This window comes from Amblyomma mixtum, chromosome 6 (genome assembly GCF_055824585.1).
Source record: "Amblyomma mixtum isolate Tamu chromosome 6, ASM5582458v1, whole genome shotgun sequence".
NCBI lineage: Eukaryota > Metazoa > Arthropoda > Arachnida > Ixodida > Ixodidae > Amblyomma > Amblyomma mixtum.
This window is the reverse complement of record NC_143017.1, coordinates 99,937,133-100,062,774: the sequence shown is the minus strand read 5'-3', so window position 1 is coordinate 100,062,774 and position 125,642 is coordinate 99,937,133. Positions and strand designations below refer to the sequence as shown.

The following is a 125,642-nucleotide window of genomic DNA, read 5'->3' as shown; positions in this document are numbered from 1 at the left end:
CGCTGCTCTTCAACACGGCCCTCCTGGCTGCGCCCGATGCACCTCGGGGCAGGGCGCTCGTGCTATTCCCCTCAGACCTGGTGACAATCTGGCTCAAGATCGTCACCGAGCAGCGGACCCACGGCACTTACGACTCCTTGTGGAAGTACCTCTCCCGGGCCACCAGCGGCCGCGGCACCCACTTCGACCTGGACGCGGGAGCAGACATAGCCGAGGATGTGCTCTCCACCTTGGACAACGTCGAACTCGAAGCCCAAGTTTCAGTGGTCGTCACCATCGGCAAATTGGGCGCAGCTCTGGGCCTTCCACCTGGTGAGGATCTAGTGAAAGGATTCCGCCGAGCCTTCCCAGTGAGCCCTGCGATTGACGTGGACGACGTAGTGTTCGTGTCCCACCGAAAGATTCTGGGCGCCCTGGCGAGCCTCATTACGGTGCATGGCGCGCGGCCATTGACTGAATTTGTGCGCTGGTGGGTGCTGCTCATCGTGGGGTTTCTGTCTGGCTCCACTTTCATCAGAGAACACGCGAGCGTCAGAGAAGTAAGCGAGATGATGACCCTAGTGTGCACCACCGAGACAGAAGCTACGCACGGGCTGGCGCTAAACACCGCCCATAAAGAAAGCTTGAACGAAGACCAGCTCGGCAGTTTGCGCAAGGCGCTGGACAACGTGAAAAGCACTCTTGTATTGAGCATTGACCACCTATCCTACATGAACGACAGAGCCAAGGCAACTATGACAGACCAGCTCAAGGGTGTGCACGCAGAACTCTTGGGTGACGTGAACGCTTTGAAAGAAGGTAACAAGTCAGTGAGTCTCATCGCCGACTTACCAGACGTTGAGGGGCCATTCTTGAGGTACTGGGTGTCTGTACGAAAGCGTATACGTTCCCTGAACAGCATTGTGAGGTACCGGCTCCCGTACCTACAGCGGAGAACAGTGCCGGCCACTTTGATCTACTACGAACCTTTTTCGAGGAGAGTGGTCGTAAGCGCTGCTGTGCTAGCCGCCCCCTTTTACTACGCCCACGGAACAAAAGCTATGCTCTACGGAGGCATCGGCTTCCTATACGCGAAAGCCCTCTTGCAAGCAGTCAACTATCCTGGCGGTATTCCGAAGCAGTGCGGCCCTTCGGGCACAGTGCTCCGTGACGAGTTTCCCGACATGGCCGCCATGGAGACTGCCCACGCAGCTCTGCAGCGAGACAGTGACCACTACCGGCTGCCTAAAATGGAGACGCTAGACACCGACCATGTATTCTTCATGACCCTGTGTTTCGGCTCTTGCAGGGCGAGAGGGAAGAGACGCTTTTCGCCCAGCTGCAACAGGGCAGTAATGCGGTCACGCTTGTTCGCTCATGTGCTACGCTGCCAGTCGCAAACACACCTGTGCAACTATTTCTAGGGTGCGGTATCTTTCGTGTGCGCTAAAGAGTATCGTCCCTCAACTGATGTACAATTGATTTACATGCGATTGTAAGTGCATTTGGCTTTATATAACTGATTTGTATGCAGGAGCAGATTAGGTTAGGTTTGCCTGCAGCTGAAATGAATAGTAGGACAGCCGCAGAGTTGAAACTGATTCACTTTTAAGTTGTAAGCAAACGTATAGTTTTACAAATTTCTGAAGCGATTACAGAACACGATTTGTCAGGACTGCAGAAATACAATTATTCCCCTGTCCGAGTTGATACCGTTCACTGGCCGTTAATAAAATCCTGCAGTCATGCTGCGATAGGGCTAAAACATCCTTTCCGCAATGCCCTTCAGCATGCTATGTTTTGCCACAGGCTTCTGAACCAGTCATGTTCCCAAAAGGCGCGAGTTAGGCGCTTTAAATAAAGTTTATATTTAATTTCTGCTGCAAAGAAAGATAAAGATTTCAAGCAGAAAGACGGCTAGTCAACATAAATTGGCTGCGGTGTGCTAGCCGCCACGAGATCGTGTTTACGCTTCGCCAATACTGCTAACGAAGTGAAAATTGGAAATCGGTTTTTTTTTTTTAGGAAAGGAAATGGCGCAGTAATAGTCAGATATGTCGGTGAACACTGGACCAGCGCCGTAATACAAGAGGAAGGCGGGAGTGAAGACAGAGGTGCCGTAGTGGAGGGCTCCGCAATTAGACCACCTGGAAAACTTTCGCTGGCATCGCACAGCACTCGGGCGCCTTTTGAATAAGGGAGTAATTGCCCGTTGATATCCAATGATTTACTTGGTCACTCTGTAGCTTGTGAGAAGGCTCCAACAGTACCTCGTAGCGAGAAATTATAGAACAAAAATGGCGCGACATATTGTCCTGGACTGCTTTCAGCTTTGTGATGTACCGTGGGGAATTAGCCGTTAAAATCACCTGTGGCTGGCTAACTGGAAAAAACACTTAAAACAACAGCTGGAAGCTTAACCCACTTCATAAAGCCGCTAGCTTAGCCTGAGGGCACATGCAAGCTTCATTCAAACATTCCGGAGGCAAAATACGCGAAGACTGGTAGCCGCCCTTGTCTCCAGTCGGGTAGGAATATTGTGTTGCCACATATCCATTCATAACAACTTTTATTTGCATACAGTAGAAATTGGGCTACACACGCACTCTTAATAAATTATCTATTACGAGGTTATGTTGCGCTTCAATAAAGAAAACGGAAGCCCCTCCTACAGCTCCGTTTTCACACCTGCAGCACCTGAAAAGAAGCAGACATAAAAAGGCTTAGGAAGGAGACCTCGGAAAACCGAGTGCAATATGCCTGTTCAAACCGCCCATACATAACACTTACTGGACACGCTTGCCCAGCAAGTGCCAATACTAGGAATGCCAGTCGTTTCAAAGTCATCTGAGCATTCGCACTTCTACGTACTAGCTATCCCGAGTTGCTTGGAAACTGGGACAACCTTTTCTTGGGCCGTGAGTGCACGTGGAGGAACGTAGACAAACAACTGAGCGCAGGCATTCCGCCTCGTGCTTGTATCTGCAGCAAAACCCTGGCCAATCCTCCGACGCGGGTGTGGGCAGGTGCACCGGACGCTCTGTTGAAAGGCCCGCGGCAGAGGATTTGCCAGGGTTTTGCTGCAGATACAAGCACAAGGCGGAATACCTGCGCTCACCGGACGCGTAATACGGAGGTCGTGGGTTCAGTTGCCACCGGCGTCATGTGGTTGTTTTTATTGCGAAAGCAATACTAGTTGCACTTTCAGCCCGTCGCGTAGCGAGGCCGGTAGCTACCATATTAGCATATTGGATTGGATTGGATTGTACAACCGATGCATCACCACAAGTCTAACCACAAGCACCACCACCAGCTACACTACCAGCTGAACCACGGCGTAGGTACGGATATTGCTTTCGCAATTACCGGGCTTAACCAAGCTAATCCACAGCCATTTTTTTCGTCTGCTTTTCTAATAAACAATCTTGAAGCGATAAAACACTCAGTAATATTCTCCATTGATCAACACCACAAAGCAAATAAATAAATACCCTGTGTTCCTTGGTTTTTGTGGCTGTTAGCTTCTCTCTCTCACACACACACGCACACACATTTATCACGTGACAGGTTGCTCAAAACCCGGTGGGGAGCCTGCCACAAAGCAGGCCTCAGACCAACAAACGAACATAGCGACACAAAACAGCTAAATGCGGGGAATTCCCACTATAAGTGCTATCGCACTAAAAGGAACTGCTTGCTCCTCTGTAATTTATCGAATCGTGCTCTCCGCGGAAACACTAACGAGATCGACCCCACAAACCACTTTCCCAAAGAAATGCACTTAGGCAGCCAGGCCACGGGAGTTAGCGTGTGCCCTTTGTCTTTCTCGACATTTCGTAGGTGCGTCTGGTAGCGCTACTTTATCCAAAAAAATTTGCGAGGGCACTTTGGCAACGACGACTTACGGTGGATGTGACGTCACACCGTTCCCGTAGCTATATCGATACCCAAATTATACATCTTTCGGGGATCTTAGGTGTTAATTACGCTTAATTACACATTTTTCCGTCTAATTTGACCTAAATCCGACGCTGTTCCGACCATTATGTAACAATTTTCACTATGCCGTGACGACTTCCGGTGGATGCGACGTCACAGCGTTCCCGTGGCTATATCGACGTCCGCGCTATTTCGACACTTTTGCCTATAATTAACTAATTAATCGACAGTCATAAAACTTTGCTTCTAGGCTCATTTTTTCCTCCTCTATCTGAAGCAACCATTGCTTTTCTTTATGTTCCCGAGTAAACCCGTGTGACGCGCTTTGTTAACGGACGACAGTATGAGCCATTGAAGGCTTTCGCCTTAAAAGGTTCTGTACCATCTCTCCCAGCTACAGGTTTCGCTAAACTTGGTATCATGAGCTGGCACCTTCAAGGCGAGATGAATGGCGTTTACCCCACCGATGGTGACCGAGAACTCGCACCATTATTTACGTTCTACACCCTGGCCACTGCAAAATGATGAAAATCTGCCCCTATTCCTGCGATCACCGGAAGTATAGAATTACAGACAAGCGTGCAGAGACTGCATCGCGGGTGTCGGGCCACTGCCTATACCGAGGGCTTGAGAACCGCGATTATGTAGACGGAATAGTATATAGTCTCTGAAAGTACTGCGTTTCGGTAGCGGAGATGTTACACCACCTGGCCGCGGCTCACCGGATGAGATGACGATCACGGCCGGCGCTGAGGTCAGGGTCGAGTGGAGGGCGTCTCCGGTGACCTGGCACACCCAGGAGCCGTCGTCCCGGCCCCGGGTCAGGCCGCGCACCACGAGGCTGCAGTCTCCGTTGCGGCCGGAGCCTGCCCACGACAGGTGCGGCAGCCGGGACAGGCTGGCGCCGATGTTGCGCCCTTCGCGCAGCCACAGGCAGTCGCCGGCAGCCGCGTCCAGCACGGTGCAACGCAGCTCCACGCTGCCGCCCTCGACGCCGATCTGAGACGTTGGAACCTCGCTGAAGCGCCACGTGCCTGCGTGGACGCGATTCGCGACTAAGCCAGAGCTCTTCGCTCCTATCACTTAGCCACGGTGCGTGACCGGCGACGGAAGGTGTCGCGCCAACAGTCCTCGCAGTAATGCGCCGACCCCGCTGCGGACCAGCAAAAGGGGTGAGGCATGTGGCCAATCCGTAGGTGCTCGCGCCTGACCTGGTGCACTCACCCGTTGCATCTGTGCCAGGAGCCGGTGCCAGGGCCACTAACCAGGCGAGAATCTTGCGCGCGTTCTCTTCGTCTGATCCCCGGCCACCACTCGTGTTCAGCGTCGACATGTCGAACCACTGGCCCTGGCCCTGGGGCAAAAAGAATGGACGGTGCCTCAACACAGACACTATGCTCAAAGAAACAGATGCTATGCGTGTACAGCGGCTCCAGCAGTTCAGCACAAAAGTCCACGATTTGAGGGAGAAGAATACAGGGGGACAGGCTAAAATGCAGGGACTGAGGAAAGGTGCTGGACTTTGAGACAGCGGGTAGCAAGTACTTGAATGAAGCGTCACTCTTGCCTGTAGCGCATAAACGGCAGCGCTGTCTCCGTTTACCAGCTGCATTCACGTAGCAATCAGTGTCTCGACGCCGTCGTACGACACGTCGTATTGCTGTTGACGTCGAGTCCCACAAATTGCAAGCGTGCGATTTTCGTGTCCCAGCACTACCGGCCGAACGACCGCCAAGCGAATTAGGAGCTCAGCTCGCAACTGGGTAACTAACGTCACCTAGTGGAACGAGCCCTCAGCACTGTGCTCCACCCGCCTTCGGCAACTTTTATCTGTTTCAATAAATGTTCACCACCTGCAACAGAGGCGCGCTTGTACGATTCCTGCTTGGGCCAAGCAATGGCCGGCAGTATTATGAAATAAATAAAATAAATAAATATAAACCGCAACAATGCCATTACCGTGAGCGTATCATGGGTTCCGAGATGCGGTGGAGGACCGGCCTGGCCGAGTCGCTTGAGCATCTGCATGAGGCATCAGCATTGTGCAGGGGTTAACATACAGATAGAACAAATTCTATGGAGACAAAAAAGCAGGACCCCAGCACAACAAAAATACATCAGCGGTATTGTGAACGAAGCAAATTTTGTTGTAACGGGGTCTTGCCAAGCGCAAAGCAAGAAAGGTTAAAAAAAACCATCCGCTGCCACATTGGTAGGCGGCAAAACTTGTAAAGCAAAGCGGGTTTCGGCAGTGCTATAAGACGCTAGAATTGCAAGTGAAAATGCACCGACAGTAACTCTGCAAGACCGCTGTAGTTACGGGTCAAGTGAACTTTTGCTAAAGAACGACAGACCATAAATACGTGACAAGATGGCATTGCGCTGAATGCACAATAAACATTCCTGGCGATTTCGTCATGAAATAAAATCTACCGACCTCAAGCTGTCCTGTCGGGCTGCGCTAAAGGGCGATAATGTAGTGAGGCCACCAGTATTGCGGCGTTTTCTATAACAACTGCAGCTCCTTTACGAACAGTTAAAAAATTACAAACGAACGATGAGGCAGGAAAAGTAGGCCTTTGTTTCGCCTTTGAGAAAAACATCCAAATTCTTGTTGAAATCACATCGGCTCGCGTATTGAAGTTTAATTCACTGAAAGCGAAGAAATAAAAGACCATCTGCTTTCGCTCAAGCACGCGTGTCTTCATCACTGTACGTGCATTCGATGGCAAAAGCATTTATAGACGGTCAGCCTCCATATCCTCAGTGTGAACGTCATGCACATCTGGACAATAAGACACGAGCAACTGCAATGAAATACGGGCCCTGATCCTTTCACGAATACATTGCTGACTGTTTCGGGTGGCTGATACGAGACGCGCAGTCGGTTTGCGCAGTAATAAAGTCTCCCTTTATATTTGTAGCAACGCTACAGCTGGTCTGTAGTGCTTGGGTTTTTGACGGCAAAAAAGGGCCCGAAGGGAAGGCTTAGTTCACTAGCCAACAGGACGACTCATCTCCATCCGGACTTCTTGTCTGAACCATCGGTGTGAAGCTTCTCTCCCACCCTTTGGCTATACTTTGCCTTCAACAATCCAAACTTCCATCCTTCCTCCACCGCGGTTCCTGGATTCTTACTATACTACAACTTCCTGGCTATTACTACCTGGACAAAATAATGGCCATCAGCATTGCCGTGCACATCTACTGGCCCGAGTTTCCGCCTAGGTTCCGAAACCATTTCTTCAAGGCAGCTGTGTGATTTAACGTCCCGCAGCGACCAATTGCTATGAGGGACGTGAAGGTGTCCGGGTCAGTTTCTCCCACCTGGTTTATGGTTTATAGGGGTTTAAAGTCCCAAAGCGACTCAGGGCATTACTGAAGGACTCCGGAAATTTTGACCTCTTAGGGTTCTTTAACGTGCACTGACATCACACAATACATGGGCCTCTAGAATTTCGCCTCCATCGAAACTGAACCTCCGCGGCCGGGGTCGAACCCGCGTCTTTCGGGTCAGCAGCCATGACCACTGAGGATCAACGTGCGATGTCAGCGCACGTTGGAGATGCTGACATCGCACAGAAGACGAGCCATTTAACATTTGACCTACATAGAAATGTGCCCGCGATTTGATCCCGCGACCTTGGAATCAGCTGCGAAACGTCAAAGCCACTGCACCGCCACTGCGGGTAATGCGTAAGAAACGCTAAATGCGTACACTAACGGCGGCCAGCGCATGGCCTTCGCACGCACCGCATAAGCCGTGGGCAGAACTGTGGGGTCCACCCAGAGTAGGTTGAAGTGCGGAACAGAGCCTGACGCGGTGGCGTTGGTGATGTTCCGGAGTGTGCGCTGCAGTAGGCGCAAGAAGTAGGCTCCCAGCGGCGATCTCTGGTCAGCCACGGCCAGCACAGTCACGCGGCTCGGGTCCAAAAGCTGCGGGCAATGTACCACGTCCCTTGTACGTTGACGACAAGAACATGCCACTAGCAAAACAAGGAAAGTGTATTAGGTCTTAGCTAGCACCGGGTCAGGACGTGCAGCTTCGTTGGTTTGAACTCCGCTGCCGCAAAGGTAACTGCAGAAACTAATTGGCAGCTGCGTTTTCTACCCCAGATAAGTGGATGCTAGATGGACTCCGTAAGTACAAAAAAGTAAAGTTCTGCTCTCAACAAAGGCGCGCTATTTCTGGGATTTTAAAGGAAGCCGCTTCACGAATAACCTCCGGCAGTAAATTTTTTAATGCGTTTTGTGGGAGCTGAGTGAACTGTAGTAAAAGCTTCTTGGCGATTTTTCCTCTCGTCAATTTCTGCGCGCTCAAAGGTCGGCACTCCTCCGTCGGCCCCACTCTGATGCGCGCGAGAATTCCGCGGGGAGCGACGCTGCTGACTGGCCGCGGCCATGGTAGCTGCGTGACGTCCGAAAATATTTAACTAATAGCCGTCTCTGTAACAATTACTTAGGAGCGTGCGACGGAGGAGGGCGCGAGCGTAAGAAAGTCGCCAAAAAAGTCTCGCCAACTTTGGCGCGAGATTGTGGTCTCTGCTGCGAGAAGCGTATATTTGGCTGAAGTGTTGATGAGTCTATGTACTCTCCTCGGAAGGCGTTTCAGAGGTCAATATCGCGTGCTTCGTCGTTTACTGAAATGCACCGCACTGTAAAACGGCGATAACAGCTCGTTTTGACTTTACCAGAGCACGCAAGTTAAACTGAATTGCAAAGGTAAAATGCGGCCTACTAAAGGCTTTGGCGAACCAGCGCAAAAAGACGACGGACAAGTAGAAAAACGACGACGTGAACGGAAGACCTATCCGTCCGTTGTCGTTCTGCGCTGGTTCTTCAAAGATCACGGAATAGGCCAACAGCGAGTGTTACTTGAATACAGGCGCGGTACGCTGCAGAAGCTCGGAACTAGCCCGAAAAGTTACTTGAATGCAGGCGCGGTAAGCTGCAGAAGCTCGGAACTAGCCCGAAAGGTTATGGTTGCATCGTAGACACCAAGAAAGTAGCTTGAAAGTACTTACCTCGGGATCGTGGACATTGTGCTCGTCAACTTTGGTCAAACCAGCGTGCTTGTGCTGAGCGATGAAGGCCCGGATGTCTTGCAAGCTTGCTGGCTAGCGGGGCGAAAGCATTGAGCAAAGCTGTTAGCTACCGTTGGCAAAATGTGACAACTTGAACGCGGCACTGCGAAGTGAATAAAAATATCTTAACGAAGAAAACATGTGGCGGTCGCCAAATATGGAACTTCCTAACACTAAGCCTAGATGCCGAATTTTGATTAAATTTGATATGTGGCAGCTTGGTCTTCGTCGTCATATGAGAGGACGCCATGCAGCAGCAGGGAAGACGTAGTACACAAGAGAAATGTAGCCAACTTTGTCAGTGCGCCGATGGATTCAGTATAGCTCAGGGCTGCAATTTTAATGCGTTGTCCTGCACAGACATCGCTGCAACCCACCCTGCCTGTCAAAAGATAAAGACAGGCTCACAGCTTTGACCAATCAGCAACGGTCAAGTGCACCAATGATAGTGAACGGTAGCTACACAGAATAGAGGTCCTTTCGTACCACTTAATTTCTGCGTGTATCAGTGCATCCCAGTGTTCCACATCCCATGAGGCTATCAAAACATATTTGCCACAGCGGAAGACTAAACATGAATACATCCCTGAGCTGAATGAAAACCTTTTCCTGCCTATTTTACTGCCAACTCTGCCGAGCACCGCGGTAGCAAATAGCGTGAATGGCGGGCTCACGTTCTGCGGACAGATGACCGGCTGCTTGAAGGGGCTGTACAGGGCGATCTGGCCGACCGTGTCCAACTTCAAGTGCTTAGCCACCTGGAAAAAGTATCAACACCTGACGGCCTCAGTAAATAAAACTGTGCGCCGAGGGCTGGAAGCGCGGCAAAACCGGTTATCGGCATAGGCGTCAGCGTTTTATGGAAATTGGCGCTTACAGCCAAAGTAAGCTTTACTCGAATGGCTCGTGACGGCCGTGTTGAATGTCTGGAACAAAGGAGGCTCGATTCTCGACCACATGCCTTGCGTGCGAGAACGTGTCCAGGGCTCAGCGTCCGCTCTCAGTGTTGAGCTGCCCTTCAATGCCTCTAGCATGTCACTCAATGCCCATAGACAGCCATTCCAAGCACGCAAGTTACGAGGGGAAATCCGCGCTTCCTGACAGCAACGTGGGCTCTATAGAGGGATACAACTTATACAGCAGTTGTTAACACGGTCCGCGGCGTCCTGTATTACTCCGCCAGCCAATTAAAACAGTGAGCGAAATCGCCATTCTAATGTTTGGCTTTATTAAACAAGCCAGCCCAGGCAGCACACCATGCTTAGGTAGCCCAGGTAGCACTTGGTAAAGTATGGCTGAGGCAACCTCTCTAATACTTGCGCCGGCCCCTGATGGGGCGTAAGTTTATCCTGTTGATCCTGCATAGCTCGCATATCGGTGTTGCTACGGCAAACTCAGACCACTTTCTTGCATCCAGCCCACACCAGTCCCTTGTAGAGAAGTTGAGGGAAGATGTGGCATAAATGTAGGCTCTATGTGACAAAAACCTCCTTAAGCCGAAAATGGGGTGCCCACACTAAAGTGATGTGGGTCCCGCATCGGCCGTGGCCGCCTGCTGCCGCTCCCTTATCGGCTACTTGAAGACAGGTGCCAAATAAATAGACATCTCTCTCCAGGCAGAGCGAGATCAAGCCCAAGAGGGACTGGCACTAAAAACTGCCGTAGTTCCCACATGAGCCAGGCCAGGACTACAGAAGGCAAGTATCCGCACGCTGCCTACAGAAGTTAGGTGAGCGAATGAGATAAAGTTTGCTGGCGTATAAGGTGGCCGCAGTTGGCACAGGACAGGGTTAATTAGAGAGACCTTTGTCCTGCAGTGGCGACTATGATGGCGACTAGGAGCAGTTTCAGGAAGCTACAAAGGACACAGAGTCCACACTATGTAAACTGTTGTCTTAAGAAACACTGTTGCATGAATTGGTGCTTTATTTAAAGAAAAACCAAGCTCCGAAATGGTATGGTTACAAATGACAGCTGTAACTTTTCTTGATTTCGTTCTACAGCGTTGATATTAACTTTTAGTGGACGCAGTTGTAGTCCATATGAGTGTCTCCCGTTTTGCTGTTGGACCGCTGTAACCTATTGCCGCTTCGAGCTCACAGAAAGTGAACGGGGCACAATCCCTAGGTCGCTCCGACAGGGACCAGAATTCAGCATTTACCACTTTTCCCACATCGCTCGCGCCTCTATGCGCCATACGCAATCACACAATTGCAAGGCATCAAGTACCAATAAAAGACAGGCACCTTGGCACAATTGTGCCAAGGTGTCGGTTCTTTGTGGTACTTGAGAAACCAAGATTGCTAACTGGCAAAACTGGAAGCAAAAGGAACGTGTCACCACAGATCCGGTATCCGGAAGGAAACGCTGTTTGATAGTGCAAGAGACAGTGCCGTCTTTTCCGAGGCTTGCCTTGAACGATAGAATGAAGCATGAGCAGGGAGACGATACCTGCTTAGCTTGCGGCAGCAGTGCATAAAACGTTCTGATAGACAAACTTACACAACGAAAAAGAGAAGGACACTGAAAGCCTTTGAGAAGCGCTGGGATTGTGAAAGCAAAATTACTTCAGCTGTCTAGCAAGACAAGACTACTGCTGGAAGAAAAGAAGAATGAAAAAAAAATAGCTGTAGTTCAACTACTGCTGAACTTAGAAAGCGAAAGCTATGGCGTATCGGGCAACTATACGCGGCTCGGCGTCTGTAAGGTTGAGTGCGTTCCGGACACTGGATAGGAAGCGCGCCCACCCTGCCACCCTGAAAGGTGGCAGTTAATGGATGATCTCGAGAGTTTGCCCACCCAATGAATGGTGCTGCCTATTGCTGCAGTTCCGCGTGTCTGCCACAATTGTCAATGCCATCGCATGCAGCGCACATCTGTCACCACCGCCACGTAGCTTAAAGCACGACTGAGGTGTCCACTGCCCCAGGGGGCCAATTATGAACCCATCCTTTCCTATGCTTGATCTGTTGGCAACGTGGCATGGGCTTTGGTTATGAAGGTAATCTGTAGGTCATTTGAAGGTCAATCTTGCGGCCACAACAAAACTGGCTTTACCTATCGTAGTGAAGCTGTCGCTTCAAAATTGCATGAAACATTTCAGAAATGACTCACAATGGTAAAGAATCAATAGGATGGGCATGGTGGCGATGCAAAGAGATGATGCATCTCAATGCCTGCAAGTCCCAAAGCCTTTTTTTTTTTCGATACAAACAGACTGGCTGGGCCTGGGCCAATTTACCAGCGTGTTATAAGGGCGAAGCCTGAACCAAGAAAATTTCTAGCAGCTTTGGAACCGTTTGTCGCGGTTGTCTGCGGTTCATGGGAATGTCGGTTCATACGTTTTGGAACAACGCTTTATTAACGCCCCTTATTTACATAATTACTTGGGTCGGTTAACTGATGCATGGTAATCGCTTACACGATATTCATAAAGACCGTCGTTTAAAACTGCCCCGAAGTATTGTGGTCATGTACTGGAACGTGCCTCAAGTACGGACGACCTGCGATGTGCTCCCACCCTACTCACTTTCAGACTGGCCGGCAGCCTAGATGAAAACAGAACTCACATTCCTGTCGAAGACTGCGTAAAATCGAGCATGGTGGCCTTCGGTAACCGAGGCTTCCTCGAACAGCCTGTAGTCTGCAGCAAGTTGAAAAACAATGCAGTAATCAGTGCACATCCTGGACACACATGCCTGCTATCCCAGAAAGGGACACTCCACTCGGTCTTGATTGTTAGCAAAGATAGACTCCACGGCTAAGTTCCGGCAGCAAAAGACTCATTCATTAGAGAAAAATAGCAGCGAAAAAGTTCATTCTACTCCAATAACTCCGTGACTGAAGTGAACGGCGACGTCTGGGATCCGCACCCGAAAAGAAAAACTGCTGACGCACGCAGTTTACTTGCAAAATCTACCGGCGACAGCTGCATTTCATTTTGGGGGCCTCCTCATAAAAGCTTCATGTCAGAGAATTAAAAAAGAAACATGCAGCGCCTCTGTCATCAGGACGCAGGCCAACTTCAGTTTGTCCCTAGTGTCCCTTGAACGAGATTCAAACTTAGGTTGGGTCATGCAGACGTCATCGCCGAGAGAGAACTAATCACATTTCGGTAATACCAGTGCCAGCCGCGCACAATAAATGGCAGTAAATGCTTAAGGCCTTAAGTTTGTTAATGCCATTATTTTCGGAGTTCGTGCTACACTTCCACATTTAATGCCATTATTGAAAGTGAGGGTGACGATAACGCTTACAAGGCAGTCAAAAGTTCCATCTGAATGTAAACAGTGCTAATGAGCACAATATATCGGGAATGTTGTTCAAATGTAATGTAAAAATAATTTTCCAGAAAATACGGCTGTTCTTGCTTTACAAGTCGAAAAAGTAGCCATAAACTCGAATGTCGGCACACAAGTCGTGAGTACCTGTCAAAAAGGCTGGTTAAAATGGCGCTCTTCGCATCGAAAACGCGGCATATATAGATGTTTCATCTGACAAAGTTACGAATTAACCATTTGCTACAGGTTAGGAAGTTGTTACTCATGCTTTTCTGTGTGTGGAATGGGAACGAGAGTACGCATTGCACGGGCGAATGAGTTGTGAACTCAGTAGGTCGCGAATGGCTGTAAGTCTAATGCCATTAAATTTATGCATGTGGCACCGCACGAATGCCATTAAAACTCAAGGCAGTAAGCACTTAATGGCGTTAAATCTGGCCGTGTGGCACGGGTATAAGGCGGCGCATACCGGTGAGGTTATTTATAAATTGAATACCGATCCACATAATAGCTTCGATCGATATAGGATTATAAGTACAACAGCAGGTTTGGGTCTCGGCTGCTAGAGAAGGTTCGAAACCCAACCTGTAAAATTGGGTACAAGTGTCTTTAGGGGATGTGCGCTTGGGACAAGCTCAGTAAACCCCCCTGCGCCCCTCGCCAGCCAAGCCTAAATTCGAACGGCCTCGCAGCCCGCTGAAGGTGATGGTACCCTGCGGCCAATGCAGTTCGATCGCGAGCAATGACTCGATGCGTTAATGAAGACAGGTTCTTTCCACTTGTCTTCCCCACAGCACATAAGTAGACTCCCCCTGACATCAGTTCCAATTCGTCAAAGCTGATGTCGGGGTTTCTCACTCCTTCGTACAGTTACCCGCGGATTGCGCAACATCGCGTATGACACACGCAACCGTCCACAAAGACCGACGGGTTGAACTTTCGGGATTCCAAAAAGACCGGATGCAAGCGCTTTGTATCTTTTGAAATCTGTCGTATTCTGCACAGCCCGCTCCATCACGGCTTGTTTGCTAATGCGCTGATAACATGAACCACAAGCATTTCATACTAGTTTGTTGTGCTTTAACTTTATTGTGTATCTGTTTTTCTTACTTCCTTGTAGTTAGGTTTATAACTTTTTTTTTCATGTGTTAATGTAATTTTGCTATGCACGACATTTTTCTTTTCACACCGTTCGGCCTATTCTGTTAGCAAGTGTTCAAAATGGGACGCCCCCCTACGGGCCTGTAAGGCATCTGACACCTCTGCCGCTCTCAACGCCCATGCGGTCGTACAGTTCCTATGATGCTCGCGCCGCTCACAGTAAACGTACTAGAAGAAACGCTGTACAACGCCGCGGAACCAAAAATAATTGCCGAGTTTTCTGTCCAACTCGGACAATCCCACAACAAACGTCACTGGGCGCGCGCACACCTCCGTAAGAAGAAAACAGCCCTGCAGAGAAGGTGGCGACCGCGACGACCTCTCGCGCACACCGTCGCCTGCTGTCCTTTCGACGTAACCTTGATCCGCTGGCAGCAGTCATAAAAAAGGGCTACAACTCCTCGAGACGGATTTAAGTTCTTTGACGGCGGAAGGAATCACCGACCCGTCAAATGCAACCTGCAGAGCATTTGTCATTCAACGTTTACCATTTCCAGTTTTACTCGACGCCTTGCAAAGCTCAGCAAGCGAGAGTTCTCTGTTCCCAGCGCGAAGTTGCGACGTCCTTTGGGGAGTCTTACCTGCGGCGCCATTGACGAAGAAGCCAACCAGCTTGAGTCCGTGCACCTGGTCAAAAGCCGTCTTATCTAGTTTGCCAGTGATCACCGATACGCTGGGTTGCGAGGCCTGCGGTTTAAAGGAAATATTGTGGTGTACTTCGACGCATAATAAGAAGCATCCGGATAACACTCGGCTTGAAAAGTACTCATGCGGTAGCTGCAAAGCTACCAAAAAAATCCAGGGGGCACTTTGGCTCTCTGAAGTGTTGCAAGGCGAAAAGCCTTTCCTGGCGCACTGTTTTGAATTGACTGCGAGACTGTTTGTGCTGTACTAGGGCTGTATTTGACTACACACTTTGACTACACATTACAACTACACACTGACTGCCGACTTTGACTGCTTCTTTAGCACGACTCTCTCTCTCTCTCTCTCTCTCTCTCTCTCTCTCTCTGCTTCGATGAGTTCGATTGTATCGTTGGCTCTGTTCGCAGTAATGAGGTATGTAATGTGGTCACCAACGGACGCCTTACGCCCCCTGTCGGAGCGGACAACTATTTTATTAGTTGTGTGCTCCAAAAGGGGGCGTCAGGCATCCGTGGGTGACCTCATTACTGCGAATCCGCGCACTCTGACGTCATAACCATTTCGACCAATCGAAAAGCGTGGCACCTCTGCTGACAACTTTCTGTGCACAACGATGAGGCATTAAAGGCTTTCGACTTAAAAACTTCGGCGCCTTTTTAACGCTACAGCATTAGAGGGCTCTTGTCGCAAAAATCCGCCGTCGGCGGCGCCGGACACCTTGAGCGAAACATCTCAGAAAAATCCCCAGACAAGCAACCTAGGAAGTAGGTGGGCCAGTTAGGTCACGTGACCTTTAGGCGTCGTTACAGGATCGTGAGCAAACTGCCCATCGTGCCAAAAGGTGGCAGATAAATTAATGGTTGGTAGCGAGAGGCTGCTGGAAAGAGCAACCTGGATCGCACAAGGGCCGCCAGTGGCAGCGCCTGCCATCGCAGAGCAGTGGCAACCGCTGCCCCACTGCGCCAGGAGTGGTACGAGGACTCCCAGGGATCTATGAACGTTATGCAGAGAATGCCCAATTCTGCATATATGGACATTAACTCATTGGCTATCGCGTCATACCTTTTAAGGCGGAGCTTGAATGCCCCTCTGATTTTTTAACCACATTGTTTAAAGGAAACGGGATAGCACTTAGGTTGTCTGCTGCGTCCGGAATGAGCGTCTAAGGTTCTAGCGATTTGCCCGCCAAACCTCCGGATGGAACCGGCTTCACTGCCCTTTTATGGTATGCGTGAGTAGGTAACCTTACATTAGATTATAATATGGGCTTGTACTAATCCGCTAACTAAACCCTACGACTGGTCCAGTGGTGGTCACGTGGTGTTGACGTCATGGCCCTCTCAATTGCATTCACCGAACGCGAGGAGTCCTCATACCCATACTGGCGCTTTGGTGTAGCGGTTAAGCGATGTGTTACTGTCTCCCAAGTGGCCGTTTCACACACTGCCACCGGTGTGACTGGCGAGACACGAACTACGGCTAGGCTCACGCGCAACGGCACCGCGGGCAGTTCGCTCACAATCCGTGGGCAGGTTGTAATGACGTCGCAAGGTCACGCGACCTCAGTCGACTAATCACGAAATTTAAAATCTGGCAGTGCTCCAACAGGTCAAAGGGTCACTGGATCATGATGACGTCATCGCGGAATTTAGTGATCAGGGGATTTCGTTACGGAGGCGCCGGAAGTTTGCGAGATGATAGCTTGAATATCATGGCATTAGTAAGCAGCTCCGATGTTTACGAGATGCTATCATTAACACGTCAGGCAACTATGGAACCGCGCGACCACATTTGGGGAGAGATAGGGTGAGGTGCAAAATCTGGTGAGGACCACGACTTTCCTGCCACGGAACGAAGCATATCGTATCCGTTGCCTGAGGCTTGCCGGGTGCTACGGCATGAGGAGACGAACGAGAAGCGTCCGATGCAATCGCGCGTGGTGACGGTGGCAAACGTTGAGCGTTGGTGTCCCCGTCTCACGCGGCCCTCTGAGCACATCGGTCTTTCAATCTGCTTGGTTTGGTTTGGTTTTGTGGGGTTTAACGTCCCAAAGCGACTAAGGCTATGAGAGACGCCGTAGTGGAGGGCTCCGGAAATTTCGACCACCTGGGGTTCTTTAACGTGCACTGACATCGCACAGTACACGGGCCTCTAGAATTTCTCCTCCAAAGAAATTCTAGCCGCCGCGGCCGGGATCTGTCTTTCAATCTGCGTGAAAAGCCTGCGCTTTCCATGACAACGCCGCACTATGGTAGCCGCTCCAATAAACAGCGGACATGCGTGAAGCCATGAACACCCATATGCTGCAAGGGAGCCCTATAGATTACAGACTGTATTTGCTCCAGGTTTGGGCAGTCTTACAGCGACGCTAATTTATTCCATCCGGGTGACAATAACTTTATTAGCAAGCTTAGGTAACTACGCCTTCTTTCCATACAAATACGTACATTCGCTATCTGAAGCATGCGGCCAACGCGCCTGCAATTAGCGAACCAAATATGTTTGGTCCCATATAAGTTTTCGTAGCAAAACTAAAAGTGTGTTGCTCTCTTGCATTAGTCTCCGAAGACCGTTTATATTATCAGCGAACTTATTTAAAACAGCGAGCAAAGGAAAGGCTGAAAACTGACGTGAAAAGCACAACATCCGCCCATCTTGCGGCAAAAGGACGACGGGCTCATAGGAAACGATGTTTGCATAGAGAGCCCTAACTACGTGTGTGCTCTGCGCAAAAGGGAAAGGACGGATGGACCGCTTGTCCACAAGTGCTCACCTGCTGCATCCAAGAGAGAAGGGCAGCGGTCGTCCGCCTTCCATAGTAGGGAAGCGCCCTGCCCTGCCGGAACAGGAACCAGCTGCCAGCTGGGAGAAGAAGAGAGCATCTCACGACAATGCCCAAGTGCTGTTCGGGCAGCAACAAATCAACGAAGCACACTGCACGCCGCTAAGAAAGGTGGTCCGCACAGTAACGAGGCTTCAACAAGGTTGACGGTTCGACACCACGCTGAGATTACAGGCTCTAATGGCACTTGAGTTGTCTTACCCACATACCATGTCATTGTCAAAGTCACTTTGAGGGGACTTACTAAGCAAAGCCGAAATTTGGGCAAGTTGGATAACGTTCATGGACCTACTAAGGTCTGATGACCAATTAGTAGAACTCCATGCGACCAGGCAAGGTCGAAAGAGCTATGTAAAATGATTACCCGCCGCGGTGGATTAGTGGTTAAGGCGCTCGTCTATCGAGCCGGAGTACCCGGGTTCGAATCCGACCGCGGCGTCCGCGTTTCGTGGAGGCGGAATGCAAAAGGCGCCCGTGTGCTGTGCGATGTCAGTGCAGGTTAAAGTTTGGTTTGGTTTACTGGAGTGTAACGTCCCAAAGCAACTCAGGCTACGAGGGACGCCGAAGTGAAGGGCTCCGGAAATTTCGACTACCTAGGGTTCTTTAACGGGCTCTGACATCGCACAGAACACGGGCCTCTAGAATTTCGCCTCCATCGAAATTTGACCGCCTGCGGCAGGGATCAAACCCTCGTATTTCGGGTCAGCAACCGAGCGCCATAACCACTGAGCCACCGCGGCGACAGTGCACGTTGAAGATCCCCAGGGGGTCGAAATTATTCCGCAGACATCCACTACGGCAACTCTTCTTTCACTCCCTCCTTCCTCCCTCCCCTTACGGCGTGGTTCAGGTGTCCACCGAGATGTGCGAGACAAATAGTCTTTAATTTCTTAAATTTCTTTAAATTTCTTTTCCTCAAAAACCAATTTACCAATGATGACACACACACACAGAAAGCATGCCGAAACCTGTTTCACTGACACTACCTGCCCATCCACGGTGTTTTTATTATTTATTTATTGATACTGTGATCTTTCCACAAGACCCCAGTAGGGACGAGAAGTACCTGCGCTGTAGTTCTTCCGAGCACTCCAAATGGCACGAGGCTATGCTGCGAAGATGTCCGGCAGCTCTAGCGAGTGAAGCACTGCACATGTGCCGACTCGTCACCGATCAATTAGGCCGCCACTTACTGAATCCTTGAAAAATAAGTCTACCTGCTGGCCATATGTACGACAGCTTAGGCGAAAGAGAAATGCCGCGCTTGGAACCAAAACACTGAGCACCGCAAGGTGTCGCCGGGACATGTACGAGCACCGAGGTTGAATGGAAAGACGTCTTCGTGGAGACGTCTCTTCCCAGGGAGCCGATTTACAAACAGAAGTGTTTTGCTTCTCTAGTTACAGGAAAGAATCGAAGCAGAATGGATAATTACCACGTTGCTCGGGTGGGCACCTTAACCATAACTATGAGGTTGTATGCCGCAGATGCATGCGGCGTAGTAGGTATAGGCCCCGCTTTGGGACTAAGCGGTCAATATAGCGAACTGTGCTTACCGGTGGCTGTAGGCACGGTCTCCTTGACAACAGACTCCGGCACCTCGCAAAACTTCACGTTCTCTCCTTCCAACAGCTGTGCTGCAGTCTGCAAAGAAATGTCCGTGTCGCTGTCATTCGTCAACGCCTCCCCACTAAAGCGCGATGGAGATACGAACTAAAAAGTGATCAAGAAATACGGTAGTAAGGAGTTTTCTTGGCTATTCTTGACGCAGAGATGTAAACTCTCTTGAACAAATTGGCATAACATGTTTTCTCCACGCACCTTACTGAAACCGCATGGTACCCATGCGTTTTACTGAAATTTTCACGCTATGTCCCCCGGAGTCTTCCTATCTTTTGTGCCAAACTTAGCAGCCAGGAAAATTTTTTTCCGGGAGAAATTTTAAATGTTTCCCTTTGATGGCCTCAACAGGGCTATTTCAATGGGAAGCCATGAGTGTCACGTCGACAGCTGCACTGTCATAGATAATCGCTCCCAGTCACCGAAAAAAAAATCCAACTTGTTTTTCAGCACTGACGAAAAAAAAAAAGATCTTAACTGCCTTTTACAGTCGCCATTTCAGCCAAGCAACGCACACGCGAGCGGTTCCTTGACAGTAACCGCGATATACTTTGGTCGAAAGCCCAATGGCGGTGTCCCGATTTTTCGCACTTCTATAATTGCTTGCCGCGTTTCCAAGACGGAAATCTTCCGGAGATTCAACGTTAAGAGAAGCAGTAGTGGAGAGCTCTAGAATAAATCAGACCATTTGAGATTCTTTAACGTGCGCTGACATCGCGCAGCAGACGGTCGTTTTGAATTTGGCGTCCATAGAAACGCGGTCGCAGTTGCCGGGATTCGATCCCGCGTCCATGGGTAGCAAACGAACGCCATATTCCCTAAGCCACTGGGCGGGCTCAGCAAATCGAGGCGACCGCTTGCGTCCGGCATTTGACAATGAACATGGAAACTGCATTGGCCGTTCTGTTCCGGGAAAGTCTAGTTTTGCTGAAGCAACATAGGAGCAATTTGAGCATTTAGTGGCTCATGACGACCGACAGTAATGCAATCTTCAAGCCGGTATTTAAATACCGATTCCCAATACCAGAAAGCCCCCTCGAAGAAGCAACATCCCAGTCAGAAAACGCCGACTGAGACCGTATAAAAAAAATTGTAACCAATCATTCAGTTTTTGGCTTCACACTTATTTTAGACAGCGCCATTTTTTTTTAGCGATATAATGATTTAGCACCGCGGGTACGAATCCTGCATTGCTTAGCTATAAGACGTAAAGAAACGTTAAGAGATCGAAAGCGGGCGGAGTGGGTGAGAGCACAAACGCGAGTCAATGACATCCTGGTCGAAATGAAGAGGAAGAAATGGGCATGGGCAGGGCATGTAATGCGAAGGCAAGATAACCACTGGTACTTAAGGGTAACGGAGTGGATTTCAAGAGAAGGCAAGCGTAGCAGGGGGCGGCAGAAAGTTAGATGGGCGGATGGTATTAAGAAGTTTGCGGGGATATGGTGGCTGCAACTGGCGAAGGACAGAGACAAGGGAGAGGCCTTTGCCCTGCAGTGGGCGTAGTAAGGCTGGTGATGATGATGAGGAGACTTGGTGATATTGATAGTTTACGGTTCGTGTGGTTCATGTGGTTTAACCTCCCAAAATTACTCTGGCTATGAGGAACGGCGTAGTGGAGAATGATCATGGAAGACAGTTGGGCTAGTTGGTGTGAATTCGTTAGTGACTGCGACATTGCAACTAGCGTGGAAAGCACAAGGACAGCGACAAAATGAACCGACGGGACAGCACGCTAGACCAAAAACTGACCTAGGCATAAGAACAAAACCGCCCTCTTTATCAGAAACAAGCAAAGTCAGCGAATTACTCTTTAAGAACTCTACCGTATTTTTGGTGTGTGTCAGATGCCGTCGACTGTCTTCCTTCAGGTCCCTTAAAATCTGCAAAAAAATTAGCGGTCAAAAATACGGTAGAGTTCTTAAAGAGTAATTCGCTGACTTTGCTTGTTTCTGATAAAGAGGGCGGTTTTGTTGTTATGCCTAGGTCAGTTTTTGGTCTAGCGTGCTGTCCCGTCGGTTCCTTTTGTCGCTGTCCTTGTGCTTTCCACGCTAGTTGCAATGTCGCAGTCACTGGCGTAGTGGAGGGCTCCGTATAATTTCGACCACCTGGGGTTCTTTAACGTGCACTGACAGCGCACAGGACAGGGACCTCCTGCGTTTCGCCTCCATCTAAATGCGCCTCCGCGGCCGGGATCGAATCCCCATCTTTAGAGTGAGCATAGCGAGCACCATAACCACTGAGCCACCACGGTGGCTCCGTGGTCGCATTGAAGGCTCGAAACTTATTGTCTGTGGACCTGAACCCCACCATGGGCGATGCACAGCCAGCGGCTGCGCATGTAACAGGCGCACATTGTTTGTCGAAGTGGGCGTCGACAGCTGTAAGGTACTCGCGCCCTCGTGGTTTTAAGACACTGTGCTATAATGTGTCACTAGCAGGCGTGACATGCGTGTCGCCTTAAGGATATGAAGCGATAGCCAATTGGTAGAGTTGGCCATCTTGACATTCGTAGATCCCTGGAAACCCTCATACCAATCCTGGAGTGGTGGCGCAGCGTTTAAGCGATGCGGCACCGGTGTGGTTTATGCGACCAAGGAGCAGCCTTTAGCAACCAATCATTGAATGTTGAAATACTCATTGCCGACGGTTTTAAATTATCTTTTTACTGAAACAAATAATGACATTTCCGCGATTTCCTCACAGAAATTGCGTACCTTGTTTGTATAACCTGTTTATTCTTTTTTTTTCTTTCCTCGCTTTGATGTTTGACGTGTACGCCTTCGCCGCACGCTGCTGCGCTACTGTGTATGCTGGGAGGTCAGGACTCCTCAAGCTGTTTTTTCAGCTTTTTACCAGCCCTCCTCGCAACATTCCATTTCTGTTGCGGAATAAATTTCAATTTCAATTAGTTTAGCTTTCATGGTGCGCAGTTTGCTCACAGTGCGGTGTACAGGTTGTGATGACGCCGCAAGCTTACGTGACCTATCACGAAAAAAATTTGCATCTTTAAGGGTGCATTTCCGTGTCTATAAATCGCACCCTTGCATCCTCCCAAGAGGGTGCAAAGTATGCTTGTCAGAACCACGCAGTAAGGGTGGTTACAGTAGCACCCTTCTCGATATTTCAGTAGTTGGGGTCGAATTTAGACCTTGAAACTTTTCGGCAGAAACTTTAGAGTGCACTGTTCCCGAGCCATTTTTGCAAAACCGAAATTTTCACATTTCTGACCATTTCGAAGCTGTACAGCAATGTAGTCCAAAATTCGAAGAGCACCTGTACATCCTTACGCACCCTTGCACCCGTGCACCTTTGGAGGGTTCATGGGTGGATTAACGGCGCTAACGGACTCACCGCACCCTTTTTCAAAAAGAGAGAAGTGTGTGGAAAGGGTGCTGTCAGTGTCACACCTTTAGGGTGCAATTTTTTTTTTACTGTGCATGCACGCGGCCCACCTTGCTCCCAGGTTGCTTCTCAGAATTTTCACGATCAACGACGCCGAATTTTCTTTGACACGAGCTCCTTTCGCTATTTCGTTAAAATTTCAGCATTACGCAAAGGGTGCGACCTGTGTTAAAACGACACAAAGAACTTGGTCATGTAACAACCCAATCTCATGGTGAAGATTCGCTTCAAGTCAGCACAGTGAACCATGGTCAGCTGTAAGCTCGCCAAGCTGTCAATGTTCGAGTAACGGGATTCCCAGCTCGAAAGCTCTTATTTGCGTAACGCGTAGTAAAGAGCTTCTGTCACTCAACGGCTGCTTCGGCTAAAGCGCATTTGGTGCTGTTCATGTAATACAGCCGCGGAAGCGGCCTACTTGGGTGCGTACGCCGGCCACACTATGCACCGCACAGCTCGCGTCCAGCAAGCGGTGTTCCCTCAGGCAGAAAAACCCCGTACTGGCTGGAACTCACCTCGAAGGCATCCTCGGCTCCGCAGGGTTGCTTCCGCGCTCCAGCGTCGCTTGACACTCGCACCACCAGGGTGGCTCCGCTCGTCTCGGCGGCAGCCTGCACCAGCGCCTGGCTGCTCTCCAGGCGGCACACCCGTATGATGCCGTCGTGCACCGGCACGTCGAGCAGGCCCAGCAGGTCGGCGGCGCGCACCGACGAGCAGCACAGCACGGCCGCCAACAAAGCCACCGCACTACGCATCGTTGATCCCGTCGCTGGTCAAACTCCGACGAACGGTTAGTCGTAGCGGCTCCGAAGGTACTGTCGTCGCCTTTACCTAGTGACGCAATGCCGAGTCCCGGTGCTGTAGCCTAAGCGGCGGAAGGGGCCGCCGGCAACGCCTCCTGTGCGGCGCGAAACTCGGCCTGAACGCACTTGTCTGCGCAGCGCAGATAACGGCTGCGACCGACAACGGGAAAGCAGAAATGTCAAACAAGTGCGGCTCTTGACGTGCGCGCTCGTCACGCTGTTTCTCTTTTGGTATTCGTTTCGAGTGAACAGCACGAGGCGCAGTTGTCGCGCATCGCCACACGACCGACGCCCCTTCATAGGCCGCGAACGTTTTGTTCTTTGCGCGCGTCAAGAGAGGGTTTTCACAAAGGCTCAATAAAATTCAGCGCCATTGAGAACGCGATCTAGCTGGTTTCCAAACGGGTTAAAAGCAACACCGAAGCACATTGGCATTCATGCTTCCAAATCGCCAATGCCGCGCTAGATGCTGCCAAGTGCTACAACTCACCATTTTGTCCTGCCAGATGTCTTTAAATCCGTCTAAATAGCCAGTGCTTAAGGTGCTGGTAGCAGGCATTTCATACGTCAGAAAACGTTCCGAGAATTGCACTGACTCCAAAGGCGACACTGTTTCATGGGTATACGCAAAAGCACGACTGTCAGCGCATCGGTTCATGGTAGTTGAATGCGCTAATTATAGTTCGCATGCTGAACATGAACATTCGTTGTTTTTAGGATTGCAGCTTATGGTAGTAGCATAAACTTATGTCTTTGTCAAATATTTAGCTCTCCTTGCAGGTTTACTCCAACATTGCGATCTCTCTCGCCAACTGAATACGCACTAACGTGCCGATACTAGACGCTGTCACGTACAGCGCCCGTCAAAATGAAACAGCCCAAGGGGTTTGCTTGCGAGGCCTGTAGCGTGCCTCATTATGCACCCTCAGCGACCGTGATCTCTCGAAAGAGGAATGGCTTCGCGTCATCGATCCTTCCTAACTTTTGACTGTTTAAGACACGTCAAGCACTTTCTCGGTGCTGCTGCTCGCTTCCTCCTGACAGGTGTTGACTATGAGGCCTTATGACGCTGTATCAATGTAGGTTTAATCTAGCTTATGGTTAGTGTTTATTCGATCAATTGGTTGTGCCTGACAATATGCGTAACATCTGATAACAGATCCACATTTTACGGTGGCTATGGCCACGGAGTGAAGACGGCTCAGTACATGCATGATCTGCAATACAAGGCGGCCGGAGCCCGATCGTCGGGGTAAGGTCTGCGGTTAAGCAATTACTCTATTCGAAATGACCAGCGCGAGAACAGACGGAAACAAGAGAAGAAACACTGATGACAGGACGGACGCTAACTTCAAGATTTTTCTCACACGACGGGCGTGGCCCCAGGACGGCTCCAGAGTGCCGAAGAGGGCCTGAACCTCGAGCAGAACTATCCTCTGCTTGAAACAGAAGGAAACCACCCTCGAATGGCAGGTGGTCGCAGCCACAAGGTTGACCAGCGTGATGGCAGAATTGTGCTTAGGTGGACGACATAGAAAAGAACCCAATGTAGAAGAAATACGTTCAATTGAAGTCAGCGGCCCTCCTGTCGTCAGTGTTTCTTCTCTTGTCTACGTCTGTTTTCGCGCTGGTCATTTCGAATCATGTTCCACCAACTCGCCCAATCAGCAATTTTGATTGAACAAATTTAAATTACTCGATTGATCGTAACTCAGCAGCCCTAGGCCTAATTCTTCCATGCCGCCCAATATTCCCAAGGTATTTACTATTTAGTGTCGCTGCCTCAAGAGCCCGACCCAAGGCACCTCCGTAGGACTACAGAAATCAACTCCCATGCCGTCTCCTTGAGGACGAAACGCAGCAGCAGCAGCATGCGCGGGGTGTCGGTGAACTATTCCAGGCGAAAACAATGGGCTCCTTCCTGCCCACTGACGCACTCGATAAGTTATGAGAGCTGCTAGGTTATCGCAGACGCGCGCTCAGAGCAGCATTCGTAGCAGATCTTAAACCGTCCCGATAACGGGCATCGATGAGCAAACGGGACAGCGCCATGTCTATACACGTACGTTTCTTTTTCTTTCAGTCCTTTGTTTTTGCTGCTGACGATAAGGTTAGTGGAAGCCTTTGTGTTCAGCCGCATATGCTACGCACTCCCAATCTCAGACTCACGCAAAAGGAAAGAAATAGGATAGATGCTCTAATACGCAGGACATACAAAATGGCTTTGAGACTACCACCCAACACCCCAACAGTTGGGCGCATGTGTCTATGCGTAATAAATACGGCGGAAGAACTCATTGAGGTGCAGTTGACAGGGCAGATAACACGACTCTCCAAAACTGCAGCCGGCAGAACAATTCTAGAAAGTGTCAACGTAAAATGCAAGCAGAACTCACCTCAAATCATGGATCTCGATGGGGAAATAAGGGAACGTATCATAATACCACCCCTTCCAAAAAGCATGCACCCCTCTCACAACATCAGCATAAGGAAAGCCCGCACGGCAAATATGCACAATAAACTTAAAGACGACAAGTCAGCGCTGTATGTGGACGCTGCCGAGTACAGGCGCAAAGAGGCATATGTTGTGGCCGTATCTGACCACAAAGGAGAATGCATAGCAGCTGCGACCATACCAGAGAAAAGACCGGAAGAAGCAGAAGCAGCAGCAATAGCATGCGCCATGTGCATAAAAGTTTCACAGGAATAGACCATAATAAGCGACTCAAAATCTGGAAGAAATAACTGCATAAAAGGCAGAGTACATCCCCTGGTCGCAAAACTAATTCGCAAATACCGCCCAGAAACTCAAAATAATAATGACCCCAGCACACTCAGGCCTCCCAGGAAACGAAAAGGTCAACAACACATCCCGAGAACTAACTATCTGGGCAGGACCAGGCGCGTTCCCAAACCACGGGGCCAGCTCAGCGAGGGACCATCTACTCACTTTTAGTGAAATCACGACTTTCTATCAAAGGATCAGATTGGAATATCCCCCTCCCAACCCAACCCTCGCGCAAGAGCAAGCAACGACTCTCAGGCAGCTCCAAACGCACACATTCCCATTCCCCGCATTACTAGCCAAAATTCATCCAGATATATACTCTGCAGAATGCAAAAGCTGCGGAGAGTATGCTAACTTCAACCACATCATGTGGGCCTGCAGTAAGAACTCTTTCTGTGGAATAACCACAGAGGAGCAGTGTGAGACTGCGCTGCGCTGTTCCGACCTGTGGCAACAAAAGTTGCTCACAGAGAGAGCTGACCAAGTCGCCGAGATCCAGGAGATCAAGGCCACCTAGCGACATAAGCCCACCTGCGCCAGAAGGGAGCTTTCCTCTTCAAAGACTCTATAAATAAAGTTTATTCTCTCTCTCTCTCTATATATATATATATATATATATATATATATATATATAGGTACAGTATTACGACAAACGCGACTGTTCTTTTAACGTTTATTTTGCCAACAGTTTCGGGAATGGTATTCCCTTCGTCAGGGCAGGCCCATTGGAACCCCTACTGAATACAATATATATATATATATGAGAGAAGCCAACAGCCACAGAAACCAAGGAGCGCAGGGGATTTTTTTTAATTAATTCATTTTTTTTTTGGTGTTGATCAAGTAAGAATATTACTGAATATGTTGTCGCTTAACGCTAATTGATTAGAAAAGCAGAAGAAAAAACAACCATATGCCGCCGGTGGGATCCGAACCCACGACCTCCGAATTACGCGGCCGGTGCTCTACCTCTGAGCTACGGCGACTGTTGTCAAACCTTCTGCTTTCGGGGGTATTTATGTTTACAAATAACCTAACCTTGAGAGTGATCATCAGCGCCACCCACGTTCGTAAGCGGCGGACGTGGAACGTCCTGAGTTACCGCTGGTGTGACGTAGAACGCCATCGAACGGAGAGGGTGGAAGCTGTGTGAGAACCCTCTTATGCTTCCTATGGCGTCAAGGCTGCCAGAACCGAGACCCTCGCTAAGCAATTAAGCAAACAAGGGAAGGGGAATGAGGGGCTCGTTATAAATATGAGAGAAGCCAACAGCCACAGAAACCAAGGAGCGCAGGGGATTTTTTTTTAATTCATTCATTTTTTTTTTTTTGTGGTGTTGATCAAGTAAGAATATTACTGAATATGTTGTCGCTTAAAGCTAATTGATTACAAAAGCAGAAGAAAACCGGACGCGTAATTCGGAGGTCGTGGGTTCGGATCCCACCGGCGGCATATTGTTGTTTTTTCTTCTCGGTTCTGGCAGCCTTGACGCCATAGGAAGCATAAGAGGGTTCTCACACAGCTTCCACCCTCTCCGTTCGATGGCGTTCTACGTCACACCAGCGGTAACTCAGGACGTTCCACGTCCGCCGCTTACAAACGTGGGTGGCGCTGATGATCACTCTCAAGGTTAGGTTATTTGTAAACATAAATACCCCCGAAAGCAGAAGGTTTGACAGCCGTCGCCGTAGCTCAGAGGTAGAGCACCGGACGCGTAATTCGGAGGTCGTGGGTTCGGATCCCACTGGCGGCATATGGTTGTTTTTTCTTCTGCTTTTCTAATCAATTAGCTTTAAGCGACAACATATTCAGTAATATTCTTACTTGATCAACACCACAAAAAAATGAATTAATTAAAGAAAATCCCCTGCGCTCCTTGGTTTCTGTGGCTGTTGGCTTCTCTCATATTTATATATATATATATACGTATGCCTATACTTTGTGTACCGCTGCAGCAGGTGGCTCATGAACAATGACACGCCCGGCGACGTCAGGTGCCACCGCTTAATTTGGAACTTGAAACAGCGCCCCGCAAGAAGGTTCAAAGAATTACATCCTAGAGATGCGAGGCCTCGAGCACCGGCCTTCGTCCCGTAGCGCGCTTTGACAGCGCTCATTTTTCGGGGAGGGGTCAGCTGCATCGTATATAAATGGCTTGAAAATTCTTTTTATTTTACGGCAGGAGCCGTTTTTCACCTATAGTCACATACAACTTAAGTCTGTAGTGAAGCTCCGCCCACATTCAGCCTCCGCGCACAAAATTCCTCCACGACAAAAAAGTAGTCTGTTGCTTAAACGTTTCTTGTTACCTAAACAAGAAGCTTATCGTAAGAAAAAAAATTATGAGCTCTATAATTTTGATACATGGATTGTTTTATATAGTCAAACATTAAAAAGCTGAGTTCGTTTACTGTTGCGATTGGCCAGCGGAGTAATACAAGACGCCGCGGACCGCGGCCCAGTGTTAGCAACTGCTGTTTTTTTTTAAGTTGTATCCTACTATAGCTATGAGTGACAGTGTAACGGCGACAGTGTGACTCGAATCCACAAGCCGAGGCAAGCCAAGAGAGAGAATACTTGGGTTGGATTGGCTTACCTTAGCCCTCATATTTAGGGCCCTTCGCTTTCGGGTAAAACCCGATTTTACCCCATTTTTGCACCCGAGAAAATTTATTTAACAATAGGTTAAACCCCATTTCTTTCGGAAATGAGCCTTCTAGAAAACTTTGTTTTCTTTTATATTGAATTAGAAATATTATAGCGCAAACAAAGACACGGACAAAAAAGAGAGGAAACACACACACAAGCGCTATGTGTGTGTGTTTCCTCTCTTTTTTGTCGGTGTCTTTGTTTGCGCTATAATATTTCTAATTCAATATGAACTACCAACTCGCCCAACAGGAAGTTTTAATGATGTTTTCTTCTGAACCAAGCTCAAGACACTACAAGAAAAGTAGCGTCCATCTTGAGCGACCATCTAAAGGAGCGCTGACACAGCAGATCTCTCTGTTGGGTTTCTGCTAAGTACCAGGTGGTGCTTCGTTACCTCTTAAATTTCTGCTTGGTTTCCTGCGTTCTTTTCTTGTTTTCCAGGGTGTCTGAACGCGGGAACGCGGGCTGGTGTCCGCAAGCTCTCCATGACAGGAGAATTCCCCCTTGTCGGCCTGTCTCTCCCCTGATGAGTTGCCACTTGATTGCTTTTTCCGTGGCGGAGTAAGCAGCATTCCAGTTGCTTTCGTGCCCGCGGATGGGGGCTCCATCAAGCTTAATAACCCCGAGGCTGCACAGGCAGCTCTGAGATCGACCCCTCACTACATGAGGATCACTGATGTCCGGCAGTTCGGCCATGGTGGGATCGCTTGCAGATCGTCAGACCAGGCATGCGGGGCAGACCTACTCAAGGGCTCTTCCTTCGCCAATCACCCGGTGGGCGCGTTCATGCCTTCTCATCTGGCGTATTCCAAAGGGTTAGTCCGTGGTGTAGACCCACGGCTGAGCGCGTCTGAGGCGCTAGAGAAACTAACTTCGACTGGCGTGATCGCCATTCACCGATGCAGACGAATAGTGGACGGGACGACGATACCGACCAAGACAGTTACAGCTACATTTGCTGGGCTGGCTAGTCCATCTGAAGTCAAGGTATGGCCATTGATTTTCCAAGTGATCAGCTCAAATCTAGGCCCCAACAGTGCCGCAATTGCTGGTGGTTTGGTCATAGTGCCAAGGTCTGTAAATCGAGTTTTCGTTGCTGTGCGTGCGGAGAGAGCCACGACACCACTGGGTGTTCTTCTGAATGCGACAAGTGCTCTTTGTGTGGTGGTGGCCACCGAGCAAGTCATTCCGACTGCTCAGCGCGGGCCGAAGAAGTTCAAGTGCTGGAGTTAATTGACAAGCACAGGTGCACAAGATGAGAGGCATTTGCAGCTATAAAAGATAGCGCATCTGGCTATGAAAGTGCGGTATGCAATTGTTGTGGATTCCACCTTGTCACAAGCGACAGCTGCGGCGGTGGAGAAAGTAATGGCGAGTGCCATGGTTTGTATAGTATATAATCTATCTGCATACATTGCGCAGGTCATGGCATCTCAGATGTCCGCTTTGTTGCAAGCCTCCACTGCTCCTCTTTGTGGCACAATCTCTTCAGCTTCGGTTGCACTTCCCCAACCTTCTGCGCCCGTGGCTACCAATCCACTATATATGTCAGACTCAATCAGATCCTTTGTCTATTCCTCCAATCGGATATCCAAACCACAGTGTGGCAGAAGTACCGCCTGTAGAGTGCGTTGACATATATAGAGGCTGAGATGTGAGCTCAAAAGAGCAGCGTGTCTCCGTCAGGTGTTGCTGGTCCGTCTTGCCCTCTGACGAAGACGAAAAAGAATCACTCTAAATCTTCACTCAAAGGCAGTATTTTAGAGGAGACGGTCGCCGCTGCGGCACTTTCGGCAAAATATGGTCGCTGAAGGAGTTACAGTGGAACTGCCGGTCAATAGACGATAAGCGAAATTGCTTGGCGGTCTGGCAACACCGCGCCCACAACTTCCGGTTTCCATCTTGGTTCGGTCGAGCTCGTCGAGCTGATGCATCGTTTGCTATGCGTACTTTCTTCTTGCGGGTGGAATTTCAACAGGCAAGCTTCAGCTGCTGCGTTGTTTTCACAGCTGATCTTTGAACAAATGTAGGTGCTTTTAATAAGCGCCAGCTTACTCCTACCGCGTCCTCAGCTTCGCTTGAAGTCTGGCGCTGATGACCGCAACAATCGGCACTCGAAAGTGGGTTGGAAAGTCGAACCGTGACCGTGTGCTGTTGTCGCTTTAATGCTCGCATTAAAGCACCAGTTCAAGCATCACGCATTATCATGGCTATTTTATTCCCAGGTGGACGCGAATTCATCTGGTAGGGTAGCGAGCGGTTATTTTGCGCTGAGTGCGCACGTGTGTTGACAAACTTCTGTGACAGTGCGAACTTTCGTTCGCGCCGACGCCAGGAGCTTCGTGCATTGCAGTATAATCACACAAGACCCTCGACCAGCTGCGTAATTCGATTCCTTTACTGTAATGTGCAATGCGCATCCGCGGTTTTCAACGTCACCGTTTCAGAGCCCGGCGTCGGTTGATTTTCGCCACGATTCGTTGAAACCGCGTCCTGTTTAAGACGCAGTCAGTCAGTCGACGTTAACACGAGGAAAGTAGGCATGCACATATAATTCAAAATATTGTCAGCAAAGACGCAGCTTTTTTTTTTTTTCAGATAAGCACTGAGCCACCGCGACGGCTTGATTAGAGAAAGATGCTACAGCTGTAGGTGCATGCACGGACTCGATACGCTGGTCAAGCTGTGTGTGCAGGGGCGAAATTAGCATGTTCGGTTGCTTCCAAAACTTAATTAGCATACTCCCAAGCTTGGACAAATGGCTTTGTTGCGAAGTATGCTGTTGGAGTTTGCCGCAACTATAATAAAATCTGACGGCCTGAAGCGTTTTCAGAACACTGTTGCACGTACTTTCTACCTTAGAAATGCGTCCCTCCTTCATAATAAAGTAGCTATATTATTCGCTTCTTTTTTTTTTTAGATTTTCGTCGCCGCAGATATCGAAGGTGTAGGAATCCTCAAGAAATAAAGCATTCGCACCTCAGTTTTTATAAGTAGGGTGTATTGCTTCACAAAGACTCCTTAACGCGCATAACATATGCGTATGGTCCAGAGAGTTCGCTCGCCCTTCTAAAACTAATTGAACACGGGAAAAATTTAACTGAACACGTAGCAAACTAAGCAGTAATCGGCATATGGTTCTTCAAGTGAACTTATTTCGCCACGGCACGAGCGATTGGCCCGCTCAAAAAAATTACCTTCTCTATTACGTTGTTCAAGTATGCGTCTATATATATCCACGCCCGACCGGAGAGTTGATAAATGCACGAAATCGGCTTCTAATTTTGATCAGAGACAACAAAGGCTGTGGTCCTTATCTTAATTTAAACGCAAATCACCTCGAAAGCTTTGCCAAAATCAGCGCAGAAAGCGAAAGCTGCGCACTGATCCGCGCGCTGACACATGATACCTCGCATGGCGTTTTGTCTTACTAAAACGTTGGGACGGAGTAAAAAAATAGAAAAGCGAAAAGCTGGAACGCACCTAGTTCTGGCACGCATCGTAGTGTCTTTTCACACTGGAGAGGGTAGCGCAACACTGCATCAGCATTTTACTTTTCAAACGAAGCGCAGCCGTTTTAACCCAACGCTGGGCAGCGGTTTCGTTTTCTGTACCGAACCAACATGGAGGGCTTAGTTCTCGGAGCGCCGAGAGATGGCGCTGCGCATTTCGCATATCGTCTATTCCACTTCAACAGATTTAACTTGGTTATCCAATAAATTAACTCAAGACATAATTGCTCTTCAGGAAACGTGGCTCACTAAAGATTCAAGGTACGATCTAAAAACTTATCACTCTTTCAGGCTAGTTTGTCGTTCAAGCGGTGGTGGCCTGCTATTGCTCGTATCCTTAAAATTATGCCACAGGGCAAATGTATAATGTAACTATATTTACAGTCAGTACGAAATTCAGGCTGTTGATCTCAATCTTCCTGGATATCAACCACTCCCTCTAGATAATGTATATTTTCCTACAGGTGAGCATCGCATTCGGCCTCCAGACTTATTTTTATCTACTTGCAGGACACAAGTTTTAATTGTTGGGGACTCCAACTCGCATCAAGTTTCGTGGGGGTTTAGAACAGATCGCTGCGGTACACGCTTGTGGGACTGGCCTTGTGAAAATAACCTCACCTCTCTAATTTCGGGTCTCCCCACATTTGCCCGAGGCCAGCCTCGCTCAGCGTTAGACCCGGCATGTTCCTCCCCTGGAATTACTGTTTCCTCTTGGGCGCCAGTTGACTGTGCCTCGAGTAGCGATCACCTTCCGATGAGTTTCCAGGTTGCGAGCCAGTTGACCACTCCTACCAGCCACCGACACACCTTCATAAATTACGACAGCTTTAAAAATATCCTCAAATCAGACCTTTGGGCATTACCTAATTCAAACAAGGGGGACAATGCCATCCGCATTTATTCAATTTTGCACGTAGCTCATAAAAAATCGGAGTTCTTGGTCCAGGAAAATAAGAGAACATCGCCATGCCTTTGGTGGAACGCAGAGTGCACTCGAGATTATAGGCGCCGAAAGGCTGCATGGAAGAAACTTCTACAAAATCAGTGCCCCAGAAACTGGATCGAATATAAGTTCACTGTGGCTACGTTTAAGCGCACTGCATCTCTTGCAAAAGAGTTTTACGATACTCACCAGTACGAATTTCTTTCTAAATTTTGTAATAGGCGTGCTTTTTTTAATTACCTAACGTCCAGGAAACTAAACCCGACCGCCATGAACGCAGACTACACCTGGTTCAGACACCGGCTGAACTTGCTTAGTCTTTAGAAGAGATAGGCAGAGACGTTGAGCGTCGGTTTACAGCTCTTCTTCCTTCTCCTTCGAGATTTCTTACCACATTGGACGATTTCGAGGAGGTCACCCTTACTGAGCTCTCGCAAACGGCGTCTTGCCTTCCACACGCGGCCCTTGGCCCTGATGGTGCCACTTCTTATATGATTAAAATTTTGTTAGAGGAATCTCCCAACGACTTACTGGCGCTTATAAATTACTCTCTTAACGGGCCATGGATTCAAAATGAGTGGTGTCTAGCGAAGGTTATTCATTTGCCTTAAAATCATGGAGACGGTTACGTGTTAGACAGCATAAGGGCAATTTCTTTAACTTCGAATCTCGTAAAGTTAACTGAAGGGTTTGGTTTAGTTTATGGGGTTTAACGTCCCAAAGCGACTAAGGCTATGAGAGACGCCGTAGTGGAGGGCTCCGGAAATTTCGACCACTTGGGGTTCTTTAACGTGCACTGACATCGCACAGTACACGAGCCTCTGGAATTTCGCCTCCAAAGAAATTCAACCGCCGCGGCCGGGATCGAACCCGCGTATTTCGGGTCAGCAGCCGAGCACCGTAACCACTGAGCCACCGCGGCGGCCTTAACTGAAAGGGTGTTGCATGCACGAATAATGTCAGTCATTTCAGAGAATGCGTTGTTGAACCCTTTCCAAATAGGTTTCAGGCCAGGATGCTCTATATGGTGTGCCCATACCGATCTGGAGAGCCGCATACTATTAGCTCGGCGCCGAAAGCAATACGCCACGCTTGTTACTCTAGATGTGTCTATATGATAGCGTTGAGCACTGGACGTTCTTGCAAAGATTACAGGCTGTAGGACTTCCGAGCTACTTTGTGGCATGGGGTTCTGAATTTTTGTCTGGCAGAGAATTTTGCTGCTTCCAGAACGGCGTTTCCTCGGGAGGTGCGGTCCTCTCTCCTGTTCTTTTCAACATCTTACTTAGCAGTACTCCCTGCAGTCAAAAGGTGGCAACCTATGTGTATGCAGATGACATCGCCTTTCTAACGATAATGACATACACTCTCTGTACCAGTCCTTAAAGTTGTACCTCAGCGTCCTGGACCAATGGTTAGGGGACATTAATCTGTGCCTTAAAAGTCAATAAATGTGTTTTATTGGTTTTCCCGCTCTCTTATCCAGTTGATATCTCTGTTGTTTACTGGCACCGTGTAATAGACGATATGCGAAATGCGCAGCGCCATCTCTCGACGCTCCGAGAACTAAGTCCTCCATGTTGGCACGGTACAGAAAACGAAACCGCTGCCCAGCGTTGGGTTAAAACGGCTGCGCTTCGTTTGAAAAGTAAAATGCCGATGCAGTGTTGCGCTACCCTCTCCACTGTGAAAAGACACTACGATGCGTGCCAGAACTAGGTGCGTTCCAGCTTTTCGCTTTTCTATTTTTTTACTCCGTCCCAACGTTTCAGTAACACAAAACGCCATGCGAGGTATCATGTGTCAGCACGCGGATCAGTGCGCAGCTTTCGCTTTCTGCGCTGATTTTTGACAAATCTCTCGAGGTGATTTGCGTTTAAATTAAGATAAGTACCACAGCCTTTGTTGTCTCTGATCAAAATTAGAAGCCGATTTCTTGCATTTATCAACTCCCGGTCGGGCGTGAATAAATATAGGCGCATACTTGAACAACGTAATAGAGAAGGCAATTTTTTTGAGCGGGCCAATCGCTCGTGCCGTGGCGAAATAGGTTCACTCGAAGAACCATATATGCCGATTACTGCTTAGTTTGCTACGTGTTCAGTTAAGTTTTTGCCGCGTTCAATTAGTTTTAGAAGGGCGAGAAAACTCTCTGGACCATACGCATATGTTATACGCGTTAAGGAGTCTTTTTGAAGCAATACACCCTACGTATAAAAACTGAGGTGCGAATGCTTTATTTCTTGAGGATTCCTATACCTTCGATATCTGCGGCGACGAAAATCTAAAAAAAAAGAAGCGAATAATATAGCTACTTTATTATGAAGGAGGGACGCATTTCTAAGCTAGAAAGTACGTGCAACAGTGTTCTGAAAACGCTTCAGGCCATCAGATTTTATTATCGTTGTGGCAAGCTCCAACAGCTTTTGCTTCGCAACAAAGCCATTTGTCCAAGTTTGGGAGTAAGCTAATTAAGTTTCGGAAGCAACCGAACATGCTAATTTCGCCCCTGCACACGCAGATTGACCAGCGTATCGAGTCCGTGCATGCACCTACAGCTGTAGCATCTTTCTCTCAAGCCGCCGCGGTGGCTCAGTGCTTATCTGAAAAAAAAAAAAAAAAAAAACTGCGTCTTTGCTTACATTTTGAATTATATGTGCCCACTTTCCTCTTGGTAATATTGATTGACAACATCGCAATACTCGCTTCAACTGCGTCTTAAGCAAGACGCGGTTTCAACGAATTGCGGCGAAAATCAACCGACGCCGGGCTCTGAAACGGTGACGTTGAACACCGCAGATGCGCATTGCACATTACAGTAAAGGAATCGAATTACGCAGCTGGTCGAGGGTCTTGTGTGATTATACTGCAATGCACGAAGCTCCTGGCGTAGGCGCGAACGAAAGTTCGCACCATCACAGAAGTTTGTCAACACACGTGCGCACTCACCGCAAAATAACCGCTCGCTACCCTACCAGATGAATTCACGTCCACCTGGGAATAAAATAGCCATGATAATGCGTGATGCTTGAACTGGTGCTTTAATGCGAGCATTAAAACGACAACAGCACACGGTCACGGTTCGACTTTCCAACCCACTTTCGAGTGCCGATTATTGCGATCATCAGCGCCAGACTTCAAGCGAAGCTGAGGACGCGGTAGGAGTAAGCTGGCGCTTATTGAAAGCACCTACATTTAGTCAAAGATCAGCTGTGAAAACAACGCAGCAGCTGAAGCTTGCCTGTTGAAATTCCACTCGCAAGAAGTACGCATAGCAAACGATGCACCAGCTCGACGAGCTCGACCGCGCCAAGATGGAAACCGGAAGTTGTGGGCGCGGTGTTGCCAGACCGCCAAGCAATTTCGCATATTGTCTATTCCTCAGGTGCAAACTATATACCTCGGAGTAATTTACAATCCTTCACTTTCCTGGCGGGCCCATGTAGAGCAGACGGCTGTAAAAGGAGTCCGAGCGGCCGGCATGCGGCGCAGGCTGAGCGACATTCGTTCCGGCACTCGCTTCTCATGATTTATAGAATGTACGTCCGTCCAGTATTGGAGTTCGGCTCTGTCTTGTTCTCTGTAACCCCCGCGTATAAACCTCGCACTCTTCTTTTGGAGCGAGCGGGAGGCGTTGCGCCTCTGTCTGGGCCTTCAAAAATTTGTGGCTAATTCCGTTTAGTTCCTGGAAGCGCGGATTTCATCATTGCCTTCAAGATTTCGGCTTTTGACAGTCCAAACGTTTGTAAAAATGTGCGATTCGTCGCTTCATGCCTCAAATTTGATCTTCCTTCGTCAGCCTAGCACATTTTTCAACGAAAGATGGTCTCGTTTCCATACTCCACAGATTTGCTTTGTGCAATCTTTCCTTGACCCCTTAGACGTCCGCATTTCGGAAATCCTTTCGGTGTGCGCCAATTCTACATTTTGTCTTTGATGACGCCATTCCAAACCTTGCAAAATTTATACCTTTCCATTTGCTGTGAAGCAAGGGCGTCCGCAGAACTTTTTCCAGGGGGGGGGGGCGACCGCCTTCCTCCCTTGCGCCCCCGTCCGGACGCCCATGCTGCGGAGTTTACTACAGAATAACTTGATGCGTTTCAACTCTCATGTGCTCATTGCAACAGACGCCTCTCAGTGTGAAGAAAAGGCCGGTGTTGGTATTTTCTCTCTCTCCCTTGACCTGGCATTCGCACTCCGCCTTCCCGACTTCATCCCCATTTATTTGGCTGAATTTTTAGCAGCAGACCTGGCCTCGCGCAAGTTAAAACAGCTTTTTGTGTTCTGTCATAATTCATTATCCTCCTGTTCCTCTCTCACCGCATCTGCGGCATCACAGGCACGCTTGGTGCCACTCCACGTGTGTTCGTTGTATACGATTGGTTTGTGTTCGTGGGCACAGAGGAGTTCATTCACATGAGGTTGGTGATACTCCGGCGAAGGCATCTCTTCAATGCCCAGTCTTATCTCCCCTTCCGCCCTGCGCATATATTACAGCGGCCAGGTTTCGCAGGTAGAAATTTACAGCATCAGCACTTACCTCCTCTCCCGACTTCCAGCATCTATCTACCCGTGGTGCAGTGAGGAATGGCGATCGCGCAAGCTTGAGGTTTCTTTCACGCGTCTGAGTTGTCGTGTGCCTCAGTTGGCGGTCTCCCCATCGTGCCCGATCAGCGCTGAACCCGAAACGATAGATCACTTCTTTTTGACCTGCCACCGCTTCTCCTCTTTACGGAGGCGCCTGCTAGAGCACCCGATACGACAGCTCGGTCTGTCTGCTGGGGTTGTTGTGTCTCTTGGTGCTTCCTCCCTTGGGCACAGCAACAGGAACGTGCTCTCCGCCATTCAAACTTTCCTTTTAGACAGGAAATGGCTGCCATCCTAAAATCTTTCTCATGTTCAAAATTCATCTGTAACCAAAGCTTCCTAAACACGGCATGCTTAGCCCCGTTCCCACTCTCAGTCACCAATCTCACAGTGTTTGATTTGCTTATTTAAATCAACAAATCTACATTCCTTTTTATTTATTACTATTTTATTTTTAACGTTTTGAGCACCGGTAAGTCCCCGCCTGTGTCTTGGTCAATCCCCCGCAGTGGGTACGCGCCATTATCGTCTTGAGTACACCAACCTACCAGATGGAGCTGCAAAGCCAAGAGAATAGCGGAGGAAGAGAAAGAACACGAGAAGAAGGAAGTAGCAAAGAAGAGGATCACTGAATCTACGTTTATCCCTTTTTTTAAATTTCTGCTGCATCCAATCCAGAAACCTGGTAGTCACAGCCTGGTCATGGCCCCACGCCGAATGTTGCAACCTGGAGAGGGCAACCTGGAAATGCTAGCCTGGGTAGAGAGAACAACTTATTGCGAGGCTACATCAAATGTACAGCCTGTATTAAAGGCTTAGAGCCCAGAGGGTTTTCTTCTAAGCTGTGTAGTGGGTCTCCTGCAGCATTCGTATTAGAGGGGGAACGACAAGAGATGTTCTTACCTTCAGGAGATTTGGGAAACTGGGGGTGCATTAAGAGGCCGAGGATGTGGCTCAGAAGCAAACATCCTGGGCTCTTGACTAAGACTGTGCCTCAAGTTCCGCATAACGAAAAACCGCCGTTCGATCGATGCCTTTTCGTACTCACCCTTGCTGCAGCGGAAAAGAGAAAAAAGTCGTCGGCGCGCATGACTGCAAGTTGTGTCTTGGAAATATTGAGGGGACGCAATGGCTGTTTCCTCACGTCGCTGGCTTCGGAGTGTACCCGCACTAGCTGCCCGTGTTGTTAAAATTAGACGGCCAGCTCATAGCTTGTGCCGCACGAGCAAAACTGTCCGGCTGCTTTGCACGCAACGCCACTCGCATGAGCTAATAGCTGTGTGCTACACATCGTGGAGTAACAGCGCAAGATATTTTGCCCCAATTGCACAACTGGTGTCGCAGATATTTCCAGCAGCTGTAGTCAGCGAAAGCTGTCCCAGCAGAAAAGTGAAGCCACAGACTCGAAGCTTTGCTTTCTTTCACGCAGTCACACGTTTTCACAAGTCCAAACAGAAATTCGCGAACGACATTTGCGGTTCAAAGGACAAAAGGGGTCAAACGCTGCTGCAGCGTTCACGCGCGCAAACACTGCGAAAGCCAGCGTCCTTCGCAGATGACGTCAAGTGAATGCCTTCTGCGACACGTAACCCGCTGATCGTTCCAACAGACATCGTACACCTTGACTTCTGGCGCCAGCCCACGTGAGATTACTTTAGCCTTCGTCTGTCGCCTTCAGTTCGTGAGAAAAACCAGGAGGTAGCCGCCAAACAGTGCTTATTTGATACCTGGCTGGTTGTGTAACAAGCATAGCGCTGCGAAGAGGATGACGTATGTCCCATACCACTGCCACAGCTCGTTATATTTTAGCGCAGCGATACTTCGTGATATGTTACAAGCAACCGCAATGACCAACGTCACTTGGTTTTTTTTTCTAAGGAGGACAAGTTATACAAACACAGACGGGACGTTTATTAATCGAACAGTTACTGGACGACCACCGGCGGCTCTACCCGCCAGATGCGCACCCGGCCTTCGTCACCCGCTGAGGCGAGCAGGCCCGGCGAGGCTGGGTTCCAGGCAACGCAGTTGACGTCCTGCTCGTGCGATTCATGGCACGCTAGCCGCCACGAGGGCTCTCCCGAGCCAGGCTGTTCCTCGACGAACACGCGGACGCCGTTGTCGCCGCATCCCGTGGCCAGGAGACCTGTGAGCGGACACCTGCGAGCGACAGCAGAGGTTCCATCTACAGCAGGTACCTCGGCGGAGAAAAAAAACACTATGCTGACGGGCATGCACGCCTGCCTGGTCGCTGGATGCGCGCAGGAAAAAAATGTCCGACACTGACGTAAAAAAAAAAAAATTCAGGGGGCACATTGGCTCCCTAAAGTGCTGCAAGGCAAAAGCCTGTCCTGGCACACTGTTTGGTATTGAATGCGTGACTGTATGAGGTATGTAATGTGGTCACCCACGGACGCCTTACGCCCCCTGTCAGAGCAGACAACTATTTTTTATTAGTTGTCGTCTGCTCCAAAAGGGGGCGTCAGACATCCGTGAGTGACCTCATTACTTCGAATCCACGCGCTATGACGTCATAACCATTTCGACCAACCGAAAAGCCTGACACCTCTGCTGACAACCTTCTATCGACAACGATGAGGCACTAGAGGCTTTCGCAACCGGAACCGGCCTGTGTGCTCGGTGTCAGCTTTCGTTTTCGAGGAGTGCGCGCGGCGATGTGAACGCCATTTTCTCCGGCTGATGCTGCTGCAGCCGTTCCATGGGCCGTTCAAAGTTTTATTTTTCACGGCGCCCCCTCATGTCGAAACACCAAAACAAAAACTAAAATCAGAAAATCAGTTGTTGAGGGCAAAAACTAGATGGCGCAGCACGTCCACACCTCTCCGAAATTAATTTTTTCCGCGGGTGATTTGAATTGTTCATATGTGGATGATCGCCTACGGCACGGTAGCGAAATAGTTAATATTCACTTTCTTGGAATGATGCTACTGCATCTCGAGCAACGTGCTCAGCATGCAGAGAAAGAAGGTGAACGGCCCTTTGGCGAAGCCGCGTCCTCACCAGGAGACACTGTACACCGGCCGCGGGTGCAGAGCGGCCACCGTGCCCTCGCACTTCCAACGGGCCTCGGCCGCCTCCTGGCTCCAGATGCGCACGCTCCCGTCGGCGCTGGCCGAGGCAAGGCGGCGGCCGCGGCCGTCGAAGCACACCGACCACACGGTGCTCTGGTGCCCGGAGAGCGTGCACACGCACTCCCAGTCGTCCAGCTGCTCGGCGTACACGCGCACGCTGTTGTCGTAGCTAGCGGACACCAGCACCTGCGGCATGAGACCACAATGTCCTTCCAGCACAAGAAATGGCAATGGCCACAGAGAAGGCGACTTTCTTTTGCTGGAGCTACTGCGTAATGAAGCTTCGTGCGTCGTGAAAAGCAACGTCGTCGATGCCTTCGGTCGTCTGCAAAAGAAACTAAAAAATGAAGAACTCCTATTCTGTACTAACTGCTCCCACATCGAGCGGCGGCGTACACTGAACAACAAATGCTCGGTAAGTAATCCGGAAGTACCGGGCCCCACGAAGCCAGTAGCAAACGTGTCACCGTAAGGCGCTCAGAAGACTCGAAAAGCTTATTGGTTCAGTTGGTTTATTGGGGTTTAACGTCCCAAAGCGACTCAGGCTATGAGGGGCGCCGTAGCGAAGGGCTCCGAAAATTTCGACCGTCTGGGGTTATTTAACGTGCACTGACATCGCACAGTACACGGACCTCTAGAATTTCGCCTCCATCGAAATTCAGCCGCCGCTGCCAGGATCGAACCCGCGTCTTTCGGGTCAGCAGCCGAGCGCCGTAACCACTGAGCCACCGCGGCGGGGCACTCAAAAAACGCCCAAATGCTTTTCGCATATACCTCTTCCGTGGCACAATGCATGTTCTCCGCTTTGCCTTCTGGGGAAGATGCACAGCAGGCAAGAACAATGTCAGCTTTTTCGGCTGTAAGAATCACTAGACTCGCTTCTGCAGAGCGATATCCGCTCTGAACTTCTGGAGACACAAAGCGATAGCGTTCTTTCACCTCTTCCGTAGGATGCCAGAGCACAGCTTTGACGTCTTGGCTATGGCATGTCAGGACGGATGCGCACTCGAAGTCGTCACAATCGTCCACTGCAGAAAAGCAAAACGTTTCAGCAATATAAAAGATACAGCCTTCTGTAAAATGAACAACTCGCACTCTTGTCTCCTTGCGCACTAGCTCCTGGTTTGGTCAGCGTGTTGCCTTTTAAAGGAAACGTTCACCCCGAGCTTTGCCTCCAAGTTCGGCTGTGTCGGTAAAACCGGAGGCCACACAAAGTTTGCCGGACAAATACACGGTGAAAAGTACCAGGATGGCTTCAGGAGGAGGCAGGAGGCTCCTCCTCCAAGAGAGAAATTTTACTTAGGAGAAATACGCTGGGCCCAATTTTTTTTTTTTTTTGCGGCGAAAAGGCCCAGAAAAAACTTGAGGGGCACTTAACCAACACGTTGAGAACGCAGTAGTATTAAACTCTGAAGTCCATTCGGCCTGCTTCTCCGTTACTGTTGCCGCTGATACTCCTGCTTCAGCGACATACTTCCGAAATCGCCCTATCCGCTTGCGGGGATTTTGCACTTTGGGCTTTGATTCTGGCTCCCTTAAAACCTGGTACGTGGAGCTGTCTAGACGTGTCTGCACACAACCAAGCGCAGCTACTAACTGCCGCCGAGGCCACCACCACGCTCGGCCACGCCAGGTCACGCTGTGACGTCATCACTATATCGACCAGTCAGCGAATTTTATGACTAACCACGCAGTTTTTCCTAGCGCACCCGCCAACTCAGCCATGCCACGTGGTGTCACGACGTCACGCACCCCGTAGACCAATCAGCACTCTACAATGTCAAGTGACCTTGTGGCGTCATCACACTGTCTCGACAAATCAGCGAATTTTATGACCAACCGCGCCGTGTTTTAACCCGCTAGTGTTAAAGGCCCCATTAGCCAGAAAATCCGGTGTCGGCGTTGTCAGCGAAAAATCTCGAGCACGACTCTGGCAGGTGGTGCTCAGAGAGCAACCTAGGAGGAAGGTGAGCCACCTAGGTCACGTGACCTAGCTGTATGATCACAACCTGCCCGCCGAATAGAGAGCAAACGGCAAGGTCACGTGGTCTATGAATGCAGAGAATGACCTGCATATATGGAAATAACGCATGATGCTACCACGTCATACTCTAAGGCGGAGCTTAAGTGTCCCTCAAATTTTTTCCAGCATACCAACCAACTAGGCAATGTCACATGGTCTCATAACGTTACACAGTCCGTCGTTCATTCAGAGCTCGGTCATGCCACGTGGCCCTGTGACGTCATAGTTGCCGCGACCAATCGGGGAATACTGTGGCTAACCACGCCGAGCTTCTTTCCTTTATGAGGCATTAACACGTGCTTCAAATGAGATCGCCCCCTCCCTATAAATCCACCCCTGCTGAAGAGGCGGAACGACGAACAGTAGTGAGTTCTGCCAGTCGGCTCACCTTCCCAGACCCAGACGGTCTTGTCCCGTCCGCAGGTGGCCAGGCGGCGGCCCGAGGGAGACCAGGCCACGGCCTTTACCTCGCTCTCGTGTCCCTCCAGGGTGGCCACGCTCTCCCAGGTGCGGGACTCCTCGCCCAGGCGCCAGATGCACACGGTGGCGTCGAAGCTGGAAGAGGCGAGGCGCTCGCCGCTCGGGGACCAGGCCACGCAGCGCACCGTGCGCCGGTGGCCGTCCAACAGCACGGCCTTGCATGACCACGCGTCGCCTGCGCATGCGTGCGCCATATGCCTTTAAAAATACGCCGCATTTCCTGCACGTGGGCTGTCTGCTAGCGAAAGCACATCGACGAGATTTTAATGCGGTTTAGGAGGGCGAAAATTGTCTCTGCGAAGCCTACAACTGTCAACAATGGCGGGCGGCAGCCCGTGACCTCCGCGGTTGGCAGATACGATAGAGGAAGGAAAGAACTCTGAAGAGAGCGAAGACTTTATTCACATCGACATGGACCTCGCGGCAGGGGCTCAGCCAGGGGGAGGGTCTCCCCCCTGCGCCGTGAACACCGCAGAGAAAGTCTTGGAGTAAGCCTCCTCCGCCAGGCGTAGGGCCATCTTTTGTACATCTGCATTTGGGCTGCGTATGTAGGACTCCCAGGCAACATGATCAAGTGGATCAGTGTTTAGCTCTCAGAGATTCGGGGCATTGCCAGATTAGATGATTTTAACCCAGAGGTACCGTCAGAGGGCATAGTGGAGCCGTTGTGGCTTTTCTAGAGATCAAAAGGTGTTGCAAGGTAAGCAGACCACCAGTCCTTACCTTTAACGACCATTTCAGCTTCAGGGAAGCTGTAAGGGCTCTACTGTACGAGCTAGAAGCAAACCATGCAGCCTGGTTACTTTTGACAAAGAGTGTACGTTGCAGGGATTGCAAGCCTCTGCATCGCCTGTAAGCTTATTATGCAGTGTAACATAAGGGAAGAAGCAATTGGCTTGAATTTTTCGCCAGGCCCTACATTCTGAGGGTGTTAGGAACCTATCAGGAGATGGATAGATCCTTCTGCCTGGTCTGGGAGTCTCAGAGAGCTCCTTGTAGGTGATGAGGGGGTCTTTGTCTCCTGGTAGCGGGGCCTCTACGGCCGCTCGGGCGTATACATCTCGAGCGAGGTGAGAGGCGGTTACGTCACATTTTTTGGCCAGCGCTCCCTGCTCCGCCTATTTGGCCGCCGTCTCGGCGCGCTTGGGCATGCGCAGCTGACAATGTAGCAGATGACGCCGCTGCGCCCAGCGTAACCTGCGCCGTCGGCCAAAGACTCCCAGTAGCCCTTGCGAAAGCGCGCGACTTCCGGCACACTTTTTGGCGTGCAGCTCGGATAGCGAGAGCCCCTCCTGAGCTTTCCTTCCTCCACGGCAGGTGCAAAGCGCAATCTCCCTCTCCGCTTGTACGAGGAGAGGAGGAAGATGCAAGGCTAATATTAATCAGCAAAAACTAATTAAAACAGAAATTGAATAACAACAGAATCAGAACTGCAACAGAAGAGAACTGTAACAGAACCAGAATTGGAATGCACTGGTGAGTGAAACACAATGGAATCGGAATTCAATCACAAACGGGGTAGAATTAGAACTAGAATATATTGCTGAGTGAAAGAAAAATGCCATCGCACTTCCTCGCATTCGCATCAATCCAATTGATGACCTATATTTTTTTTTTTTTCAAGTGGTATGTTTGCAGCCCTCAGGTCAAGGATTTGCAAACCCAACGAGATGTATCCGATATGCAAGGACCAGAGAAATATTGATTCTGTTGCCTTTTGGAAACTGCAAACAGAAATGCTATCTGATAAGGCATCTTTCTTGGACTCTTACTTTCCATCACTTTATCTCTTTGCGACGCTGCGCCATGTTGAAGACTGGAACTGCATGTACAGTCGGGGACAAAAGTCTCCGGACCACGTGTTCCTCTAACGAAGCCGATAGCTCTGCTATTAGTGGGCGGCAGGAGACCACACTTGTGGAGGTAAAAGTTAAATTTTTGTTCTTTCATCTCAACAAGTGCGGTCTCCAGCCGCTGTCTGATAGTAGAGCTATAAGCTTCGTTAGAGGAACACGTGGTCCGGAGACTTTTGTCCCTGACTGTACAGCCTTTGTCAGTAATTCAGAACACAGGGGGTTTTCTTCTAAACTGTGTAGTGGGGCTTCTGCAGCATTCGTGGGATTGCTACGGGTCTCAGGGGGCAGGACCAGAAATCTTACCTTTGGGCGATTTGGAACGCTGAGGATGCGCTGCGAACCAGATGGTGGGGATCAGAAGCAAACTCCCTGGGCTCTTAAACTCTTGACAAAGGCTGTACACACAATGCTGCGCCAATCCCAAATAACCACTCTAGTTTGAACTGTGATGCCAGCACCACTCAGCCAGTTAATTCTGTAATCAGCTTCTGTGCCATGACTGGCCAATGAGTGATTACTCTCTTATTACTTGCAGTAAAGTACCCATTATATCCTAATGGCTGAAGTGCCCTTCACAGAGACAATGCTGTAACTTTTCCGTGTAGATAACAGAAAAACTTCATAAAAACTTTCGAACGCAAACAAACATTTGTTTCATGGGTATAAGTAGATGCTTTCTATAACAAGTTTCAGTCACAGGCGTTGATGGAAAATAATTTAATATTTTGAGTGTTGTGTGGCTTGGCGTTTTCACCGAAATCGAGTGACATCAAGGTGCCATTGCACCACTTGTTTTCCCATCACCGAAACCAGTGGATGTTCACAAGAACCAGTGTTTGCTGGTGACGCCCATGTCCCCAGAATGTGGTAGCCCAGGCTGGCAGGTCGACCACGACGTCAAGGTGCACTGCAGAGCTTGTGCCAACCAAGACCGAAACTGCCGGTAGAAAACTGTTTGTAATTAAATACTCACACTTCAAACTAGTGTTTCAAGCTCATTCTCACAATTATTAGGCCCGTAGGCCTCTTTCAAGGAAAATAAAAACAAAAACCCCAAAACTCTGCGTACGTACCCATTAAATGGCTAATTAAAGCCTATGATGTGTTTCGTATCGAACCACAACTCAAGAACACTGTACAGGAAAGCACAGCACTGGATATCCAGTTACGACGACTAATAGCACCATAACCTCTGTAGAAATACCACACAGAAAGCGAAAAGCAGTGACGGGCCCAGTACTTTATTCTAAGCACAAAATCTTGTTTCACAGCTCCCAGACTAACTCATTTATCTTAAAAATAGAATAATCTCTTCAAGGTTGTTGTCACAAATTCGTGACATACCGACTATTGCAGGCTTAAAAAAATTAAGGTCGATTACCGTAATTAGGCCAAATGCGAATTAGGTGCGCTAGCAGTTCGGTTTTCACTTCGGTTCCGGTGCTCAGGTCCAGTGTGAACGCATGGCAGTTGTTTGGATAGCGATAACGTTTTTAGAACTAAACTTCCACCTATGTTTTTGTGTCATGCCCCATCATTTAACTTCGACATTTTTACTTCTTGCAAATACAGCTCTTACGAACGCCATTTATATGGTACAAACTGCTACATGAGCAGCTGGTTTATTAAAATAAAAGGTTAGGTTGGTTTATGGGGTTTAACGTCCCAAAGCGACTAAGGCTACGAGAGACGCCGTAGTGGAGGGCTCCGGAAATTTCGACCACCTGGGGTTCTTTAACGTGCACTGACATCGCACAGTACACGGGCCTCGAATTTCTCCTCCAAAGAAATTCAACCGCCGCGGCCGGGATCGAACCCGTGTCTTTTGGGCCAGCAGCCGAGCACCATAAGCCACTGAGCCACCGCGGCGGCAAAATAAAAGGTTATGTAAACTGTACATCACTTTTGACCTCACAGAGACATCATATATTTCACTGATAAAAAGCAATAATTAGAATGTAGGAAATAATTGCCGAAAAAAAAAAACGAAAGTGGTATTTTAAAATAAACACCAAAAAAAAGTCCGCCGAATCTTCTACAAAGAAAAACCGAAAAGTCCCACCCCTATTATATGTCATGCATGCGTGTCTGTGGCCCATTTGGAACTGCCACTTCAGTTGGGAGCCAACAGGTAATCTTGTTATAGGCTCCAACTGGTTCCAAATAGACAACTGGAACCGACCGGACATTCCAATTGATTTCAGTCATACACATTTGGAACCAACTGGAACGAAAACATAACTGAATTTTCCGGTAGGAAAGCCCAACTGGAACCAAATTTTTTTATTTTTTTTTCTTGGAACAGTTGCGGGCCTCAGCTTCCCCTCCACATTAGCGTCCTTTCTTTCATGGCGCCCACCATGGTGCCTAAGTTCGTCAACTTCCCCAATGGAGCGAGAGGCATGGTGGCTTGACCGCAATGGTATGGTTCCCAGCTGGCAAGCTGGTTTTCAACGAGGCCTAACGGAACTAAGACTTTGTGAAGCTATATAGGAGATGACTTCATCGTTTTTGCTCACTAGTGAAAATATCAATAAAAGCAAGTATTTAAACTTTTCTCCACAAAGTAACGTCTCATACCACTAAGAATGTATGACGAGGCTACACCGATGATCAGCATTCAGTCATCTCCACCATTTTCACTCAGATCAGGCTGACCTGAAGTATCATGTGACCCCATACAATGGTTGCACAAGTTTAAAACATACCTGACGTTGCAAGGGGGCTCGCATCTGTCACCAGAACAAAAAAGTTTACTCCTTAATATCAATTGGGGAAGAAGGCAGTCGCATTTATTATGCCAGAAAGGCTGCTCAGCCGGTTTCAACAACAACAATGAATGTCGTAGTGAAATGACACAGATTCCATCGCAGACGGCAAGAACCTGGAGAGAGAGTCCCCAAATTTGTGATGAGCAAACTCATGTCATTTTTCGTCATTTGCAGAGATGCTGAGGTACCATTTCGAAACTAGTGTAATATCCCAGCAAGTTTGAGAGAGGCTATTACAGGAGGAATCAACATCGTCCTTCACTACAGCTGTTCGCACCGCAACGCAGAATGAGCAAACAGCAACAAACGCTCAAGAATTCAATGCAGCATGGCCAAACCCATCCAGAGAGCTACAACTCATCCACAACAATCTGTCCGTTCATCTCCAAGGGCCTCATCTTCTTCAGGTCAACATAGCAACTGATAATATTGTCAACAGCCATCTTGGAGACCATACCATCCTCCTTCAAGAATGACGCCCATTCCCCAAGTTCATGAACACAACGAGCCACGCTTCCATCAACAATGGCAAGCAGCAGCATGACAGCAGCATGCTACCTGGAAATGTTTCTGGTGTGGTTCCAGTCGGCAAAACACCTTCCTCCCCAGCCAAAGGGAAAGGTTTTTTCTACTGTTCACGTATAGGTCACTACCGCAGAGCTAATTCAATGAAGACACAACATCGGTTTGAGGACTTCAATAACAAGAATCTGACAATGAGATGTCTATGAATCAAGACTACATCAAACCAGACCTCAAGTCCGGCTCTCACATTCAGCTCCAAGTGCTACAGTCTACAATGTTTGACTGGGACCCATCGTTTCCATAACTGGACAAAATTTATTCGCAAGATATTCCCCGGTACCATACTGTCGCAAGTAGCTCTGGTCACTTTGCTGGATTGTTGCCAGGGACCCATCAAGGTGTTAAGCTTGTTTGCTGCATCCACAATGTTTCAAGTAAGAACTGCAATAGTTCAAGAAGGCTCCACACTAATCGGCTGAGACACTAATCCGAGCACTTATCTAATTCATCTCAACTACCTTCAGTTTTGCAACAGAATTTTGCATCCCTATTTTTAACGGGAATGGTTCTCACAAGAGGGTACTGATATCGAGTCAAACATTGAAAAAAGTCAACTAGTTTCCTCAAAATTGCGCCACCTTCCATTGGCTATTCAACCAAAAATGTCTGAAGAGCTTCAATGTCAACAGTAAAGAACGAAGTGCATATGTACAGAATATGGTACAACTGTAAGGTGCGGTTTATCTGGAGAAGCTTCGTAACGGGAGCAGGGCCAACAGCAGTCTGAGGTCAACCAGTCCAGCAGGAGCGTGCGCCAGGCGATGGCTATGCGGCTCGCGCATATGCCCATCATCTTCCTGACACAACAAATAGTACATGGACGAAAGCTGTGCAACCACAGAGCCCAATTTCCAAGTAGCAGACTTGGTTAGAACCAACGTTGGTTACAGCTCAAAAGCCCGTTCATTCTTTCAAAGGCGACAGAGTCTTCTCTTAACCCATGAAAGTTATCAGTCGTCAAGGCCATGCGTCGAATCGCATGGATGATGGGAAAATAGCGTGTTCAAGTTGTCCAAGGTGCCTTCACCTCCTTTCATGAAAGAGTCACATGGAAGCCAGCACTCCTTTTACTATGTCAACACTTTAGCGGTCTAGTCAATGGTCTCAACTGCCTCCACGATGAGAGTCAGCAATATTGGTGCCTCCTGTGCTATCGCCCTTCAGAGTTGTGAGCGACACACAACCGAAGGAGCCTCCCCATTCAGCGATGTGCAATGCTCTGCTCGGTGTAGTGAAGAGTCAGTGCAAATTTTTTCATGCATCCAGGAGCTCTGTGTAGACTCTCAATTCCACACCCCGAAAAGCCCAGCCTGCACCTGGAGAGGCATCGCAATGTCTCAGAGACGTCTAGCTAGACGTCTCTGAGAGGTTTTTGGTTTGCTGGGATGTGATTTTTTTTTGTGCATGTACAAGTGAATTTTTAAGACCCAGTTCTTTTTATATAATGCTAGGTTATTATTTAGGGATCTCCACGGTGTACAGGTGGAAGTAAATGAAGCTCATAGTAGCTCTTCCTCTGGTAGCATACTCATTGAATAAATTCCCCCACTCTTTCAAAGTTAATTTACTGATTTACTTAAAGAATAACCACCAAGCCTGGACACTATTCATAGCCGAGGTGATATTTGCCAATTTCTTTGAAAAATATCTGTGTTTGAAAAAGGTGCTGAAAAATGTCTGAAATATGGGTTTGAAATGGGTGTCTGAAATATGCCTGAAATGTGTCACCATAAAATGTTTTTGAAACAAGCCTTACATAAAATACATGTTATTGTCATACTGTATTGCAGTATTTCAGAAGTGAAATGTTTTCACACATGTAACAAAGGTGTAAGAGAACTGCCCACTTTGAGGTTTTCAGACTGACTGCAAGCATTTGAGGAGAACCTTGTCGAGCTGAGAACAGGTGATCATATATGCTAGCAGTACAGACTGTGGTTGGTTAAGACAGTAATGAGACCCAGGAGCTGATGATTCCTTAATACTACCTTCAGCAGAGTCCTTGTGGGATACTAGAATTTATTTATTTATTTATTTATTGAACCTCACAGGCCCGAACGGGCATTGTGTGAGGGGGGTTACAGTATCAAAAAGGATTTCAGCAACAAGAGGCAAACACTGGGTATATAAGTATCAAAACAGAACATAATTCACAAGAACTAACATAAAACTAAATCGTACCTACACAGCGCAATACTTGCAGGTGCATACATACATATACACAGAAAAATAATTTTCTTTCAATAGCTTTGATTGATCACTTTTCCTGACTTCAAGGTTGATATCAAGGAGGCAGCAGACTGTCTCAAAGTAAGTAGCTTGCATAGAAAACAGGTCTCTATCTCCACACAACACCCTGATGAATTTAATATGCATCTTGAACATGCCACTGCCACAGTAAGAATCGAGAACAGTCATTCTATGTTCTTTTTTCCCTTCACAGTACAGGGTCCCATAGTACCCCTGGTGGCCATTCACAGGTTCAACCCCGTTCTGGAGATGCCCAGTGTGCGTGTTTGTGTGCACCTTATCCTGCTGTGCACTTGGAACTCTTGCCACAGGTGTGAGCGCATGTAACCAGTTATGAATGTCGTGTCTGTATCTCCATGTTACTTGTCATGTGTTGATCTTTCAGTTACATGTATGGCTTCGTATTGCCCCAAGGAAGGAAGTATATAGGAAGATTTTGTTTACATATATAGATTTTTATTTTAAAAGCTGTGAGAGATAGTTCAGTGTGGTTTTGTAGGTGGGTTGTATAGAAAGGCAGATGTTAACTAGACGATCAAGGAATTAAAATAACTAATCATTTCTTTTATTTTTGATTTTAGGGGGCAAGCTTATAGTATTAAATTGAAGGTTATCGACATCGAAAGTAAGTGCAGTTTTTAAGTTTTCTTAATTAGCAATGCGGTTTGCATAAACGAACGTCAAAAATATGCATTTGAAATCTTGTTGAGTTGGCTTTTTCACATTGCATATCTATGAAATAGCGTCGCTGAACATCACATCACTGCTGAAATCAAATTAACTTCTTCTACATCGTTAAACACACAAGCAGCGTCTGTATCTGATGCATAAGAAATGCAAGCGACACCATTTTAGAAATATACACTATGGAAAAGATAACTCAACAAGCATTCAAATCCGTATTTTTGATGTTCAATATTTAGAACCACATTGCCGATTAAAAGAAACTTTAAAACTCAGTTCATTTGCGATGTTGACGGCCTTCAATGCTGCAATATAATCTTGACCCTCTTTCTTCTCCCCTTCCCTCTCTCTCTCTTGCCCCCCTAAAATCAAAAAGTTGATCACTTATTTTTAATTCCTCGATCGTCTAGTTATTGATCCCTATCAGGTACATAATATCTGCCTTGCTGTACAATCCACCTTCACAGACTACACCAAAATATCTTTCACAGTTTTCAAAATAGAAATTAAACGTTTAAAAAAAATTGCGCCTCTCCCGTAACCGAGAGTAGAGTAAGCATGAAATGTTTACGGACCTAACACAGGCTCCATTGCTCGGCTTAAGCAGCTGTGACGGTGGCGGCATTGAAATCCAGGACGATGCAGAAGCGTGTGCGGACACGACGAGACGCAGGCCTGACAAGAATGTATATGCAGCGCGTTCGAATACTCCGCGAGCGTGTATACATCTGCCTGCCAGAGGGGGAAAGGGCTTGAAGGCCAAGCGGCCGGTCTTTTACATGCGTGAGTGTGGGACCGCAGCGCCATCCTTGGGGAGGGAGTGAAAGTTTTCCGCCGAAAGCCCTTCTCGCCCTCTTTCTCTAAGCGGCCTTCTCTCAAAGCCCCTAACAGATCACGTATGACAACGAAGTGTATTGTGGCATGTATGTGCTTTTTGCACGCGTTATTAGAAATCGGAAATTATAATTCCGTGCATTATCAAATGCACAGCTCGACTGATATCTTGATAAACATTGAGAAGACACTGGCAGCAGTTATTTTTTGTGACTCGTTTGGAGAGCAATCGGCGCTTGTATGCCGGTCCCGTAGGAGGGCTTAGAGAGTCTCGTTGAATCTCGCTAAGTCTCGTACGGTGCCCGGATGTTCTCGTTTCAGTGCCCGGATGAGTGGACTTCAGTGCCCGGATGATGGCTCTCAGTCTCGGCGTGACGTCACCACAATGCCGACAACGGGAGCTAAAAGCATTTCATGCTTAAAAATGACCCTGTATGTTGCACAGCAGGTTTTGGCTTTGGTTTCTTGGATTCTTGGATTCTTCTCTAGTGGATACGTACATCTTACTGGCTACTGAGTGCCATGTAACTCAAAGATAAAATACCCTAGTCCATGCCCAATAAACGGTGGTTCTTGAACATCACTCAGTGCTCCTGAATATATTGTGAGAAAATTGGAACTGCAAAAGGAAAGTAGTCTAAACAAAATGTGGGAAATATCTGCGATGTCGGTAAAACTGTCATTTCGGCGGATGTGCTCTCAGCAAAATCAAGATAGTGAAAGCTATGATCTTCAACAAGGTGTGGTCAGTCTTTGTGCTTGGCTCCACAGCATCAGTGTGGTATAGTGACTAGAATATCTACGGAATGAAAATATATACTGCCGTATGTCATCTAACAGCTTGCATTTGATTTCCGTGCCCCTCGATGAGATGTACTGGTTTCGGACCTCACAAAGCAGGAACCTTGACGACAAGCTGACCTAACCACGGTGAATGAGTGCTTTTTAACTAGCCACACACAAATGCCAAATCTGAGCAAACTGTCATGTTAAAGAAGAAAAACTGAACATGCAAGGATGTCATTATTGCGGTAGCTGTTCTACGTATGTTATTCATGAACTGTGGGCTCGTGCAGAGAGCTACTGTGCCAACTTAATAGTAACAAGAAAGCAAATGCATTTTGCCATAAATGATACAAAACTAGTTCAAAAAAGACTTTATCTGCATAATGTGCATCAAAATAAAAGGAGTGTGCAAAATTGTTTCTTTTCTACTTCAAAAACAGAGGTACGAATCACAGAAAATCACCAAAAAGCACTGCCCTCATGATAATTTTTGTTCATTATTGTAGTATCAACAGTCACAATAGAAACAAAGTCTCCACTAACACTTTGTATGGGTCACCTTGAATGAAGAGCAAGTGAACACCTGATGTGTGACATGGCACGCAGTTGTCTTGCGCGTCTTTTTCATTTCATTAGTGTCATTTTATTTGTGGAGCGTGGTTGTCTTCCTTCAGTGCATGCTTTTCCTCATCTATTAGTTGTGTGATTGCATTTCTGTTATCATGTGTACTTTCGGCTAAATGAGCAGAAGTTATTGTGTTTCCCCCCTTGCAATAATGCCCTCGGGTGCTGCAGGTATCTGTAATAAATAAATAAATAAATAAATAAATAAATAAATAAATAAATAAAATAAACACCTGTAAGAGGAAGTTTTGGCTTCAAATGATGATGGCGCTTCAACTTTAGAGTTGGGTATGTGGGCACCATAGAGGCATCTAATTGTTTATGGGCTCAGCATTTTTTATTTTTAATGTATTCTTTTCCACTATTCACTCAAATTATTATTTGTTCTCAAAATATTTTGTGAGATAAAGATGAAAATTTTTGCGTCAAGAAGGGGAAAAATAAAAGTTGGCAATACGGCAACATCGCCACCACTCTACCGGTGAGCCTTGTGTTCATTCTCTGCAGACTGTCCCAGGCTCTATCAAAACATTTTCCACGATTGGTGCCCTAGCCTTGGGCTAGCCTGGCACAGTATTTCCCACACTTTGCTTAGTTTTCAGCAAGCATTCAGAGGCAAGTGAAAGCACCTGTAAAAACTTTTATCTTTCTGTACACTTAAACTCCACGCAGACTGGCACAGCAGAAAGTATTGCGCCATCTTAATCATCTTCGTCCACTCTCACCAGGTAGCAACCGCATGCATAGTATGTGCAAGTCGATTAATAACCCTAGACCACATTACCCAAGCTGAACCTTTCCAGCTGAGATGTGCAGGTGCCTGGTGATCTCTGAGCAAATAAGAATTCATGTTAGAGGTCAACGTAGATGAGTAAAAGATAAGATGGAGACTAGAAGACAATATATGCATCACTGCCACGTGACCACCTTCATCGCTCTCCTCTTCTCTTGGCGTTTGCATGTGCGCTGCTCAGGGACCCAACCTTGCACTCATACACCCTTCTTTAATAATGATCTGTCCCCAGATCACAAAGTTCTTGAGGTGAGCGAGATGCGGCTCATCGCATTTCTTTGGCAGCTTCTTCCCAGGTAGCACCGAAACATTGCGATAATGTTACATTTTGTTATGCTCAAATGTTATTTCAATGTACTTAATGTCCTTTTTTTCTAATGTTTTTGTAATTTTACATATAAATGTTCGAATAACCTTCCTCAAACATTCATGAAACATGTAAACAACATAAATGGAACTTTCTCGAAAATGGTGAAGCAGCCCCGTACAAGCACGCACGTACACAGGCCTGCCAGTGGTGACGGCACACATCTTACAACACTTTGCAAGAACCAACAAGAGCGACACCCTCTCCACTACACTACAGCACCACACGCAACTTGTATTCACTCACCTCCAAACAGATATCATGCCGTCGAGCTTATATACTCGCTACTGCGGGATGTCCCATGAGTGACAGTGGGGAATGGGTAATAACTAAAGTTTTGTGACAAAATAATAGGGCTGTTCAGGTAATCTATGGCGGGTACTATCTAAGAGATGTGGTTACAAGGTACTGTTAGTTGAAAAACATCTTTACTCAAAGAGCAGTGAGAAAATGTCTGGAAATCCGTGCTGAAAATATATTTGCAATGTTGTTTTATAGTTGCAACTCTAACGCTATAATAAAATTTAGAAGATTATATGTATTAAAACAATGTTTGTTTAGAACATGAAAGTAACGTTTCCTATATAACTTATAATGTTATATGTTAATTTTCAATGTTAATGTAAAGTTACAATGCAACATGTAACATTACTCCAACTTATATAACATTTTTATAACACTATTCTAATGTTCGGTGCTACCTGAGTTGTTCAGATATGGCTTTAGGGTCACGTGCTGTCCCATCACTGTCGAAAGGCTCATGGTTCATGCTAGGATGGAGATGGTCAGACGGCTCAGAACTTTCACTGTCGTTGTCAGCATTACGGTGTACAAGCTGTCGTTCAATAAACACTCATCCCAGTTAGGGAAGCTGGCTTTTCTGGAGGTGCGTCTCCTCAGCTGCTCTATGTTGACGACTCATACTCTGTGCGATGTCCGATGTGTGCATTTGATCTCCACTGTGTTCTTGCCTAAAACTGAAGATATTTCATAAGGGCCATTGAATATGGAGTTGAGGGTTGATGATTGGGAGCCAAATGCACAGTAAACAATAGCTCTGATCTGGAAGTCAGCAATCTTGTTTTTTTATCATAATGTTCCTAAGCAGCTTTCTGGTTCTCCCCCAGGTTCTTCCTCGCTCGGTTTCTATTCTTAGCTAATTAGTGGAATCGCACAAAGCATTCTTTAATATCTGACAGACGAAGTTGTCCAGGAAGCCAAGGAGTGTAGCCATACATGAGGTTTAACGGTGTGTATTGTTGTAACTTGTGCTTTGAGACGTTTATAGCAAGCACAGCTTCTGGAAGCTTCTTGTACCAGTTGAAGCTTATTTCTAACCCTCCAGCTAACTGCTCTAACAGACCATTGGCCTGAGGCCAGTATGGTGGTGTTCTGACAAGAGCGATTAAAAGACTGCGATGCAAGGTTGCTATCTTCATGTTGATGGACCCTCTGGCTTGACCCATCACAATCACCTTTAGGAATACGAATCTTGGTAGCCGTCTGTTCGACATGTAGTCTATACAGATGACTGCAGTGGTTGGAGGCACAGCGACTACATCGATGTAATGTATAGCATGGTCGACACACATGAGTACGGGCTGGTAACCTTCTTCCAATGGACGAAATAGATCAAGCGATGTTACTGTGTTTTGGTGGGTTGGGATACGTCTAGGTTACAGACACTCCTCCGTGATTGTGGTCCTTAGGTTCACCTTCTTCCCTTGTGGCCCTATGTCACCCTCTGGTTAGTTTCTTGGCCACCAGTATCTGTTCTGAATTTGGCTCAGAGTGCACTGTGCCTCCAAATGCTCTGTAGAATCACATCACATTTGAAGTATCAAGTCCCTTAAGACTGCAGGTACCATCACATTTGAAGTATCAAGTCCCTTAAGACTGCAGGTACCTTGAAGACCTTTCCACCAGCATTATCCATCATCAGAATGTCACTTTTAGCAGCTATTTCTGACTTCTCCGTTTGTGCCCACTGGCGTAGTTGCTGACAGAATGGATCCGATTTCTGGCATTAAAGTGGGCTTGTCGCTACTGCCATGAAGATGTCTGTGCCACCTGCCATATAGGCAGAAACTCCGACTCTCTGATGAGATCGTCTAACCGAAAAAGAGCCTCTGCTTTGTTCAGTTTGCCTAGGTCCACAGTCCACCGTATGAATCAGCGATTTGTCACTGCTTTTCGTGCCAAGTTCATGAGGCGCAGATTATGTGAGACTACCGTGAACTGTGGCCCTCCTTTCGGGCAAATGGCAAACACCTCTGTGACAGCTGAGTGCAAAGCCAGAGCTCCTAGTGGGTCACTGTCATGTGTGTTTAGAGTGTGACTGGCATATTCAGTCACACACTCCTGTGAGCCCCGCTCTTAAGTTAGTATGGTGCTGAGACCACGCATGTGAACTTGCAGGCAGCCTCTATGCGTTTACGTACGGTCTGGAATTAGGCCTTCTTTCGCAAAGACTATAAGTGAAATGCGCAACAACTTAGACAGGACACAGAAAGAAACACATACAACAGTTCAAGAGCGCACTTATTTGCCACTAGGAGCGCACGAGCATTTCACTTATATACTATGCAGAACTAACTAGCCCGACAACACACTCTTCTGAACTGTATTTCGCAAAGACACAGCCTGGAAAAGAAACCTGGTTAAGCACAAACTGGCAGTTTTCAATGTCCATTGTAAATTAAGACGTTGATGATGCTTCTTCCAGGGAGTTCATCTGTGATGAGCGATGTCACGCACGTACTGGTTCGTGGCAGACCATCCAGCGAATACGCACACAGATGACATCGCTTAAGGTCTATCGCAGAGGCCCTCGATCTCCTGGAAGAAGCATTACGCCACATAAATATCCATGGTTTGGCTAGAACACGATTTAAACACGATGTCTTCATATTCATCGCTTTCTTCTCTTCGCGTCCGCACATGCACAGTTCCGGGCACAAACTCCTCACGCCCTGAGGTACGGGATCGAACGACGGCATCGAACGACCACCTAGAATAAACTATATGTTCGTGCACCTTTGAAATCAATTGCACTAGCATCTCATATAGCTTGAAGGTAATAACAGTGCAGTTATTTATGAAGCCCCCATCACGAAGAGAGACGCAGAATTAACGCGGTGATCAGCGCGCTGCATTTACCTTCCAGACACCAGAGGCGAACGGTCTTGTCGCCGCCGCAGCTTGCCAACACCGTGCCGGAAGGATTCCACGCGACACACCACACACGGTCTTTGTGCCCACCCAGCTCCGACACCAGTGTCAGTTTCATCATGTCAATTGTATCGAAGCAGTGATCGCCCTTTCACTGCTTTCACTTTCAGCCAGAACACAGCGGCCTCACCACATGTTACGTCGTTATGGCATACAGGCAATGCTTGAGCAGACGGCGTAGAAGACTGCTACAGTCGATTCCTAATGGCTTTTCACGGCATTAGGTTTTTGTTCATCCATGGGTTCATAGCACTACAATATTCTAGTTCACTGTAATAGCACTGAGCCACTGATCTCCACTAGGTGGCTGGATGCCGCATTCCCGCTTTCCGAGACGAGCGCGAGTGAAGCCACCGGAAGTTGGACCGCTTGTCCCGGAAGTCGGGTGTCTGCTGTGTATTTCAAAAAGTCGCGACTTTCGCCCTTTCGTTCTCAGTTTTTTGCGTTGTTCTCTTGTAATTTCTGCTGTTATATGAAAGTAACAAGCAAGCTGAACGCGAGAAATGTGAGCATTGTGTGCAGAACCCTGTAATTTCAGAGAAATCGAAGAAAACAGGCATGCAGGTCTCACCCTGCCTCGGCAAAGGGGTACGTGCATGTTCTTGCCTGGTTCTTGTCTGCTGAGCGTGAAGGAGAAGTAGTGGGATGACGATGAGGCTAGGTCATCTTAAAACCGAATTTAGAAAAGGCACAGCGCGAGAGGAACGACTAACAAGAAAGACGAGCTGCAGAAGCGCTATTAGAAGTCAACTGCACCAAGCACCACGAATAAAAGCCCATTCAAGCTTAACTTGCTACAGTACGAAACAGTACATGACACGCTCCGTCGAAAAAGCAGTACCATACCTTTTGGAGGCGCTAATGTGAACCAACCGACCACCTTCGACACCTCACAAGATAGTAGCCTAGCCCTCGCTCCGGTTCGGTCTAAACATAATTCGGTAAAATGGTCGCTGCAAAGTAAGCTGCCTGGTGAATGTTTCAACCTATTCTTTCTTATGATTATCCCCCATTGATAGCATAACTTGGGCTTGAGCGTGGGAACAAGCATCACAGTAAAGAGCAGAGTTGGCGAAGCTAGGCAAACGAGACGACACCGAGCCGAGTAGACGAGGCTCCATACTTGCTGCGTGTAGCGACGTCCTGTCGTCTGCTAGTGTCGTCCCATTGAGATGCAATGGACCCTCATTTTTGAAACGTCTTTCCCGAAGACTTCGCTGGTCTCCTCGCTCAGTTGACGTCGCAACAGGTAGGCATTGTCATGTAGAAAGACGAGAACGACGAAAAGACGAAATGCTAACTAGGAAAACAAAACTGGAACTGAAAAACCGTGCTGAGGTTCGATTTCATGCACTGCCAAACGCTGACTTCCGGGACAAGGCCACTTACTTCCGGTGGCTTCACTTTCGGACGTCCGATGTAGAGCTGGAAGTTTTTCCAGTGACTCTAGTCCGATGCGGCATCCAGCTCCCCTAGTGGAGATCAGTGCACTGATCGTTCCTGCATCTGCGTGTTTTTTTCTTTGTAATAATGGGTAAGGCTTTATTATACATAGATTATTACGTGGTGTTCTTCTACGACTGCATTTACCATCAAAATTCTTTCTCCGGTTGTTTCGGTTTCGGTTTCAATATTTAAACGATGACTGTGACGTTAGTACCTTGGAGGAAGGAAAAAACTCTCGCCACTTGCTCTCCGTAGCAGACGGCTCCGTGGCCATGCTTGTTTTAGCGAGCGGCGTTGAGACCATTGTCACCATGGTTGAGACGGCTGCACAGCCGTGCTAGACGCGGCATCTGCGTCGTGCTCTCATTAAACAGTTGAAATGACAGTGCGCGTATGTGTGTGTGTATGCGTGCGTGTCTGTACGTGCGTAAGCGACTGGCTGCCATGGCGCACTGCGTGTGGGTTCTCATATCTTTCTGTCCAGCCTCGCATATGTTAATTGCTTTGCACCATCTCTATTTTGTTTGCAAGTGTTATTATTACTCGCAGCACGATGGAGCATTTGCATAAGAGGCAGATGGTGAGATGCTTTTTAATACATGGATGATCGCAACGTTTTTGGTGCCTCGATCGCTACGACATCAGGGACGCCGTAGTTAAGGGCTTCGGAAATTTCGACCACCTGGGGTTCTTTAACGTGCACTGACATCGCACAGTACACAATCCTCTAGAATTTCGCCTCCATCGAAATTCGACCGCCGCGGCCGGGATCGAACCCGCGCGCGCGTCTTTCGGGTCAGCAGACGAGCACCATATATCCACTGAGCCACGCAGTGGCTTGTATGTCGAAGTTTGCTAAATATAAATCTAGTAACTGAGTTGCTGCACTTGCATGTGCAACAACTGCAGTTGTGTGCACCTGCTCCTCCCCTTAAATTAGCTCGTTGGCGGCTCCTGCAGGTAGGAGTGGAATCGCACCAAATAAACGTACGTCCTCGTGTCAACCCTCAAACTGATGCAAATAATATAATTTCTTGAAAGTAGATGGGCGGAATAAGTCTTTCGCGGTTAAAAAAGCAAACTGCATAGAATACACAGTACACATACATGAAAGGCGCGAATTTTCTATGGAAAAAGGTCCATACTTAGGAAAATACTCGGTCGTACGTCCTTCGGAAGCATGCGGATATACAAATGTGGACACTGTCTGTACCTCCGATGGACGTACGGATAATGACATCCAAGTACCGGATTGTGTTCGTACGTCCGACGGACGTCCGATCTCCGCGCAGAACGTTAAGATCGTCGGACGTATGTGGCGGATATCTCTGGTTGCTTCACCACACTTGAGAGAATCTTGATGGAAGTAGGGGGTTTAATGCAGATGTAAATGCAAATCTCGACGAACAGGCGGCGAAGTCGGAAAATGTTCATAACAGACAACTTCCGCGAGGTAGAAGAAAGATAAAGGTTCTAGCATTGAAGGCAGCACACTCAGAAGTTACGGGCCAAGGAACTCAAAGCTATATAGAGCCCTGGTTGAACTGCCTTTATTTGCAGCGCCTGGCGTTCATCAGCATGCGGCATGTACAGTGCAAAGCTCGATGCTTGTACACTAAAACAGTTCTGTCATTACATTGTGTTAGGTGCTATAACCGACGAAAAAAGCACTCTGGGAAACTAAATGGCTTCCTGCCTGGATGGCATGAGGAAAACGTGTCTCGTTCATTATCATGTCGTCCTTCTTAACCTCAGTGTGTGTACCCTTGTGCGATGCAAGTATCATGGTATTTTCACCATGTACCAACACCAGCTAGACCATATTCGTGGTTGTTCGCTTCGGAAAAAATGAATTTACCTGCAGGTACGGGCGCGGCGGCGCCTCTTTTTACGGAGGTGTAGCAGACGACGCGCGACATTTGCAGAAAAGCGCGCGACTGCAGCGCCGTTAGTTGCAGCGACGTACAGGCAGGTACAGGACGTACACGATAGGCACGCCAACAAGCTGCGAAGCTGAAACGCTTTTGAGCGTCTCAATCGCCTGATAAACATAAATTCAACGAACGGTTGAGCGTTGTATTGGTGTTTACTGTACCCGATGGCTGGTCGTGTTTTTTTGTCTTGTGTTGTTATAATGCCAAAACGTGGCGCTGGCGTTGCGCACGAGAGAGGCGCCATTTTTTCTGGTTCTCAAGTCCCACTGTAGTTAATCTGCGCTCATGCAAGAAATTTAGAGAGACGAAAAAAAAAGAACATGCCTGCGTTCTGCGCTGTTAGAGGCTGCGGTGCAAGGCATCGAAAAGGCAACAACGTATCCTTCCACGCGTAAGCATCCTCTTTGCTGTGATTTCGTACTGGCTCCGCTTCGTAACATGCGTTATTGCAAAGTCAGCGAAATCAGCAACGATTTTCAACCAGCAGCAAAGCTGGGCAGTATCGGGAGAGGCAGCATTTTCAAATCGCGATAACCTCACCAAAAATCGCATGCTCCTAGACGAGGTAGCCGCACCTCGCAGAGTTCACAGCTCGCAGTGCCAGCACCAAGATTGACAATCCCTTGGTCTTGCAAGGGAGCGCGCGTGCGCACATCTGCGAAGCACTGGGATGTTTTGTTCGTGCTTTTTGCTGCCGTAATGAGCAATGAATAAATTTATGTGAAGAGTTTAGTGGCCCGGCAAAGTTCAGAGCCACTTGATCGCTAAAAATGCGGATGGTCAAAACCCCAGTCGGGGCTCGTGGACAGCGGGAGCGACGGGAGCGAGAGTAAGCGATAAGGTTGTTGGATGGCGGGAGAAGAGTGATCAAAAAAAAAAAGTTCACGGCATTATAATTTGTCTGTAATATCTAGCAGAACAAATAAACAGAAGGCATACATCTAACAAAACAAAAACTGAATGTTAGAAAAAAAATTGTTTAAATCAGTGTCCTTCCAAGTACCTGCTTTTCCAGTGGACCGCCGCAAAACCCGTGGTCACATTTGAACGTTATACATTTTACCTTGTGATGCAATAGAGCACAGCACTGCTGCCCTGAATTCTTCATTTTTCAACTGCCTATGTTGCAGCTTGCTGCACTGTAACATACAATATATAGCGCAAGCTCAAAAATGATGCTTCCAAATGGAATGAGAAAATGAGGTTTCTTTGACGTAGCACGCATATAATTAGGGCACTTCAGAACATAACTGGATAACATTGTCACCTCACACACTATATGGCAGGTATCATGCTAACGCAGTATAACCAAAAAATCAAGTGTCACTGAATCAGTCTATTTCAAAATTGACAACTACAACATATAATGACAAACAAACTATTACAAAGGTGAGCCGGCCGATTTCGGGGTGTGTAAGATCAGTCTTATGCGTGCCAGTTTGTGGCAGAAAATTTAGGTAAAAGCCGCGCATTGCGCCTAGGTCCCCTTATCTCTAGTGGTTTTTTTTTGTCAGGTTTCCTCACCGTAACCCAGCGCTGATGTCACGTTGGTTGCGAGCTCTTGGCCGAGAAGACCTGCAGCCCAAGAACCACCACCGTGTATGCTCCCAGCATTTCAAGCCAAGCTGCTTCTATGCGGGGCTTGACCGGCCCTGCCTGCGGCCGGACGCTGTGCCAACAGAGTTTGCTGGCTGCTGCAAGGCGAGACTCACTGGCGGCGTGAAGCCTAGCACCGGTGACCCCTCATCACTCGTGACACCAGTCGTAAGCCCGGTGGGTGGCTGTTTCAGGGATTGTGTACAGGATATGCTTACGAAGTTGTTTGCTTATTTATACTGATTTTCTCATTCAGACATTCATTGTACAGATGGCCACTAACAACTCAGTGCCTTCAGCATGATGCTCTGTGCATAAATAGCACTGAACTGACAAGGCTAAAGGAAGTACAGAGATAGAGTAAACACCTAGCATAAGATCACACGTTCATGTTGCCTCACAAGAAAGTACAAACCTGTGTTTTTCAAGCCGACTTGTAAGTATTGTGTACTTTACACAAAAGTAACGAAAGGCAACTAGGCTTTTGTGTTGCAATGTGGCAAAATGAACTCCTTTGCTCCAGGCATGTGGGATGGCGACTCGCTCGGCCACCAAGGTGCAGGAAAGGAAGGCTGCTCAGGACACGGCAGAGGAGGTGGCAACGCCGCGGGCAACAAAGGATGCCAGCACCAACACAACCTCATCCCTGAGCAAGGGTGGGTATTGTGACAGGGCTTACCAGATATTGCATTGGTAGCCAGCACTGTGTTGGCAACTGGAATGGTCAAGAACTGGCTAGCCTAAGCTTTACTTATTCGACCACTTATAGAACAAGGCCTTACAGCTTACTGCTACAATGAGTACATAAGCTGTACTCAGAAGCTACCCAATGTCCCACACTAATCAGCATGTTCAGAACACACTGCGCACCGCAACATAGACAGTACTGTTTCCTGGAGCCCGGGTTACGTGCACGAGGTCATCGCAGAACTTGGTTTGTTGGTTTCACTATTCAAAAATACCTATGTGGCGCTTGCCAATGGTCATGGCACTGGTGATCAAACATCAAACACCACGTAGGGCATACGGGGTGTATCAGAGGAGCTCGGCACTAATTTTTAAGAATAGTTTTTTTAGTTCAGAAAGATCACATTTTCAACTAAGTAATATCAGTGTTGGCAGATGTCACAAAACAGGTGAATCACATTAACAACAGTCGACGACCGAAAATTCGCATCCCTGATATTTTGGACATGCTTGATTATTTGGATTTTTTCATCGAACCGCGACATCACCCATTGAGCCAATGTGTAAGAGCACCTGAAATTTCAGATGCATTGCAACTGACTGCTCGATTTTTCGGACCTCGTTTGCACTCGCAGCCAATGCCCAAGCCACCATATAATGTGTACAGTGAAACCTTGTTCATTCAGACTGCAAGGAAGATCGAAAACCTAATTAAACAAAATGAAATGCAAGCTAAACGGGAGCCTCTTAATGGCGGGGCTGACAAAATTCGTTAGTCGGCACATTGCGCCCACATGGTTTTGAATTCATACCATTCTTGGACGTCGTCCACCGCTCAAACTTGAACAGTAGTCAAAGTTTGCGGCACTCATTTACGCTGTCTTTTGACACCTTCACACAGACAGCAAGTGCGGAAGAAATTTCAAAGTGAGGCGAGCGTACCCGCAGCAAGGCGCACCGCAACCCTGACTGTTATATCGTAAAACCGCACCTGGCATTGTGATGACAGACAAGGCACCTCTCATTGTACAAAAGCTACCTGAGTGCAGACCGCCGGTTACGATAACGATTTTGGCTCTAGTCGCTAGGCCTAATTACGAAGGCCAATGCTGACAGAGCACTTGCTTTGGCCATTTGTGTGTTCTTATCGTCTTGCCATCTTCTTGTTCCAGGCCCTTCGTACTGCAAGTGTAGCATAGTTTCTGCAGCTTCATCTCCAGATTGTGTGAGAAATGGCTAAAATTTGCTGAGCCGCTGCGCCAAGATTAACCGCGTTTTCAAAATTCTACAAACAGATATTGCTATTACTCATGGCTAACTACAGATCTCTGATTGCAACCAAATTCCTATCTGTAATAGTTCATTTATTTATTTAGGAAAAATAACAAAACAGGTTTTGGCCAAATAAAATTCAAGAAGGCTAAAGCAGTGCGTGAAATATACAAGGAAATTACTTTTTTTTTTTTTGCACTCAAGTCACGGTATCATAATTTAAACAACTGAGCAAAAGCTGACGAAAACTAGCATAGTCAAAAGTGCAAGTGATGTCAGCGGGAAGTTGGTTCCAGTCAGTATACCTATGAGTGGGCATGCACGAATAGTGGGTTTTTTTTGGTTCAAAGTGAATTTGAAGCTAATAGCACTTTTCTGTGAATGATTTCAAAACAAATATTTTGAATACTTCTGGCTTACAAAAAAGGTTCAATGGCACAGTAGGCACGTATTTTTCAAACACACAAGGCCATTGCATGAGAAAAAGAGAGAATGCATTGAAACTTTGTCACACTCATTAAAGCTGTGCCAACTTTCAGTAAAAATGCCATTGGAAATTAGGAGAGCCAATCTACAAGCGGTGCCGACGTATCTGTAGGGTGTGAGACCTATAATTCGAGCCTCCAACTGCTGTTCTTAATTGTGATTGCGTCATTGCGCAGCTGTTGCTTTTAAACGGTGACTCTACAACACCTGCTAGGCATTGAACGAAATTTGTAGGCACAATCAACACTTGATGAGCGATAGTTAGTAGCAATAATTTAGTGACTGCGCAAAGAATTTGTGGAACAGATACAGATGCATAAGTTTGCTTCACACTGATAGGCTGGGTAAGGATTAACTGTCTCACTGACATGATACCCGCAGTGCAGTGATAATGTGAGAGAACGGCAAAGTTGCTCTGAACTAGTTCTAGTGCAGACTTGTAGAATAACTGGTATGCGTCCTAGATGAAGGAAGCATATTCTGACTTAGTGGGAACGAGGATCTTATAAAGCAGTAATTTTAGTGAGGATGGGGCTTTACTGAAATTACGATGCAAATGACCTAACGTAACGCATGATTAGACTTGTTAATTATTGTTTCAGTGTGCACTTTCCAAGTTAGTGTTGAGGTTAGTATTTATTTAAATCAGGTTTAAAGGTCATTTTGGTGCTGTAAAAAAGTTAATACTGGAATTCAGCTAACCAGCTTACTAGAAGATGATTCACCTGTTTTCTGACGTCTGCCAACACTGGTATTACTTTTCTGAAAAAACCTTTCTAGCAGGTCAAGTCTAGGAACCCATGCATGGAAAGGCAACTAGGAAACTTAATGAGGACGTGTACCATCTCTCTTCCCACTTAGATGTGCCATCTGAGGCAAGGACGATTGACTCGGAAGGCCAGCCATTGCCTAAGAAAAGGCTCTTCCAGTTGCGGCATGAGGCTGAAGGTCAGGCCGGAAGCCAAGCCAAGGAAAGCAAGCATGCCACTGCGAGCGAACCAGCACACATTGACACTGGAGGGCCAAAGACTGACAATGTCAACAGTGATGTTGCTCTAAGCAAAAGCCAGGTGTCAGATCGAGCCACAGCTTGGTGAGTGGACTTGGGCCTCAAGCGCTAGAGCATTGTAATTGATCACTCGTTCACTTCTCTATATAGTGTAAGTAGCTTAGGCCAGCATTGGTATCCACTCTAGCTCTGTAGGCTACAAGCCTGCACAGTTCATAACACTAATATCTCCCTCCTCTCCCCTAAAAAAGGAGAGAGATTTTCCTCTCTCCACTTTGCCACCAGCCAACCTGGGTAGGTTGCACTTGGCTCTTCCGTGTACCAAAGGTGACAAAGAGTGAAATCTGCAGTGAGTGCGGGTAATGCATAATTACCACACCACCAATAATTGTGGCGCCGCTTCACCGGTGGCATTTTTGGGCAGTCGCATGTGAGATGCCAAGATGGGCCTGTGAGAGATGCCCAGCTAGTCAGTTGCCTGTGGGATGCCCAACCAGGCTGTCACTTGTGAGGCGCTTACTCAGGCCTGTGAGACAACACTGCCGACCTGACAGGTGATGCACTTGGTACAACAGTATTGTGATAGTAGTAGTATTCAAGAGGCTGTAAGAAGGAAAACGGCAGCTAACAGATGGTGCTATGCACGGCACAACACACACACATAGCTGGAACACTCAACTTGCTGTACCCTTAGCACGCTCTTGCTCTACCCAATGCAGCTATCACAAACTGTGGCAAAACACCTGGGGCATGTGCTGTTGAACTTAAGCTGTCTTGATATATCTCTTGCCAGGTGCGGCGAGGCATGGGCCACGTGAAACCAAGCACATAGTGAACCCCCAAGTAGTGCTAGGTATTACAAATGTATATATTACAATCTCGCTTTCAAAAATGAAATATAGGTACGGCCACCACAGATTGTTTTTACAAGAAAACTGCAATGATGTCAGTTAAGGACTCGTTTTTGTCAGGAAATCGCCAAAACTAGACCCCACTGTCATCCACTTCCAGTCAGTGATTACGGAGTCCATGATTCTCTCAATATCATTTTCGACATCACAATTAGTTTGAATCAATTAGAGTGGAGTGGAGGAATGAGAAGAAGGCTGAGGTCTTTATTTGGATCGTTGGGTGCCTTGAGGTCCGTGCCCAGCCAAGGCTGCTGAGGTTACCTGACCCTCTTTAAGGCTTTTACTAGTAGCCATTTCTAGAATTTCTTTTCTGTGTGATCACTAGGTGGTACTAACGTTCTATGCCCTCCACACTACCAATGATTTTTCACACTTCTATAAAATCCAGCCAAGAACTTTTGCTATATACCTTGCGCTTGGTGCATGATGGCCTTAGTTGCCTATGTGCCATAAAGCAACCCAACAGTCTTTGAGCAGAGATTCCTGAGAAACGTGCAATCAGCTGGTATTCCCATAACATGGCAGGAAATGGGAGTGCGGCAGCTGCCATGTCATGAAATCTTGCAGCTGCGTTACGCCCGAGGAGAGCTGCATTGGTGGAGTAGTGAACCGGGACCTAGAGTCCGGCGGCCCGGACCCTGTGCTGACAGCCACGGGGGCGCTGTTCCTGCACACATACTGTGGAGAGAGGAGTGAGCCTGAGCAGATGGTGCAGCTGCGGCAGTCCCTGCAGGCAGCCAAGCGACGCCTGGCCTTGGTTGAACGCCGGCTGAAGCGCAAGACGGAAGCATTTGCAGAATTGCTCAGCACCTGCAAGGAGCTGAAGTTCGAGGTCCGTGTCTCCCTCTGAGTCACGTGCAGCCTGCAGTGGCACAATGCCGGTTATTTTATCTTTACCACCATCATCATCAGCAGCCCAGCTACGTCCACTGCAGGACATTTCCAATTAATTGGACCGGTCATGTGTCAGTCGCAGCCACGATCCCTGCAGACCTGCTAATCTTATCTGCCCACCCGATACTCTACGATGCTGCACTACATTTACTGTCGCTTGGAGTTCACTCCATTCAAGGACCATAGCTTTCTAAGGGCTGAAGAGCAAATAGCAGATATGTGGAGAGTCCAGGTTAGCTTATTAGTAAGCATGACACCAAGGTATTTGTACGCATCTACTTCTGTTATAATATTGTGGTTAAGTAAATATGAAAAGGTGCTGATTTTTTGTTTTTTGTAACTCACAACAGAACAGTTTTTGCCGTATTAAGTTGCATTCCGCAACGCATACACCACTCATGAATAGCCTGCAGGTTTGCTTGTAATACTGTATGACCATTGGGGAATGTAATTTCTTTAAAAACCACACAATCATCTGTAAACAATCAGATAGAAACATCACCATGAATAACATCAGCCAAGTCATTGATATACACTAAAAACAATGGCGGCCCCAACACGGTGCCTTGGGGCACACCAGAAGTCACGGACAGCATTGTTGAGGAGCAGTTCATAATGTCAACAAACTGTTGCCTATTTCTCAGACTGCAAGATACAGGAGGGAAGACTGATACAATCTAGCTTGTGCAATAACTTTCCATGTGGCACTTTATCGAAGGCTTTCGAGAAGTCTAGAAACAGAACATCTAGCTGGCCATTCATATTGAGAACTCGTGCGAATTCATGAACCGTACAGACAAGTTGGGTAATAGTTGACATGTGTTTCCTGAAACCATGCTGATACTGTGATAACCAGCTGCAGCTTTCTAAGAATTCTCAGATGTAGACAGCATTGACATGTTCTAAAAGCTTACAGCATGTACTCGTGATTGAGATGGGGTGGTATTTGTGAGAGATAAACGATCACCATTTTTGTTAACGGGAGCCACACGTTCTTTCTGCCAGTCATGTGGTATTTCACCTGTGGCTAGTGATAAGTTGAAGATATCTGTCAAAAACAAAGATAGTTGTTCCACGTACCGGCACAAGAAAGAATTAGGTATAACGTCAGGACCAGAAGGTTTTTCACATCGATTTTTAAAAGCATAGCCATGACACCTTCTCGTGTGACCACAAGTTCATTTGCACCTAATGGCTGTGTACTCAGATACCTGTACTCTTCAGCTGGAGTGAATACACTCTGAAAGTAGTTGCTGAAACATTCTGCGATTTGCAGGGGATCAGTTATTGTTACGTTTCCGATCTTGATTTTCTTAATCTTCTTTTTGCTTCCATTTAGGTGGCGCCAGAATTTTCTTGCGTCGCTTTTTATGAAGTCAGTAAGGTGGTGACAAAAGTAGTTACTTCTTGAATCCCTAACCTTTGCTAATAACTCTTGCCTCAGTTCATTGAAGCGTGGTGTTCTCGTGTTGTGTTGTCTTCTGAGTCTCTTGATCTTGCGTTTTGTATGGATTATGTCACGAGTAATCCAGGGACTGTAATGTCAGCTACAAACATTTTTTGAGGGAACATAGTTGTGAACACAAAACTTGATGACATCGCAGAACTTTTTCCATGAATTTCCAGTATTATTCACCGCATAATCAAAATGGATGTCCAAGCAATCAATCATTTTAACATCATTGGCCCTGGAAAAATCTTTGACTACTTTAGGATTCTTTTGCTGTCGAGCCTGGCTTTGTGACAAGCGGCGAAAAAATATCAGCTTGTGGTCAGAAATTTCTTAGTTTATTGAGACCTCTGCAGACCCATGAATAATATGCTGAGGAATAAGAGATTGAGAATCGAGGTTTCACGAGTGAATTCACGCACACTCTGTACCAAATTCAGATAAAACATCATATCTAGTTCCACATCTGCTAATCTAGAAAGGCCATAATTCAAGGTGCTCCACTGAATCGAAGACAAGTTAAAATCCCCTGTGATCAGAACATTTTTTCCGCCTAATCCTTGGAGGCGGTCGTATAATTGATCCATGAAAAATTCATCATCATCCGGAGGGTGACATACGGTGCATGGAAAAAATGTCACTTCGAAAAGGCTAATTTTCGCAGTAAGGCTTTCATGTACAGCTACTTGCTCACAGATGGTAACATCAATATACGCCTTCGTAACAATTGCGACGCCGCCTCTACGTGAACCCCTATCACGCCGATATAGGTGATACCCAGGCAGTAAGATTTCATCGTCATGTATGTCACACAGATATGAGGATTATGTGAAATCAAAAGTGCCTCTAGTGCGTCTGTTTTATTCGCTATGCTTCTAGCGTTCTAGGAAAGCATTCGCAGCTGCCTTGGTTGTGTTGGCTAGCCATCAGGCAGGGATTCTACCTTCTTAGGTAGCAATTGGTGGGACATCGTGTTATCATCCCACGTGTAAAATTGTTTGTTAACACGAAGCTTATCATGCAATAAGTTCACTTTTTTCCCTGCATCTATTTCACTCTTGGCACTTTCCCAAAGAGGCTTCCTTTTACGGAGCAGAAGCGGACATAAACAACAAATGCCAGACGCGGAGAAAGGGAGCAAACAGATTAAACCGCGGGTGTATAACCATTCAAAAAGGCAACCTCTTCATCGGTTAGAGACACTGATGGCTTGCTGATGCACAGGGGGCCCCGTTGCTTAATCAAGTATGCTCTTTCCAGCTTATCTGGTTCACGGTTCTGGTTTATGGGGTTTAACGTCCCAGTCCCAAAGCGACTCAGGCTATGAGGGATGCCGTAGTGAAGGGCTCCAGAAATTTCGACCATCTGGGGTTCTTTAACATGCACTGACATCGCACAGTAGATGGGCCTCTAGAATTTCACCTCCATCGAAATTCGGTCCCTGCGGCCGGGATCAAAACCGCATCTTTCCGGTCAGCAGCTAAGCGCCGTAACCTCTGACCCACCACAACGGCCTTTCCAGCTTACCCTTCAACTGTATAAATTTGTCCACATTTATTATGTACAGTAAACTGAACCTGACTGACCTGAGTCTTGCTTTTTCAAAAGCAAGGCAGGAGTGACAACTTTAACAGTGAATCGCCATGTGCTACCAGAGCTATTCTTTACCTGCCTTTTATGCTGTATCGCCCTATCATTAGAACACTTGGTGGCCAGTCTGCCCTATGTATTCAAGGCCGCAGCTAAGTGGAATGACATAAACAAACCACATCAGCAGTGCACTCAGTGCACACACTTTCATGTTTTTTGTGACATTCTCTGGCACTTACTTCCTTATTTAAGTGGCCAGTCTGTGACAACTTGCAAGGAGCAGAGAGAACTACATTGACTTTGTAGCAGTTGGCCACCTTGTTATTGTGCATTAGGCAGTGACTATAAGAAATCACCACGAACGGTCTCTTCTGTTTGTTCTTTTCTGTGCGATTATTCTTTGGTGCATGTTTATGTTTTTTCACAGTGTTTCACATACACTCGTGGCCAAGTGACGCGGCCCGCTTTTTCATTTCTTTTCATCTGCGCATCGAAGCTGCATGCTAGCTCACGCTCACATGTTTTAATCAGAGCCACAGTTATGCAAACAGTTATTTCACGTTTAACATGCTTAGAATGAGCGCTATCAAATGGAAAAAGTTCTTTGGACAAGTGGAGATTGTAAATCCAGCATATGTTGTGTCTTCATCCTTTTAAAAAACCAGTCTTAAATACGAAAACTGGAGGCTGTCATCGTTAGGCACTTCCTGGGTGAAACACAGCCCTCTGGATGCACTAGTAAACGGGGTGAGACAGCTTAAAACGAAGGTAAAGAATGGCTAAGGCAGAGACATGACGACTCACTGTAAGTCTTATCACTGCTGTCTTGCTTTTAAAAAAGCAAGATTCATAAGCCAGTCGATGAATAAGCTGGAAAGAGAGGCGATGGAGGCATACCTGACTAAGCAACGAATCCCCTTGTGCATCAGCAAGCCCTGTTTTCTCCCGGTCTTCGCTTCTTGTGTTTGTTGTTTTTCATGTGTCCTCTCATGAGGTTCTAAGTGGTTGTGCGAGACAATAAATCGTTTGGCAGCTCGGGCCCGTCCTTTCTATTGAGTGTTCTCGTCCTTGTTTTCTTGCGCCATTCTTTGAGGGACAGAGGGCAAATTCAGATCAAGAGGGCAGTGTAGTCTGATCTGAGTTTCACAGTGATATCTACTCAAGTAACTAAATTGTGCTGCATGAAGCCTGCCAAATGCTGCGAAACAAAGTGCACGCAGTCTGTGTCAGCGAGAGCAAATGGTGGTTCCCTGCAGCTGTCACTGGCCCAGCGTTCAGAGCAGCACCAGTTCTCGGTGAGCGAGCGGCTGCCGCAGGACCTGCTTCGTGACTGGCACGAGAACGCAGGCCGTGTCCCACATGCAAGGCGCTACAGCCCCCTGACGCTACGCTTTGCTGTCGAGCTGCACACTTGCTCACGCACTGCCTACGAGCACGTGGCCCGCTGGCTGCCCATGCCCACTCTGCATCTGGTGCGGCGCCACAGCGCCACCCCTCCGTCTTCCTCTGGTGGCCGGGACGCTGCAACAACCGGTGACACACCTGACAAGAGGACAGGCCCTGCCAGGCTGAGCAGCATGCCCGCAAGCCGGTAAGGGTCATTACACGAGTGCTGGCATTCAGTGAACAGGCTAATATTGCCATGATCTGCCCATAATGACATGGGAAACACACAAGGACAAGAGACACTTAGAATGGCAGGGACAGGTGCCTTCCCTGTCATTCTATGTTGTCTCTGGCCTTTGTGCGAGCGCAACCTGCGTGAACCATCACCAATTAGCCCAAACGAGACTTCGGATGCAAATGGGTGGGTGCATGGAGGAAAAAAAAAAAGATGCGAGAAAAAGCAATATGTGAGAGCATACCGACATCATCTTTGGGGAATGGGAAAGATGAAGTGGATCATGCAGTTTTCAAGCTGATGAATGAGCACAAATCTTTGCACTTATAGTAATTGCTTATGAGAAAAGGAAAGGCGCTGTAACAGTGGGTCTCTCAGCTGTGCTCTGAGGGAAGGGAAAAAAAAGTGCCATAGTCGAGGGTTGTGGATCATAATTTCAGCTGCCAGACCTCTTGTAACGTGCGCTGACATCACGGAGCACTTGGGCATCTTTGGCCTTTTGGCACCACTGAAACATGGCCGCCACAGCCAGGACTTAAGCCCGTGTCCTTTGGCTCATCATTAGAATGCGCAAAGCACAATCTGTGCCACTGGCAACAAGGGCGAAAAACGGGAAAGGGAAGAGTTGTAAGAAAGGTTGGCTTAAAGGGACAGCCTGCTTGGCTGTCATGTGCGTGCCTGCATTTTTCATTACCCAATGGCAGAGCACATTCCCTAGCCTCATTGTCTCGTTTGCGTACGAATGTCCGACATCTTGGACAAGCACACCTGGCTGGGGAGATTTCATCTTTAGCCTACTGTATATTAAAACGCGCAGTGAGGGAATCGGACCCTTCACCCAAACGCATAGTTTGGACTCCGGGCCATCAGGGCGTTAGAGGTAATGAGGCTGCGGACGCGGCTGCCCGAGCGCTTACCTACCGGGCACCTCATCCAGGCTCTTCCGGCTCAGAGATTGTGCAACCGCTTCTGCGGTTCAGAGAAATTCTTGACGACTAGTGCAAACGCCATCGGCTTTTCCCGGTCCCTGCTAAGGGCCTGAGTAAAGCTGATGAGCGAACTCTGAGGCACTTGCAGACCAACACTCTGTTGTGTCCTGCAATAGTGAAACATTTCGACCCCAAAATTGATGGGCGCTGCCCTCACTGTGGGGAAGTATCCGATACCTTCCGCATGGTTTGGGCCTGTGAAAATAATCCTTCCCTTCCCCCCAATCCTTCCCCTTCCCGAGAGGCATGGGAGGCAGCCCTGCTCAACTGCTCGGGGCTGGAGTCTCAAAGGGCTCTAGTCCAACGGGCGCGAGTGGTGGCATCGTCCAGCGAGGTCCCGGACTAAGGACTCCACCTATGTAAAGGGCCTTTTTGGTCTGCAAACTCTCCTTTTGTTTATTAAAAAGTTTTCACCACCACCACCACCACCGCAGAACGCAACGTGCAAGAGCACCCAAATTTGGTTGAAAGATAGAACAGCAGCCGCATGGTCAATTGTCCCCACCTGAGTAATAGAAAAGAAGGCTGTGGATTAAAGGGCTGAACAGTAGTGACCTATGTATGTATGGAGCCGCAATCTGGACGCTGTCAAAAGGGCTAAAAATAAGGGGTAAGCGCAGCACGTTGTGTGACAGAAGGGGCATGATAGGTGTGACATTAAGAGAAAGAAAACAGCGTGGAATAGAAAGTAGATGTAAATTGGGTATGAATTTCACCAGCTCAGGTTAAAGAGACGAAATTGAAATGGGCAGCACGAGTAGAAATTTGCAATAACTGACAACCAGTGGCTCACCAATGTGGAAGAAAGAAAGTGAAGCTCGGGTGAAAAATCTGCTGAAACAGCAAGGCAATGGCTGCCACAAAACCAGAACTCCTGGATGTTATTGACAGCGACCTTTGTCCTCTAGTAGACTCACCTCATGTGCTGATGATGATGACTGAATTGGGCAGCCTACAGGCATGAAGCCAGAGCACTGTAGTCGTACCAGTTGAGAAACTGTGCTTTGAAACCTGGCTGTTCTGTGAGGCCACTTTGCGTAGGTTAACACATGGTGGCACCCCCCAACAGCTGGCAGCTGCAACTTCCATTTCTCCACTATTTTCATGTCTTGAGCAGTGCTGAATGCTGCAGGTGGTAGGGCAGTCAGCTAAACTCTCAAGTTGGGCCTGTTTGAAGCGGCAAATTTCGATGCACGGATCCTGCAGAAAGTTTTGCTACTCATGTACTCAAACAGCTGTGGGCATGGAACCATTTCACTTATTTGTGGGTGACATGACAGTTACACTCGCACGTGTATAATTTCAAAGAATACCCTGGGGAGTGTCATCGTTTTAAATCACAAACACAGCAGGAGAGATTTGAAAAGCTCCCAGGGTCCTGAAAGGCCGTCTGCCACAGCTTCCGTGGTCGTCTCTCACAGCCACAGTGAAACGTGTGAGAGAAGTTGGCTGGGCTCAGACTTCTGCTGCAGAACAGTCTAAAATCTGCTAAATTAGACCAAAGAAAGACCAAAGTATGCGAGTTTATGCTTGAAATATGTCTCGCATACTCCCAATGCAGCTTATTTAACCCATTAGGGACCAAGAAAAATCTAACAGAGGGATTTTCTTCATTTTTAGCACATAATACTCTCATATAAAGAAAAAGAGATTGCTGAAATTTTGTCCCGATTGCTTTATTCCTTCCAGAGGTTACACAGGTGTACTTTTTATAGTACACTGGGCCTTCCCCATAGCACATGTGGCTACTTCACTGCATTCCTATTGGTGGCGTGAATGTTGTTATTATGTCTGCGATTTTTACGCAGGGTGATATAACACGTCTTGCAGGCCCTCATGAATATTTTCTGGCTATACTGGCACCGCAGTTATCCTACTTTGCACGGAAAGCTTTCTCCTTTTCAAAGAAGCATCAGATACGATTGAGCCAGAGTGTCTGCGAGCCGCTGGTTACTGCATGTCAAGGTGTAGATAATAATGACTAACGTTCTTACCAAAGCAAAAATAGTCAGCAGGCTCGTCTCTAGCAATTTGGCAGATTGTTCAGGCTTTCACAATTGCAAAGTTGAGCTTTGGTGTCAACAACCACTATCCCCTTTTGTCCCTGATGCTGATATACTGGCAGTAGATGGCTTGATGCGAAAGGTCAACACCTGTCATACCACTGTTGTAAAAGGAAAGGAGTTTTGGCTTTAAAAAAATCTGCTTTTCTTGTGCTATAGGCAACCACCATTCTACAAAACAAGTAGGCTCACTGCTGTTATAGCTGCAAGCCATAGTTACTATACTGTTGATCGTAGACTTCAATAAAAACATGTAACCTATACTACTGAAGCAAGAATCGATGTTTCATGGCTGCTTCTATTTCATCGCTTTCTTTGGCCCGAGTGGACACTTCCTAAACGTGTTTTGGCGAACGGTTTCTCTAGCCCTAAATTTCTCCCAGTGGAGCGTTACAAGAATGTCTTGAGAGGTAAAAAAAATTACAAAAAAAAGATGAAATGGTCACTAAGCGCTGAAATCACCTCAGGTGACGACAGGACAACACGCGCTTCCAAAAGTTTCATTTCTTAACTCAAGTACTTTCCGCAGACGGTATGAATGGCATAACAGTAACTGTCTGCTCTGCAGAACCTTCAGTTCTTATAACCAAACTTTATTACAACCAATTAAAACCATACCATCATCATACTCAAGACCACTAGCGGCAAGTACAGCAGCCTCCGAGGCCTTGCTGAGCAGACAAAGGGATTTTTTCCGAAAAATTGGAAGGAACCATAAGATCTATGAACTGGAATAAATAGGCGCCGTTCTGCACACAGGAAGGCCCAGTGTACTATAGAAAGTACACCAGTATATAAATCATCACAGAGCAAAAAACGCCAAAGGTGCGGGACATTCAAGAGCATCCGTTGTTTACTTTCGTCTTTCGTGCTGCTCTATACTTGAAACTAGCGTAATATGTACATAAATGCGGCCGTGAGAAAATTATAAGCAAGCAACTACCGGTGCAGTTCGTGGGAAACAAACATCCTGAAGTTTCACCACGGAAAGCGTACATACTGAGCAGAGGAAGTGCGCCAAATTAGTTAAGGGTGGTTGGCCAATCCCCTGTTGACCAAAACATGCCCTACTTGAAAAGAAAATTCCAGTCTTTGGTGGTGAATTTATCAAAAATTTAACTGTACTTTTAAAAGTACGCTGGGCGCTAATGGGTTAAAAACAAGGGTAGCTGTAGCAGTTCAGCCTTCCCTTGGAGAAGCAACGCAACAACATTGCCCCAGCAACAGTCTAGCACCTGCGGTGGAGGCAGCCATACAAATGTTTGGTGCCTGCCTACTGCTCACTTTTGTTCGTACAACGAGAAGCCCCAGAATAGGTGCTAGGCATTACTTCCGCCAAAATGGTGGCATGCGCCACAAAATTCACCGATTGGTGAGAGAGGTCACGTGACCTTGTGATGTCGTCATAACCTTAGTAGAGAGTGGCGTAGGAAAACCACTGTGTATGTGGTGCATCAGCACTCAACCAGCCCAGTCTCATCGGCTGTGCTATTCAGCTATGTGATCCAAGTTTGAGTGCTGACAAATGTTTCAGGAGCAACCCCAAAATGACACAGAAGCACCAAAGTAGCAACAACGGAGATCTGTAATGCTATTGCATTCCACTTGTAAGGTCTCCCCCCCCCCCCCCCCCCCCCAAGTGTTTTTTAATACCGTGACACGTACTATGCAAGGGTGAAATATGACCAGAGCCACTGTGCTTGATGGATGGAGGAGCAAGCATGTCAAGGCACAAGCATACGTGTGTCTGCTTAAGAGGTCAATTAAATGACACCTGCAGCAACAGCTTGAAAAAAGAGAATGGAGCTGCGAACACACATCGCAAATTTTGGGCTCTGGTCATATCTCATCCGTTGCAACTTGGATTCGTCTGCAATGCGAAGAAAAAGTGTCTATGCAAGTTTTAAAAAAGTTGTGCTTCGATATTTGAAAAAAATGTAAATTGTGGGGTTTAACATCCGCCTCATTGGCCATTTGGGGTGTGCTGACAAGTCTGTGTGAAGCTTCCGTGGTGTTTAGGGATTTGCCTTTTTCCACTCGTCAACCATGCCCCCCCCCCCCCCCCCCTTTCTCCACTTTGGGGGAGGGGGGGAGACAAGAGTGACTCGGACAGCAGCCTCCCAAAGAACTATAAAATTGCTATGCAAGTCGATGCAGGCATCCTCAGAATGCGCTCTGTGTTTCAGAACTTATGCACAGGCAGCAGAAGCTAATTACGGTTATTGCTGTTTTTAGATAGTGTCAGCAGTAGGCATGACTGCTCAGACAAGCAAAGCACCGCAGATGTGAGAAAGGATGGCAAGCGTTTTTGTGCACTGCTCAGTGTGCACCTTTCCCGCTCCTTAATGTAATTAATGCCTGAGTAGACATGAGGTTCTTGCAGGTGGTTTTTCCATGCCTTCCAGCCCTGATGGCCTACATTGTTGCAGGTTTGCCAGCTCTGTGCCTCGACACCGAAATCCATCACTTGCCAAAAGAGTAATGAAGCCAAGTGCATTGTCACCAGCAGCGTTTGTGGCTCCAGTGGCAAGATTTGGCACGGCTGGCACAATACAAGGCAGTAATGACGCACCCACTGTGTTTGTCATTAACAGTGCAGCCATGCCAGAAATGACTCTACCTGCTGCCACTACAGAAAGCACACTTGCTGCAGCAGTGGAAATGACACCTGCCATCATGACGGAAATGACACCTTCCACCTTGATGGAAATGACACCTGTCACCACAGTGGAAGCAACAACTGCCACTGCAATACAGGTGGCACCTGTCACCACAGTGGAAGCAACAACTGCCACTGCAATACAGGTGGCACCTGTTCTCACAACGGAAGCAACAACTGCCGCCATGACGGAAACACATGACACCACAATCAATACTATGCCTGCCACCACAATAGAAATGGCACCTGGCCCCTCAACAGAGATGGCAAGTGCTGAAGCAATAAGCATGACACCTGCAACATCAACAGAAGCAACTGTGAGCCTTCCCAGCCTACCAACCTCCATGCCCCTGCCCACGATGCCCATGTAAACAGGACTGGTGTTGCTTCAGTATGCAAAAAGAAAAATACAAAAGACTGTAAATACCCCGTGGCAGAGTGTGTGGCCTCAAAGACTGTGCATCCTAGCTGGGCTTAGTTTCCTGGTCTGTGATAAATTAATCTGCAAGGCATGAAATTTGAAATGCACTTCTGCCAGCCATTTTTGGGACCATTGTATGTTCGCCCTCTGTAAGGGGACGGACACCATCAATAAATGAAGTCAGCCAGCAAATGCCCCGACAACCAACAGAGGCAGTGCATGCCAGAAGAATGAAAGTAAGGCCCCAGCTCTCTCTCTCTCTCTCCTCAATGACGCCACTGTACGGGATGCTCTCAGTGAGAGGCAGTAGATTCTCAAAGAAGGCCTGTTCAATCCAGTTGATGCCCGAGAAGACAATGTTTGCATGGCATGTGCAGTGGTCATAACTGGGTTCCCTCGTGAAATAAAAGACCAACAAAGCAGACTTGTGGGTATTTGTCTACTCCCACACGAGTGCCCTCTCCTTTGCTTAGGAGCCGCCGCGGTGGCTCAGTGGTTATGACGCTCGGCTGCTGACCCAAAAGACGCCGGTTCGATCCCGGCCGCGGCGGTTGAATTTCGATGGAGGAGAAATTCTAGAGGCTCGTGTACTGTGCGATGTCAGTGCACGTTAAAGAACCCCAGGTGCTCGAAATTTCCGGAGCCCTTCACTATGGCGTCCCTCATAGCCTGAGTCGCTTTGGGACGTTAAACCCGAATAAACCAAACCAAACCAATCTCCTTTGCTTAGGATAGCACACAGCCCGACACAATTCTTTCTTTTCATCACCTGCCACATCAAAATGAAAAGCTCACATCTCTGCAGCTGCACCTGCCAAGATATGCTATTTGGACTCCACACCACTTTCTTATTGATGCAGAATAGAGCATTGCTCACGCTGTCATCAGAGACTGTCCTAGCTGCATACTTCCCTGCTACTCTCACCAAACAGCCATCGATGCTTAATGAGGCGGGAGTAAAAACAGCCGAATGTCCTCGGAAAAGATAAGCTATTTTACACTAAAGATTTTTCACTCACAATGCCGGATTTTCTGCATAATGGGGCCTTTAATGTTATCGTGTTAAAAAAGGAAACTAGGCAGTTTTCAAGTAGGATGTCGTGAGCTTGTTTCATACCCTCACTTTTCAGTTCATTTCGTGCATGGTGCAATAAATGCTCCCTTCGCAATTATCTTGACACTGCAAAGTAACTTCATTCATTTTTCTTATGTAACGGATACCGAGCATGCCCACATATCCCCTCTGGGGGTGCCTCGGATTAGACTTCACAGATCTTTACAGTTCCTTCGGGGTCATTTTAAAGAGAATCTACATTTTTACTATATTCCAGTATGATAGTGACATCAAGCGCGAACATCACTTTTGCGTTCAAGAGAAATCGAAGGCCTCACCATTAAAGAGTGTTTTAGCAAGCACTTTCAAAGCTTGATATGAAAGCACGGGGTTGTCATTAGGTTCTTATCCAAAGTTAACATGCCTCGGGTTGTTCATTTGCCACTCCGAACACATTGAGATTGGAATCGAATTTACGAAACTTGTGCAGTGTTTGGCATTACATCCGCTTGCAGCTCTGTGTACAGCTCATGTAGTGTGGCAGTGGACAAAAGAGTAAGCAAGTTTAACACAGTGTGGCAGTGGACAAAAGAGTAAGTTTAACACAAACTTCACTTTTGCATCCAGAACAAGGTTTCCCATACAGTGTATTTGTATTTGCATAAACAAAGATAAATAACAAGATATGGTGAAGCCCAAGAGAAGCACTTGGGTAGCAAGTGTTCACTGCAGTGCACATTTTCATCACTACGTGTTAGTTGATTTATGCACACACCCAACACATGGAATAAATGTTGATGACACCTTCAGTGACACAGACATGGACGCTCTTGGCAAGGCTGCGCTGCAAGGGCTGTGGAGCGGAGCAACAAACATAAGCATGTCACTGATCTGCAGCGGCCGCTGCAGTGCAAATGTAGACAATCTGAAAGGCCTGCCCGGCTTCGCCTCCAGGCTCCTTTAAGGCTGCCGCGACCAGCTCGTTGAGGGCCTCACACTGCACACCCTCAACAGCAGGGTCATCAATGTAGATGACTTTCAACGCTTGAGCCTCGTCGCCTAGAGATCCCTGGTTGCTCGCTGGTGAGCTTGGCACCACAGGGAGGAGGGGCAGCTCTACTGCTTTATCGTCCACAGCCAGCATCTGAGTTTCATTGTCCACAGAAGCATCGATTACAGGTGCGGTTGTACTGGGAGAAACACTGGCGCCCACAATGTTCAGCAGCTCAACCAGGTCTCTGGGAGGGGAAGGCTCTAGCAGGCTCTTTTCCGAAGCCAGCTCAAATGCTCTGTCTGCAAAGCTTTCAGGACTTGCATGCTGAGATCTCGACGGCCGACACTGATCACCAGAACATGTCGCCACTGAGACAGCTTTCCCTAACTTGGAAAAGGACGTCTTTGCCTTTCTGGAAGGCTTGGGACATGGGGCATGAGATTTCAGGTACGAGCAATGACCTGCCACTTTCGCATTGGGGGAAACTTGTACAGAAACTGAGGGTGACCTCACAGAAGGCACTGTGGACTTAACAGTGGGACAGGCACTAGCTGCTTGTTCAACACTGCCAGATTCACCACTGTGGGCCCCCTCCAGGGCCCGTTCTTTTGCACCTGAGTCAGAGGCTTCTGAAACGACACGCTGATGTATCGCAGACACAGGCAACAACTCAGTTGGGTCCACTTCCTCAACGTTGTCCAAAATGTCGGACGGTTTCACATAGACCACTTGCAACACCTGTTCAGCAGCCTGCTCGGCACTGCTTTCTGCACCAAGTCCATTTCTCCCTGCATGACAGCGACAAGCAGCAGGAAGTTCTTTCATGCACACTGACTGGTCACTCTCGTCTGCACTTTCTCTGATGCTGGCTTTCACAAAATGGTCCACACCTTCTCCATCCCGGCTGCCACTCGCACTCCTGTTATTTGATAGCACCACTGTTCTTGAAGAAGCAACCAACCTGTCATCATCGCTGGCACTGACGACCGTTTTCATATCAGCCATGGCATCCTCTGCACTAGGCACGGTGTCTCCGGTGGGAGAAGGCGGCCTCCTTGTGGTGCCGACTGCATCCACATGACGCTTCAGCGTGGAGCAGCTCGGGAGTGAGAGCAGCCCCGACTGGGAGATGATGCGGTATCCACGCGGGGACAGTGTGTGCCACATGAGGCAGCACTGCAGCGTCTCCTCCCGCCACCGGTGCTTGGTCTGGCCCAGGCAACGGAGCTGCTCTTCAAGGAACAGGCAACGTGCATCCCCGCTCGCCACTCGTTCCTGCATTGAGAGATTCTCATGCGCTGTTTGAGACGCACAAGGCTGGGTCCCATTTTTTCCACGCTTTTCAGCCCAGAGAAGCAAAACACCAGCTCAGGGGAAAGCCTGTAGCCACTGGGAAACCAGCAGGTACCCAGCGGCACTGGTGATCACACCCCACACCTGCCACATGATGCTCGAACCATTGGGCCACCACTGCAATCATGCCAATGTGGCCCATTGTAGTACAGTAAAACCCTAGAGTCACACGGACCAGCAAAGATCTATACTATATCAGGGTGTTTACTGTACTACGTTGTTGATGGTATGGCTCTTACGACGCTCTCTTGCTACTTACTAAATACAAATTGTTGGCTTATAAAAGAAAATCATAAATACCTTCCATCCTGCTCTTATTGACCCTCTATGTGATAATTTTTATTTTCAGTTATCGCATTTTATGTCATCACGCTTTCAATTTTGTTTACATCTCGTGGAAGTACTGCCTTTGCACGAATACGACGTGGCTACGAATATAACGCCAGTTTGATTCCATGTAAAAACCAAAGCTTTCCGTGAACACAGCATCGTCCTCCACAGCCTCAGCATCATTTAAGACGTAACAGTTAAGAAACGCGCGACACTCAAGGGCGGCATAACAGCCTACGCAGTGCCACCGCTGCTGCACTGTGAGCGTTCACCCATTTCTTCCCTCCTTTGCTCGTCACTGCACTTCTACTAGCTTCCCTTTCTCAGAAAACCGTGCCGCCCTCTTTCTATGTTCAAAGCCAGCTTTATTTATTTTTTTTCCCGTGAGCACCGCGCGCTTTGCCTAATGGCCCCAAGGCCTTCGAAAAGTTGGTTTCTCCTTGCAGTCTTGAGCTTAATGATGAAACCATCTCAAAAAGCGCCGGTCTATTGCCTTCAATATCCATTTGCCTCCGAACGTTGGCCTCGCGATCTTTACTTTATCCGAGTTTACTACAGCAGGGTTCTACTGTAGTGGGTTCTAAGTTTCGACCACCTGGGACTCTTTAAGGACGTTCCTGCATTCCGCTTTCATTAAAATGTGACAGAGTATGGGTGTCCACCCTAGATGAGAGAACTACTCTGCACAGCATAAAACTCGAGGGACAACACAGACAGACCAAAGACACACAAGTGCCACCTGGCCGACACCCTTACCCTGGCAACAAGTACCCCTTCTCATGCTCATCAGCTGAGGGTCTTGAAGTGCAATTTGCAGGTTGCACTCTCTAGATGTAAACAGTTTACAAATTAAGAACCATGCTCGGGGGCTCATATACACTTGAGCGCTGTTAAAGAAACATGCAATGGGGAATAAGAGACATTTCTGGCCCCCTTGGCTCAATGCCGTATCTTTCCTTAAAGGGGTACAGGCACAAAATTTCAGCTGCAAATAAACAATATGATTTGTTTCATAGGCACACGGAGATGCCTGCACAAGGACAGTGAGTGGAACTTCATTTCATATGATTTTGAAAGTCCAAGGAGCCACTCGGTATTTCCAATTATTTTGAGTGACGTCAACGTGCACTTGCCCCAATTATTGTGACATCACCGAACCCTCTGGTTATTCATAGGAACAGCCAGTGCTTGTTGGCACCAATTCTCCGCAGTGAGATAAGCAGATATATTTTTTTCCATCCTCCTAACGGGCCACCAGAGAAAAACGTTAAGCCTAGCTCCACTAGGAGATCACCACCCTGCCCTAGCAAATGTCATTTTACTGACAACAGAGCATGAATGAGCCAGCACCAAGTGAATTCCTCGCCAGTCACTTTCACAATGAATACTCTTATGACAGACCAGTGCTGTTGCAATAGGAGGAAAGTCAGCGAGAACGCAGAGTGTCCCTCGCTCCGCCTGTTACCCAGTGGTACAGCAACTTTGCAAGTGCAAGCCAAGCACAAGCTCTCCGGGTTCCTCTTTACAAATAGGGAGAAGGTGGCTTCACAGCATGCTCTCACCATCTGACCAGTGGATCAGATGGTTTCATTTCTGTTTGTTCTGAGTGATTCACCAAGACCTTGAGAGGTTGCACCTGACAGAAATAGCACCTAACTTCCCAGGCTCTTGGTGGATCAGAAAAATAAAAGACATTGCTCATTGTGTGGTGCTTTGAATGGGGGAGGAAATCATTTGCAATTTTCTTGGCTGCACAGTCACCTTTCTGCACCAAAGGTGGTGTTCACAAACGGTCACCTATCAGTTTATGCTTTCTCTGACGTTGCCCTTTAACGTCCCTTAAAAAGGCGCTTCCAGGTTCACAGCCGTAACCTGAAATCATCAAATTCACAAACCCTACGAGCCCACAGCCCTCCTATCGATCAATTAGCCCTATCCTGTATCTGCTCAAACCCTACAAATTTCCTAATCTCATCAGCCCCCTTACTCTCTGCCACCTCTTCACATGTCTATTTCCTCTCCTTGACTTCAGCTAGGACATCATTAACATTACCCCTGTCACTTTGCTTTCCACAGCTCGCTGAATTGTCCTTATTTTGATTAAGAGCCCTTTCACGCACCTCTACAAGTTCCCACACCACAGGTGAGTAAGACACAAGTGGTGCAAGGGTGAGGATATGGTTGACCACAACAACCGGTTATAGAAGCAGATGCGCCCACGCCTGCACAACTTGCCTTGAAGTGAGTGAGGCGCAGCTCTCTGATGAAGGTCTGCGCTTGCCTGGCCTCCAGGCGTGAGGAAGACAGCTCTTGCTGTAGCTGCTGCTTCTGAGTCTGCAGCTTGAGGCACTTTCGCTGAAGGGTCTTGAGGCGCTGACAGAGGTGCCGCAGCCGCGACCTGGTGAGCAGAGTCTGCGACCCTACTGTCCGCTTCCTGCTGCCTGCAGCCACCACGGTCAAATGCTCGCTCGAGGATGCAGAGCAAGCTGCCAAGCGACTCACTCCACCAGAGCCATTTATGGTCACAAGAGAGGACTGCTTCTCAGTGATTAGCTTTGAGCTGGCACCAGCACAGCCTCTGCTCGTTGGCTTGCCTGCAGTCTGTGGCCAACCTGCAGCTGCTGTCACCACTGGCTTGCTCTTGGGACGTTTGAGAAGCCGGCCCACTGTCAGTAACGTGCCTGTCACAGGAGCTCCGGTGCTTGGCAGGGGCTTGCAAGTTCCTTTTTTCGCATCCACAACCACAACTGGCACCAACTTTCGCTTGTCTGTGGCGGTCAAACTGTCCACTACTGGCAGTAACTGCTGGCCAGCCCTTGCTGCCAACTTGGGCACTGTCCGTGTGGTAACTACACTCAGAGGTGACCTGGCAGGCATCTCAGTGCATGATGCATTTGATGATGTTGATATACCTGCAGGCTTGTTTGTGGCTAGATTCGCTGTGGATAAAGGTACACGGCAGTCAGGCAAGGTTCTACTGCCAGCCTCCAAAGCAGATGAAACTGCAGGGTGCTCTGAACCCTCTGGGCAGGCAACCATGCTTGAAGTTGATGAGAGTTGCAGTGGCCTTCTACCAGACACCAAAAAAGTTTGTCCGTCTTGCTCACCAGAAGCTGAAACGGTTGGCCTACAAAAAGGCGCCTTCCCTTCGCCCAGTTCGGCACTTAGACTGGCTGCTTTCACTTGCAATACTTCCTTGCGGGTGCTCTTGGGCCTCTGCGCACAGGCTGTGGCCTTTCGTGACATTTTTTTGGCAGGTTTCAGTAAGCTGCCAGCTGCTGTATTGCCCAACACCTGTCCCCCAGTCTCTGGTTCACCAACGGCAGGTGCAGACTTGTCTGCCGATGGAACGCTGTCTACCGAAGCATCTGGCATGGCATTTTCCAACCTGAAAGCATATCAGGGACAACGATGAACCCAGTGTATGCACTGATGACGGCACTAAAGTGCATGTACTGACAAAAGCCATACAGCTGCATGCTGTCAAGTACTGACCCGTGTAGAATAAAGTACAACAGCTGATCAACTGTCCAGCTGTTTCATTTCTGGAGTATTTCCATATGCCACCTTACAGCTGTGCAAGAGCCCAAAGAGAAAATATTTACTCTCAGCCTTGGTGATCCTATTTGACGCATCAATCTTAATGATTGATGCGTTAATGATTGGTCACGAGGGGTTGCTCGGGAAGTGCAACCTGGGTCTCATGAGCCGCACCGATGGCAGCCCCAGCCATCATTGCTTGACTGCTGCACCACTGCGAAAGTAGTGGAATGAGGACCCCCAATGATCAATGAATGTAATGTAGAGAATGACCAATTCTGCATATATGGGCATTAGCCAATCAACGCTATTGCGTCGTACCCTTAAGGCGGAGCTTAAGTGTCCCTACCAGTTTTTTCAGTCACTTTTGACAATGTATAGCTTACGTAAGCAACCAAATACATCACACTCATGAACATTTCCTCAAACACTTTGGATTTCCAAGCGAGGGCTGAGAGTGCGAGTAAGAATCCTCACCTAGTCACACTCCCTGCTTTCACTGTCATCTAAAAGTTTAGGGCATTTGCAGACCGCATCCCCCTCATTGTCACAAAAACAGAGCATGTATTTTAGTGCCCCTCAAACTTCAGTCTTCCTGCAACACCATCGTCGTGTTTAAAAAGAAGCGGCAAGAAATTAATTTTTCCGTGCAACATATTTCCGAAACCAGTCAGCAACTAGTGTCACTCGGTGCAATATCTACTATGCATCTAAAAATTAGCAGCCAAGCATATGGTGCCATGACAGCAAGAAAAGGCTAACCACATGTGTCACACTCAAATTTCACTTTGTAATGCGAAAGCATTACTTGGCTATGTCGACGATTTCGTGTCCGCAAGACGTGTTGGCAGTGATTTCTCTGTTCGCGAGAGTTAAGCGAAAAAGAATTATATTGTGTCATAGAGGACGATGTGAGAATGACGCACATCAAAATTTGGTCACTGTGGATGGCACTTAGGCATCAAAATAGTATTGAACGTCAATATATCATGAGGACATGAAAACAGCATTAGACGTCCGAATTACAGAAAAAAAAACGAAGCCACGTGACAAAGGCTGATTAAATGTCTTTGTACACCAAATCTGATTGACCTGGAGTAATTAGTTAATTAATTAGAGGACAAAAGGTCATTTAGACGTTAAAATAGCCCCGGATGTGCATATAGTGCAAGGACGTGGGAATAGCGGTAGACATCAAAATCGAAGGAAGTTAGAAGAGAGGCAAACAGTCAAAAGAGAGAAAAAGAGGCAAAAAGTGAGGCAAACAGTCTAAAGTGAAGCAAAGAGAGGCGACGAGCGTGAAGGAGGCATCAATGCTTTTGCATTCTCCCAATGCGGGTCGCCGCAGTGATCTCCATTTTTTCTCACTGACTCACGTTGCTGTGCTCACTGGCTTGGTGGCATTGGTACTACTGACCTAAAGCCCACAAACAGCACACTACTGTGGCCAGTGCCCGTAGTCTCAATGGTGCTGTAGTTTTTTGTACTGCTGAAATGAAATTACCTGCTGCCAACCAGGAATGGTCAACTTGATTACCAAAACCAAAGCCACTGCAATGGCAACATGGATGCCACGGCTGTGCAACAATGGCGTGCATCTGCCACGAGCTACATCGCCAGGAGGCAGCGACCAGTGACAGAAAGACGGAGAGAAAGGAAAGAGAAAGGAGGCGAAATGAAATTTACACTATATTGGTGCCGGTCAAAATAGTTGTGCAGCATAAGCTTGAATATCTGCTCATAACATTATGTAAAATTCAACTACCGTATTTTCCGGTATATAAGACGCGGTTTTTTTTCAAAAATCTTGCTGGTGCGCCTTATACAAGGGTGCGTCTTATATGCGACTTTTTCTGTATTTTTTTGCGAGTTCAGAAATTACTCAGGTCCATGTTCAAGCTTTTTTCAGCGAAAAAAACATCACTACCAATAACGCGGTTTTAACACGGTTAATACTTCAATACGGGGACCACCGAGAGCAACTTTATTATTAAACGGTGGGGATGACGACTTCCAGAATCATAAACCCGCGACCGTTTCGCAGGCCCCAAGCAAAAGTAATGTGAAATGCCAAAAGATGGTGACAATCGTGTTTCTCGCCATTGTCAAGACAAGCCGGCGTTCTTTTTTACTCACCCTTTGAAACTTTGTTTGCTCCGTGTACGTAGTACGTACGGAGTGCGAAGAAAATGTTTCAGCTGGGTCGCCTCCAGAAATGGGCGTACTTTTTGATAGCACATCTTAAGATCAAGACTTCGAAGATTTTAAGTTAATATAAAATGTTCTTATGGACATAAGGAGAGTTCCCTCGTTCTTTTTTTCTTTTTTTGCTAAAACGTGGGCGGTATGGCGTGAGTGTTGCCTTTTTCGATCACTTAGCGGTGCTTAAGAACTTCTCACAGGTAAGGTGCATTTTGCAATGGTCGCACAAGCATGCTTAATTAAGCCTCACTAGCCTAACTGGGTAAATTGGGATGCATCTTATACACGGGTGTGTCTTATATAATAACTTTTTCAATGACAGCCTGCATATATGGGGGGTGCGTCTTATACAAGGGTGCGTCTTATACACCGGAAAATACGGTACACTTCACAACAGCACCCTCCAAAGTGTTTCATGGGCCTCTCTACCAGTCCCACAAAATTGGCACCTTGAGCAAATGCGTCTATGTCATGCAGTAGCTTGAACAGACAGTACAGCTGAAGTACCAATCTATGCAATGTGAAGCGCATCAAGTGAAAAGAATAACGACCCAGAAGAAGGGTGCAGGCTTGGGTCAACTGACACTCTATACTAACCGACAAAGCAGAATCAAACACAAGACTTGGACAAAGTGCTGAATTTGAAGTAAAATTTACCCCTGACACGGAGACATATTCTGGAGAAAGAGAACACAGAAAGGGCAAAATACAAAGATGAAAAGGAATAAAAAGGAAAGAAAAAGAAATAGGCCACACAAGCAGATTCAGTTGTGTCGTGAACAAGATTTACCTGCACTGTTTGCCGCCAGAATAATGACCTTCTGGGTAACTCACCGCCTTCTCTTGGGAGCTCGCTGCTTGTTGGTGTCATGCCCCCCTTCGGGCCTCTTCGCCAACAGCTGTGGGGTCTGGTTCTCGCGCTCTAGTGGAAGAGACAGGGCCTCCTGCATAGCAGCAGGGTAGCCGGGAAAGATGGATGGCACTGCGTTTGGAAGGAGGCGGCGCTTCTTGAGGTCTTGGCGGAAGTCCTCCGCGCGGAAGTGCAGGCTGCACACCTTGCTCCGGTCGCTGGGCAGCCATAGCTCGTTCTTCGGGCCTGCACGCACACACACCACACCCCTTGTCACGAGTCTTTTCATTCACTCATTTTGTTTGAAGAGGAGACGCAAGTGTAGTGACAAAAGAATAATCAGCAGGAAGATTAGCAAAATGATGCCAATTAGACATAAAAGATAATTAACAATGCATAGTGGGAAAAGCTTGCAGGAGGGAAGTCCTCTTTGCCAAATGGCAATATTAATTTTCGAGTTCATTTCATATGACGAAGCCGTGTATGCAAATGGGGTTCACTCTGGATACCATTGTCAGCTTCCCGGCACCTCACCACACCTTAACTCATGCAGTGAACTGATTTTAGGCAGTGTTGGCAGCCAGGAGGATCAGAAATTCCCTGCTGAACCTTGCGGCGTGAAATTTCAGCACACTGAGTGCTGAAATAGGTGCAGTCTGCTGGGTGCGTACTCGTGGAATAATAAAGAGCAAAAAAACTAAACGAGGCAGAAGAACAATGTGCACCCTTGACAGCATTAATGCAACCACGATTTAGAGGTTTCAGTTCGCGAGCTCAAGACTTGCACCCGTGCTCAACATGCGAAACTCTGCGGTACTTAGCTGAACTTTTCGTCACACTTGGCACTAAGTACTTGCAAGTTTCAAGGCCTATCAGGGGTGCCACTGGAAATCCAATAAGAATGCCCCAGCGACCACACTAGCCTGGTGCTGTGCTGACTGAGGCTGCATTAAAATGCTCGTGCGAGTAGGCTGCTTAGGCAAAGGTCACTCTCAATGCAGACCTACTGTGTGCTGTGGAACAAAGATATGCACTGAGTCATCTGGTGTTCACGCATCGCAGGTGTGGCTGTTCCAGCATGCAAAACATTCCACTGTTGACAGTGTGAAGTGGCAGGGGTGATATGTATGATATGTAATCCTGGCAAGAGAGGCAGGGGGGGCACATGCACAGATACCAAACATGGATACCAAGAAAATTTCTGGCTCTTATTTTATTCATGGTACTCGCAAAAACCAGAATTTCGAGATGAAGTGTTCATTCACGCACGTAGTGCGTGTAAGCCAAGTTTGCGGTCAGTGGCCCCCTTTTCCCACCTTACTTCAGCACATATGCCATCGCATCTGGCTGCCTAGGCAGCAAAACACACAAGAATCATAGTCTTGCAGCAACAATAAACAATTACACAATGTAACAATGAGAGCGAGCAGTGCGCAGTTCAGCCCAGCCGATTCCTCTCACAGCATCACAGGTAGACTCCGATTTTGACTGATGTAAACATGAACAAGCCCGGACGGAAATATTTTTTCAGCAGCGATCGCTTGATAAGTGACGTAGCTCTGACCTAAAAGAGAACCCATAGTTAATACTTCCTCAGTCCCACAAATGCTACTACTGGCTGCCACTGCCAATGTAGCTCTACATCGCCGTCAAGTTCGATATAGACTCCTAATTTAATTACATTTAGCGACTGCTGATTGCAAGCATAGCACACACTGAATCGTGCAAGAAATATGTTTTTCATTTCTCACAAAGTGCGTGACAGCCATCAACTGGCTGCTGCTTAAGAATATTTCCTTCAAGGTCAGTGCACAATTTGAGCCAGTCAAGAGCACTGCTCACTAGTGGGGTAGAAATGCGTACTAACACAAGTCACAGCTTTCGTCACAGCTTTTGTCACAGGTTTTTCAGTGCAAAGCTTGATCATGTTGCATATTTAAAGCAGCACTGATAAATGAGGACAACTGAAGGGATAAAGAAACAACAGGACAGCTACAGCATCAGTGCTCCGTTTTATCACTGCTTTAAATTTTAAATGAGTAACTAACTTGCCGACAATGATGTTTTAATTAACTTCATTATCCACCCCTTCTTGAGCTTAGAGGGAATGCAGGCAGGTTTATCTCACCTTTGACCACAGAATTAGAGCACTGAGGAAGACAGAAAATGAAATTGCTTTTATGTTTTCTGCCCAAATTGTGTACTTTACATGCCTGCACGGATGTTATATTAACCTACTGCCATTGAAAAACACCACTTAAAACGCAATAAAATACGCTAAAAGCACTGCGCGACACTATAGAAGTTGGGCAGGAAACAAGACTCCAAGCCGAGGTATCATCTCTCCGGCGGTTCCAACACAGTATGTGAAACTTGCGAATTGTTCACAGAGTCCGTTTTTGCCTATGTCAAGCCACAGAGATCCTTTAGGGAGGGTAAGGGGGGGGTGCAGCTTTGAAATCTAAAAAATGGCCAAAAAAATTTTTTCAAAAACTGCTGCATCCACTCGTTAACCTTGCTTGTTATGCTGTTCCGAAGCCTCATTGTTGAAATCGACTAGGGAGTACTTTAAAAAAAATGGTGTCATCAACCACGGTGGCTCTGCGTTGCGGGGAAATGCTTAAATAGTGGGCATTTCTCTTTGCTGTGTTTTTCTGCCTAGGTACTCACTTTGCAGAACAGATTTCTCCACAACTGTTTTCTCTATTTTGACCATGTTTGTTTTGTTGAACTCCTAGGGCCATAGTGCAGGCCAAGAGATTCTTTCTTTTTCAAAGTTGTGAATTTTAAATTTTGCGCATAAAATTTTCTCCTCACTCTAGATATGTCAACGAACACTACATCACATTCTATGAAATTCTTGACCGGTAGCCCACCAGTAGGAATGCAATTCATGTTTAACCAGGTTTCTGCCACATTTTCTCAATTTTAAGGTGAAAGCCTTTAATGCCTCATCGTTGTCGACCGAATGTTGTCAGCAGAGGTGTCATGCTTTTCTAGTCAGATCAGAAAAAAAATCTTTGCGCACGATGGGATTCGAACCACCATCCTTCTCTTCCGCAGCCGAGCGTGCTAATGGCTACGCTACTTCCTGCCAACGCATATGTAGTTCTCCTTGTCTAAGACACTGGAGAGTGTTTGCAGAAAGGCGTCAAATCAGACGGATGCCTCCAAAACACCCTCCAGTGTCTCCAGCATTTACGATTCACAAACAATCGTTTACTTCATTAACATCTTAACCCCACATCAGTGACACAAGCAGCAACACCGTGTTTAAGGCTCTCTTCTCACAGCACTCTAGGTCAACAAAGTGCCCCCCTGAATTTTTTGCAACCTTTTCGCAAGATTCATACACTAGATATATATACCAGAAAACAATTTTCTCGATATATAACAGTGAAATTTTGTTACAGCCGTCACGAAATTATTTGTAAAATGCTAAAAAAGATTGGAAGGGGTCACTTAAACTTCGCCTTAGGGGTCTGTCGATATAGCTTAATGGGCTAATGGCCATGTATGCAGAACTGGTCGTTCTCTACTTCGCATTCATAGATCCCTGGAAGTCCTCATACCACTCCCGGCGCAGTGGTTAAGCGATGCATCTTAGGTTAGGTTGCTTCTCTGGGGACTTTTCGCGGATTTTTAACTCACAGTCAACGACGCCGGGTTCTCTGCGACACAAGATCCTTAACGCTATCGCGTTAAAATTTCAAGTAAATACATAAACAAATAAAAAAAATTGAAAGCCGCGTCTCTCCTTGCTTGGCTCATGCGCGGAGCGCAGAGAAAGCAGGAACTAGCGCATCTTCTCGCTTCATTACATTAGCACAGCACAGTAGCAAAGCACAGTAGCTAAGAATGGCCGCAAGAAACAGAGGGACTACTGTCCAAGACCTACGGTCTTGCTACTGTCAAGCTGTGGCCGATAACTGGCACGGGCCGATCAGTCCGTATTTCTCAGGGCAGCATCGAAAATGAACTACGCTGTGAGAATTGGAACTGCGAAGAGTGCATAAAAATTGTTCTCACGACTCCCAAATCGGAGCCGAATGCCAGAAGCATTTATTCTCCGGCTGCCAGCAGAATAGACGCTGCCTATTTTAAAATAGCTGAAACTTTACCTCTTAGCACTGACAGCAACTGTGATGCGTCACGTACGATCTAACATACAGGCTAACCGAAACAAGAAGCGGCGGCTAGTACCGTTGGCTTTGCGGGAGATCCGCCGGATCCACTCCAAGCGTATCTTCGTGACGGGAAACTCATGAAATGAGTAGGGCACTTTCGCTCTCGGTGTCGACTTGCAAAACGGTACACAGCACTGCACCATACTGGACTTGTCGAGCAAACGGTCCCCGCTCCAGCCGGGTGACGAGGCGGTAAGAGACGAAAGTCATACAAAAAAGCGTTCAAAGTACGGCAAAGCCCCTTACATGGAGGCTCAACGGGTAGATGGATGAATAATAAAGACTTCACCCTTTGTATTGGGCAGCAGCTTGCGTCACCTAGCCTGTACCTCCCCCATTGTTAATTGATTTTCTTTTCATTCAATTTCGCTCATCCAATGTCTAATTTGGATATCTTTTTCCTCTTAAAATTCACCTTTTTTTTATTTCTTCCACCAATCTTACAATCATGCTTACAATAAAAACCCTCAGTGTTGCCTGGATTTTTGCTTGCCAGCCGGCATGAAGTATTTTACACTGAAACCACAGAAACGCTGAAACCCTGAAGTTTTATGCTTTATGGCTGAATCCCTAACAATTAGTACTAGTTCGTGGGCAACGCTCAGCAGTTGCTCAGGCCGCCCTGTTTGTAGCTTTGGTAGCTGCTACCTTGTAGCCGCCGCTGGCAGTTGGCTGTTAGGACCAAAGTAACGTTGGTTAGGACCAGGATGGGACCAGGCAAAGCCTGGGAAGTGTCTCCTGCGACCCGGTCGCAATAACGCAAGCGTTATTTTCACCCGTGACGTCGCATCCGGTTTAAAAAATGACGCCACGTCCGGCCAATTTTTTGTTGTTTTTGTCATGTTTGAGCCGAGCTACAGCCGAGCCGAGCATTGCTTGCAGTAGGAGAATGGCCGGACGGTGGGAGCTACGCGCGCTCTTGTTGCCCGTGAGTAATTTCTCTATTCTTCCTGTCTTTTGGTATGTATGTACTGTATGTATTGAGTTATTGCCCGTTATATGGCATTCGGCATTTCATTTTGAACTTCCTTGCGCCCGAATATTTTGTGTTTGCAGATCACCCAGGACTAGCACTGAGCCCGCTTGCCCGGCAGTGGACACAAAGGCCGTAAAGGTGAGACTCGTCTGTTTTATCCTGAGTTCTGCTCAAAAGCTCAGTGCAGTTCGACAGAAGAGAATATGCGCTGAGTATGTTTTTGTACCTTTTGTCAGCCCGGCCCAACGTAACTTTTGGTCATGCAAAACAGGCATGGTTAGCGTGCGCCTGAAAAAAAGGCGGGAAACTTTTGACAACAGTCCAGTTGAACTAACCGTTTATGCGGTGAGTTTTGTGCGCGGTCCGATTTTTTGTGCCCCCGCTAATAGGAAAGTGTATAGACTACTGATTTAATGGTTCATTTTACAGTTGTGTTGCTGTTTATCCATATGAGCCGCTTTCCGAAACAGGGGCACTAATTGCGGCGAGATAAGCGATTACGCTTTGGTGTCTGCAGCGCGTAAACATGTTCTTTTAAATTTATTTTCATTTCAGAAGACAGCACTTGAAAAACCGAAATGCAGTTTACTCGTATGCAGGGACCTTCCCGATTCCTGCATCGAGTCCGGCGTTCTCTTGCTGGCGCAGAGGCTGAACAAAATGGGACGATAGAATGCGGAAGCAGCAAAGGCTTTAAGGCGCCACAGGGTGAGCTCTCCACCTTCTGTGAATTTTAAAACGAGTGCTGTGCCACCTGCACTGAGCATCGGCTTTACATGGGGAAGGTGCTTGCATGAGGCAACTGGAAAAGCAAGCGTTCTTTTAAGGCCTCTAAGCTTAAAGCCTTTTTACAGGTGATGCTTCAGAGAAACCTGAAGGAGATGAACATTGTGGACAAGGTGCTTGATGTCCTTTGCTATTTTGGAAGCTTTTGAGGTGCATAGAGCTCGCAAGGCACTGTTGCAGTGTGTGACAGGTCATTGTGGTAATAATTACGTGGCTATTTGCCTTGCATCGGGTGGGCGGTAGTTTTTCGCCCTAGCCATCACAGGGAAAGAAGAAACAAGAAGAAAACATGGAAATATTCACAAGATGGCATTCACCTGCAAACCCCAAGTGAACAAAGTCTGCCTGTATAGTGAACAAAGCAACTAGGCTGTCACGGATCAAGCAAATTGTAATTTTGAAAGTGGGCTTCCTGCTGTGAAACTGGGAATGTTTGTGCTCCTAGAGACAAGCAGTGGCGAGAAGCCATAGACGAGTGTAAGTAGGGCAGGTAGCTGAATGAGGGAGTAGTTCCCGCATTTGAAGAACACATGGAAAGATAAGGACGAGGCATTGTTTGTGTTGTTCCTTCTATGTTTGTCTCTTTTTTTTCCCCACAAGTTAAAAGTAGATATTTGTTGTAGTTTCACTTTTTGAGGCAGCCAAAAGATGGAGCACAGGGATGACTCGCACAGCATTAGTGTTTTTGTTTCGTACCTAGTGTTTTGGGTACTTGCACCTCTTGACCTCAAATGCGGCATTGTCATGATCTTACATGGTGCTATGCTGATAAAAGATGTGTGCAGCACACCTATGGGTGTGTGGCATTCAGGTTCAAGCACCAACGTAGGACTTCCAGTGCAGTAGGAATTATGAGAGGAAAAAAAGCCTCAAGGGTGGGGATGGGCAGTTTTGCTCTTCAGTTTACCTTTTGTGAAAAATTCTGCGGCAGGAGGTTACATGTCAGCCCACCCCTTTTGTAATGCTGCCTTTGGGCCGTTGAGGTACAGATAAACTGATAAATAAACAACAAAAAGTAATTGCTGTTCAAACAATATAATTTTCAGCTTTGGTGGAGGATTTTCTGTGGCCCCTTCAGGGAGGGTTTACCCAGATTTGGATTGGAAAACGTTTATTGTCAGCACTGAGCCCTAGTGGGTATTATACTAGGTGGCTTCGAGCCCATGGCTCTTGGCGACCTTGTGAGCCCACTCAGTGGCCCGGACTTGCGTCAACGGGTCTGAGCTGGCCAGTATAGCCTCCCACCGCTCTAGAGAAGGGACTGGTAGTAGGTCCGCCGGTGGCGGCGCCTTTTTGCAGCTCCATAAAATGTGGTCATATCCGGCTATCTCGCCGCATTGTTTGCAAGTAGCGTTGTATTGTGTTGGATACATGTGTGCTAGTCTCGACGGGCTAAAGAAGGCTCGCGTCTGGAGCCGACGCCACGTTACCTCCTGCCTTTTGTCGAGCTTTTTGTCTGGTGGCGGATAGATCCTCCTTTCCAGTTTAAACTGATTGGTGTATTCGTGAAATGATATGAATGCATCTCTCGTGAAATTTGGGGACTCGACCCGGCTCACTGCTCGGCTGACATAACCTCGAGCTATACTGTGAGCCAACTCGTTTCCCCTGTTCCCCGAGTGTGCCGGCACCCATATTAGTTCCACCTCTCTTTGGTCCCAGTCTTTATGTCTTAATATTCGTTCTGCCTCCTGGGAGATCATACCCCGCGCAAAATTGTTGATAGCCACCTTGGAGTCGCTAATTATGGTGACTGCTTTGGTGCTGGCCATTGCCATGGCGATAGCCGCCTCCTCCGCTGTCCCTGAGTTTTTTGTTTTGACCGAACCGGCCGTTAATGTTTCACCCGAGTCGTTCACGGCCACGACCACAAAGGAGTCGCCTCCTTCGTATTCCGCCGCGTCTACATAGGTTGTGTGTTCCGAGCCTTCGAGCTTGGCTTCAAGGGCCTTTGCTCTGGCTCTCCTCCTGCCTTCGTGAAAAGCAGGGTGCATGTTTTTTGGAAGTGGTTTAATAGTGAGTAATTTTCTAACTTTGGTCTGTAATTTTGCCTGCGCGTTTCTTTCCGGAATTTTATCATGTAATCCTAGGTTGCTCAGGATCTTTCTCCCCGGGGGTGAGGGTTTACCCAGAAATTGTAGTTATTGCTCAATTGCCCTCATGCCACTTGATGAGGGAATCTGAGAGGTCGAAATGATAATTTACCATAGCTGTGAACAGTAATGGCTGTGTGTATCGCCGGAGAGAACCGAGGTCATCCACTGGACTGAGTGGTAAGAATTTCGGGTTGGTTAAAGCACAGATGGCTTAACATCATATCGCCAGATCTTGCACTGTTGGCGTGTGTGATTGTTGTGGTGTGTGTGGCTGGTGAGCTGTCAACTTGGGTGTGACAAAAGTTGTAAGCTCAGCCAGACATGCCTGTGCTGTTTGAGCTCTGGGCAAGAGCTTTGAGCGAGGCCACTGCATTGTGTCCCTGTTGTACATTTGGCTTTTGTGGTGCTCCAACTTCCTCCTTCCCCCACCTTTGCTCGGAATGTCGCCATGGGAGTGAGAGAAAGTGGTGTGATGTAATTAGAGCAGTGGCATGGCCATAAGATCCATCCGCACAGTACCACTTCTAGGTTGTTTGCTGGTTTGGCACCGCGGTCAGGATTGAGGTGAGTTGTGAGTGGGCCACTGTGGAAAATGACATAAGAGCAGCAGTAAACATGGCACCAATGGTGGAGAGCGAACTTTGATGTCTGTGTTGCCATTGTTGTCAAAGTTATCTGCGAGGCCATCAAGGGCAGCACCTGTTCTGAATGCATCGCATAGCAGTAGATCAGAACTTCACCTTTACACTTGGGTCATGGGCCTCACTGCAGGAGGTGTATCAGTCAGTTCAGATTTCACGTTGAGACGCATCAAATTCAGCAACCTTACTACTCATAAGTACAGTGAAACCTCATTAAGGCGTACCTCGTAGCACTGCAGAAAAACTATGTGCAAAGCGGCAATATGCCCAAACTGAAAGCGACCTGAATATATCCACTTACCTGGTAAAAAATTATTCCTGATCAATTTTTTAAAATGTGCACACGAAACCTTTTAACTGCATAGCTACCGTTCAGCCTCGAATGTGGCTTGAGCAGGGTATGTAATCTGAAGGCAAAATAACCGCTGGTCCTTAAGGGTCCTTGAAGAAGGCAAGCATAGCAGGGGGCGGCAGAAAGGTACGTGGGTGGATAAGATTAAGCAGTTTGCCGGGATACGGCGGCCGGGATACACAGCTGGCGAAGGACAGGGTTAATTGGAGAGACATGGGAGAGGCCTTGGCCCTGCAGTGGGCGTAGTCAGGCTGATGATGACACTGCCATCCTGCTGCAGAACATCTGCAAAGAGCCCTTCACAGGCAGCGTGGCCGTCAATACTGAGAGCTTCGCCCTGATGTGACACACTGCAGCTTATTTAATTTGGGAAGCACGCTATCCATGACAGCGTTGGTAATATGAGAAGGGGCTGGACCACAGCTGCACAGTGGCGCAGATCAGCCGGCAACGCAGCAATAATAGGTGCGGCGCATGGAGGAAAACTGAAATCTGCTGCAGAAAGGCCAAGTCATGTGACAGCGATAAGCAGTAGCTATAGCAGTGGCACATCTGCATGGCTAGGGTCGTGGCTGCTCGTACACCAGCACCTGCAAACAGGTTAGTGACGAGCCTCGGGTGTGGTAGGGACAGGCTGGCACCCCCCTTTCCTTACAACGGGAGGGAAGAGTTCTCTCTTTCCAGATGCGTCAAGCAGCTGCAAGTAGCCTAGGCATGTCAGCAACATGTCTTATTATGTCAGTGTGGCGTATGCATTAAAGCACTCATGAACTTTCCTTTTAAATAATATGCATTTAAAAAAAACTGTGCAGCCAGTAGTTTTTTAAACTTTGGCACATCCATATCTTTACCTTCTCTCAGTATTGGTCACCTGCTACAAAACTGGAAATCTGCTCCTAATAGAATTTTGGCTTCCTTCAAAGACTGCTCCAAAATGCTCGTGGCCATTGCCTCCTCTGCACATGCTGTGTGGTGTGTAATATTCATTTTTCCCATGGGCATTGTCACATATGGCAAGCTGGGTGGTGTATCATTGTTTGCGTAAGAACTTAAGGGCACTGAGAAATTCCCTAGGCAGGCGCTTGGCCACCCACTGATTTCAAGGTGATTGCACTCTGCTTTTCAATGAATGCTAAATCCTGACGCGATGGTGTCTGCAAACTTTTTTGCCACCTTCCCCCCCTTTTTTTTTTGTCTCCTTCTTTTAGTATTTTTTCTTGGATGTTGCGAGTGCTGTTTATTATGCAAGAAGCTTGAATTAGCAGCTTCGAAAAATTTGATTGCTGGTCTGCACGTGATTGTCTCCATGTCCAGGTTTTGCACTATTTCCTAATCCCTGGCATTTATTGGCACTTTCACTTCATTAAAACTTTTTTGTGTGTGTGTGCTGGCACAAATTTTGGAAAGCTCCTTTTCTAGCGCTTGCAAGTTCTTTCCATATTTTCGTTTTTCATGGGGCTGGAGCTTCATGGCACATCCAGTCCATCAACTATTCCTTGGCGTTTTCAGATACATTGTCCCATTGCACTTGTGTAGTGTGGAGGAGCCGCCGCTGCTCTTTTTTTCATAGCCTTCTCCGCAGTGCTCAGGTGCATTTGGGAAAGTATCGAAAAATGATGACTAGCTTGGCTGGCATTTCCTCTTGGTCTCTGAATGCACCATGCCGTCAGAATTTGACAAAATTATGGACATGTACACCAGGGAATCATTCCACAAAGTTATCCAGGATTTATATTGTGAAGAAAAATAGCATAACACGCATAATTTTTGTGTTTGTTATACGGCACATTACACGAACCAAGAACAGAATAGCAAGGTTCTACTATATTTCTCTGAAGGGCTGTGATGGCTTTACAGGGTGTGTAGCAACCTTGAATCATCAGGAGAATTCTCTTTACCTGGAAAAATGAGTGAATTGTGAGGGATACGGTCAAGAAAGTGGCGAAGTTGGAAAAAAGGACTGACTGAAATTAACGCAGTGGTCTGCCGCAAGTTTCAACGGTACTGTGAGTGCCCAGCGCACGGTCTGTTCACATTGGCGTGGCATATTTTTGCTTCTAACATGTATCAAGGCATGGCAGCCTGTCTGTTTTGGGTGTCTTTTTCTTGTCGTCCATGATGTGAGCATTGTATATACTGGTTCATTCTGTACAGGTTCCCGGACTCGACAGTTAATTTGGGCTGGTGCATAGGGATAGACATAGCTGCATTCAAAAGTATTTTCTGTGGAATAAGCCGTAGTCATAGCAATGTAAAGAATTCATGCACTTTCAATGTACTCATGCGAGGAGCCACGCCACCCTAGCGTGGCATCAAAATCAAACTGAAAATCTTGCTCTCAGGCCTCGTCAATCTTGTAGGCCATTGCAGAAACAAACAGAGGCTAGTTACTCTGCGGTTCGAGCTGTGATAAGGTCATAGGAAGCTGATATTTTTTATGGAAATCTCTTGGTGCTTGTCCCATGGCATTGCTGCTGTCGAAAGGGATGCCAGTGTGAGCGCAGGGTGCCTTCATTGGAAAGGCAGGAAACGGCAGTACTTTTCACTGATGGAAAAACCGACCTTTGAAAGCCTGAAATAATCTCTGGCAGTGCAATGAGCAGTTTATGAATCCCCTGAAAGCGTGCGGAGTGTTTTGTTTAGATAATTTTCCAGCATTTTCTCAAAGTGGTGCTCTTTGTTTCTTTTGTAAAAGCACATATGACCACCACTCTTATGAACCATAAAAGAGAGCAGGAACTTGTGAGCATAATTTTAAGAAACTTCCAAATCTGAGAGCCCAGATCACTGAGGCACTTGTCGTCTGGTGAGAAGGAAAACAGCTGCCGAAATTGCTGCACAGATTTTGAATTGAAATGTGCCAGCATCTGTGGGCCCGTTATGGCTAGGGATTCCAGTGTGGTGAAACCCATACACAAGAGTTAAGCGGGCCATGTCCCGTCAAGAATGATGCATCCGGGACAGCATTCCATGGTTGGATCTGTCTCTAGGTGTCACGAGGCAGCGTGGAAGACAGTCTTGTTAAAGCTCTCACTCGCGTTGTAGCTTAAGCTGTTAATTGATTTTTTGTGTAATCTTTTGTTTCTCAGCAGTGTGCCACATCACGTCATACGCCTTTTCAGTGCGAACTGTGACAAGAGCACCTCCACTTGCCAGCTTGCAAATTCAAGCTGTGAGGTTTTTCCCTGCACACAGTTATGCTTTAGGCAAATTTTACCATTCTACATGATTTCCCCTCATTCACTGAGATGCTCGGTAAGCATTAGGATGTTATAAATTATGAGAAGTAAAATATTGGTGTGGAATATTCCGTTTCATTGCTGCATTTTGAGGAAACATGTTTTTATTGTAATTGTAACTATCTGTATTGATATCTGAACTACTCTAGAATATTCAGTTGCATTTGCTGTGAATTTTATTGCTGTTATCTGCTTCAAAATGAAAAAATTGATGTTGCCACGCACTTGGTAGAGAACATCAAATGCTGGGGAGAATGAAGAAAAGGGTAGCCACCTATAATAAAGAGATGGACTTCGTAAAAGGAGCTTTCTCAAACAGGGGAAGCAAATCTCTTTTCAATGCAGCTTTTGCAGCTTCATTAATTTTTTTCTGTGAATTGATCATGTATACTGTCCATTATTATCGCCACTATGTTTCTCGCTTCGGCCGTCGGGAATTCAAAATGAGTAGCTTGCTGGACGCCCAGTTTTCATTTTCTTTGTTGAATGCTTCGGCTCGCCTAGATAGCATATTTAACTCAGGAATGCATTTAACGGCTACATTTTAGTCTTTTTGTCCGCAGATTTTTGTTATTCTGTGCACACCGCAAGGAAACTCGACTATGTAAACCATGCGGAAAGATATTTGTTTGAGTGGGATTAGATTCTTATTTTATGTGCAATGTGGATAGCAGCAATGCACTGCACTGGGTGCATTTCATCCAATGCAAGCAGATGCTGCTTTCAGTGGGCATCTAGATCACGAGGGCTTATCCAAGCTGCAACGGGAACAGGAGCATTGCTGAGAACTAGGTCTAATTTCATACATAGCAAAGCGCAAGGAAAGCAAATATTTATTTTAAAAATGCATTGTACAAAACAAATTTTATCTGCTTGTGAATGCGCAATATACTCGCAAGATCACCAAAAAGACTCCCAGAAATTGTTGCACCCTTTTATCCTTTTGGAATGGGCAGAGTGTTCCAAAGCGGCCGCCGCGGTGGCTCAGTGGCTATGGTGCTCGGCTGCTGACCCAAAAGACGCGGGTTCGATCCCGGCCGCGGCAGCTGAATTTCTTTAGAGGAGAAATTCGAGGCCCGTGTACTGTGCGATGTCAGTGCACGTTAAAGAACCCCAGGTGGTCGAAATTTCCGGAGCCCTCCACTACGGCGTCTCTCATAGCCTTAGTCGCTTTGGGACGTTAAACCGCATAAACCAAACCAGAGTGTTCCAAAGCTAAATACAATGCTGAAATCACGTATTCGGACTGAGATCGTCCCAAGTGAGCTGCTTGGTTTCAGAACTCGACATTGCCCCTCACCCGCTTGGCTTTGCTAAGCATGTCATAGGACCGGCCGGCAATTCGAAAAGCCCTGCTATGCACAGCATGTGTACGAGAGCAGACGACGCAGCAGTCCCTTTGTCTACTTTTGGAGCCCGCGTGACCAGGGTTGATGCTCTTCCTTAGGAGTGACGTCATAACACACCCCGGCGCTCAGAAAGCGAAACCGCTCAGTATAAGTAGCACGGTAATAAATTATTTATAGTGCATATATGAATCGTGCAGCATGTGTCATGTATATGTGCCCTGGGGCCAACCAAAAAACAGACACCAACCAAAAATTTGTTGTCCCCCATTTTAAGATTTTGGGTTTAGTATATGGAGCTTTTGACCTCCTGTGTGCCAGTGTCGGAAGCTGCAAAAGGAAATGCGGCGTGTTGTGGGTTGGCCAAGCTTAACTGCCAAGACTTGAAACCTGATAATTTCATTCTCTTAATTAGTACTGGTCTGACCCAGTGAAAACCTTCCGTTGTTTGTCTTGACTATTTTCATTCTCTCTTGAGCTCTGTGCACACTTCTTTTTGAGTGTGGTTCTTCCAGCACATATTCAACAATGTTGCTTTTATCCTTTTTTTTTTTTTCTTAGGTCTTTCAGATGTCCATGCACAAGGCCACTACAGGAGTGCGTAGGCTGCTGCGATAGTCTGTTGGGCGATGTTTAACAGTACCTTTTCCTGGGCTAGTTGGTGTGACATTGTGTTCACGAAAGTAAAAACAGCGCTAAATTCTACACAAACCACACAGACTGCAGCGCCCGTCTTGTCAGTCTCTCTGTGTGGTTTGTGTAGAATTTAGCACTGTTTTTACTTTCCTGAACACAATTGGGAGATGTTCTTATCTTTTTCTCTCTTGCATGCATTCCATTTTTTTGTGTGTGCATTTGTTTGTGGGTTTCTCCTGGTGGTTTATTAGTTGCATTTTACTTTTCTGAGCTTGCCCACTTTTGTTTTCTCTTTTCATGGCATCCAACCCTGCATATGGCTGACACTAGGGGAGGGACTGCAGCAACCGACCTTGCATGACGCAGCATTCTCTGGTCCAAGGCACCTATTCATCGTTCCAGGCTACTGGCTCAAGAACATGCTCACAAGTCTGCACCTTGGCCTACAAGCAGAATGACAATATACCCATTGCTGCCAGAACTGCTGTGCCAAATAAAGTATTCCTACCAACGTGCCTTGTCGGTGATTAATGAAGCATATGAATAGATTACTAACAACTTGGTTAGCCCTATAGAAAAATCATGTTACAAAACAGTCGGTTGAGACCGTACCCAGCCTCCACATTGTTTCCTCTGCAGAGCCGCATATTGCCTTTCTGTTTATGCCCCTGCAGCAGAAAATGTTGCACAAAGTTTATGAGGAAAAGAAATTTCACTGACAAGCTGCTCTGAGACTACTGCTAGAAGGGTACTGAAGCCCCGTGAAAATGTAGATCAGGTAATGAATGTTCGTGGGTGCTGCACGTGTACTTTCGATGCATAGGAGGGGCCAGTTTCAACTTTCTTTTACAGGTAGGTAGCATCTTTTCTGATTGCACCATCCCTTGATGTGGGATGCTTCTGCCTATACCACCACCTCATTCAGCACTGACAGTGCTAGGAAAGCTCTTGCTGAATATTGTCATCTGGGTGCTTTTAACTGAATGGTCTTTGTAGGTATTTCAAAAAGGCTAGGCAACCATCCTAGCACTACTGGGGTTCCAACCCACTGCAAACTAGGCAGATTCTGTAGCGCTTGGCTCTCGCTGGCAGTTAGTGAAATTGGTATCTCCCTAAACTGCACTCTGAAAGAGCATAAAGAAAACTCTTCCACGGTAATTCATGCCATGCAACATGACATGGAAAACATCACGTGGCTAGTTCATCCATTGTTTTCAGGTTCAAGACATCTGCCAATTTCTATACGGTAGCTTCAGTCTGTTGCAAACTACATTTCTCTTGAAGGCAATTTTTGAGCAGGAATTGGGTTTCACCCAGTTTTCATGGTGATGCTTTGGGTGCACAAACTGGGTAATGTTGGTCTTTACCTGTTAACAAAGGGCCCTAAAAGTTTAAAATGATATTTGGTAAATTCGATTTACAGTCTTCTCTTACCGTTTCTGACCTATCTTTCCTCAAACAGAACAGTGGCTGATTGAATTCGCATCACTTGTTAATGTCAGATTTAATTTTTTTCTTGCTCTAACCCTTCTTAGCTGCTAAGGGCCATTATTGCCCGAGAGGTATGTAGGGTGTGTACTGCACACACACGGAAATCGCTTCATTCAAATCTGCGGTATTTACGAAAAGGTACTTCGGTCCCGTCAAAATCTCGTATTTCAGTGCGACAAAACTGCCGGCAGTACACGCTTATTCAACGGCCGTCCAGTTTAGCTGTCCTGGCCGATGATGAAGCATGGCAGTGCAGCGTGCTGCACGCGGCCATCGTGTTTTCGACAGCCCCCGGACCGATAGTCTTATGAAAGGCCATTACATGCACTATGCGCGCGTTGCTTGGTGTGGGTTGTGGTCTTTGCGGCTGCTTCACTGCAGTTATTTTTTTTTTCCCTGCGCTCCTGTCACGACGTGGGACCAGTTTATTTTAGAACGTGCGAGGCCGATCGAGTGGCATCTATGAGGCGACGCTAATGCTGCCAGTGCTGATGAGCGGTCGCGTAAGAATGACAAGACCGGTGAATGAATTAAACTCTCTGGTCGGGCTTTCTTTATTCCGAACTCTGTGTGGAGAACTATTTTCGGTCCCCTTACCCTTAATTTCAAATCGGCATGATTTGAACAAATTTTCAGACCCTTAACAGTTTATGCCCGACCATTGGCGATTGGCGCTGCAACGATATATATCATTTTCATGGCGCGCACACAATTTGGCTCTAAACGTGATGGTCCTTGCCTTCATCTTCAAAAGTCTTGGCGCAAATCTCAAAAGTTTACTCGCAACAAACATAAATATAAGACTGCTCAAAGAGAACAGCACGCGGCTACAAAACCACCGTGCCGCACACACGTGTCCACTCCTGGCACCCTCAGTTCGAATAGAATTTGACCAAAAGTTTGAGCTAAGAAAGCGAGCACGAAACAACGAGAGTTCACCGTGTGCGTGTGTTTGAGGAAAGGTCGAGCACAATAGGTTTTGCCACTAAAAGCACTGATCGTGGTGCTTGAGTGCGGTACAGCGAAACGGTGATATCGATACGAGATGGAAGTACGCGTGATATGTTGTTCCGCAGCTGGCGCTCCTATAGTCCTCACAATGAAAAGTGGAAGGATTGATTTTTTTTTTCTGCAAAACAAACCTCGAGTAGAACCCCGCTGTTACGTTCGCGGTTGCTGAATTTTAAGCAGTGCTACGTTTTCATGAGCCAGTCCAGCTGCCATAGATCGAAACCCATGTATACGTAATTGAAACTCGATCGCCTGTATCCGTTACATAATGCAATTGTTGCATCATTTCCGCATCGCATGCCGCGGAAGTCGCCTCGCGGTGATAGTTTACACCGTTCCGGCATTTGTTCAATGCGTGTGCAATGTCAGTGCCGGGTAGAAAAAGCGAAACTATACACTCTATCGGCGCTTGTCCGCCGCTGTGTTAGGCGACTTCTGGCGGGAAGCCCCCACGCCAAAGTGAGCGCGCTTACTGAATAGGTGATTTTTGGTGCGGCTGTTGGCACAGTTACATCGCCGCTGTGATGCCAGCGCGAACGACCCTAACGCGCGAAAACGAAACTATGCCGCGGCAGACGGCACACGAGATGCAGTTGCGCGCGTTGGCTCCGACGGTTTTGTTTCTACCATCCGCTTTATTCTTGTCACCTGCACCTTAAGATACACAATTTCGAGATTTCAATAGGCGATGATCCTATGGGATTAATGTGGCCACCGCGATAACAGCGAAGAGGAGCGCGCGTACCGCACCTTCGCACGCTCCAGGCATGCTCCCTCTTAGCTGCTAAAACCCTTCCACAGACAGCTGCTCAGAAGCGGAATCAAAATTTGAGCTATATATATAGTTGGCATAGCACACAGCCTTGCTAATTACAGAAAAGGATATGGCGCACAATTCATAATAATAAAAAAAACTGCAGGCAACAGTGCACAATTTTTTTTCACTCAAAACATTCATCTGCTATGTTTCCTGGCTGTTACTTTTTTTTTTTGCGGTCCTATGAAAAACTCTGCAGCAATGTGTTTTGTTGCATTTGATGCTCTGGTGCATTTAAAAACTATATGTGGACACTTGAGTGCACTCTCAACTCTCACTTTAGGTCGTACACACATGTGTGTAGCCCAAAAAAATTTAACTTCATATTGTCTCTCCCAGATGCACACAAATCACGTACATCACCACCTGGACAACATGACCACAGATGTCATGCATATTCAAGAATGCTGATTCCATGGCTGCAGTTGAGGTTTTCGGCCAGAAGCATGGGTAGCGGGGCGAGCTGGCACAGGTTGATCGCTTGCGACAGAGAAGTAATCACTAGCGAAATGCGTCGTAGTATGTGCACCGACATTTGCAGCTGAACTGGTTTTTACTGAAATGTGAAATTTTTAGTAGTCACTGAAGAAGAAAATAAGTAAAGTGTGTATTGCAGAAACAAAAAAAAAATAAAAAAATTAATTCAGCTGGTGAATGTGAGAGATTTCAGTTGCAAAGTATATATGCCAATCCTAATTTATCTTCCAGAAAGTACTCTACAAGCTATAATTAGTCCAAAAGTGATGGCCTACAGAGTGTTTCACTGAATGTGGCAATTTTTTAAATAGATTAAATACAGCTACGATATTTATTTAACCCGCAAGCTTGTAAATTAATATATAATATTTAACTTTTTACCAGTTACAGTAATGCCTCTTATTATAGCTGACCATAATATCCGCATCAGTTTTTAGATTCCTCAAATTGTGATTCTCTCGGCTGCAGTGCACTGAGTTTGGGGTGCCCAAATGGGCGAAACTGCACGGGCCAGGAGCGCTCGCAGCCACGCCTACGAGTGCATACCCAGCTCTTTCCTCGAGCAGTTCCCACTGCGGTCACTAAAGTATATACACACTTCATTCCCTACTACTGTTTTTCAAGCTCAGAAAAGCAGATCCCTTTAAGAGCTGTTAATTCCTCATAAAAGAACTAATCCCAGCTGGGACACACCGTGCAGAGAAAGATTACAGCAGAAGCCTTAACACAGCTGCAATACCTGCAGGTTTTTGACTGGTATCAACTGAAAATGTAGACAGTTTAGTCTGGCAAATCCCAACTGACCCCTGCTGAGATCACACACAACCCTGTGGTTTCCATAGCTGGTGACCAGTCGAAATCTGCCATTCTTGTGAAGTTGACCTGCTATTGACTAGGACAAACATTTGGCTTTTATTATGTCATTAACTAGAACAATTTGCAATGATATTTCAGGCACACTTCAGTTTTGATTACACAGTTTCACTTGGTTCCAGCTCGAACAGTGAAGCTGCTTTGCAAGAGAAGGTGTGGCATCATATATTAGCAAACAGCTATGATTCTTAATTTGAAACTGTGGCCAACAGATTTCTGGTTGAGACTGAGTAATATTAGTTCATATCAGCTGCAGCTGTGTCAAATTCTCAGTTTAGGATGTTTCCCTTGCACGTATGTAAATCCAGATGACAATTGCCCACTGAAAGCAAATTATATTTCACCTGAACTATAGCTTATCAGCTACTGCCTTCATGACTGTAGAAAAAAAGGCTTAAAGCTCCTTCAAGTAAGTGCAATATTTGTACAAGACCCACTTAAATTTCATTGAAAGGTATGACGGCATTTTCATCAAGCAGAGAGATACAGTAGGGATTAGAACTGCAATGTGGGACATGGGTCATATGGTTACTTGGTCATCACAAAGCTGAACTTTTCTTATTAAATAGAAGTAGAAATAATTTGCTTATTGTTAAGATGTCAGGTTGAAAGCTCTTGACTTTAGTTGTTATCAAAGCTGCTGAGGCAAGAAAATTGTGTAAAGCACCCATTAAAGGTGAAGCATGGAAGAAAATATCATCAGATGAGCCTGTGCTCACTGAAGAAATGATGCAGACAGTAAGACCCAATAAGAGCCAATAAGAGCCAACAGCCCCTGTAAAAGAATTTAAAGGCCCAGATTGCAGTTTAAATCAATCATATATCAGTATGTTCAGAACAATGCTTGCAAAGTTTCAAATCAGGTCATTTACTGAGCAAAGAAATAAAATGTACTGCACTCATTCTGCCCACACATTTTTGAAAAGGCATAAATGAATGCCTGACAGTGTAACAGACCTCTTTGCTGTTTTTCTTCCATTCACACAATATTAAATTAAAGATTACAAACAGCCGGACAATTGTAGATACATAAGGCCAAACTGTGCAATTACTCCTACCGGAGAATCAAAACAAGCAAAAGCTACAAGAAACAATTATTACAGGCACAACAAATACAGATTAATTTTTTTCCTTTTTGATATGTTACAGTCATACTGATCCTAGTGTATCAATAATGAGAATGTGATTTTGCAAGAAGTGTGCTATCTAGTAGAATTGCTTTTCATGACATAGATTCTATTGTGCCGTGATTAAACATTTTCAGCCTCACCTTATTTATGTTCTTTCCCAAGATGCCATCTTGGAAAGGCACTTTCATTTAACTTGCACGCACACACACACACATCTTTTTCACTGCCAAAAGACTGTGTGTGGTAATGCAGCAGCTTCAGCTGGCCCTTTAGGCTGTGCACAGATGGTACAGTAAAGAGCTCTTTGTGTAATCCACCAAAGTTGTCAGGTGCATATATGCCAGTGTGCTGCCTTCCTATACCTAGCAAAAATTTTGTGGTTCCGATGGGAAGTGGATTTTGTTGAAAAGTTTCATATCTAAATGATGAGTAATGTCTGTTTGTAAAAAAGACTATGGAAAGACCTAGAAACAGGAAAATGCGAACACTTGGTGACATAAGACAGCTATTCAAAACACATTTCAAACATTCTTCAAGCTATATTGCCCACATGGCAAACATGAAGGAGTTGAAACAAATATTATAATACCTTATCTAAGAGTATCATATCTGAGTTCTAATATTGTTTTTTTTATCATGGTTACTAGAGCCAAGAATTTCACATTAAAGAGCAACCACAGAATCTTCCGTAATGTGACACAAACATACCATAATAAGCTACCACTATAGTATAAGAGAATATGCTAGGATATTTGATTCAGTTCACATATTCTATTGAATTACAGCTGCAGGAGAGAGAACCACGGTTAAGTAAAATACCACTCTATCTGTTAGCCTTTGAAATATTCCTGAAAGAGATCATTTTTTTTTGTGCGTTAACTGAAATTCTATTGTCAGAAAATGATTTAAGCATATAATTTATGTTTTCCTGCAACTAATGCATTGCTGTCTCAAAGTGTACTTGATCTGTGAGCAAAACTGTGCTGTCCATGCACTGGAAGACCAAGCACCTGAAGTTATCGAGCTGAAGCCATTAGTGATTAAATTTTTTTAAAGAGTATGGAAGATAATATAGTACCCAGCAGTTTACATATTGGCAGTTTACCACCAGGTTCAGTTTGGTTATTTAATTTAATAATGAACGACTATACAAAAAATTCTCAAGGATAGCGAAAAAGGGAGCTCAAAAGCCAAGCAGGTACAGTTTGCTTGGTGAAATCCTATGTTTCGTCACATCAAAGATTTTCTGAACACTGAGAAAAAAAGCGCAGTTAAACAATTTGTCAAATGACGAATACAGCTCAGCTGCAAATTTGTCAAGAATTAATGCAATGCCCCTTCTTGTAATATCGCCTTCCTGATGATTAAAAAAAAATAATGTTAAAAAATCTTGTCATGCATTCAAATAGGAATTTTTCTAGTATTTGGGATGGAGTCAATAACAGGTAAATTGGTCAGTAGTTCTCAATGCATTTTTTGCCTTCCCTTCAATAGTGGCCTATATCAAAGCTTATCAAATCATATGACAGAATTTTCCTGAAACCGTTCAGTCAAAAAGAATGGAATGTTTGCAAGAACATGATGATACCATGGTAGCAATGAAGTGGGCATATTTCGCCTAAAAGTGCACTAACCTGGCCAGATCCCCCTTTGAGAGCCTCAGAATGTATGTTAAAGCAGGTGAAAGTTTTTTTTTAGTGCGCAAGTGGTGTTGCGTTGTGTTACTGCCATTCTTGTTGCAAGCCTGAAATATTGATTGAAATTATCAGCTTTTTATGATGGATTATTCAGCAAACCATCAGTGCATTGAGAGACCTTATCTCTTCCGTTAGAAGGTTTGCAGGGTTTTTTGTTTAATTAATAATAACAGTAACAATGATGGTAATGCTTTGTATGCATTAAAACAACTCTATGTCTAAGAAATGCTTCTAAAATACTTCAGATGCAACTGCAGCACAAGCACTCACATTCGCATGAAGGCACAAAATAATCTTCTTGTGACAACATGAGAGGATCTCTTTTGCAGCCTTCCTGTTCCTGACAAACCTCTCACCACTCCCCAACTTTGTTTTCTTCAGTGCATCCTCTTAAGATACACCCCTCACCCCTGGCCATTTATTTTGTCTACCGTCTCAGAGCTTCCCCTGCATGCCCCATTTGCTATGATCCCTATGCTAATCTGGAACGTTCCCTCTATTCCTGCAACATCATCATCATCATCGGCCTGACTACACCCACTGCAGGGCCTCTCCCATGTCTCTCCAATTAACCCTGTCCATTGCCAATTGCGGCTACCGTATCCCCACAAACTTCTTAATCTCATCCGCCAACCTAACTTTCCGCAGCCCCCTGCTACGTTTGCCTTCTCTTGGAATGCACTCCGTTACCCTTAAAGAGCAGCGGTTATCTTGCCTTCATATTACATGCCCTGCCCAAGCCCATTTCTTCCTCTTGATTTCAACTAGGATGTCATTAACCCACGTTTGTTCCCTCACCCACTCCGCCCTCTTCCAATCACCTGACGTTACGCCTATCATTTTTCTTTCCATAGCTCGCTGCGCTGTCCTTAACTTGAGCTGAACCCCATTGCCTTTCAATTACAGCATTACCCATAGCATCGGACCAGCTGATATGAACAAGATGGCTTTGGTGACCCTGGCACAAGATATCCACGGCACTTAATGTTGCATCATAACATGCGGCTGCTACAGCATCCATGCATGCGTGTGTTCCTTATTTTGAATGGGGGTGTTTGTGCTGCAGTTACATCTGAAGTGTCAAACAAACTTGCCTGAAACCTCGTTTTCCTCTTAATATATTTTGTTTACTGGTGATTATGTTGGAGTGCCTGTCTATTCTTTAGCTTGGTGGGTGCCATATATCAACTTTCTTCCCTTTGTATAAATTAAATAGACGATTCGTTGCTTCACCCCACGTCTTTAAATAATGCTGCTCATTTGCCTTCTTCTTTTTTGTATCGTATATAGGACAGTTGACTACTTGCTTTTGTTCTGCTGTTCAGTATGCTGTAATTAGTATGTGTGAGCAGTTTTTGAAGTTGAAGTTGAAAGTTTATTAAGGAATCCAAACAAAGTTTCAAACGTATGCAGCGAGAGGTCCCATGGTACAAGACTGCGGGCGGGACCTCCAAGTATGACCAAGTAGAACGAGCCCATGCTTGTCTATGGTTTGGTTTTATGCAGTTTATCGTACGTCCCAAAGTGACTCAGGCTATGAGGGATGCCGTGGTGGCGGGCTGTGGATAATTTCGACCACTTGGGGTTCATTAACGTGCACCGACATCACACAGTACAAAAGGCCTCTAGAATTACGGCTTCATTGAAATGAGGCCAACAAGACCGGGATCAGGCCCGCATCTTTCAGGTCAGCAGCTGGGCACCACAACTACTATGCCACCATGGCGGCTTGCCCATGCTTTTCATTCAGTGTTTCGGTATATACACTGCATTTGTCTTCACCTGTTGGGTCATCTTTTCAAGCCACTGACAGCAGTAGCTTTTTGTGGCGGCTCCCTCTTTGCATGAAAAGAAAATTCAATTTGAATTTGAAGAAATTATGCATTAAAATATTTTGTTTCATCACCTTACTTATTCACTCTCAAGGCTCAAGGGCATTATTTAGAGAAATGGGTGAACAGAACAAATTATTAACAGAACAAATCAGTTGCAGCTTTCTTGAAGGCGATGTTATTGGCGATCGCAGTGACAAAGGCAAAAAAGTGGTTCCTGTCGTTACTGGTGTGTGGAAAAAATGAATATATGACATGCAAGAACACAGGCTTTAAACATGTGGTCATTACGTGATGAAATATAGGGCTCATTGTAGTGCTCATGAAAAGCTGAACATCAGTGCACCAGAGGAAAGAAATAGCAGTTGTAAAACAGAAAACAAGACTGTCTGTACTGTTGAAACTGAATGGTAAAAAGAAAGAAAAATTTATAGCAAAGCAAAAGAAATATCAATATTGTCGTGACAAATTTGGCATCAAAAAGGCATTTGAAATGTTAAAAACATCTTGCCATCCTAATATCACTCCCAAATTTTAACAAGAATTGCAGACAATTTTAGTATGTGTGGTAAAATAACTATTTTGGTTCAAATTTAATACCCGCCTTGCTGCTCTGCCAATGCCAAAACTGGTAAAAATTTTTCTCGAAATATGCAATACCTAGAAGCACAATTCGAAACACTTTTTGAACAACGTGTCCATACCTCTGGATTATAAAGTTGAGATTTCGGGGCATGGTCAAAGGTGTCTACCACTCATATTAATAAGATAGCAAGAGCTGAATTACAACTATCCAACATTAAAATGATCATTACACTGCAAGATCAAATAGCCCCAGTTGAAGGACTCATCATGCTTCTGCAAGTTCCAGTGGTTCTCTCTAAGCTGGTGCCAACAATACATGATCCCAGCTCTTTCAACAGCACTTCAATAAACCTTGTTAGCAGAGGCACGAAGTTGGCAGTGCACAAAGTGCCATGAAATTACGGCCGACCATGCTCACATCGAGGACTTCATTTCAACAGCAACTAACATACAGAAATATCTACACAGCAGCAAGATTTATTACAACGAAAAAAAGGTTTTCCTTGCTGTTAACCAATACGAAGTTGCCGATTTTGAGTCCTTGTGACACTTACGGCCAAGTGAAATGTGCCTTGTGAATTGCTTATACGCATTGCTTACAAGGTGAGTTATTATTGAGAGAGTTGGCTTAGAATTGAAGAAAGCATGTCAGTTTGAGTAGTTTAAGCACACAAACAAGGAATGAAAACATAGGAAATCAGCTGTAAACAATCAATTTATTTCCTGGCTGAAGCACTGTACACAGGAAGAAATGAATCATTATTAGTATGGCTTCAATGCAATGCAATACTGCAATTAAATAAGAAATTCAAAAGACAAGCCAGTTATGAAAGTTGTTCACGTGCCATCATGTCTATGCTATTACAACCGGTACCCTAATCTCTTAAAAACGTTCGATCTCGTAGGTAAATGAATGCGTCTTAAAGGGGGGGGGGGTATACTCCATTGCCACGCCATCTAGCATGACCTACTGACAGAATTAAGTATTCCCACAGAACACCACTGCAGTACACCAATTGTTTGTAATGTCTTTTCTGCCACCCATGCTTTCTAACACAAAATGTGCGTGGATTCAGTCAAGACAGCTTGAGAGAAGTGGTACAAAACAATTAAGGATTCCGAACCTGCTGGCCACCTTTTTGACGTTAATTGTGGAATATATTGTGGGCTTAGAGCACAACTGTTAGCTTCGGTGCATAGGGCACATGTCGTGAAGTTTTCATCTTGCCTTAATAGTAGAATGAAACATTGGTCACTGACCATGTCGAACACGTTGATTGACATTTCAGAACCCTAACAGGTTGCTCGTTCAAAATGAAGGACTGGTCATGAAAACGCAGCTCCTTAACTAATCAGGGCAATGACTTTGCATAAGCCTGGTGAAGGTTTCCCTTTGTGACTGTCTTCAGCATCATCATAAAGGACTCCAGGTGCAGCCACACTTACAAAGTTCATTCAGTGGCAAATATTTCCACATTCTCCCACGCAATTTCGAGCCCTGGTTGTGCATGTTCTGCCACAGCAGCTGTTCGATTCCTGCCGACATCACTAGCTCTTTCAGACGCCTAGGTATGTTTCTAGCTGTCTCCCCCGATGTAGACCAAATTAATCGTCGCAAGGTAAACGATTCCAAGGAACTTCGAACGAGGCAGAGCATCTTCGGCACGTGGGCAATATTCACCTGGTGCGTTTTGAAAACTCCTGCCCTTCGTCTGGAATGTACAGGGTCGTCAACTCTCAGTACGAACACGCAAGTGCGTGGCCCCACTCTGGAGGGCCACTGCGCACGACACGGCCGCGCATCGAAGCGAAGTGGTAGATGTCGTGAAGCACCACGCCCAGGTCCAACTTCTCCTGCGCCACTTGGCTGCGATGAGCGGCCGTGCCGGACGCAGTGGCCCTCCAGAGTGGGGCCATGCACTCGCGTGTTCAGGGTGGACGACCTTGTACATACGGAACCACTGCTCGCTTCAACTGACGAATGCCTCGGGGACTGCAAAACCACCGTGTCTGGATCGTATTTATGACCCTGGCCCCACGCTGTAATGAATTCACATTATTAACTTGCATATCCTCAGCGCAAATCAGGTTGAATGCTCGAAACGAATGAGCGCACATATGCCCACTCGCCCAACCCATAAATTACGCGAAATGAAAGCGCATTTTCATACGGTCGATTAATTATGACAAGGTTTTCCGGAGAAAGCTGGAGCGTCTTCGAAGGCACTGCACAAGCGCGAGCACACAAACAACGCAAGCACACAAGAGTCCTTTCAAAACGAATCAAGCGATCACAACGCGCCACGCAAAAGCCAAGGTCACATATACACGGTGAGAATGATGCAAAACGCCGGCATGACTTTACCACACCGCCTAAAATCCAAGCGCAACCCCGAAATCACACGTCCACGCGTTGACAGGCTGATCAAACGGATCAAACAAGCAAACGATGCAAAAACGGCGGCTCAAATCCCGTCCGCCAACAATAAACGAAGCCAAGGCAATCCATGGGTGAAAATAACGCTTTGGGCCGGCTTTTCGTTAGGTCTCTTCGATTTGGCAGCACCAGCTGCACCAGTTCAAGGGGTGCAGCACCGTCGTCCTCGTTTTTCCGGTGCCGCGCGCGCCCTCTGCACTTTTCTCCTCGTTTTGTCAAGGTGCAGGCCTGGTTCTGCACGAGTTCTTCGCCGCCTTGCACTCGGTCTGAAGGTAGTGCTGGAAGTAGTGCAGCATGGCGCGGCTACACTTGCGCCTTCGTTTTGCCAATGGCCGGTGCGCGCTAGTGTACGGGCTGTATCTGCACTTGACGAACTGGCGCTGCACGCTCACGTGACCGCTTGGCACCGCTGCAGAACTAGCACAGCCAGTGCAAGCCAAATCGAAGAGACCTGTTATTTCCACCGGGTCGCAATAACGCTTTGGCTTGGATTTCCGTTATTCTCACCCGGTCGCAATAACGCCGGCCGGCAAGCCTGGCAACTGTAGCACTGAAGCTCATAACGAAGCCACTTTTTCAGCCACGCCAAGCAAGCAAAGGGATTAGTTGAAAGTCTGTATTTGCGACGTTTTCTGTCAATTTTTCCACTAAAAATTTTAATATTGCGCATTTTGTCAAACAGCGCTGCGTATTTTTAACCAACTGTTTGTAAAAATGCAAAAAAAATTGCGCAGAAATACTGTATCAAAGTATCCATCCTTGAAAACCTGAAAGCAAACTGGTGTCTTTTGCATGGCGCCCAGAGAACACTCTGAGCCGCGTTAGCTCAGCTGCTTCGTGCCTTAAACTAATGAGTAAGGAAAATAACGAGCCGGATTGACGCCCGGCTCCACCGTACTCGCAATACGGTTTGAATTTTTGAGGGGGTACAGGTCGTCCCAGGAGTGCGCCGCCTACTTTTGCGGAGTGCTCGGGTTGATGCGATCTACCCCAAAGTTACAATCGAAGAAAAGAAAAAACCCGTAGCTGCGCGGCGCAGCGATGCTAATCGCAAACTTGCGTTTCACGTGCGATGTTCATTTGCAGATCAGGGTATTTTCCACCCCAAGACTTCCTCCTTCCTTGTTCACTTCGTGAGGAGTGTTCGTTTATACAGATGGATCTGAGCTTCTGCCATGGAGGAAGTTTTTCCTTCCTCCGAGTGTGCTGCGAATCCCAGGGGCAAAAATACGAGCTCGCTGTTGGTTTCGGTGGTTTGCAACCAACTAAAATAAAAAAAAACACGAACACGCTTTCACACACTTGTCTTCACCCCCAAACCACTCACACATATAACTCTCTAAAGAGTGGACGCATGCCGAGCCACCAATGGACCATTTGCAAGAATTTAATAAGTTTCTCGGTAAGCTTGTTTTCGAACCAAACGGTCTCGGTCCCAGGCGACACACTCGCAATCTTTGTGGAAGCAGTTCCCTAGCTCTTCTGAGTAAACTCGGGAATGTCGCTATAGTTTACTGCAAGATGGCCCCAAGAAAGCCGTCGAAAGAGTACAATGGTACGTATATACAGCACAGAAAAGGGGATTGCAGTCAACCGGCTGTAGCACTGAAGTAGAGGAAAAAAGAAGGCAATGGGCCTTTGTTCCTGTGCCATACTAAACTTTCTAAAAATTTTCTGCTCAACAACAGTACTGTCGTTCCAACTTTCTCCTTTCATAGTCATACCCCCCTTTCTCCCCTAGCCAGAAGGAACAACCCACTCCCCACAGCACTTCCCTCCCTCCTTTTCCTGCCTAGATTCTGCTGCAGGCAGAGTACGACCATCAGGAGTTTTCGTTCACTTGCAGAATACGTGTCGTCAGTGTTTCAGATCTTTTGGTTGGAAAACAAGCCTTGCAGAGAAGACGAGTTGCAGGTTACAGTTACAGCGAAGACGGGAGATGGAGTAACGGCAAAGTAACGTGCAATACTTTTCGTCGGTAACGGTAACGCGTTCTTCTTTGTTTAGCGTAACGAGTAACATATTTAATTTTTTTTCTGTAACGCCTACAACACTGAGGAAAACTCAGGAACGGTCCGCTATATATCCGACCTGCACGCCAAAGAGTGTGCCGAAAGTCACGCGTTTTTGCAAGGACTACTGGGAGACTTTGGCCGAAGGCACTGCCACAATGCTTGTTGCGCATGCGCAAGCGCGGTGAGACGGCGGCCAAGTATACTGGGGGAGCGGAGCCGGCTTCAAGAAATGTGACGTAACCGCCTCTCCTGAGTTGACAAGAAAATTCAAACAGTGCCAGACAACTGGACCAGACGGAGGAGGAGACAAACACGGCCTCCTACTGGTCCAGTTGTCTAGCGCTGTTTGAATTTTCTGGTCGCCATGGAACATCAACTCGCACAATCTGCCGTCCTTCTCCCGAGTTCTTTCCTTTCTCCATGGTGCGGTGCCATCAATTTCTCGAAGTCCGTCCCTCACTTCTTCCCACGAGGACTTGCCTTGTTCCGAGAATAGTTTTCTTTCACGTCCCATATAGAAGTAGGCGCTTCGATACTTTGATGATGAGCGCTTCATGTTGCCGTGTTGCCGGAAGCATGTGTAGTAAACATTGTCCTTCCCGCACTCTTCTTGCTTTTCCGCCGTGCAGTCATTGGTCAGAGGGTAGAGCTTTTGCAGCGAAAAATTTCCAACTTCTTGGAACCTATTCCACTGAACTGCGCACTGCGCATAGTGAGAGTAGGGGAGTGGATTTTTCCTTGTTGAGGTTAGGGATGCGGAGAGGTAAGGGGGGAAGCTACGACAGGGGGAAAAAGGCAACAAAGGCCTGTGTCCCCTTTTCTGTCTAGCTGCTGCCCGGTCTCGGCAACTTAGCCACAATGTTCCACGGCCGGACACAAGTAGACGCGCGCTCTGCTCCGCACCGACCGTGCAGTGAACGACACCGCTGTCAGTTAAGACGTCACTCAGGCTGCTTCAGTATGGCCGTCGCTGGCAGGGGGAGGGGCTTAACTGCAGTTGCTAACACTGGGCCGCGACCCGCTGCGTCCTGTATTGCTGGCCAATCGCAGCAGTAAAAGAAATAACCTTTTTAATGTTTGATTATATCAAATGATCCACATATCAACATTAGCTCATAATTTTTTTCTTGTGGCAAGCTTCTTGTTTCGGCAACAAACGTTTAAGAAGCGAACTACTTTTTTATCGTGGAGGGATTCTGTGCGTGGAGGCTGAATGTAGGTGGAGCTTCACAGCAGACAAGCTATTCGACTATAACTGCAATCCACAGCTCCAATGTGCATGTAGAACCTTACTTCTTTCTTAAGCACGCAGAATAACGCCGTGCCAAGAACGAAGCTGCAGATACCCCTCAAAAAAGGCCCTCCAGCTGGGAATGGCGTCGACTGCTTTTCATGACACTGTGGTTAATCTGAAAAAGCCGTGATTACCCCCATGATTTCATGCTAGCCGCCCCGGGGAGATCAGTAAAGGGGAGAGGGGGAGCATGGGTCCGGGGGAGAATCGGTTGACGCCATTGGCTGGAGAGGCCCTTTCGAAAGGCATTTTCCGCTTCGTTTTGATTTGTATCTGACTGCACAAAAGCACGATTTATTCATCGACTATGTCATGACCTCTGTAATTGTATATGCTGGAATTACGTCGTGCTCCACAATACAAGACTTCCCAGCATCGTAAAGTAGATGAACACGTCATCCGAACTTTCAACACTCAAACCTCAGGAGTATCCACTTGGAGCACCATGGAGCTGGTTCTCTGTCCCTTTGATGCTTGAAGCACGGAGCATTGATGGGGTTGAACACAGGGCTCAACTTGAAAATAATTATTTTCTCGCTTAAAACAAGGAACGGTCCACTTGCACTTTCTAAAATGTATTTCACTGAATGGTACAATGAAACATATCATTTTGTTTTAGGAACACCCCTGTATGCAATTGACGGTTGAATATGCCACAAAAAAACTTTTCTTTACTGATATGTTTTTTCTGATGCGGCTTACATTTTCTGGTGTTTAAAACATTTCATTGGCTTCTTTGCGTCCTGGAGAAGTTGAGAAAATAGTAATTAATTTGCATGAGCAATATCCCTGAAGAGAAAAGTATATAACAGCTGTATCCTACCGGTACTCACCTATGGGGCAGAAACGTGGAGGCTAACAAAGAGGGTTCAGCTTAAGTTAAGAACAATGCAGCGAGCTATGGAAAGGAAAATGATAGGTATAACGTTAAGAGATCGGAAGAGGGCGGAGTGGGTGAGGGAATAAACGCGGGTTAATGACATCCTAGTTGAAATCAAGAGGAAGAAGTGGGCTTGGGCAGGGCATGTAATGCGAAGGCAAGATAACCGCTGGTCCTTAAGGGTAACAGAGTGGATTCCAAGAGAAAGCAAACGTAGCAGGGGACGGCAGAAAGTTACTAACGGTGGGCGGATGAGATTAAGAAGTTTGCGGGGATACAGTGGCGGCAACTAGCAAAGGACAGGGTTAATTGGAGAGACATGGGAGAGGCCTTTGCCCTGCAGTGGGTGTAGTCAGGCTGATGATGATGATTGTCAAATATTTTTCAGCGCTATGAACAATGGTTGTCAGATATGAACTACTGACATGAGCAAATATTTAGAGAATCCTGAACAATTCAGATTTTTCGGGTGCCAGAACAGTATGAAGTAGAAAAAAATGTTGAAATTGAAACAGGCGCGCAAAACAGCTACTCTTCACAATGCCTTGGAGCACTCTGCCATCGCAGCAGCCTCTGCAACGCTGCACTGTACTGCGCTGCGCTGTTTTGTCATCGCGCTGTTTTTTTCCCTGTGCTCTTCTGTCATTGTGCTGTTTTTCGCTGTGCTGTTTTGTGCGGCGTGCTGTTTTTTCCCCGTGGTATTCTGTCGCCAAGCTGTTTTTTCCTTGTGCTGTTTTTGTGCCGTTTTGTCGCATGGCGTTTTGTTGTGTCCCCGTAATTACCAACATGGAGAAAACAGTTAAAGTAACCGAACAAATCTATACAATAGCCGATGTAATCAGAATGTTAATGAGAGAGACAGTAGCGCACAGCAATGGGACATTCCGCCAGTAAGGAAAGAGGAAGTAAAGAAAGCCTTAGGAGCAATGCAAAAGGGAAAGCAAGTGGTGAGGATCAGGTAACAGCGGATCTGTTGAAGGATGCAAGGGAGATTGTGCTAGAAAAACTAGCCACCCTGTACTCAATGCCTTGTGACCTCGAGTGTACCAGAAGCTCGGAGACGTCAAGGGTGAAAAATTACAGGCCGATCAGTTTACTGTCCGTTGCGTGCAAAGTATTTACAAAGCTATTCACTAATAGAGTCAGGTCAATCTTAGAACAACCAAATGATCAGGCAAAGATACTACACAATAGACCATAGCACACACTCAGTCAGATGATAGAGAAATGCGTACCTTCATTATGAGAAAGCATTTGACTCAGTGGAAGCCTCAGCACTCATGCAAGCATTGCGGAATCAGAGTGTATAAGTCTCATGTTAAAGAATTTCAAGCCCTTCACTGGGGCGTCCCTCATAGCCTGAGTCGCTTTGGGACATTAAACCCCTATAAACCAAAACCTATAAACAATAATCTTCCATAAGTCAGGAATAAAATTCCAATAAGGAAGGGTGTCAGGCAGGTGGGAGACATGATCTCCCAATGCTATTCACCACCTGTTTACAGGAGGTATCCCGAGGCCTGAATAGGGAACAGTTGGGGATAAGAGTTAATGGAGAGTACCTAAGTAATCTGCGATTTGCTGACTACATTGCCTTGCTAAGTCACTCAGGAGATGAACTGCAAAGCATTACCAATGAGTTAGACAGGCAGAGCAAAACGGTGGGGCTAAAAATTGACATGCAGAAAACCAAAGTAATATTCAACAGTCTAGCAAGAGAACAGAAGTTCCTGATTGGTGGCAAGGTGCTGGAAGTAGTAAGAGATGTCTATTTAGGGCAGGTAGTGACTGCTGATCCGGATCATGACAGGGAAATAACTAGAAGAATAAGAATGGGGTGGAGCGCATATGGCAGGTTTTCGCAGATCATGAATGCCAGTTTACCAATATCCCGCAAGAGAAAAGTATACAGTTGCTGTATCTTACCGCTGCTCACCTATGGAGCTGAAATGTGGAGGCTAACGAAAAGGGTTGAGCTTAAAAACAACGCAGTGAGCTATAGAAAGAGAAATTATAGCTGTAACATTAAGAGAAAGGAAGACGGCAGAGTGGGTGAGGGAACAAACCCGGGTTAATGACACCCTAGTCGAAATCAAGAGGAAGAAATGGGCTTGGGCAGGGCATGTAATGCGAAGGCAAGAAAACCGCTGGTCCTTAAGGGTAACGGAGTGGATTCCAAGAGAAGGCAAGCGTAGCAGGGGGCGGCAGAGAGTTAGGTGGACGGATAGGAAGTTTGAGGGAATACGATGGCTGCTGCTGGCAGAGGACAGGGTTAGTTGGAGAGGCATGGGTGAGGCCTTTGCCCTGCAGTGGGCACAGTCAGGCTGATGATGACGATGAGGCATACGGCTCTTTGTGGTCGTGTTGATGTTTATCCGGCAGTAAAAGACGCATGTATTGCTGAGACAATTGCATTTAAAAGTTTTCCTGCCACTCGTTTCAAACTCTCGACGACACCAAAATTGTCTCCATAGTCACCATTTTGAAGTTAATGGCGGTGTAGCCTGGCCTCCGCCAATGCTTTTGCAAAAATTTCATTGCTCCAGTGAAAATAGCGTCTGTGGCGTAGGAACATGGTAGTCTACCGACAGTCCCTTTAAGTGTAGCCAGAAATGCACGAGTCATACAGTCTGAAACAGTGTTTTATTGTAAATAGAAAAACACACGTCGAAAAATGACTAGCTAAGCCACCGCTGCCGAAAAGTCACATTAAGAATGATGTAACGTTGAGCAACTACAGACACGCAACTTCGTCTGGCACAAAGGAGAAGAATGTTTCATGGCCTCTCTTGGGACGTGGTGCACACACACAGTACACCACACCACAGAAACCAGAACAGATCTCTTTCTTCATATCTGGCTTGAAATATGTGAACAGCCAAGAAAAACAGTAGCACTGTGGAAACAACAGCGAGCAAACAGACAACGATGCAAGTACGGTTCACCGGGGTGGGCAAATCAGCTCGCACAGAGGGCGAAAATGGCGCACAGGGGTTGAGGTTCTGATTGTATTGCATGTTTGTGTCCCACACGCCAGTGCTTGGCAGCGAGACCTTTCCAAAATGCAAGCCATCACCAGCTGTACTGTGTCACACTTTCTGCACAAGACAAACAGCGCGGCAGCAAAGGTAATGCTAACATTTACTGGAGTGCCAATGGTGCTAGTGTTCTGCTTTTTTGCAAAGCACAAAACCAAATTGTATTCCCCGATTTTTGTGAAGGCATGCATACACAGCAGGGCTTCAGAGAATGATGCGTTCTTATCGAGCTCAGCAGTGACCTGTGGGACATCTGTTCTAGTTAGCGTACAATAGATCCCCCTTCATAACTGAACTTGGTGGTTATATTAGTGTCATTTGTGCAAGCATGCATTTTATTTTTTAATACTTACACACAGTTAAGCATGCACTAGAAAGTGATGCCATCTTCGTTCTTCATAAAATTAACATACTCATTGTCCATCGTATTGTCCTAAAACAACACGAAATCATTTAGTCTGAAAAACCTGAAATGGATCAAGCTTTCTCGTTTGGCACATACCTATGTTTATCAATTTCTTCAGCTTTTTGTACTCTGTTATGTAATATTGGGTTTCTTCATAATACTTCGCCATATCCAGTATGCTACGCACTTTTTTCTAATGTTTAACCAAGCACATCACGCCGTACCTGAATTTGAAATTTTTTGCAAACAATAAAGCTTAATTTGAGTTGGAAGAAGCTTTGCCAGTTTTCACCCAGCTTTGCTACACTCTTGGAACCAGAGGGCCAGCCCATCATCTCACAAACAATGTGTGTCTGCAGTATGTACACATGTGCGTTCTGTACTTGTGCAGGACGTGTGACACAGTACACAAGGTGAAGCTTCTATACTGAAGCACTACCAGTGTCGGGGCACACGAGACAAGCACACTTATTCCTTTGCGCACAAACACCAAAATATACACTGGCACCACAGCGAGATGTAAGTATCACAATATCAATAGCATATGTGCAAGCACTCGGTTCTGATATGTCTGGCTGCTGGCGTGCACACTGTGTGCCCCAGTTGGTGTTTGTCCCAAGTTGGTCTGCACCTGGCTATTGCATCTGGGGGATGTCAGCTTTCTAAGAGCAAAACTATAATGGGTTCTTTCTTCAGAGTCTCTACTGCAATGCTATGCCATCAAGTGCCTTCTATAAGCAAGAGCTTTAAGCCTTGATAGCACCAATGCTAATCCAATGGCAGAACTTTTGTACAATCTACCCTCTCTTGTACAAAACGGCAGCCATACAAGCCAAGTTGCTCCTATTGCAAATCAGTGACTGCCTAGCAAAGTACAATCACCAATGTGTTTCCAGTAGATTCAGCAGCAGTAGCCAGCTACCTTCAAGCGAGTGCTGCCTCAATTGCAGCAGCTATCAACCACTGACAGTAATCTTGCACATGTCCCTCTACTGCGCAGGTGCTATATGCCCAGGGATTCATTAAGAACTTCGTATCTTGCACAGATCATTTGGGTTTTAAAAAGATTCTAATGCCATGACGTGTGTCTTCAGGCCTGTGTGCATTACATCTTGCAAAATCATCATCAAAAAGACAAGATAAACGCAACCCATAAGTCTAACCAACTGGTTCATGCCCTCTCAGGTCATGTTTTGTGTAACTGGAAGTATGACGATGGTCTGTTCAGAACGTGCTGCTTTCTACAGCTAAATGTAGCATGATGAAAAACTCTCTACACTGCAGGAGCAGTAGCAGCAGCATCGTATGTGCTCATGCAGAAGTAGTGAGCAATGAAGCAAGGCCTTTCCAGAAGATCAGTGTCTGGTCACATTGTGACACACTCGTACAATGAATAAACCAGGCAGGTGATGCTACCACAAAGCAAAATAGAA

General features: G+C 46.9%; 4 protein-coding genes, 1 long non-coding RNA gene and 1 other non-coding gene across 8 annotated transcripts; 3 read left to right on the top strand and 3 right to left on the bottom strand.

Annotated features, from left to right (window-relative positions):
• Positions 1–2,531: 2,531 nt before the first annotated feature.
• Positions 2,532–23,899, bottom strand: LOC149339847 (calsequestrin-2-like). The gene is made up of 12 exons (XM_089548503.1): positions 23,468–23,899; positions 19,487–19,574; positions 17,862–17,950; positions 15,025–15,130; positions 12,572–12,645; positions 9,677–9,760; positions 8,943–9,035; positions 7,672–7,854; positions 5,878–5,940; positions 5,143–5,272; positions 4,641–4,952; positions 2,532–2,676 (listed from the first exon to the last, which is right to left on the bottom strand). The coding sequence occupies exons 1-12, from the start codon at positions 23,705–23,707 to the stop codon at positions 2,648–2,650; spliced, it is 1,491 nt and encodes a 496-aa protein (XP_089404629.1). The 5' UTR covers positions 23,708–23,899; the 3' UTR covers positions 2,532–2,647.
• Positions 23,900–40,127: 16,228 nt separating this feature from the next.
• On the bottom strand, positions 40,128–58,864 carry Ciao1 (cytosolic iron-sulfur assembly component 1). Its single transcript, XM_089548502.1, has 5 exons — positions 58,545–58,864; positions 43,744–44,010; positions 42,272–42,360; positions 41,262–41,518; positions 40,128–40,400 (listed from the first exon to the last, which is right to left on the bottom strand). Exons 1-5 carry the CDS (start codon positions 58,675–58,677, stop codon positions 40,166–40,168), a joined length of 981 nt encoding a protein of 326 aa, XP_089404628.1. The 5' UTR covers positions 58,678–58,864; the 3' UTR covers positions 40,128–40,165.
• A 3,319-nt stretch (positions 58,865–62,183) lies between these two features.
• LOC149339845 (uncharacterized) lies at positions 62,184–83,076 on the top strand. 2 transcript variants are annotated; one of them, XM_089548500.1, is made up of 7 exons: positions 62,184–62,387; positions 63,511–63,769; positions 64,116–64,248; positions 66,899–67,130; positions 68,525–68,789; positions 73,148–73,482; positions 78,994–83,076. In XM_089548500.1, exons 1-7 carry the CDS (start codon positions 62,317–62,319, stop codon positions 79,592–79,594), a joined length of 1,896 nt encoding a protein of 631 aa, XP_089404626.1. In that variant the 5' UTR covers positions 62,184–62,316; the 3' UTR covers positions 79,595–83,076. The 2 variants fall into 2 exon arrangements, with proteins under 2 accessions (XP_089404626.1, XP_089404627.1); XM_089548501.1 differs by lacking the exon at positions 62,184–62,387 and adding an exon at positions 62,531–63,385.
• On the bottom strand, positions 81,333–94,480 carry LOC149339844 (uncharacterized). Its single transcript, XM_089548498.1, has 4 exons — positions 94,171–94,480; positions 89,952–90,213; positions 85,611–86,763; positions 81,333–82,967 (listed from the first exon to the last, which is right to left on the bottom strand). The coding sequence occupies exons 1-4, from the start codon at positions 94,295–94,297 to the stop codon at positions 81,582–81,584; spliced, it is 2,928 nt and encodes a 975-aa protein (XP_089404624.1). The 5' UTR covers positions 94,298–94,480; the 3' UTR covers positions 81,333–81,581.
• A 616-nt stretch (positions 94,481–95,096) lies between these two features.
• LOC149339843 (uncharacterized) lies at positions 95,097–104,737 on the top strand. Of its 2 annotated transcripts, XR_016283564.1 has the most exons (4): positions 95,097–95,268; positions 95,686–95,838; positions 100,863–101,011; positions 104,557–104,737. It is a non-coding gene; the product is annotated as an uncharacterized LOC149339843 (long non-coding RNA). The 2 variants fall into 2 exon arrangements; XR_016283563.1 differs by lacking the exon at positions 100,863–101,011.
• Positions 104,738–117,413: 12,676 nt separating this feature from the next.
• Positions 117,414–117,568, top strand: LOC149339842 (U12 minor spliceosomal RNA). The gene has a single exon (XR_016283882.1). It is a non-coding gene; the product is annotated as a U12 minor spliceosomal RNA (small nuclear RNA).
• Positions 117,569–125,642: the final 8,074 nt, after the last annotated feature.

Excerpts from the sequence above, each read along its gene's own strand:
- LOC149339847 (XM_089548503.1), bottom strand. The coding sequence starts at position 23,707 with ATGCGTAGTGCGGTGGCTTTGTTGGCGGCCGTGCTGTGCTGCTCGTCG. Across the intron at positions 17,951-19,486 it reads GACCGTGCCTACAGCCACCG|CTGGCAGCTGGTTCCTGTTC; the intron begins GTAAGCACAGTT and ends TTCTTCTCCCAG. Across the intron at positions 4,953-5,142 it reads TCCTGGCACAGATGCAACGG|GCACGTGGCGCTTCAGCGAG; the intron begins GTGAGTGCACCA and ends GCGTCCACGCAG.
- Ciao1 (XM_089548502.1), bottom strand. The coding sequence starts at position 58,677 with ATGATGAAACTGACACTGGTGTCGGAGCTGGGTGGGCACAAAGACCGT. Across the intron at positions 44,011-58,544 it reads TCGCCTCTGGTGTCTGGAAG|GCGACGCGTGGTCATGCAAG; the intron begins GTAAATGCAGCG and ends ACGCATGCGCAG. Across the intron at positions 41,519-42,271 it reads TCTGGCATCCTACGGAAGAG|GTGCTGGTGTCCGCTAGCTA; the intron begins GTGAAAGAACGC and ends CTCATGCCGCAG.
- LOC149339845 (XM_089548500.1), top strand. The coding sequence starts at position 62,317 with ATGCCTGCGTTCTGCGCTGTTAGAGGCTGCGGTGCAAGGCATCGAAAA. Across the intron at positions 64,249-66,898 it reads AACCTCATCCCTGAGCAAGG|ATGTGCCATCTGAGGCAAGG; the intron begins GTGGGTATTGTG and ends CTTCCCACTTAG. Across the intron at positions 68,790-73,147 it reads GCAAGGAGCTGAAGTTCGAG|CTGTCACTGGCCCAGCGTTC; the intron begins GTCCGTGTCTCC and ends GGTTCCCTGCAG.
- LOC149339844 (XM_089548498.1), bottom strand. The coding sequence starts at position 94,297 with ATGGTGCAGTGCTGTGTACCGTTTTGCAAGTCGACACCGAGAGCGAAA. Across the intron at positions 90,214-94,170 it reads GATCTCCCGCAAAGCCAACG|GCCCGAAGAACGAGCTATGG; the intron begins GTACTAGCCGCC and ends GTGTGCGTGCAG. Across the intron at positions 86,764-89,951 it reads CGAGCTCCCAAGAGAAGGCG|GTTGGAAAATGCCATGCCAG; the intron begins GTGAGTTACCCA and ends ATATGCTTTCAG.